Source organism: Diadema setosum, chromosome 6, assembly GCF_964275005.1.
Source record: "Diadema setosum chromosome 6, eeDiaSeto1, whole genome shotgun sequence".
NCBI classification, from domain to species: domain Eukaryota; kingdom Metazoa; phylum Echinodermata; class Echinoidea; order Diadematoida; family Diadematidae; genus Diadema; species Diadema setosum.
Window position 1 is genome coordinate 10,063,499 of NC_092690.1, and position 144,179 is coordinate 10,207,677.

The following is a 144,179-nucleotide window of genomic DNA, read 5'->3' on the forward strand; positions in this document are numbered from 1 at the left end:
GGCATATGGTGCAGCAGTCCAGGCAGCCATCTTGTCCGGGGACCAGAGTGCAGAAATCCAGGATATCTTGCTCGTCGACGTTACTCCACTCTCTCTTGGGACTCAGGTCGTTGGTGGTGAAATGTCAATCGTCATCAAGAGGAATACGACAATTCCAGTAAAGGCAACACAGAATTATACCACAGTTTTTGATAATCAAACAAGCATGACCATTAAAGTGTATGAGGGAGAGAGGACGCTCACTAAATACAACAACCTGCTTGGAAAGTTTAGGTTGAGTGGAATTCCTCCAGCTCCAAGAGGTGTGCCAGACATTATAGACACATTTGACATCGACGCCAATGGCATCTTAACTGTGACATCCAAAGAACAGAGCACAGGTCGCAGCAACAACATCACAATTACTAATGACAGCGGCCGTCTGTCCAAGGAGGAAATTGAACTCATGATCAACGATGCTGAGAAGTTCAAAGCTGAGGATGACCTCCAGAGGAAAAGAATTCGAGCTAGAAACAAATTGGAGGACTACGCTTACAGGATCAAATCCGCTGTAAACAAACCGTCAGCTGAGAGGAAGCTAACCGCTGACGACAAACAGACAATCATTAAGGCTGCAGACGATGTCTTTCAGTGGCTGGATTTTAACTCAAAGGCAACCACAGAGGAGCTCACACACCAATTGGAAAAGCTTCGAAAGACGTGCTCACCAATCAAGATTGAAATTGGGAGTGGACAGTAAAATGAATGACAGCCAAGAGGGCGTCAGTCAGGAGCCAGTGCAGGGGATTTTTAACCTGCTCTGGAAGAGACGGACTAAATCAGCCAATATCATTCAACAGGAATTTATAGCTCCAAGATGTATATCCGTTTTATTGTATATCCTGTTACATGTACCGGAGGATACTTTTGATTTACCAGTTCGTTCTAACGAAGTTAGAATTCGAGTTCGGAAACTATAAACATTGAAAGTCTGTGGTTTAAAAAAAAAAAAAAATCCGGTGGAAGGAAATTTCGAAATACAGTTGTAACAAATGAAAACAAGGTTACAAGGACTTCGTTAACATGGAAATTTCCTGCACCCTGTTCAAGTCCAGAAGCCTATGATTGTTGAAAGCGTCCTCGCCTTTTCAGTCATCACACACAAATATAGAGCGATTCTGTCATAACGAAGTCCTAGGACTGACACAAATATAGAGCAATTCTGTGAAATTGAAGTCCAAGGACTGACAGTTTTCTTTATATCGAAATATTGATATAACCGAACAAATGCAGTTCATGAAGAAAACACACAAATCCCCCGTATGCTGTATGTTGTTCATTGAATATTCATCATACTCTGAAAGAGAATGTTAGAGCCTGTTTACGCGGACTTTTGGGCCGGCCTAAAAGTCGGTGTAAACGCACGCTGGCCCAAATGCGGTACCAAATTTGGACCCGCATTTGGATGAGCTCCGGAGGTTGTCTCGGGCCGGCCCTGGGCCGACCTATTCTCGGTGTAAACGCACGCTGGCCCAAATGCGGTACCAAATGCGAGTCCCGCTTCCTCTCCGCAGCGATCGTGACGTAATTGCGTAATGTTATGAGTGCTTATATCGTGCATGCTGTCTTGTCTTGTCTTGTCTTGTCTTGAAGGAGCGGAGAATTCTGTCCGAATCGATACGATAGAGGTTCGAACACGTTCACAGAATTGCATACGTACACAATACACATTTCCCGCGGGCGCGTTCCAATGAAATCATTGTTCACATGCATAGCGCCGCTACCGTAAGAGTATTCAATATAATATTTTGGGCCGGCCCAAATTTCTCGGTGTAAACGCACACCGAGTACCGCAATTTGGGCCGGCCTAAAAGTGGCCAGGCGGTGTAAACGGGGTCTTAGATGCGATGTTTCTTATGCTGTATGCTGTATAATTTTGTAAGCGATTCACATTCCGTCACAACGGAGCACATTTCTTTTTTTTTTCTTTGTCAATGACGCATAGATATTCTTGCTATAACCGTGTTCGTTGTAAGCAAACTTTTCACCATGAGACTTCAATAATATTGATGTCGGGACGTGAATGTTTACGTCGTTGTAACGAAATTGCGTTATAACTTTGCTCGTTGTAATGGGAGTGAAGCACTGTAAGTTGATTATAGAGGGTCTGCTCTGTGTGCGCTTTACTAGCCCGATTTCCTGACGTATTGTGTTCAATTCGGTGTAGAGATGTATCATTAAAAAATAAAAAGCTGCTTACAAGTTTAAGCGATAGCACCCTTGCTTGTTCCGTCTTTTTCCACATTACAGATTTATTATCATTATTATCATTATTTTTTACGGTCTGCTTGTGTGCGCTCTGCTATCCAGACTTCTGGTAATTTGTCTGGACGGGAGCTTGTAATTATTGATGATGTTTCCCCCAATATTCTGCCTTTAACAATTCAAAGGTCTACCAGCACATTTTTTGATGGATTTTTGTTTTGTTCTGTTTTGTTTTCATTATCTTGTATAATGCGGTGGATAATTGTGAAACTTGGAAACCTTAACGCTTTTGGTGATGCTGCCCCCAGTTTTCCGGCATTTACCGGATCGAAGGTTTTATTTTCGTCGGTGTGGCCTATTGATTGGCTGCATTTCTTGACGGACATTTATAGAGTTCGGTAAAGTAGTGTATCTTAAAAAAGAGAATCTAGCCGCCTATAACTGTCAGCAAAAGAGCCTTTGCGTGCTCAGTCTTTGTACACAGAAAGGTTGCTTTTTGAGGGTCTGTTTGTGTGCGCTCCATTGGCCTTATTCCTTGGAGAATTTTGTTCACATTTTACACAGATGTTTATCACGAGGAAATTAGATTGTACTGGTAGGTTATACTGTATTGAAGAGCTCTTGCGACAACTGTAACGATTCACAGTTTCTGTTGGGTGACAGCGGGCATATCAAGTATACCATTAGTATCACTTGAGAAGTATCTCACAATACGAGACGAGAGGTTCAGCTTGCTGAATTGTACCGATTTGGGGGTATTTTCATAGTGTCTTCTAAGAAAGTAATCGCGCGAAGAATTCGAATTCTTCGTTTATGTCAAGGAAAAATGAATTGTAACCTTACTGAGAATAATTACAAATATTACACTGCATATAAGAACTAATGAGCAATTTCGTTGCAAGGATGTGATTTCACGTGAGCAGGTTTATTCGTCAGTATATTTGGCTGAGATTTCACATGAAATTACGTGAAAGAAAGAGTCCAGAAAGCAGTTAAGGTGTGGTAAAAACGTCTTAAAATAATACGTAGCATGGTATTCATTAGTGATAATTGCAGAAGAGTTTGGCGATTGTACAAGACTTTGCTTCAGCTAACATAATTGTACGTGTCTTTTATAATCATACAGGTGCCACAATTTGTGACACTGTATATGAAGATTGGTGAACAAACTGAAAAATACATCATGTTAAATGATTGTCAAGCATTAAGAGATTAACCTATACAGTATGTTAAGTAAACATAGCCATGTGATGTTGATCATTCATAATTATGGTTAAGTGATATCCTTGATGACTATACTTAAAGGGGGTGTACAGTACTGGGTGGGGTAGGGATTCATGTTTTTTACATTCCTAAGTGAGATAATGAGAAACATCTCATGAAATATGACAGAGCATGTAATTTTAAGAAGGATTCAACATTTGTTTGATAAAAATTGGTTTTCAAATGGCTGAGATGTCCAAAAAATTGATAATAATAAAAGATGACAGGCCACAACTTTATCAGGAATTCTTTGTTTCACCTTGTTTTTGGATATCTCGGCCACTTCAAAACCGATTTTTATCAAATAAATTTTTGATACCCCTTAAAATTGCATGCTCTTTGACATCTCATAGAGTGGTTTCTGAATATCTCGCAAAATGTTAAAAGCTAAATCCTCACCTCGACCAGAACTGTACACACCCTTTAAACGCATTGCAATATCTGCGTAGGGTTTGTTATGAACATATTATACACACACACACACACACATATATATATATATATATATACATAGTGTGTGTGTGTGTGTGTGCGTTTGTGTGTGAGGGTATAATTTTGCATTCAAATGTAGGTGAAGACGTTCACGTAAACCCTCCACTGATACATTCGTTTGATTATGAAAGTAACATAGGATGTATTTTCAAAAATTCAAAACATAAGCATAATAGAGTCGGTACCACCAGTTTTTCCTATTTTCGATATTCGGCCATTGCTGTTACCTGTTTTTCAAAAGCACACACAAATTCACGCACACGCTTACAGATGTCATGTGCCGAATTGGGATATGCATATATAGCTTTGAATTTGGGGATATTAGAATTTTAGGTGTTTTAATGAACACATGTTCTTCCTTCAAACATACATGTAGCACTGTCAGAGAAATAAATGAAATCAAATTAGTCGGAGAACGAGGAAATTTCAGCCTCCTCTTTGCGTAAGATTTCACTATGCCAACGTGATTCGAGTGTGAATTTACTATTTTCTAGAAATGCAAATGCGGATGCACGTAAGATGAGAATTAAATGTGACATGAGGGATACACTATGACAGTGAGACAAACATAGGAAAGTATGGATATGTGTGCACTTCATTCTTAATTAGTGATCCATTTAAACCATTCACTCATTTCAATAAATGTTTTAATATGAAGAGTTCTTTTTCAAAAGATGCTTCTATGGGACATAAAGTCATTGCATGAAAACACTTCAAAGCTTTCGAAATAGTAATCAAGGCTTTTCTCCTTACTATTGAAGTGTATTTAGCATTTTGAAACGAATTCTTCATAATGTCTGTATATCTATACATGTATTATGTATATATGAAGAGTTTGTTCGCAAAAACCGATAAGTCCATATTTGCCAAATGGAGATATTTGCGATTAAAGGTCAAGAAAAATAAAGAGAATGATAAGAAATTGTTTGCTTCTTTTGACCATAACTTCAAAAACGTACCTTTATATGTAGTGACCAACATATCATTTAAAATGTATTATTTTGTACTTTATGACAGAGACCGTACTTCAAAATTTTCAAAATAATGGACTTGTCGGTTTTTGCAAACAAACTCTTCATATATTACATACATGTATACATATATATATATATATATATATATATATATATATATATATATTTAAGAGTTTGTTCTCAAAAACCGATAAGTCCATATTTGCCAAATGGAGATATTTGCGATTAAAGGTCAAGAAAAATAAAGAGAACAATAAGAAAAGTTTTGCTTCTTTTAACCATAACTTCAAAAATGTACCTTTATATGTAATGACCATTTATCATTTAAAAGGTATTATTTTGTACTTTATGACAGAGAACGTACTTCAAAATCTTCAGAAATTGACATATCGGTTTTTGCGAACAAACTCTTCAATATACATATATATGTATGTATATACATTGTATATATATATATATATATATATATATATATATATATATATATATTATATATATAATAAGGGGTGGGCCGATCGGGGCATGAGACGCCCATATATAACAACTAACTCTGGAAATATCACTAATAATCTCCGCCCCTCCCATTCTCTAAAGCAATAACTGATTATGAGGGATATCACACTGACCAGCGTACAAACATATTCCAATGATTTTCATGCTCTTTATGCTCTCCTCACACTCTTGCTTTTCTTTGATACTTCCAAAATTCACTGTGCACAATTTCCTAAACACGCCTAGCACTTTCATTCAAGGGAATTCTCCCATTAAAACAAAATCTTGAAAATCAAAGATTTGTATTCATGTCATTTTGGTCAATTTACACCGATATCCCAACAGTCTAAAAAAGAGCGTTTTCAAAAATAATCGTTTCGCATTTGTCCTATAAGATCATCCCATTCATTTCATCTTCCCCTCCTACGAGAAAAACAAGGATATCGTGATGTTTGCGTTTAGTGACTTGGAATGATTTCTAAACAGCATAGCAAGTAATTATATCATGTCACTTATGTACAATAATTATCATGATACAAAATATAGAGAGGACTTATCTTTTTTAATGAGCTGTAAACGTTCCCTGAAATTGTTACTATGGAAACACATGATAAATGTAGGCCACAACTATTTCCCCTGCTTTCTGGAGGTAAGTGAAGTACTACGTAGAAAGTGAAAATATGTTGAATTTTATGCAGATCAAATACTTGTACATAACGTCACCAAGTGTGGCAGTTTTCTCATCCCAGTCTGCCTGACTTTCCTTAAACTTTCTATAGTATTGCTGCAATCCGCCGCGTCACATTTATATTTTGATTTAATTTCCCTTTAATCTAAGCTAATGAAGAGGGCCTTTAGTCAAGACTAGCGATCATGCGACCCTCGGATAACCGAGTCATGGTTTATTTCCGCCTGTGCTGGCAATGCCATTGTCTATTGTCCTTCACAGTGAACTAGATTTCATCACTCTCCCTCCGCACAGTTGTCTAGAGTCTTTATTGCGCAAGATCCTTTTGGCGTGCAGCACTATCCATGAACAGGATGGTATACGCGAATTCACCGTACTTCTCTATGGCTGCGTATCAATCCAGACTATCTAAGAAGAAGAGAATTCTAACGTTACATTACGAAGAATTAAGAGCTACATTTTGCCGACCAGCTTAAAAACTTAAGTTTGTGTTTCGAGTGGTGAGCCAGCAAGTGAAGAGCAAGCAAAATTTGAGCAGGCAGGAAAAAAAGAACGAAAACATACTTTCAGAAAATATCACGATGGCTATGTTTATAGTTCTTTAAATGACAAAGCTTCAAATGAGGAAGATGGCATCAGGAAAAGTACCAGCCATTGGAATAGATTTGGGAACGACCTATTCTTGTGTCGGTGTCTTTCAGAATGGCAAAGTTGAAATCATTGCCAATGACGACGGAAACCGGACCACGCCGAACTATGTTGCCTTCACCGACACGGAGAGGCTCATCGGAGATGCTGCAAAAACACAAGCTGCTGTGTAAGCAAATCTACTACATGATATTGTCTAGCTATGACTGGAATTGCGTTCTCCTGTAACATCACAGTCTCCACTCACAAAAAAAAGGGGGGAACCCTTATTCCATATCCCTGAAGTCCTGAGCCGACAGAGGTGTTTCATTCTCTAATCAACATAACGTCAATCCAGGTCACAGAACTATGTTAAGGAAGGAGTGAGCAAAGGTCATTTCGTTTTTATTTCAATGAGGCCATTACAATTAACTGTGGCTCATCGCTCATTTAGGAGGGTGCGTGAATGGCACGCGCGCGCATAGACATAAGGCCAAGTAAAAAAAAAGAAACCAGTTTCTCGTCCTCGCTTTTTGATTTGGCCGCCGCATCGATTTTTTTACTATTTACTATTTTCAAAATGGCGCTGAAAATACCAAGAAATTCATAATTCTCGTCCCAGCCCGCTCCCCGCCCGCATCGATTTTCAGTTGCCGCATCGATTTTTTTGGATATTTACTATTTTTTCGGCCGCCGAAAAAAACAATCGACAATTCACCTACCAATCGTGATGTCTCATTTCTAATTACGCCTTGCGTCCTCTACTTAGCTATTCAAACTAATAAATGCGTTTGTTTCTTTTTCTGATTTAGGCTAACATGCGTCATTCAACTTTTTTTTACGCTATGAGATCGCGATGATTTCAGAGTAACATACGTGCGTTGTTTACCGCTGACTTGCGAGATATTTTACGCTGTAATTTTACACAATGTATGATCGTTGCGCTCGAAGGGATTAAAATACGTTCTTTATTTTCTTCCGAAAATCTCTTCGCGTTTTGTACATCCGTTCTTGAAATGTTGAATGCGTTTGTTTCTATTTCCGAGTACCGATTAAGTAGGTTAACATGCGTTATTCAACAATTTTTACGCTACTGTCACCCGGCGAGATCGCGATGATTTCATTAATTATTTCGGCTTTAATCATACACACTCATATTTAAATTATCATTCGTTAAATGATAATGAACAAATCCAGATCTATTCAAACTAATACATGCGTTTGTTTCTTTTTCCGAGCACCGATTAAGTAGCTTAACATGCGTTATTCAACTATTTTTACTCTACTGTCACCCGGCAGGATCGCGATGATTTCACTAATTATTTCTGCTTTGATCATACACACTAATATTTAAATTATCATTTGTTAAATGATAATGAACAAATCCAGATCTATTCAAACTAATAAATGCGTTTGCTTCTTTTTCTGAACACCGATTAAGTATAGGTTAACATGCGTTACTCAACTATTTTAACGCGACTGTCACCCGGCGGATGATTTTATTATTTCGGCTTTAATCATCCAAACTCATATTTGCTCAAAACCAGCAAAAGAACTGGAAGTCGGAACTAAAATTGGAAAGGATATAATGATGAGTTGCACACGCATTCCAATTGTCCATTTTTGGTCACAATTTTATTGTCGCTATATTATGAAAAGTTTTTGAATGCGTTATCTATTTCTTTTTTTTTTTGCTCGTTGCGCTGTGGTCTGACCTCATATCACGCACGCGTTTCTCGCGAAAAAGAAAATCGTATGATTATGTTTAATAATTTAGTAGGAACATCGGAAGGTGTTCCTGTGTCTTATCGCGTGATTAAGAAGAAAACATGGAAGGAACGGTTCTCTGCAAAACGGGAAAAGACGTAGAGAGCGAGATTTCGGTTTCCAATGTTTCATTTGTCGCGTGTTTGAAAGCGGCAATTTGGTCAAAAAATGAAACCTCGTTATATCCGATCAAATTGCTTATGTTTTTCTTTATCATGATTTACCGAAATGGTCCTCGTTATAACCGGAATCTCGTTATAACCGAACTCGTTATAACCGATTCGTTCTGCCATAGGTTTACACGCAAAGGAAAACGGGACCGACGCGATCACCTCGTTATAAGCGGTTCCTCCTTATAACCGAACTCGTTATTACGGGGTTTCACTGTAGTAGAGGAGACCAGCCAGCCAGCATAGCATGCCTTCTGGAGCTGGGAAAAAAAATCGTGGAGTGATGGAGAGAACCTATCTCAAGCGCACGTGTGCACAGCGAACGGCTTTAAATACCGGTAGTGAATATAGTATTCAACTGGTTCGTATTCTGTCTTTCAGTGAAAAGGAAATCAGGTGGTTGTTTCACAGGGTTGTCAATTGGCAGTACTGTCTGCGGCATTTTAAATCGTTGAGCGAATAAGTTTTCATATAAGAGAAGATCTAACTCAGTAAGTTTGTGTTGTGTTGAAAGGCAAAAATAATGCTATGCATTTCCAGAGATAATGGTTGGATTCATAGGTTCAACAAGTGATGCATAAATGTCACTATTTTATGTTAAAAAAAAACGTGTTTTTTTTCCATACCCTTGATATGACTGAATGAATACAGTCACAATGTATTTAAATTGGTATACTTGTCATGCATAAACAGCATACGCAGATTTGGTATAAAATTGTGCATCACTCAAATGATAAGTTGTTTATATCACTGCTGCTTCTTGGTAGCACTGTAATGATGGCCATGGAAGAAATGAAGGGAGAATGTGACTTACCTTCACAGGTACATGTTTTACTACATATGTAGTTTTGGTATACAATCATTCATCATCCAAATGATGAATGATTATCAAATGTCTTTTTAGAACATGAAGAAACATCTTTAAATGTTTAATGCTATAATGCCACATCAGTATCATTTTGACATCCATCTGCAATTTTACAAGCCAGTTTCCAGTTGAATGTGCTACAATTGTACTGTGAAGAAATGCAGATACATACCAGCTGTGTGGACACAAAAAGTCACAAACACAAATGATAAATAAAGCAGTGTTTTGAATATCATGGAATTTATTTCAGTCGTACATTTGTTGAAAGACATGTTTTATACATGTTTAGCACAATGCATCAGAATTGCAAGTACACTGGTATCAGAAATGCCACTACAACACTAAATACCAGTATTAAGATGGCCTTCGACATCTGTAGTGGAAAGAAAAAGCAAATGTATTTCTGCATGCATGAAGTTTCATTTCAAGTATGATACATATATTTATTTGTTTGAAAATGCACAGCGCCCATGGGCGTAAATCCCGGGGGGGATAGGGGGGATATATCCCCCCCTGAAATGGAGGAGGGGGGGATGGCCTGTACAATCATCCCCCCCTGAATTTTGAAAAAAAAAAAAAATGGAGGAAGCAGAAATGTGATTGTATCAATTTTGGCATATTGCATGACGTTTGTACGCCGGCCTTCAGACAGGTAACAGAGCTGAACAGTATTCTATCTTGTAGGAAAATGTATACATAATTTTCTCAAGCGCTCGCTCGCTTCGCTCGCTCGCGAAGAAAGTAACATCGACATACACTGTAAGGTATGGCTCAAACGTTGACAACGTCAAATAGTATAGGCCTATACCTGTAAACATGCTATGACGCGAGTAACTGGGGACCATCTGCAAGATATGTACGAAAACAAACAAACAAACAAAACAAACAATAACAAAAACTATATTGCCATACCACAACCCCCTCCATTTCCTGAATCATTCCTGAGAAACGACAGTGACTGGTGACTCAGTCAGGATACATCTATGAGCATACCCAGGGAAGATCAGGGGCGTCGAATCTATGTCGGGGGGGGGGGGGGGGGGCAAAGGAGCATTTGCCCCGCCCCTACGGAAGTGTTTATGCAGACAAATCATTTATCCCCCAAGCAATTCCCGAGATGAGGACAAATTTCGAACTTTCGTAATGGAAAATTGTCCAAATATCAGATCGTTGTATTGCAATCATAAACATGCAAAAGCTCCGCTATACAGGATCCCTTTCGATAGACTTTGTACACTTTTGAGATTGACGTATATTTCCCTAATTTATCAAAGAGTGTGCGATGCAGCAGATCTTTCACTTAACAAAAGCACCCTCATATGCAGAGGCGTCGATGGAGGGGGGGGGGATGGTTCCCCCATAAAAGTGGGACAAACAAAAGCGAAAAATATAGCTACAAACGGCAGTGTTTGGAGTGTAAAATATCAAAATTTTAAAGCTCGCTCGCTCCGCTCGCTCGCAATTAATCGCTATGCCATTCTCCTGATGCTGCTGGCAGTGAATGGCAGCAGTTGCGCCCGGTGCGCCCCGGCCCCTTAATTTCCAAAGCGAAAAATATAGCTACAAACGGCAGTTTTTGGACTGTAAAATGTCAAAATTTTGAAGCTCGCTCGCTTCGCTCGCTCGCATTTAATCATTATGCCATTCTCCTGATGTTGCAGCTAGTAATTGCCAGCAGTTTTCGCCCGATCCGCCCCCCTTAATTTCCAAAGCGAAAAATATAGCTACAAACGGCGGTTTGGGGAGTGTAAAATGTCAAAATTTTGAAGCTCGCTCGCTTCGCTCGCTGGCATTTAATCGTTATGCCATTCTCCTGATGTTGCTGCTAGTAATTGCCAGTAGTTTTCGCCCGGTGCGCCTCCTTAGTTTCCAAAGCGAAAAAATACAGCCACAAACGACAGTTTGGGGGACTGTAAAATGTCAAAATTTTCAAGCTCACTCGCTTCGCTCGCTCGCATCTAATCATTATGCCATTCTCCTGATGTTGCTGCCAGTAACTGCCGGCAATTTTCGCCCGGTGCGCCCCCCTTAATTTCCAAAGCGAAAAAATACAGCCACAAAGGACAGTTTTTGGGACTGTAAAATATCACAATTTTCAAGCTCACTCGCTTCGCTCGCTCGCATTTAATCGTTATGCCATTCTCCTGATGTTACTGCCAGTAATTGCCGACAGTTGCGCCCGGTGTGTCCCCCCCCCCCCTCATGATTTCCAAAGCGAAAAAATACAGCCACAAACGACAGTATGGGGACTGTAAAATGTCAAAATTTTCAAACTCGCTCGCTTTTATTTAATCGTTATGCCATTCTCCTGATGTTGCATGCTGCCAGTAATTGCCAGCAGTTGTGCCCGGTGCGCCCCCCTTAATTTCCAAAGCGAAAAATATAGCTACAAACGACAGTTTTGGGACTGTAAAAAGTCACAATTTTCAAGCTCACTCGCTTCGCTCGCTCGTATTCAATCGTTATGCCATTCCCCTGATGTTGCTGCCAGTAACTGCCAGTAGTTGCGCCCGGTGCGCCCCCCTTAATTTTCAAAGCGAAGAAATACAGCCAAAAGCGGCAGTTTTGGGACTGTAAAATGTCAAAATTTTCATTCTCCTGATGTCGCTGCCAGTAATTGCCAGCAGTTAAAGGGTGCAAGGGTGGTATCGTCCAGATTCGCATTCAGCACAGTGACCGAAATAGGGTAGAATCATCAATAAAATTGTTCTCAATTGCGAAACATTAAAATTGAAATACGTGGAAATTTCCGGTTTTGGCGGCCATTTTGAAATCGGAATAGGATAGAACCATCAATTGTTCTCAATTTTGAACCATTGAGAATGAAATACGTGAGAATTTCCGGTTTTGGCGGCCATTTTGGCGGCCATCTTGAATATCTCAAAATCCTCAAGGATGCAGGAGATGCATCATCCAGATTCGGATTCAGCACCCTCCAGACAGGGTAAAACCATTAATTGTTTTTCAATTTCTTACCATTTAGAAGGAAATTCCATAGTATTTTAAAGCTCGCTCGCTCCGCTCGCTCGCATTTAATCGCTATGCCATTCTCCTGATGCTGCTGCCAGTGAATGGCAGCAGTTGCGCCCGGTGCGCCCCGGCCCCTTAATTTCCAAAGCGAAAAATATAGCTACAAACGGCAGTTTTTGGACTGTAAAATGTCAAAATTTTGAAGCTCGCTCGCTTCGCTCGCTCGCATTTAATCATTATGCCATTCTCCTGATGTTGCAGCTAGTAATTGCCAGCAGTTTTCGCCCGATGCGCCCCCCCTTAATTTCCAAAGCGAAAAATATAGCTACAAACGGCAGTTTGGGGAGTGTAAAATGTCAAAATTTTGAAGCTCGCTCGCTTCGCTCGCTCGCATTTAATCGTTATGCCATTCTCCTGATGTTGCTGCTAGTAATTGCCAGTAGTTTTCGCCCGGTGCGCCTCCTTAAAGTTTCCAAAGCGAAAAAATACAGCCACAAACGACAGTTTGGGGGACTGTACTTAATGTCAAAATTTTCAAGCTCACTCGCTTCGCTCGCTCGCATTTAATCATTATGCCATTCTCCTGATGTTGCTGCCAGTAACTGCCGGCAATTTTCGCCCGGTGCGCCCCCCCCCCCTTAATTTCCAAAGCGAAAAAATACAGCCACAAAGGACAGTTTTTGGGACTGTAAAATATCACAATTTTCAAGCTCACTCGCTTCGCTCGCTCGCATTTAATCGTTATGCCATTCTCCTGATGTTACTGCCAGTAATTGCCGACAGTTGCGCCCGGTGTGTCCCCCCCCCCCTCATGATTTCCAAAGCGAAAAAATACAGCCACAAACGACAGTATGGGGACTGTAAAATGTCAAAATTTTCAAACTCGCTCGCTTTCATTTTTAATCGTTATGCCATTCTCCTGATGTTGCATGCTGCCAATAATTGCCAGTAGTTGTGCCCGGTGCGCCCCCCTTAATTTCCAAAGCGAAAAATATAGCTACAAACGACAGTTTTGGGACTGTAAAAAGTCACAATTTTCAAGCTCACTCGCTTCGCTCGCTCGTATTCAATCGTTATGCCATTCCCCTGATGTTGCTGCCAGTAACTGCCAGTAGTTGCGCCCGGTGCGCCCCCCTTAATTTCCAAAGCGAAGAAATACAGCCAAAAGCGGCAGTTTTTGGACTGAAAAATGTCAACATTTTCAAGCTCACTCGCTTCGCTCGCTCGCATTTAATCGCTATACCATTCTCCTGATGTTGCTGCCAGCTAGTGATTGACAACAGTTGCGCCCGGTGCGGCCCCCCTTGATTTCCAATTAAGCGAAGAAGCGAAGCGAAGCGAAGCGAAGCGAAGAAGCGAAGCGAAGTTTGTGGCAGTTTTTAGCATGTAAAAGCATTAGGGCCTATGTCAAACTTTTCAAGCTAGCTCGCTCCGCTCGCTCACATTTAATCGCTATGCCATTCTCCTGATGTTGCTGCCAGTGATTGACAGCAGTTGCGCACGGTGTGCCTCCCCCCTTAATTTCCAAAGCGAAGAATATAGCTACAAACGGCAGTTTTTGGACTGTAAAATGTCAAAATTTTCAATGTAAAAAGATTTCACCGTGGGAGGGAGAAACCCCCCTACCATACCCTCCCCCCCCCCCCCCCCACTCGCTTGCTTCGCTCCCTCACGATCTCATAACCGCTCCCCCAATCCTGTCTACGCCGGTGATAGGCCCCACTATTTAGTAGGCCTTCGCAGTGATGTCGCACAGGCGGAGCAAGAGCTGAAATACCACGATTTAGTCATTCAATAATATATTGTGAATATTTCATTTTCTATTGGTTTTTTAAAGAAAAAACATTTCACCAAAAAAAAAAAAAAATTTCACCAAAAGTGTGCACCAGATCGCTGAATTTCAGGTCTGAAAATGCAAAATCTTCCTCGTGTGGGAGGGGGGGTGCATATTTCAAAAACAAAAAATGTCTTCATACTTTTAAGGTCTGATTTTCCTCCGCAAGTCATCTGACAAGCAAAAAAAAAAAGCAACAACAAGAACAAAAGTCTTCATATTTTTGCTGCCACTTTCCTCTCACTTTATATTTCATGCAAAAGAGTGGGACATCCGATCCCTGTTCTAGTGTGCGTGTGGGGGGGGGGGGGGCACCAATCTTCCCCCCCCCCCCCCCCAGGCTGCGCCGGTCCGGTTATGGGCTTGTAATCGTGGTGATGGTGACCATCCCCCCCACTCCTCAGTACGGATTTACGCCGTTGACAGCGCCAGTATTAAGAAGGAAAAGCCGGACGACCTCAGATACGATGTGTAGAGACTTTATTCACCGAGCCCGAGAGGACTCTACCTTGTTAACAACAGAGGGCGTTAATCATGTGTACATACAAATGTACATCGTACATGTATTCAACATAACCATAACATATGGCGTGACTGCCTTTTTCTTCTATTTTCAACACAACTGAAACTATCATAAATCATCTAAACAAATCTATGAAATATGTGTCCTGTGGGTTAGTAATTAAGTAAGACCTGACCACAAATATATCTGTGCTTAGTCCACAAACAACACTACTTTAAACACAGTTGGCATACCTATATATGACTGTTATTTCATACTCATGAACTCTATGTCACTTGTTACTTATACTACATTCATAAGCATATGGTTGCTGCCTAATTACCAATTTGATATCAACTTCCTAATAAAGTTTCCAGTGATATGATATTGGAACTTCAAAGAATCTGTACCATCCCATATGCATATTATGTATAATTACTGTGGCTCCTTAAGATAAATCTCCGACATCTCATGTGGCCAGAAAAGAATAATGAACACAACTTACAAACAGTCAAAATACATATGCAGAATATGTATACAACATATCAACACCAATTAACTTTGCTGACATAGCATTATTAGATACAAAACTAATTATCATATAACAGTTGACAAATTGTTCCTAATTACAAATCTTCCGTCATTCATTGTGACATATGACTAAAAACAAAAAAACTCAACACTGCAACATGTAGTATTGTACATCATTCAACCCGTCTGTTCCCTTTCTATAAAGATGGCTACTTCACCACTCTCTGTGAACAAAATAATGTCCCTTCCAAAACTTTAAACATCGAAATAATGGCATACACACAAGTAGTGCTGACTTAAATGTAATGCGCATTTTATGAAAGATAAAATGTCCCTGTAACAAGAAATCAGAGTAGACTATCACAAAGTACAAACTTGCATCCCAACAGGGATGAGGACCACTGCCGTGACTATCTCAGTTAGACTCATTGAGTTCCATTGTATACACTTACCAAATATAATTAGGCAAAACTCATTAATGATTTCCTCAAACAAACAAAATTTACATTGTACAGTGAACAACTGTACAACATTCCCTAACCCTCTACCATCATGCATGCAGACTACCATCCTCTACTGCAGAGACCATGTCATAAAAATGACGAACTTACACCAACTTGAAACAAAATGAATACTTAGAACTACACCTTACAGAAAACAATAAATCAAACAATCACACATGATTTTAACATGTTCCCAGTACAATGTACCATAATACATGAATTGAAACATTACAATACAATAAATCGGCTTATGAGCAAACAGCAAATAGGGGTACACGAAAAGCTGTGAGTACTCAATAATTAAACTGATGAAGTGGTAGGCAACTGTCACATACAAAAACATGACAGAATCAACACCGTCACTGTTAAACTTAAACTAACCAATAATATTAAGGTACAGCACACAAATTTATGCAACAGTCCAATCACGCTCACTTGTGTAATGATTGGCAAAAATCACAAAATACAGGTACATGTAGTTGGTATCGGCCTCACGCACTGAAAAATCAAGGGTACATGATAAAAACCATCTGCATTGATGCACTGGGTACATACATGTATACACATCTGACAAACTAATTTCACTGGCTGTTATATCCCCATTACAAACAACCATAAAAACATTCATGTTACCAATTTGATGATTGAATATTTTGTTTTCTCAAGAATAAATATTGATATGGTCTAATGCTGAATGAGCAAAACAGTTATCAAAAAAAAAAATATTGGAACAAATGTTAAACAATGTGACATGAGGAAAAACGGTACTCTACCACATATGCCCATGGGGGGGGGGTACACTTTATCCTGGGGAAAGGACATGGGGCAACTTAGGGAAAATTGTACCTGTACATGGGGAAACACTGTCTGGGGGGACAAGCCCGATCCCTCTCGGCAGGGTTAAATATGGCACAATGGGGTGCAATCCGAGTCCATAGGCTAGGGGTGGGGGACTAGGTCGGTGAACTATGGCCACATGCCGGACTGAGGGTGGGGGATGAGGTGGATGGATGTTCGTCCCATGGTCAGTTGAAGGGTGGAGACTGAGTTCGACGCAACAAGATCCAAGATGAACGTCACGAGGAGCCGAGGGGTCTTCGCTTAGAAACGAGTGGAGACCATAGACTGGAGGCTCATCATCATAGGCCTGCAGAAGCATGTCGCATACAGGGCTGCGGTCAGGAGGAAGCGGATCGCTCACACTGACTAGGATGACCTGCTTCAGAGGAGGACCGTCATCGCCGACCATGGAAAAGTCGACACTAGCCACAGGGATGGCATCAATCTCCCGGTAGATATCATCGCGAGCTGGGGGGCTCCCATCATCGTGCTGGAGGACGTCGTTGACATCGGGAATGGTGTCATCAGCAGGGAGTAAACCATCAACATCTAGATGGTGTCTGTTGACATCAGGGTTGCCGATGACGTCGTGGTGGAAATTATCAGCAGGGTGTGGTTGGCTGTTACTGATTAAACCACCATCTAGTGACTGATCATTGTGAACGGGTGACCTAATCATAGCCGTCGTTATCTGAGGTGACAGAAAATTGTCCTCAGTACAACTGGAGGGCAGCAGGTCAGATTTGTTCCCTTGTCCGGCTGGATATGGTGAACTTCCACCACCTTCGTTTTGACGATACATGTGTTGCGCAAAAGCCGGCGCATGCAAGTCTGCATAAGACATACTGTTGTGCGAAATAGCACCTCGCTCTGCACAGTCACGCAAATCACATAAATGACTGGAAGTGTCATTCACCTGTACATCAACATAGGAATCCATGAAATCAGGAGAGTCAAAATGGTCAGAGTGCTGGTCATCAACCAGAAGCTGGGAGAACTTCATCTGTACCTTAGAGCTGTGCTGGGTATACACATTCTTTTCAGAGCTAGGCTCAGTGCAAACCTCAGGCCCATCAGATCTAAGCTCAATGCAAGTCTTATCAGATCTAGGCTCAGTAAACATCTCACCTGTAGAGCTAGGCTCAGTACACTTCTCACCTGCAGAGCTAGGCTCAGTACACTTCTCACCTGTAGAGCTATGCTCAGTACACACCTCACCTGCAGAGCTAGGCTCAGTACACACCTCACCTGCAGAGCTAGGCTCAGTACACATCTCACCTGCAGAGCTGGGCTCAGGACACATCTCACCTGCAGAGCTAGGCTCAGTACACCTCTCACCTGCAGAGCTAGGCTCAGTACACTTCTCACCTGTAGAGCTATGCTCAGTACACCTCTCGCCTGTAGAGCTATGCTTAATACATGTCTCACCTGCAGAGCTAGGCTCAGTACACACCTCACCTGCAGAGCTAGGCTCAGTACACATCTCACCTGTAGAGTTAGGCTCAGTACACATCTCACCTGCAGAGCCAGGCTCAGTACACTTCTCACCTGCAGAGCTAGGCTCAGTACAGTTCTCACCTGTAGAGCTATGCTCAGTACACACCTCACCTGCAGAGATAGGCTCAGTACACACCTCAGCTGCAGAGCTAGGCTCAGGACACATCTCACCTGCAGAGCTAGGCTCAGTACACTTCTCACCTGTAGAGCTATGCTCAGTACACATCTCACCTGCAGAGCTAGGCTCAGTACACCTCTCGCCTGTAGAGCTATGCTCAGTACACATCTCACCTACAGAGCTATGCTTAATACATGTCTCACCTGCAGAGCTAGGCTCAGTACACACCTCACCTGCAGAGCTAGGCTCAGTACAAATCTCACCTGTAGAGCTAGGCTCAGTACACATCTCACCTGCAGAGCTAGGCTCATCTGTACAGAATAGTTCATGCTTGTGAAGCCTGTCTTCATGAGCAGACCTTGAACCATAATGGAATGTCGATCCATCTTCAAACAAGATCTGTTGTTTAGCTGGTCGAACAACAAGATCATACATTTCCAAAAACGGAAGTCCAGCCACGACATCAACATCCAAATCTCTGACCACTGCACCATCAATGCAAAACTGCTTGTCATTGAATGTGATGCACACGTCTATGAAGCCTATTGCACCAGGCACTCTCATGCTGTGACCATACTCATCAGCTGTAATGTCACACTCAGATAGCATATCAGCAACAGACTCACTGATTAAATTAACTTCCAAACCACTACACACACTCACATGTACATCTCGGTTTCCTTGTTGGGCAAGAAAAAAGGGTGATTGTATGTATGATCGAGGCTTACTTCTACGGAATTCTGGCTTGCGCTCGCGCTTGGGCGCTACTGGCTCATGCCACGTCGTCGGCATGTAACTGCGGCTACCGCTGGCCGAAATGCCCCCGGGCTCGGTGAAGCACCACTGCGTCGGTGCACGTAGACCCCGCATAACTTTGTATACGTGGGACTGGTCTAAACACGAAGAGCGTAACTGACGTTATCACAACACTTATCTGCTGAGCGCCCGACCTCTACTTTGAGAGCTGATTCCTCCTAGTTTGGGTAACTATGTTAAGTTCTCAGGATGGACGTCGAATCGAATCCCGACGCTGCCACCACGCCAGTATTAAGAAGGAAAAGCCGGACGACCTCAGATACGATGTGGAGAGACTTTATTCACCGAGCCCGAGAGGACTCTACCTTGTTAACAACAGAGGGCGTTAATCATGTGTACATACAAATGTACATCGTACATGTATTCAACATAACCATAACATATGGCGCAGAGTGCAGGCAAGACATACACTTGGGACCTGGTCTCTCATAACACAGCTACCAGAGTGATATTTCATTTCATAAATTGGATATAGAAAATAGTAAAGCCCTCTCTCGTTACCTTTCTCAGAATTACCGGACGAGAAACACATATTACTTTCATTTTGACAATCCTCGAAAAAATAGTAAGATATCAAATAGTAAGGACCTCCCTCATCGCCTTGCTCAAAAAAACCCGGACGAGAAACTACTTTCTTTTTTTACTTGGCCTATTAGGCCCTTATTATGGGAGTTCTACCGCAAAATGAGAGAAGTGCCTTTTAAAAGTGAGCTCATCATCAGATGGAGCCAAATAAAACATTTTCAGTGATACCTCACTTGTAACATCGTAAGGGATATTTTGAAATAATTATTAAACATATTCTATACTTTTGATTTTATTTCTTCTTTTTTTTTGTAGCAGATTTAATCGCAAATAACTCAACCTAATAGAAATGGACTTAGCTCTTTATGCGATAAAGCTCGCCATATATAACAAAAGGATCGAAGGGTGGGTACCAGGTCTGGCGAATAAAGAAATTTAGTTTAGATAAAGCAATCGAGGTTCAGATCTACAAGGTGTCTCTTTGAGAAATGGCATATGCAAAATAATAGTTGCCTTATTTCTTGTCTTTTATTGTCCAATTTTCCTTTTCCTAGGCTGGAAGTCATCATAACTACAGGCTGCTGGGATTTTTCTCAATATAGCTACGTATAAAGTGATCGAGTATCTTAACATTGGGTACTTTTTTCTAAATCTTCTGATTTAATGTTCAATTTCTCTTGCACTACAGGAACCCTAAGAACACAATCTTTGATGTCAATCGGCTGATTGGTCGGCGATTCACAGACGAGAGTGCGCAAGCTGATATGAAATACTGGCCATTCGAGGTGATCGACAAAGGAGGTAGACCCACGATAAAGGTTGAATACAAGGGAAAAGAAAAGATCCTAACCCCGGAGGATGTCAGTGCCATGGTTCTCAGCAATATAAAGGAGACAGCTAAGGCATATCTGGGTCGAAAGGTCACTAATGCTGTCATAACTGTTCCCACCTACTTCAATGATGCTCAGCGACAGGCCACCAAAGATGCTGGTGTCATTGCGGGGCTGAATGTCCTTGGTGTTATCAACGAACCAACAGCAGCAGCCTTGGCATATGGACTTCATAAAAAGTTGCAAGGTGCACAACATGTACTGATATTTGACCTCGGTGGAGGCACATTTGATGTGTCCATTCTGCTTGTTGATGATGGCTTCTTCGAAGTCAAGTCAACTGCTGGAGACACCCATCTCGGTGGTGAGGATTTTGACAACAGGCTGGTCAACCATCTTGCAGAGGAATTCAAGCGCAAACACAAGAAGGACCTCAGAAACAACCCACGAGCACTTCAGCGTCTCCGTATAGCAGCTGAGAGAGCTAAACAGACTCTGTCTAGCAGCTCCCAAGCTAGCATTGATGTCGAATCTCTCTTTGAGGGAGATAATTTCTGCACAAAAGTCACCAGAACTCGCTTCGAAGAACTGTGCTATGATCTCTTCGGGAAATGCCTTGCCCCAGTTGAGAGCGCTCTTGCTGATGCAAAGATCGACAAGGAAGACATCAGTACTGTTGTGCTGGTTGGAGGTTCAACTCGTATTCCAAAGATCCAGGAGTTGCTACAGGAGTTTCTAGATGGCAAGGATCTTACAAGGTCCATCAATCCAGATGAAGCGGTGGCTTGCGGTGCAGCAATCCAGGCAGCCCTCTTGTCTGGCGATCAGAGCGCAGAAATCCAGGATGTCGTCCTTGTTGACATAACCCCGCTCTCACTGGTGAATTGAAACCCCCGGTTGCCAAATGTGGACCGTGATCAAGAGAAATACAACAATACCCACTGTGGCAACTGCCACCAACACCACAAAATCCGATAACCAAAGACGCCTGAGGGTTAAAAACTATGAGGGAGAGAGGGCGCTCACGAAATACAATAATCCACTTGGAGAGTTTGTGCTCCGTGGCATTCCTCCATCTCCCAACGGTGTGTCAACGATCGAAGTGATTTTTGTTATTGATGCCAATGGCATCATGAATGTGACAGCCAAGGACCAGAGCACAGGTCGCAGCAACAATATCACAATCACCAATGACAGTGACTGTTTATCCAAGGAGGAAATCGAACTCATGATCAACGATGCTGAGAAGTTCAAAGCTGAGAATGACCTCCAGAGGAAACGAGTTCGAGCTAGAAACAAACTGGGGGACTATGCCTACACTCCAGGGTCATATCGTCCTGTAAACGAACCTTCAGCTGAGAAGAAGCTAACTGCTGATGACAAACAGGCGATCATCAAGGCTGCAGATGATGTCTTTCAGTGGTTGGATTTTAACTCCAAGGCGACCAAAGAAGAGTTTACACAGCAACTTGAATTGCTTCAGAAAACATGCTCACCAATTATGTTAATGAAAATGAATGTTTGGATTCGACAACAAAATAACTATATATAGTTATCTTATTGTCTTGATGGTATGTCATCGAGTAGGTGGGGCCTACCTTTGCAGTAGGTGGTCAGTGGTAGGACTGAGATGGAACGAATTAGCCAGAATCATTAGAGAATGGAACAACTATTCAGGCAAATATCAATTTTGAATTATTGAAACTGCACCGGCCCGACACTCGAGACACAGTGAACAGTTCCAGTACGTCTATTTTCATATTTTACTTTACATCTACGTTATATGTATACCAAGCAACAACAACAAAAAAGACAAACGAGCATGATACAAAAAAGCGGATCATATGTAGAAAGTGTGTCAGCATATGAATGTGCATAGAAGACAATTCTCAATACCATGTCAAATATGAAGATACCGCAGAAGCAAAGCTTGTAAACGAGGGTTCCAGGAAAGAAATACGTTTTGCAAGGAAATAGGACACAAAGCACTAATAACAAAACTATATCATGAAAGCTAAATTAGAAAAGTACAACGTTCAAAAAAGTAAAAGAAAAGAAAAAGAAAAAGTAGGAAAAAAATAAGAACTGGATGAAAAACCAGCATATAAATGTGATCCGCTACAACAAAAGGATCCTAAAGTCGCTGACGGCTGAGCCGAGAAAATTGAGTTTGAAGTAAATCGGATTTCTGTTTTGGCAAAGTTTTGTAGTCTAATGTATTGTCTATCATCTGAAGAAATTTGGAAGCTTAATGATCAAAGGAAAGGCAAGAAATCAGCGTTTTTCTAAGCCATGATTTTTTGACTTTCAGCGGAACAGAAACATGTCCGAAGATTTGGATTAAGCGCCGCAGATAGACTCCGCCCCTAGAAACAAGCGTTTGATCCTTTTAGTTAGTGCGTGGCACCCTGGTTACTGATTGGTCATGCGTAGACCGCTGGCGGTATTTAAAGCTTGACTGAACATTGCGGAGGTTGCTATGAGCAGACCTTCTATTAACAAGAGGTGAAAACTGCCTTACCTCCCCTTGAGCACGATTGCGTCTAAACGAAAACTTTGAAGGCGGTTTTCTCGAAACGCTGAATTCCTATTTTAGACCACTCGACATGGTCTCATAAAATCACCAATATCTCCGCAACCGAGTATATTTATGAGTCGTGTTATATACGAAATTAAAGCGGAAAAGTGGGGGAATACTATCATGTCATTTTCAGAAAATCGTCCTCCCCCGACTTTTGGATCCTTTTGTTGTAGCGGGTCACAAATACTTATGTGCCATCAAGTTCATAACGAATTCAAAGTATGAGTAATAGTGTAATGATTATGGGAACATGAAGGCTGAAGCAAGAGGTAAAGCAAGCTTTCACTGTTCCTTTCAAATTGATCAGTCAATTATTAAAAAGGATAATGTAAAGCAACAGGTTAAATAGTTCTAATCATGGAGGTGAGTCCTCTCACCTCCCTGTTCTACTCAGGCAAGTTATAATTATTATGTACCATTAATTTGAGTTTTTTGTTTGAAAATCAACAGAGAAGAACATTTGATTAAATCTGCGGGAAGATCATTCCTGAATTTGGGTCCGGGGAAATTGACTCAGCATTACATTTACTACGTGGGTTTCGTCGCATTTGGATCGCTGCTTGCTAATGAGCATCCATTGTGTCCGTAGAGGCCACGTGAAACTATTCATCATGCAGTCGTCATTATTCATCACGATATTTAGCTGAGTATAACACTTGAGATTTCACAACAAATTGCATGAAGAGAAAATAATTGTAGATGCGTTATGAAAGACAGGACTGAATGAAGATATTGTGAAATGGGTCGCCTTTTGACTATATGACTATATTGGTCACTTGCACATCACCTCGATTTAGTTTACATGTTGTCTGACTCTCTTTCAAAACAGTACAGGTTCCATATGTTGTAACATGCATCTGATATAGTGTGACCTGGAAAGTTTTTAGTAATTGGATACTATACTTTGCTCCATTAACTTATATATGAAGGGTTTGTTTGCAAAAACCGATAAGTCCATTTTTGAAGATTTTGAAGTACGATCTTTGTCAAAAGTACAAAATAATACCTTTTAAATGATATATTGGTCACAACATATAAAGGTACATTTTTGAAGTTATGGTCAAAAGAAGCAAAAAATTTCTTATTATTCTCTCTATTTTTCTTGACCTTTAATCGCAAATATCTCCATTTGGCAAATATGGACTTCTCGGTTTTTGCAAACAAACTCTTCATATATTGTGGTAGTCGTATCGACATACGTTGCGTTTTTGCTGTGAATGTCATAAATACATGCTATGTTTATACCGTTACACAAGATATCCGCAGGCACGCACGCTAATACAAACAAACGAATGCTCTTGCATAATCATGCTAGCATTATACCCAGAGTTGATAAAATTATGTACATACTACCATGACTACACTGACATTATACTAACATCCATAGGCCTACTTTGTACCATTCCTGTTATGCTATTTAAAACCTTTATGCAGAAATATAGTCTGTGTGAGAAAAGAAAAAAAAAGACATCCGCAAATCACCTCAATTGAAAATGCAATGGAATGAAGTATTGCATCATGCGTGCATTTTTTGGAAGCCCGGCACACTACGTACGAAAAACGGTTGCGTTTGCAGTGTGCATGCGATGAAGCATATTGACGGACAGTGCGCTATAGCATATAGCGCTTAATTAGCACTCTCTCAATCTCAGATCTAGCACCTTCTCTCTTGTTTCTTAATTCATCAAATATTAAATAACAAAGATCTATTTTTAGGTATTATACAAAACAAATAATACATGATTTTCGTTCATGCAATTGGTAATATATTTCATTTGGTGAAAAATAAAATTATTGATTGATTCAACTCGGCTGAGCTTTGTTGAATGGATCATTTCATCTTTCACCTCATGAAATATTATGTCTATTGCACTCATAAATATTCACTATTTGTGCACTGTCACATCCCTTCAGATAGAATTTTTCAGAGTTACATATAGACCGATATCATTCCATTGCTGGAGATAGCAGTCTACTTTGGTATGTTGTTCACATGGTAGCCATGACTGCACGTGATGAGCTGTTTGTTTTATATTTGTTTGTGTTTGTGTGTGTGTGTGTGTGTGTGTTTGTGTGTAGGTGGATGGGTGTGTGTGTGAATCTATTTTAGGCTCCTGCATATAACTTGATGAAAATGGATTTAGCACCTTTGGGAAAGAACCTTTTAAGTAGGTCCTACAGAAAATGAAGACTGTACTCGTTTTTATGGCATCGACTCTTCTCACGGTTGATGGAGGAGACTGCAAAATACAAGCTTAGCTTTTTAGCATGTCTCCTCCATTTCCTGCAACTTTAGTTTCAATTCAATTTTCATTGTTTATTTTGCTTTTGTGATGCGTAGTATTGTCAACTTCACGTAATTTTCTTTGTTACTACATTGCATTGATGTTGTGTTATTTTGTGTATGAAAATGTTGTTGGAAATGAAATAAATGAAATGAAAAAATGAATGAATGATGCATTTGAATCTAATTATATTCAATTAAACTCAGTTTATCTTACGTTTATGAAAAAAAGATACTGAAATTACAATGATTTTATTAGGCCCTATACCATAATCTTGCAAATACACGTGCCTATCGACAATCAGTTACCTGCATGAACAGCCACAAGTCAATCTTCTTGCAGATTGTGATGTGAAAAAAACATGAGAAGATTTCAATGAACGTTTTTTTTTTTTTTTTTTTTTGGGGGGGGGGGGAATTGCAATGCCAATAAAAATGTTATTCACTCACTCCTACCAGCAGGGAGCCGTGAACACTAGTCTGGGCTCCGTCCCTTTATTCCTCAGTGCGATATTTTACCAATTTGTGACAAACCCAGAGAGGGTGCAAATTTTCTGATTGCGATAAGACTGCGCGCCCAACGCAGTTCTCGGCGTATCGCAATCCTCGGATGTCACGCCCTCTTACGGCTTGTCGCGCACACTGAATAACCGTTACTGTCGAGCACAGAACTTGAAGACGAGTTGGCAATCTGTGCAGCTGTCGAGTAAAAAGATTCCAGACGCTAGACTATACGTGAACACTTGAGGGCTCACATGGGTAAATAATTCCCCATAGAGACGTGTATTAAAATTCAAATTTCCAAAAATTCTGTAAAATAGCTGGGAGAAATGAGATGTTTCATCTTCACTAACCTGAATAAGTGAGATATACCCTTTCATCCATCAGATTTCCAGGGTGGGTTGTTCTGCTCTAATTCTGTCCAAGGGTCCGCAAAGCCAGACAACGAGTTCTTGTCACTCAAAAAATCACCTATTTTGCGTACACGTACCCAATAAAATATAGTCCCCTCAAATTCCATCAGAGAAGCTTTCATCGTCCAACGAAAATGCAGTTTGTAGAGGAATTCATACTCGATGTCTGCAGCTATTCAGTTTTTTGCCAAACTACATCATTGACTTTTAACTATTTTTTTCTTCATTTATTTTGGTATCTTTGGTACGAATTTGTGAAGGGGTCTGGGACAGTCCATTTTATTTACAGGTGTGAGCCCTATAGTGGAGGTCTTATTTCTTATTTGACTTTTTAACATCATAAATGTGTTTTTGGTGATATTTGCCCCTACATCATATGAGAAATTACACATTCAAAGCTTATAAAGCTTCTCAAAGGGGATACTTTTGAAAATCATGGCCTTTGGGGGGTTTTTTTGAATAAATTCTTGTAGTGTTGATCGGTTCTTCATAAGATGAATACATAGATGCAGGCAGTTATCCTTGATTATGGGGGTGTCATCATCACCTTATTGCCTACAAAGTACTTGAAGAGACTTTGTTTTGTCAAACAGACTAACTTTATGTATTTTGAGCTGTTTTAGTGGTAGCCAAAACAAAGAAATACATTAAAATAACACAGTCATTCCAAGTTGTGTGATACTGCTGACTGCTATGTACTAAGATCTAGTACCTGGTACCACAAGAACATAATAAGAAAACAAATTGTAGCAAGGCAGAGTGGGGGGGGGGGTAGAGGAGAGAGGTTGGGGGTGGGGGTATGGAGGAGAAGGGGGAGGGAGGGAGGGAGGAAGAGATCTGACTCAACACTAGCCTTTTGTCGAGGCCCTCTCGCTGTAATGGGCGAGCGAAGCGACCCCACTCAGCTGGGCTCTCTTCACCATACAGCGAGAGGGCCTTGACAAAAGGCTAACTCAACACAAGACCAACATACACCAGCAGAGCTTTTATGGGATGTATACTTCCCATAGACTTGTATGTATTGCGTGCATTCTCTATAGGGCTCACACGGGTAAATAATTTCCCATAGAGACGTGTGTTATTAAAAATTCAAATTTCAAAAAATTCTGTAAAATAGCTGGGAGAAATGAGATGTTTCATCTTCAATAACCTGAATAAGTGAGATATATCCTTTCATCCATCAGATTTCCAGGGTGGGTTGTTCTGCTCTAATTCTGTCCAAGGGTCCGCAAAGCCAGACTACCAGTTCTTGTCACTCAAAAAATCACCTATTTTGCGTACACGTACCCAATGAAATATAGTCCCCTCAATTTCCATCAAAGAAGCTTTCATCTTTATATTCAATCATTCAATTCATACTCAATATCTACAGCTATTCATTTTTTTACCAAACTACATCATTGATTTTTTACTTTTTTTTTCTTCATTTATTTTGGTATCTTTGGTACGAATTTGTGAAGGGGTCTGGGACAGTCCATTTTATTTACAGGTGTGAGCCCTTGAGGGAGCCTTTGAAATTTGTTTGTTTACTGCCCCCAACGTTTACCAGAAGTTACTTGCCTAGTTTGTTTGATATATGAAGAGTTTGTTTGCAAAAACCGATAAGTCCATATTTGCCAAATGGAGATATTTGCGATTAAAGGTCAAGAAAAATAAAGAGAATAATAAGAAAATTTTTGCTTCTTTTGACCATAACTTCAAAAATATACCTTTATATGTATTGACCAATATGTCATTTAAAAGGTATTATTTTGTACTTTATGACAGAGATCGTACTTCAAAATCTTCAAAAATGGACTTATCGGTTTTTGCAAACAAACCCTTCATATATAAATATATATACATATGTAAGTATATATATATTTTTTTTTCATTTTTTTTTTAAATCAGTGTGGCAGTGTTTAGACCTGTTCGGTTTTGTTGCTTTTTCTATTCATTTAAAATAGAATTTGTTTTATTGTTTGTTTTATTGTTCCATATTCCACATTTCAACAAATACATAAAACATAAACATCACAATACAAAAGCCTGGATGAATTGTCAAGTACAGCTTATAAGACAATAAAACATGTGAAATATGAGGAATCTACATAGAAGCATTGCTTTATTGTTTATTGCAGCCATATACTGTCCTTTCAACCGGAGCTCTGAGTCCGCGTATTCCCTAAATCTCCGATTATTGTTGTTTTAAGGTGTATTTGACTATCTATCCAGATATTTCTTTGAATGAGGAGGTGTTTTTCTTTCGTTCTATTTGTGACCCTGCACCTGAAAACAGTTAAAAAGTCGCCAGACATGAATTTTTAGTTAAGACCATATTCTGAAAGAGCAGACTTTAAGCTTTCAAATGATGTATAATCCACATCAAATGGACTCTCCTAACCTATCTAAATAATATTGGAAAGAAAGCAAAAACTCAGGAAAAGTGTGAACAGAGAAAAGAGGCTCTGAAGTACAGTGTCTATTCAAGCGCTTAATTAGAGTTCATGTGGTTGCACTTCAGTGTTTTAGGGTTCCCACAAAACCATGTTGATTTACTCAGTGGATGATTAGTCCAGGTGCTGGCTAATTCAAATCATTCACTTTCCTCATGCACACATAGATATAAACAATGGTCATGTTCTCCACACTCGACGCCCGAAACCGCTGCTGTTAGCGCACACTCCACCAATCGGTACCCCCAAAACAGGATCGACAATTCTGTGAAATAAAGACGCCATCAACGTCCGTGGTAGGCACACTGCTCTGCCTCTCAATAGTGGTGTATTGAATACAGCGAAGTGGACTTTAAATAATTGACTCGTAGCAGTTGGGAGATTCGGAAATGGATATCTCAGGCGTATTGGCGATTTGTTAAAAGAAATTAGGAAATGTTTGTTAAGCTCGCCCATTTTATTTTTCCTCACAAACGCTAACATTCATAGCGCAACAATAAAACTTGGAAGTTTTTTATCCTGATTTGAAAATAGAGTAATTTGTCCCCGCAATGGGTCTACATTATTGATAGCTTCATCCTCAATAGGAATAATCTATTTTTAGAAATTTTAGTACACTATGGAAAACTGCTAGGTAGGTACGTCGACGATGTAGGCCTAATGTGCGTTTTGTCCTTGGTGATGATTGGATAGATTACGCTTTACCACGCTTATATTCTCATGAAATATGAGAAGGCATACAGTATACAAATATAATGATACACAGTGTACATGTATTAATTGGAGTGGGGTCGTAGGTACTGTATCCAGAATAAACGCAGGATCAGTGCGTTGAACTAATGGGATGCGGTTTTGCTGGTGAGAAGTACAGAGATAGAATAATTGCGAGCTGCAGGCGGCTCATCGTACAGATGACCACAAGGATGGGAGAACAATTATGACTATGAAAACTTTACAACTTTACCGTATAGACGGGTAGTGAGGTAAGCAGATTGAGGGCGAGGATATGGGGGACATATAATGCTCGTTTGGCGGTATGGATATGCCGCTCAAACACGAAGTCATATAACCTTGGAATCGATTGTCAATTTCTAACTTTAAAGGAATGGTACAGTATTGGTTGATGGAGGATTCTGTCTTTAACTTTTGCGAGATACTTTGAAACCACTTTATGAAATGCTATAAGAGTATACAACTCTAAGAGGAATTTAAAGTACCTGATGACAATCGGTTTTGAAATGACACATATCCCAAAACAAAGTAAAACAAAGCAATCCTAATAAAAGGTGGGTTCCACCTTTTATTAGGATTGATATAATGTTTTAGATGTCTCAGCCACTTCAAACTAATCTTCATCAAGTAAACTTTGAATTTCTTTTAGAGTTATTATGCTTCTCCATATTTCGGAAGAGGTATCTCATTTTCTCAACAACAAAAAAAAAAAATCATCAAAAATGATGGAAAACTGAAGCCTATCTCAACCGATACTGTACCATCTTTTTGTTTTAATTTCTTTGTTCACCCGATCACAGATACTGGGAGCTCGGAAAAAATTATAGGAGCCCTTAGGGTCAGCCTTCTTTCAATTTCCCAAGCGGAGAGGCTGGGATGTCCGATGCAACTGCATTAAATAAAATTTTCAAGCTCAAGCTAAGGTTTGTACGAATGTCGCTGTTCGTACGAATAATCATAATAATATTGATAATAATAATACTAATACTGATAACAATAATAGTAATAGATAATGATATTGATAAAAATTATGATAATAATAATGCTAATAAAATGATAATGACTAAAATGATAATAATGATGATAATAACAATCGTGATAATAATAATAATAGTAATAATCAAAAAGTTAAGAGGGCTGGTTCTGAAGGACACATTTCTATGCCTACTACGGAGAAAAACAAGTTCTGTTCTGTGAATAGATACACATGCTAAAGGCATGTTTGGCTCCCATGTAAGCGTAAATATTTGTCGCACTGTTTTACACAGGTGTCAACATCGTATTGGATGTATATGGGCAGAGGGTGGAGGGGGGGGGGGGGTCTTGATGGAGAAGGTTATTGCTGGGCATCAATTTCATGAAATTTCTGCTTTAATGATAACTTGGGATGTTTTGTATGCCCCGGGATTGTGATCGCCATAGCGTGATCGACTTCATCAGGCAAATGGTCACAACGATATCAATATTTTTTTTTTCATATCCTTCTGTCAACCTTCTCTATAACAAAAATGCACACCTCTCAGTGCGAAAAACTATAGCAGAGCGGGATTCTCATGGAGGGACGCAAGATAACAATGTTTTATTCCTTTTCATCAGCCTGAGTGGCTCGTTTACAATGAATGAAGGTTGCAATAGGCCTAATGGGCATTTCTTTTTGAGAATAAAAGAGAACGAACCAAATTTAACTTGTCATCTCGTGTGAAATGAGGCTTGCAGTGTAATATAGATTTTCTTTCTTCCAAGAGAAAAAAAAAAGAAGAAAAATGACATATATGGTGGATTCGTAACCTTGATGGGGATTGTATCATTATCATGTACATTTTCTTTCTTCCAAGAGAAAAAAAAGAAGAAAAATTACATATATGGTGGATTCGTAACCTTGATGGGGATTGTATCACTATCATGTACATTTTCTTTCTTCCAAGAGAGAAAAAAAAAGAAAAATGACATATATGGTGGATTCGTAACCTTGATGGGGATTGTATCATTATCATGTACATTTTCTTTCTTCCAAGAGAAAAAAAAAAAGAAGAAAAATGACATATATGGTGGATTCGTAACCTTGATGGGGATTGTATCATTATCATGTACATTTTCTTTCTTCCAAGAGAAAAAAAAAGAAAAATGACATATATGGTGGATTCGTAACCTTGATGGGGATTGTATCATTATCATGTACATTTTCTTTCTTCCAAGACAAAAAAAAAAAAGAAAAATGACATATATGGTGGATCGTAACCTTGATGGGGATTGTATCATTACTATCTTTGCCAATGCCATGACTTTAATCATATTAGCAGCACCTCATATATTTTCCTGCGGTATCCCAATACTTGATGCGCGGTAGTTGATAAAATTTAATGAACATAAATTCAGACCCTTGTATGTTGTTTAAGATCCGTTTGATGTGCTGATATATAATTTCTTCCCATCCCTTGCCCTCTCCCACGAGTTGAGGACGAGTCCCGAGTATACTCAGGCAGGTGTCTATGGGAAATGCGGGTTGTAGCAAAATCAGTCCGTCCTCAACGGGTTAAGTCAGATCGCAGAAGGTAAAATTCCTCAAAATATGAAAACTGTGACACAGAAAGACACTCTGAACGGGTTATTCGATATCCATCATGACTATGATTCATCGACTATGACATTTCAGACCTTAAGGGACTCAGGGTCCCTTTATTTCTATCAAAATTTATTTTCTTCATGTATACATAGCCAAAAAACATAAGCAATTAATGTAGTAAAACAATGTATTTACACATACTCACCATATTTATATAAAAGCATCAACAGTGCATTAACAGATAATTGTAGATACAATAATAATTATGTACGTTTTTATGTTCAGATACTAGATATTCACGTAGCTTCTTGTGTAATTGCAAATACGGTAATTACATTCCCATCTGTGAAATATACTTAGTGACTTGGTTATTCATCAATAATTACCCTTGCTGGAAAGAACACAGGGATGTCCGAGAGTGTGTTCACAATGTGTTTACTTAATCGACTATGTAAAATCGTTCGAATTAGTGATAAGACAGTCATGGGGATTTCAAAGAGAGTACACATAGTAATGTTGTGTTTCCCACTGTAAGATTGATGATTCACAATGTGTTCACAATGTTTAAACACTCAAGTTTAACAGTGTTAACACTGTTCACACTGTATTACGCACTTCAGACTGTGCGTGTTTTCTCCGCCTGAGTGGTAGTTCTATTTCCTGTTTTTGTTTTTGTTTTCCTTTTGGTGCTTTTTTAATCATTTTTCCACGTCGATGTGACATACATAAAAGATAAAACAAATCAATGAGTCCAATACATCAGAAAACAGCAATGAAATACATGCCTACGTGAAGCCATCGAGTACAACACAATAATAAAGTAATTCACTGCGGATCAGTATGTAAAGCACGGTTGTGGGTGAAACACCTTATACAGTGTATGCATATATACAGCAGCACGGTGCGGCGGCGCTGCATCGCTAACGACTGATGCCTTTCATATACGATCGGCTCTTGCTAGTAATTTGCTGGTGTTTTAAGTAGGCGTTCATCATTGATATGATATCCCGAAATAGCTTTTGACAAATGACGGCCTTTTAAGTTCTACTTTTACATATTATGAGCATGATACTCCCTCCCCATCAAACTATCTAGGGATGCACGTTAAAATGTGAGGGAGAGTGAGAGTGAATATATATATACTCTCTACCAGATCCAGCTTTGTTTGTTTGTTTGTTTTATTTCCGTACTAAAAATCATCACATTTCATACATAAAGGTCAGTAAAGAAAAAAATACATACGGAGGGTAGCCCATTTTCAGTAGTGACAATGACAGTCACTTCTGGTCTTCCATGGGGCCCTGTACACAAAGATTTCATACAATCAGGGACTGATGATGATAGAATAAAATATACACAAACACAAATAGAACGGTACATACATTACTACATTGTAACTACATATATACCATATTATCGCACATTGTTCAAAGGTTTGAAGCACAAAAAAGATCAAATAGAAAGGATTTCGGTTTTAACTAAATTGAACTTAAAAACGGGTAAAGAGGAAATTTGACGCAAATCATTGGGTAAGTTGTTATACGCTGATGCACCTCTGTATGAAAAAGATCTCTTACAATAATTAGTTTTTGGCCGAGGTAACTGTAAATCGTTTTGATTACGGAGAGAGTATGGTGATGTCTTGTACTTAAAGATATCTCTCATATATTCGGGGGCCATGTTATTCATAATCTTATACATAAATGAAAGCAGATGAATTTTTTGTCTATTGATTACTGTATTCCATCCTAAGCTATAATGAACATCACTGGTAGTAATATGGGAATAAGGGTTAACTTTTAAAATCAATCTCCCGGCTCTATTTTGCATCTTCTGAAGTTGGGAAAGAGAGTTACCGTTGGCGGATTGCCACACTACATCACCATAATCAAAATGAGGTAACACAATAGAATTATATATCCAGCTAGATCTAGATTTCTAGATGACCAAAACATAGCTTGATATAATATATATATATATGTATATTTCTTCTTCTTGTGAAATTTGATGCATACAAATCTGTGGATACAAATTGCTTAAAGAGTTCGAGAAAACCTGAGGAGAATGTGTACAAATGACAACTCATCCCTTGAAAATATAAAAAATGGCCAAAGTAACAAAAGGATATCACTTGTTGTACTTCACAGTGATTAAGTATTGCTCCAAAAGATGCTACAGAATAAGATTCTTTAGAAATCAACGTAGATTTATGTGAGGCACATTTTCTCTTTCCTGTTTTGAGGGTAGTATCATGGGACATAATATTATAGTCATTGAATGAAAACATTCATTGACGTCCACTCCCGTTGCCATGGTAGCGCTTTATGTTTGTTTTAAGTGAGTCGAAATTGCAAGAAAGGTAACATATTCTTTAAAGATATCTTTTTACAACATAACAGAACTATCTTAGAATGTCTATTCCAAGCTATGACTTCATCTTTTGCCATCAAAATCTTGGTTATTAAAGTCGCATTGTTCATCAAAGTCACGTTGTTCCTCAAAACATGGTGATTTTTTGGATTACAGTTCGTTATTCCGAAGGTTCGTTATTCGGAAAGTTCTTTATTCCGAAGGTTCGTTTATCCGAAAATGAAACAAAGCTTGGTATTCCGAAGGTTCGTTACGGACCCTATTGCATGTCGGATCAACGAACCTTCGGAACAACGAACCCTATTTCATTTTCGGATTAACGAACCTTCGGAATAGCGAATCCTATTTCATTTTCGGATTATGAACCTTCGAAATAACAAACCTGCTGAATAACGAACCTTCGGAATACCGAATAACACTTGCAAAGGAAGCACATCAGGGAAAAGCGAAAACATACTCAGTCATCATCATGCAGATATCAGAATTCTGAAAGACTCAACATCTTCTAATCAGTCTACACGCAGGGAGTACACTGTAGCTCCATGCTACACGCGTCCGGAATCTGGTGTTTGTGGACAAATTTTAACACAAATAATATTGTTTAACTATGCCGCTGGACAAATTCATAAGACATGTATTTCTTGGTGAAGCTTTCTTACTGTTCAAGACATCACAACGTGGACAGATATTTGCTGAATTTAAAATAGCGCACTGTCTTCAATATTGTCGTTGGTTCTTAATTGGTTAACAAGGTTGACTGTTATCAAGCCGCATTCACAGAGGCAACCCAATCAAACAAATTTCTTTTCCCCCGTCTCGTCTCTATTACATGGTAGTATGCTGATTTTACATTTTGTTTGCAATGAGCTGGATTCCATGTGTGTATGACAGCTTAATGAGTCTCCAAGGAAATTAATGAAACATGTAAAACAATGCCAATAAAACATACTCAGGCAGCAGTGAGGCTGCCATATGCACTTTGGTACATCGCTCAACAATAGCCCGCGAGCTGTAATACCGTAATACAAAAGCTGTGATATACACCAGTGAACATTGTCAGGCCCAGACGCCACTAAAAGAGCATCAAAAGCAGGCAATCAATTGAATGGGATTCTATTGTCCCTATCACTGGATTCTTTCCACCCTCGTGTTTTTAAATGATGGTGCTTCAAAGTGAATTGTTTAAGGCTATATCCAGCTCCAACCATATCGAAGTTTTTTGAAAGACCTTAAAGACGCAGATTTGAACTGGACAGATATCTTCGGTATTGTTTTAGTCGAGTTTTGTGCTTGGGTTTCATTTGGAGTGACAATTCGCAGCTGCACGGAAAAAGGGAAACTGCTCTTTGCTATCAGCAATCAGGATCAACATAATGACGGGAAGAAGAAAACCGAAAGTAAAAAACGTGAGTACTGAAGGACTAATAATCTTTCTTTATCTACAAAAATACTTGAAGCAGTTAAATATATCTGTGTATGTGTTGTTGTGAAGACAAGAGGCCCGGAAAACATAACACATGTGAGGACTTTTGATGTAATTTAGGGTTACAATACTCCGATACTTTACAGTTTATGTTAATCACTTTTATAGGTTCATACCTTTAAATGCACGCCTGTATTTTAAACATTGTATTGAACGTCATTCTGAGCACCACAAAACCAACAAACAATTGCACACCCTGATTTTACACGAGGACTCAAAATATGTGATATAGGTTAACATAATCAATTTTAGCTTTGTCTATGTTAATTTATAAAAAAAAAAAAACCTTTTCATCTACATAATTCTCAGGTTAGGGATTCTAAAATGAATCAGACATTATCATTTTCGCAGCTTTTTGACTCTTTCGTATCAGAGGATGTTTTGGTAAGGTTTAGAGACCCCTTTCCGTTTCTTAAAAAAAAAAAAAAAAACTTTACATACTCTACATTTTGAACACCAACAACCATAGTCCTAATTGAACAAATGATCCTACTGCTTTTAAACTTAGTGTTAGTCATGGACAGAATGTGCTAATAGGGTGAGCAAATTTCAGTTTCACCTGACAATTCCTTCATTGTGGTCGCTACAGAGTTTTACATGCCTTTCTTTGTCCTATTCACTGCAGAGTGCTCAGCGTGGTGAGATTAAGCAATTCAATTAGACCTTAAACTTCCAAAGCTTTTTTCCCCCTCAGCATTATACCTTATTCTAGAATGTGAATTTTCTTTTAATTATGTAGATACGTTAGGAAAGTTCATTTGTCATGGCTATACATCATTTTTAAGCTTAGAGTCTCCTCTTTCAGAGTTTGCCCTAAAATGAAAGTCCAATTCTGGCGACTTTTTGTAGATTATGTGATGCGGAATCACAATGTGCCTTTCAAGTTCATTGCTGTTGGTCATTGATAATGCACTTTTTACAGAGAATGTAATCAATTCGTTTTGCCAAAGCCTCCTAACGTGTTGATTTCAGATATCAAATATTTTTCTGATGTTTGTTACTCTGCTCGATTCGATCTTATGACTCGTCAATAACGGATAACCACTTTATACAGTCAAGTAGGGTCCTACGTATTCGCAAACAGAACCATGTACTATAGTTCTCGGTAATACGTTTCCCCCTTTACCATGTTTACTGTATTCTGTTAGTTTTGTGTTATATATTATACTGTGCAACAGGCAGAATTGCTTTGTCTCATCCACAGTCTGTTGAAATGACTATTATTAAAAGCCTGTATACAAATTTCCAAGGTCTTCACTTTCCACAGACTTGCGAGCCTCGGCTTCATCAGTGCTGTCTCAGTACGTTGAAGACAGTCATCGCACTGTTGATATTGACAGGTAAGATGTTATACCGTCTATGCACAACGATTTGATTATTTCTATATACAAAGTGTACACACCTAAATTCATGTTGACTCCTTCTTTTCCGATTGATCATTTCATACATGATGACAATATGACAATATAGCGTCACTAACAGCGATATTTCATTCCAGATTTTGAATAGTAAAGACCCTATCCAAGCAGAAATTAGGACTTCTCTGCCAGACAACGCCTGCAAGAAGTATATATGTGATTGTAATAACAAATTGAAATAATCATAATTCTTGCACTAGGAGGATAAGCCATGTGAACCTAAAGAAATTGATGTCAAGCTTTTTACAGTATTACATTAATTCTATGGTGCGACGATCATGGGGAGGACATGTAACGGGCAGGGCCGGCCCAACATATTTATGGGGGGGGGGGGGAGGGGCAGTTAATATTTCTGGTGCCACTTCCTGGTTTTATACCTAACAAGCAACACACAAACAACAACAAAAAAGCCTTTCTGCACACAAGCAAAAAAGAAAAACAGAAAAAAAGGTCTTCAGCGCCACTTTCCAAAAAACAAACAAACAAAAACAAAAGCCCAACAATAAGCGCTCCCACTTCAAGGAAAAATCGCTCTTTTGCTGCACCCGATGTTGCATTCGAAAACCACTACAAGTGCAGGTCTGATTGCAAAACAAGAAAAAAAAATGCCAGTCAGCGAATGTCTGCAACGAAGGGGTTGAGGTAGAGCTACAAGTTTCAAACTTTTCTTGATGATTTTTTTTTTTTAGATGAGAACTTTCTCATGAAATATGAAAGAACACACAATTATAAGAGGAATTCAAAGTTTATTTGATGAAAATTAATTTCAGAATGGCTGAGATATATAAAAAAGCAATCCTCTGAGGCCGAGACCTATTATATACAGTATATATATGAGATTAAGACCTAAAATGGCATTAAAACGCTTCATCCTTGCGAGGAAAGCGCATGTTTTAGATACAAAACACCAAACAGGTTAGTCATCGCATTCTTCATCAGCGACCAGGATGCGATGTGGTGTTAGAATAAAATCCGTTTCTGAAGCAGAACATACACACAAGGGTATACGTAAAGATATATATATATATATATATATATATATATATATATATATATATATACTCCTGGAAGAAACCTTAGGGAGACGTTCGTGAAATACATACCTTACAGCGACAATATGGTAAACTCTGAAAAGAGGGATTTTTCATAGTTTCTATTTTTGCATATTACGTTAAAACATTGGAAATGAAGATCTCTTTTTAATCCGAAATATAAATTGGAACCAAGAAAATTCATTTCAGATATTTATTCTTAAAGTGATAATTTTGTCTCCGTTAGGTTTTCTAACCCAAGAGTCCACCTTAGGGAGACACTTTAAAAAATAAGTATCTTAGGGAGACCTTTTTCCATAATGTGCCAATATCAAATTTCATATATATGTATCACATATTAGGGAGACAGAGTTTAAGTACACACGTGTTCATATACATATTGACAGCAATACGTACATTATTTTTTTCTTCCTTCTTTTTCTTTTTATTTTAATAGCATTTCTGTTGCTATGCTGTTGCTATTGTTCACAAGGAAATATTCAATTCTTATGTTGTTTTAATGATTAAGTACTCGTAACTTAAAGTTTCATACCCTTTCCCGTAAGCTTAACCCTTTAAAGCCCATTAAGGGGAGGGGGGCATTGAGCCCGTACCAGATTTTCATTTGCCTTTCCTTTGCCCTCTATCCAATTTCAACCAGATTTAGTGACTTATCCTAACATCTTATTGCAAACATTTCGATATACATTTAGCTCTATTTGATATTGCTGGCTACCATGGCAACCATAAACTGATAACCATGTCAGTCAGATTCATTTTTTTTTTTCTGTTCCACTTTCAATTAACAAAATTACAATGAATGGAATGGGCGTTTCTGGGCTGAAATTTGCTGGAGAAGCAACGTGTGAAGTGATTATGGTCCTAGAAATGTTTTTCTTATCATGTCCATTGTTTGTATGTGACAAAAGCATCAAACGTTGATAGCGAAAATAAAAAACCCGCTTTTTACAACGATTGCCCTTCTATAATGTATCATTTTGATTCTTACACTCTAGTTATGCCTGTAATATCATTACATTATCATAACCAATTATTATCTATCTACAAACTCAAAATTTCAATATCATGCAAATGTGAAATGTGATAACTATACACGTACGCCTACCTATCCCAGGTCACAGGTCTCAAAATGTATTTTTTTATGTCATATGAATAGCGCTCCATGTGATGATCTTGAGAAATTTCCACCATAGCCAATAATGAGATTCTAGAATACTTATCATTTGTGGCAAATATGAGAATGATTGGTCTATAATAAGACATGTATACCGAGATGAAGATATTACACAGGAAAATCATGTTTTTAGCATATTTCTTATGTATTTCTTTATCGTTTCTCGTAAATAGCGCCCTCCATGGGTGACCATGAGAAAATTCAAATGTACGGTCATGCAGCATCAGAGTTGCTCTATCCATGTGCCAAATATGACGGTGATATATTAAATGATTAATATAAAAAGTTACCCCCCCCCCCGGGCTTGGGAAGGGTCAAAATAGCTTGGGCTTTTTTTCTTTTTTTTTTTTTTTTTTTTTTTTGGGGGGGGGGGCCTAAATCCTAATAAATCCTAAAATCTGTCAGATGTTGCCACAGACTATAGGTGACCCTGCATCACAAAACGCACAGAAAGTCGCCAGACATGAAATTTTAGTTAAGAGCATAATGTAAAATAGCAGACTTTAAGTTTTAAAATGATGTATAACTCAAATCAAATGGACTCTCCTAACATATTTTTATCTAAATATTGAAATGAAAACACACACTCAGGAAAAGTGTGAACTGAGAAAAGAGGCTCTGAAGTGCAGTGTCTATTCAAGCACTAACTAAATCTTTACCAAGCCGCGCTGGCTGTGCAATGAATGAGACAAAAAACAGGATGTAAACCACAAAAGTAACAATGATGAAGAGATTATCAGATTAAACTGAAATTGAGCGTGCCTTATCAACATATTTTGTTCATAAATGATGCTAACTTTCAAAGCAGTAGCATCATCCTTTAAAAAGTTATCAGAGTTGAAAGTGAAGAGTACGCACAAGGTTCTTAAGAAATGAAAAAGGGACTCTAAAAACACATCTGATAACACTATTCTACCAAAACATGTTCAAGATAAACTGCTAAAAACCACACTTTTCTACCCGTTTTATGATCCCAAATTTTAGCATAATGTAGAAGAAGACTTGCTCTTTCAGAAAATATGAAAAACTCAAGATAGGTTAAGTTAGCCCATTTCACTTATTTTCAGTCCTCACACAAAATCAGTGTGTACGACTTTTTGTTCGTTTTGTGGTGCACGGTCACATAGTGTCATGGGTGTCAATCGTAAGAAAAAAAAAGCTCGCACATTTGTATTTGTAGTATTTTTTTTTACTATTCTTCCATGATCAGTACGCAAGCTTATACAATTTGCAAAATCTCACGATTCAATGTTTCAGAATTTAAGTAGCATGACAATGACCCTACCACGAGTACAAGGCATGGGCGTAAATACTAGGGGATGGGGGTATGAATCCCCCCCCCCCCCCCCGAAATACAGGTAACAGAACTGAACAGTATTCTATCTTGTAGGATGGTTGTGTAAATACATATTTTTCTCAAGCGCTGAAGAAAGTAATAATCGACATACACTGTAAGGAATGGCCCAGACGTTAACAACGTCAATAGATATAGACCTACATGTAAACATGCTATGACGCGAGCAACTCGGGACCATCTGCAAAATATGTACGAAAAACAAACAAACAAACAATAACAAAAACTATACCGCCATAATTGAACCCTCTCCATTAATTCCTGAATCATTCCTGAGAAACGATGATGACTCTGCTGACTCAGTCAGGATACATCTATGGGTATACTAAGGGATGATCAGTTGCGTCGAATCTATCTGGGGGGAGGCAAAGGGGCATTTGCCCCGCCCCTATGGGAGTGTTTGGGCAGACAAATCATTTCTCCCCCACGAATTTTCAAGATGAGGACAAATCTCGAACTTTCTTCATGGAAGATTGACCAAATGCCGCCAGAGCTATGCCCCAGATCGTTGAATTGCACTCATAAACCTGCAAAAGCTCCGCTATGTACTGGATCCCTTACAATATACTTTGTACACTTTTGAGATTGACGTATATTTCCAAATAATTTTTCACAGAGTGTGCAGCAGATCTTTCACTTACAAAAGCTCCCTTGTATGCAGAGGGGTCGGTGGGGGGGGGGGGGGGGGGTCCCCAATAAAAGTATCGTGGACAAACATATCATTTTGCTCCTCCTCGTAACTCCCGAGATGTGGAAATGTTCTTACCTTTTTTTTAAATGGAAAACTGTTTAAATATTTCACCAAAAGATGGCGGAATTCTAATTCTGAAAATACAAAAACTCCTTCGAGTAAGAGGGGGATAGGCCTAGGCCTACCCCCTCCCATACCCTCCCCGTACACTTCAGATTGACAGATTTAAAAATGTTTCATCTAAAGTGTGCACCAGGTCTGTTACTTCAATTAAAAGAAAATGCAAAAGTTCAGTAGGTGGGAGGAGATATCTAGATGCTTTCAATTTTTGAAGGGTCCCCCCCCCCCCTCAAAAAAAAAGTATACACTTCTGGGATTGAAATTTTCCCAGATTACCTTATAAATGTGTTTGCGACATATTTTCATCTGAATTCTAAAAATGCAAGGGGGTACCAAATATATAATTTTGATCCCCAATGATTCCCGAAATGAGGAAACTTTTCTTGCGTTTTTGGATAGAAAACTGTCCAAACATCTTATCCAAAGTGTGCAACACATTGCAGAATTTCAATTCTGAAAATGCGAGAAAAAAAATATCTCCCCTTTCGGTCCTTTTCTTTTTTTTTTCTTTTTAGATTGCAAGATTCCCAAAAGTTTTATCTTAAGAGTGCACCAGGTCTCTCACTTCAGTTACAAGAGAGAACACGACAGATCCATCGCGGTGGGAGGGGATATCTTCTTTGAATCCACCTTTTCCCCGCTTTGTTTCCCATTAAAAACCTTATAGTACATTCTGGGGATTGACAGCTTTCCAAATTTTCCATCGAAATTTTTTTCATTTTTATCTGTATTCTAAGAACGCAAAAGCCCAGTTCGTATGCAGGGACGTAGATTGTGGACAACGGGGGTGGGGGCAAACATGTCATTTTGTCGCCAAATAATTCCCGAAATGAGAAAAATTTTCTTGCGTTTGTCTAAATATCTTTTCCAAAGTATGCACCAGAATGCATGCAATGTAAAATCTTTTGTGCTTACGAGGGGGATCGTACCCTTCCTAAACCCTCCCGCTCTGTGTCCCTTTCCTGAGCCTGTTGCATGTGACAAAAAAAAAAAAAAAAAAAAACTCATTCAAAATTGTTTCATCCAGTAAAACAAACTGGTGACAGAACATTGAGAGATATATTTTTGGAATGCATGTGCAGCTTATCATAATCCTTTCCATATTAGTTCAGACTTCCAGTTGTTTTGCTGGTTAGGAAACATTGATGTGTACACTATACGTAAAAGATTACAGCCGAAATAATTTATGAAATTATCGTGATGTCCATTATTATTTCACACTGTATCTTTACAAATGAATAATTTCATTCTTTCAGAATGGTCCGTTATATGAGGAAGAGATAGGCGTAAAAAGGATCACGAATTCAACCATGTCGTCTACCTTTCCAGAACGCATGTACAAAATGCGAAGGATTTTGGGGAGAAAAATACAAAACGCATTTTCAACCCCTGCTGATGCAGACATGGAATACAGCCTAAATATTTAATGCAATCATCGCGATCCCGCTGGGCGCACACAGCGTAAAATAATTGTGAATAATGCATGTTACTCTGCTTGCACCCATGTTCAGAAAAAAAGTAACAAACGTTTTTAATACAATATGATTTTGTTTGTTAAAATTTTATACTGTGTTTCACAAACGATATTTCTATTCTTTCAGAATGGTTCAAAACAAGAGGAAGAGATAGGTGTCAGTGTAGAAAGGATTACGAGTTCAACCCTGCCGTGCACTTTTCAAGAACGCATGCACAACACACGCGAAGAGATTTTTCGGAAGAAAAACAAAGAACGCGTTTTCAACCCCTTCTTTTTATGCTTTTGGTATCAACTCACGAATGATTCCTTCTTATTCTTTCTCAGTAATAATGATACATTTACTTGTGTAATGTAATAACGCAAAGTGCAGACATGGAATACAGCCTAAATAATTAATGTAATCATCGCGATCCCGCTGGGCGCACACAGCGTAAAATGATTTTGAATAATGCATGTTACTCTGCTTGCACCCATGTTCAGAAAAAAAGTAACAAACGTTTTTAATACAATATGACTTTGCTTATTAAAATTTTAGACTGTTTTTTACAAATGATATTTTTATTCTTTCAGAATGGTTCAAAAGACGAGGAAGAGATAGGTGTAGAAAGGATTAAGAGTTCAACCCTGCCGTGCACTTTTCAAGAACGCATGCACAACACACGCGAAGAGATTTTCCGGAAGAAAAACAAAGAACACGTTTTCAACCCCTTCTTTTTTATTCTTTTGGCTACGGTATCAACTCACAAATGATTCCTTTTTATTCTTTCTCAATAATAATGATACATTTACTTGTGTAATAACAACACAAAGACTGCTCATAAGTTTGATTCCTTGGTATGCGACTCCACGCTTTTGTTTTTCTTTGTTTTTAGCGCGTACGTTGATAACGAGGAACCAGTTATAATTCGGCGGTCCCACGGACCTCGTTATAACGGGGTTTCACTGTATAAATATATGTTTCTGGCGACTGGCCTGTCTTGCGAGTGTGACTGCGATATTGGTTTCTAAGCTTGAGGAGACAGGTCAAATGATATTTTGCTTCCATTGTAATGACATCTCCTACGACTATTCTGGCCATTAGTAAGGTGTCATTGAGCTCTGTGATCATGTCAATGATATTCTTATCAGCGTCGGATGTTGACACTTCATGGAGGACATCCTCCACCCTCTGCTCCTTTCTCAGAGAAGAAACATTTTTGAACATCTCTACGCTTGGTGAGCCTTTTTAGGTCTTTATTTGGGGTGTGAACGCTCTTTTCTTTGGCTTCTCCACTTTAGATTTATTGAATTGCAAATGGTAAGCTCTGTGCCATTGAGCAGAGTTTAGTTATAACAAAGCTTTCAACACTTTCTTCGTTCCAAAACAGAGTTAAACTGGAACAGTATTAATGACTCGGAAATGTTCGACATTCGACAGGAAAGACTTGTAGGGATCTGTCTTGTCACCACTTGCCCTTGAACTCTTCAAGGGACACTTCAAGGGTTCATCGGTGTCTTGCTGGCAAATCACGCAACGATCCCACTTAATTACCATGATGGATTACATTCTGAAAAGCAAAAGTATTGGAATTTAATCCAATTATCGTATAAACCTTTGAATTCCATTCAATCATTTCACTTAAGGTGGATTGGAGTAATATTGTCATGTATTTGGCAGTAAAGACATTTTCTGGTGAAAATTGATCTCTAGGTATGTACATTTATGATGCCTTGGGCTGTTACAGCAGAAAACACATGTACATGATAAAGGTAATCCTCTGGGGGAAAAAGGACAAAGCGACTATGCCAGTCAGCTAGTTTCTTTCGTCTCATGAAACATTCTGCAAAACAAACCTCCCTCATCCCACAAAACTTCAAACATCTGTAAACACAAATATAGATTATGGCCAACACAACTATGACAAGACATCGTGTATATTTTTCTGTCCTCATTTGGTATGATTATCTGATTCAGTGAAATTCCTGGTAAAAGATAAAGTTCACCCATAATCTCAGAAGGGAAGTTTTCGGTTGCTGAGACACGTTTCGGTGGCACATAAAGAATAATGCAGTAGCTGAATGTAGTCAAACATCCTCACCTGTGGTTTCTAAGATGTCTATCTTTGGCTGTTTCTAGATGAATAACTTATCTCAGCATGACCTTCCGTAGCACAACAGGAAGTTGTTCGTGGTTTAAGTAATTAGTTAATCGATGATCATTCAATTTCATGCAATTTAGAGCTTGCTAGATTTACGATGGGAGTCAAAATAATGTTTTCCAAAAGACTGCAGTACAATGCACCCCCATTATAACAAACGTCGTCGGGACCAGCAGTTTTCTTCCCGTAATATCGAAATTTCGTTACAACCGAACTGTAAAGTATTAATACATGTAGAAGGATATATGATAGCTTTGGAACCTGGTTTTTAACTTTAAACGAAAACGTTTATAATGACGAAAATTATTACCACGTTCGTTATTACAAGGGTGCACTGTACCTGAAAACAGTTCAAAATCTTACTGCACAATAATTTCAGTGTAAAACAAGTCTCAGATTATGAAATATTATGGGAGAAGCAGGGACAGATGCAGGAATTCCATGAGGGGGAGGGGCGCCTTTACAAAAATAAAAAAAGGGGGGGGGGTACGTGCTCCCCCGCTATGTTTTTTTTCTATTTATTTCTTTTATTTCAACAAAGAAGAGGGGCCGGTGCGCCCCCACCTCGATCCACTATTGAGTATAGGAAAACCGCTTATGTCAGAAACTGTTTTCTTTTTAAACTGTATACATATATTTGATTGGTATGTAATATATGTATATCATATTTGATCGGTAATTAATTCCACCAACTCCATGTTTCATATGGTTTGATGTTGATCATGGTTTCAAGTTTACGTTAGATATTTTCAATCCATGAAAACATAAATCAATTCACAACATATCTGAACCTATATGTCACCATATTCCCCTATATATTAGGCAAATACGGTATATATCTATCATAAATAGAGAAATATTGAAATTCAGCATTTTCACCCTAAAAAACAAAACAAAAAAAAATCCAGAGGGCTCCTGCTCTAATATCAATGAGTAGGTCCTAGGGGATCACCTCTCCAAATTTGGTGATTGTATCCGCCCTGTAACGGTAAGCCCAAATTTTGACATTAAGCGACCTGACTATGGGGGCCGGGGACAATATTCCCCCCCCCCCCCCAATATTTTCATTGCCAACTGCCCCCACCCTTCACGAGGAAAATCAGGCGATTTATTAGGAACACGTATATTTTACTATCTCTGAAACCTGCAGGGAATGATTGTGCATACCACCCCCCCCCCCCTGCTATCTACGCCCCTGCTTGGTGGAGAGGGGTGCTCTGGGAATGGGAACAATATGTTTGCGAAATATGATATTGCTGTAGAAGTAAAGGAACGACCATAATATACATAAATGACAGGTTTATGAACTGAGTAAGGAAGGTTGCTCAACGAATCACTCACACAGACTTACCTACGGTTACTGAACTGTATGAGAAGCAAGTTTGGTCCAAGCTTCAAAGAATCATGCATGATTTCTCACATCCCCTTAATCATCTATATAAGTGTAACCGGTCAGGCATTCGTTTGAGTGTTCCTAAAACAGTACGTTCTAGATTCAGACAGTCTTTTGTTCCGAATGCTATTCACATCTTCAATGGTTCTGTTAAACGGTAAAGGACATTATGTGTCTGTGCATGTACCCGGTACTTCCTAGTTCCTGCTAATTCTTCTCTCTATCAGTACTTCTTTTCCTAATTCCTCTTACTCTACTCTACAAATTCTGTTGTTCTCGGGTACTTGTGTGACTCTGGTTCCTTAGCTTTCCTTGTTATTCTGGTATTCCTTTTCTATGCTGGTGATATTGTTAATTGCATGGTCAAATGATTTTAACCTGTTCGGTTGATTGTTTGTGGAACCACTGATGAGGTGTACTGGTTCTCGTTCAATATTCTGTTTTGTTAATTCCAATAGCCAATTTGTTTTCATAGATTTGGATTTAACCTGGAAAGTTTGTTATAATACGGTATCTATATTGTACAAATGCCTTTTATGATAATTATGTTGCATGTGTGCCCGCGCGTGTAGTTCTACGGAAGCTCTCAACCCTTTTCTTCTATCTTCTGTTTTCCTCTCTCTCTCTCTCTCTCTCTCTCTCTCTTTCTCTCTTTCCTCTCTTGGTTCCTACCAGTGGGCGCACATGCAGTGTGATACATGTATGTGGCGATTGTGCCTTATTACTGTTTTTCACCGTTGAATTATAAGGTTGTTTCGTGGATGACATTAGAATGTTATTCATTCATGCATTTCAACTGCATGTACATTGTATGCTGCATTCTTTGTGAGTTTTGATAAACATCTCTCTTGAGAGGACTACTCCTTTCTTCCCTTTCCCCATTTCTCTTCTTTCCCTCGGATCCTGTGCTCTTTTCTTCATGGTTTATGCTTTTTCTGGGCACTTATTGAGTGCAACTAATGCAATATTATTATTATTATAGGATAACACTGTTGTATTGACAGGTTTTCAAGACAGCTCACCATGTATAAGTGTGCAATTCTATGTGTTTTTATAGAGATGTCTCATTACGCAAGTTATTTACAGCCCTTTGTGAATTGACTAATTGGAATCTTGATATATGTATTTATGTAAGGCATATCACATTGTATGTGTGCCCACATAGGCAGCTTTTCCTGGAAATCCCTCCCCCCTCCCGTCTATCTTCTGCTCCCTTCCATCTATCTTTCTATTTTGCTTCCTGGGCACACATGGACTGTGATTTACTTATGCATTATGCGGCATTCATTGTTGCACTCTGCTATGCTATTTCATTGGAATGACCACGGAATGTTTTCGCATACGTGTGCATGCATATTTGCGTAACAACACTGTATTACAATGTGTGCCCATAGAGGCAGCTGTTCTCTGGAACTCTTTCCATCCTTTCCACTTCTGTTCTTTTCTTCTTATTCCTACTCTTCTTGGGCACACATGTGACACGTGATCCCTGGGTTCTGTATAATGTACACTATGTACATCACACATGTTTCACTCCCAACAACATATTAGGGCCTGTGCAATTTAGTATTTATGACTTTGCATTTTTGATATATATATTTGTCATAGTCAGACGTCAGCATGTTGGAAAGATTCAATGCATCAATAGTATATTTTAATATCTTATTGTTATAGTCTCAAACTTGCCTTTTCATTTCACTAGTATTTCAGTCTAATTAGTTACGATGTACCGTTTGGTGATGTGTCGAATTGTTAATTGATTATCATGTGTTTATATGTGCCTGTGCATTTATGTGATCTGTTTGTTATTCTTGTCGTGTTATGCTCTGTTATCTTGCCAGTGGAGGAAGATTTTCTGTATTTTTCAAATCAGACAATAAATGATTGAATCTTGAATCTTGAATCTTGAATCTTCTCCCCCCCCCCCCCACCTTCGTAAATCGACCTATAAGCTTGACTCTTGTATCATTTTTTTTTCTAGTTCTTACAGCTTGTCAAAAAAGTTAGTGCTAGTGGCCGTAGATAAAATCTATGCCCTCTCCCCATTCCGCCCTTGGTAAATCAATGCTATGTGTTGATATCACATTTTGTTGAGAAATGCTTATGATAATTCGTGTGTCAATTGTCAACGCTTATTTAATGATTCTATTTTAAATTTCCAGAGTGAATGGCTCAATAGTCCATGTCTTTGATTTGGTTTTAATCCCAATTAATTGCATAATTTATTTTCAGTTCTTCCACAAAATTTCAAAATATCAAATGAAGAGGCTTATTTACTGTCGCAACTTATTCCTATAGTTTAATATAATTTCAGATAGTTTCAGATGTTTTAAAGAGCAAGTTGCTGCCTTCCGTCTGTCAAATACGTATTCCAGTACTATTCTTTCCATGATAACAATTTGTGGAATATGGCAAATAGCTTAAAAATCAGGAAGAATGTCAGTTTTCCCAGATATTGCTGTCGTGTGGAAGAGAAACTCAGTATGCAAATCCACGACGCAATGAGGTTGCAAATGTCGCAGAGAAATATGTATATTGACTTGCCGAGTTTCAACAACACGACTCCTTGTCCCCTTGTCCAAACAACTTGTCATCTTGTTTTCTTGTCCTAAACATGTCGACTTATAGAGTTCCAACAGCTCATCTTGTCTTCTTATCCCCCAAAAGTTAATTTCCGAGTTTCAACAACTCGTTATCTTTTTCAACTCGGCCTCTTATCCCAAACAACTTGTCATCTTGAAATCTTGTCCCAAACAAGTCAACTTGCCGAGTTCCAACAACTCGGCTGCTTGTCTTCTTGACCCAAACAAGTCGACTTGCCGAGTTCCAACAACCCGTCATCTTGTATTTTTGTCCAAAGCAAGTCGACTTGCCGAGTTTCGACAGCTCATCATCTTGTCTATTCGTCCCAAGCAAATCGACTCAACAACTCGGCTTCTTGTCTTCTTGATCCAAACAAGTCGACTTGCCGAGTTCCAATAACTCGGCTTCTCGGTATTTAACTTGTCTTCTCGTCTTCTTATCTCGTCATCTGGTTGGCGCTTATAAGCTTCCGTAGATCGCCAAACGAGCGTGAAGGTTCGGAAGTGTCGTTAATCGTTCGCGAATGTAGTTTTTACTTCAAACCGCAAACTGTTCGCGTACTTTCTGAGGCATTCTCACGCACGTTTAGCGCTTGTTTGGATGACCTACTTTTTCTACAAATCAGAATTGTAGCATATATCCGAACAACTATTAACAACTTTATAGTAAAAAAGAAATTAAAGACCACCAAAGAGAAAGAAATGTTTGATGTACAAAAAGTCGCAGAATCTAAAGTATGCCAAAACTACATCTGAAACAAGAGATTATGTGTTGGAGAAACTGCCCCCCCCCCCAAAAAAAAAAAAAAAAATCAAATGGTTTACTAGTGGAGATAGGTCCCATGAAAAAACTCTAGGCCAGCACACAATAGAGAAATGAGAGAAAAAGAAAGGAAAATTTCAGGAAAGAAAAAAAAAACTCAAGACAGCTCCCACCAACCCTTGGGTACATTAAATTTTTCCATGATTATTGAAAAATTTGGGTTGTTCGCATTTCCTTCGTGCGTTCTTCGTGCACGTAACATGCTGTACTTCATAGCAATGATACACACGACATTCGCACATAGTATGTCGTGAGAACTTCGCACAAAATAAAATTGCGCAAGAATGGTTTTCAGCTTCATTGTCGGAACACACTCGGAGAAAAAACCGAATATTGGATGTTTCCATTCTTGTCCTTCGCGAATCGTTCGCGTGCTTGGACTTTTTCAAGTCGATAAAACACGCAAATATGCATAAAATTGCACAACTTACAACATCAAAATGCAAAATGTTTTCACCGTGGGAGGAGGACACCCCTCTCCCTCCCACCCACCACCGCCCCGCCCCCTCGCTCCCTCCGCTCGCTCGTGTTCATGATATTCAGTGTAACGCCCTCCCCACCCCCCCCCCCCCCCACCCCACCCACCTTCGCTCGCTTCCGCTCGCTCGGGCTCGGTTGCGTATATGATATTCAGTTGAAGAATTAATACAAGAAGTTTATTTAAATGATGCTATTAAAGGTAAATTGTTCAATAACAAAGTCGATAAAACACGCAAAAACATGCATCAAATTGCACCATGTTCAAAATCAAAATGCAAAAAGTTCTCACCATGGGAGGGGAGTTAGCCCCTCCCACGGTGATGATTAATACAAATGTACAAGAAGTTTATTCAAATGATACAATTTTATAGTTAAAGTTGTTCAATGATAATCTACATCAAAATGTACTGCTACCCTAAACAAAAATGCCTCAAATTGCACCATGCACAACATCATAATGCAAAAAGTTTTCATCGTGGGAGGGGACCCCCCCCCCTCGCTCCCTTCGCTCGCTCGGGCTCGGTCGTGTTCATGATATTCAGTGTAATAATCAGTACAAGATGTTAATAAATCATAATATTTTATAGGCAAAAACTTTCAATAATAATCTAAATCACAATTAAGTGCTACCTTAATGATGTGGGACTGTTTCAAATCGATAAAACACGCAAAGATTGCATCAAATTGCACCATTTACAGATTGAAAATGCAAAAAGTTCTCACCGTTGGAAGCGGAAGGCCTCCCTACACCCTCCCCCCTCGCTCGCTTCGCTCCCTCGCATCCCCCGGCTACGCCGGTGATAGGCCTTCACAGTTATGTCGCACAGGCGGAGCAAGAGCTGAAATACCCCCGATTTACTTATTCAATTATATTCATTTTCTTTTCTTTTTTGTATTTTTTTTTGACAGAAAAATGCACAATTTCACCAAAAGTGTGCGCCATATCGCTGGAATTCGGGTCTGAAAATGCAAAGGTTCCTCTCGTGGGATACCCCCTCCCACACCCTCCTCCCGCTTGGTCGCTCCTCTTCCTCGCACAGATATTTCAAACACAGAAAAGGTCTTCATACTTTTAAGGTCTGATTTTCCGCCGAAAGTCATCTGACAAGCAAAAAAAAAAAAAAAAAAACCCCAACAGCAACAACAACAACAACAACAACAAAAGTATTCATATTTTTGCTGCCACTTTCCTCCCACTTTTTATTTCATACAAAAGAGTGGGACAGTCAATCCCTGTAAAGTGTGTGTGTGGGGGGGGGGGGGCACAAAGCTTCTCTCTCTCTCTCTCTTTCTCTCTCCCCTCTTCCCCCCCCCCCCCCCCCCCCCAACCAAGGCTGCGCCGGTCAGGTTACGGGCTTGCAATCGTGGTGATGGTGACTATCGCCGATCATCGTCAGTACAGATTTACGCCGTTGGTACAATGTACAGAATAACGTTAGTAACTGTCTATATTTTAGGTGTTTCCTTTCTTTCTTTCTTTTCTTCTTCACACGTTCTGGGTGCAAGTGTTTTGGTACTGCCGCGACATTATCATGCAACGGCGCGCGCGGGGGAGGCGTACGTAGCGCGCAAGCGGACGAAAAGCCGATCGAAAGCGAACAGTGCGTAAGGGTCAAAACGTGCAATTTCGGGGGCCGTTTTTCAATTAAGTGCATGTTTAATGAACAACTCGGAAGTATATTTGATGATACCAGTACCAGAATGTATAGAAAAGATATATTTGTTGCTGCCATCTTTGTAATAAAGATATACAGTTTCCTCTTCCCACAATAGGCCAAAAACTAAAAGTCTCCTTTATGTCGCTTTATAACCCCTACAGATATACACGATGAGAACAACTAACCTATCCCGTCTTCCACCTTTAAATCATAATACAAGACCGAGTGGTATTGCAGACTTAGGTTGGTTCCCTCTAAACGAAAAAGAGTGCAAAAGACGCCAACATCCTTTCAGCAAGATGGTACAAGGTGTAAAATCATTACGGAGACAGCAAATTGTCTCCTTTGAGAAACTGTCTCCTTAATATCCACATTATAACCCCCATTTGTCTCCCTATTGTGGGATTCAGGCAAATATATATGTATATATATATATGTATATATATATATATATTTATATTTATATATATATATATATATATATATATATATATGTAGGATCGCTTTGTTATAATTTGTGTCTGGATATATCAGCCATTTCAAGCCCAATTTTCATCAAATAAAACGTTGAATTCTTCTATTAAAAATTGTATATTCTTTAACATTTGATACAATAGATCATGACATTCTACTTTACAAGTTAAATCATTACGGAATTCGGGGAAGGGCGCTAGAATGGTTCACTGATTATTAACAAATACAAAACAATTTGTAAGTATCCACGGTCAGGACTCCCAACCAAAACTGATTTATTGTGGTGTTCCACAGGGTTCCTTGTTAGGCCCACTTCTCTTTATTTTATATATTAACGATATCCAGAACTCTAAGGTTGTTTCCTTCGTTTGTTTTGCAGATGATACAAATTTGTTCTCCTCCCATCAAAATCCTGATGCGCTTATAAACATAATAAATAAAGAACTTGTTTCTGTTCAATCTTGGATTTTTGCAAACAAATTATCCTTAAACATTGATAAAACTCAGTATATGTTATTCAGTAATTCGCCACTAGTGTGATACCTCTCTCTGTCAAGATAAACAACAATGATCTGACACAGGTCAACAGTACAAAATTTTTGGGTCTTACATCGATAGTGATTTATCTTGGAGAACGCATATTAATTATGTAAGCAGAATTATTGCTAGAAATACCGGGGTTCTTAACAAACTTTCCTATTATTTTCCATGTAATATTCTACAGAGCATACATTTAACTTTGGTATCTCCCTATCTCAACTACGGGATTCTGGCGTGGGGAAATGCTTCTGAAAACCTTATCAATTTGTTATTTCTTGTACAAAAACGGTGTAAGGAGTTGATTTAAATCTAATTTAAATACCCTCCAGTCTGGGAGGAAGTGAATTTGCATATGAATTTAGTCGGGTTGGAGGCATCCCACATGCAGGTGTTTGACAGCTATTGTTCCACAGCATAGCTAAGTTTGCAGCAGCCAGCGTATGTATAGGCAGGCTCACAAGAAGTGAAGCTGCCACACCCTGTCTTGTCACCAGACAGACCAGACGCTGCAGAGCCTTGTCTAGCAGTGATGCCACAACTGGGGTGTCTAAGGCCCAACTGTAAGTTTCCGTTTGTCTTATTTATAAATTTTGTAGTATGGATAATGGTTTGAGTTTGCTCAGATAGTAATTGGTACTGTATAGTTATATTTCTGGCGGTAAGCCGTATTCTATAATTATTGATACCCGGACAGTTTAGAAGCCCCTCCTTATTGTCTGCAGTTGTGATATGAATACAGTTTAATTTAATTCAAGAAAGTTGATATAGGGTTTTTTGTTTGTATTCAAGTTTGATATGAGGAGGACTGAAGATAATAAAATAAGGTAAAAGAGTAATTTTGATAACGGAAGTTTGAAGTATAGTGCGGAATTATGTCCCCGCGTAGTGAATTGTCATGATGATGATGTAGATTTAATTGTCGGCTGTATATTTTGAGATTAGGGTACATTTGAGAGGCCCTTGTGATATTTCCGTATTTGTTATATAAATGGCTAAAATAGGCTGTTTGAATGTATAATATATAATGCTTTTATTATGTTTTGAGTTGGTGATAGTAACAAGATGAACTTAAGGTGTTATAGAAGTTGATAGGGTAAGACAATTGTCCCGTGAGATGTTGTTTGTAATGTTTTCCAGACGGCTGTTAAGGGTATAGTGGAGCTCCGTCCAGATAAGCTCACACAATCACCGGGTCGAGACTCCATAGGTGTCTCCTCTTCAGCCGCTGCCTGACCCGTTGCCCGGATTTCCCTCGCCGAGTTCGAGACGCACCCCCTCCACAGCAACGCCGGTTACACGGGGCTGGATCCGTCGCCTTCGCTGAACCGCGGTCGACCGGTCGAAGGACGTCGTTGTCGCCCCGACACATTCTCCAAGCGCGTCGCGTTCGCCGTCTCCAAGGACGCAAGGCTGTCGTCGCATATGGAGAACGCCGATTCGCGAAGCAAAGTCAGTATGACAACATTTCCCAATAAATGATAGACCGGAACCACAAGTTTGTATTGAACTGAACTCTGAACGCTGACCGACATTATGGTCAGGGATATCTTTTGTTGTGGCAAGCCACATGCCCACGCCGTCTCATAATTATGTCAATATTGTGAGGAGTGTGATAGTACTGGGTTACTGAGTTAGTTTATAAGTCAAACGATACATATTGAGAGTTATTAGTTTTGGAGTTAGAAGGTTGTTAGTATGTGATATATGGGATAACAATCATTTAATCTGCGAGATATGTTTAAGTTGTGAGCTCAGAGGATTATTATATTGTACGACCGGATGTATGATTTGAAGACTTGATTACACTTTAATAAATGCACACATAATTTCAACGGTACTTTATCTCTTCTTATATTTCATTTCGGGTGATCAAACTGCCTCATCTAGACCAATAAGATAGGTCACGTGTAACACTGTGACAAACGCGCTGTTAGAATTGTTAACCACACTGGATATTTATCCCACACGAACGATTTTTTTTTTTGTTAGGAACAGAATTTTGAAAATTCCCGAGTTATTTCATTACAACGTTGGCCTGTTTATGTTTCAGTTTTCAACTGGCCAATTACCAGATGTATTTTCCCAAATGTTTACGAGAAATTATACAGTTCATGATTACCCAACCATGAACACTATTTTTGATCAGTCTGCCTGTTGCGTTCTTCATGCACCTATTGTTCCACTCAATTACCGAAATTCTCGCGCGTGACAGCTGTCGGTTACCATGGTCATAGGGCCTGCTTGGTTTTAGGACCCATGCTGGAATGTTACTCCTGAGCTTTATTGACCTATAGTACACGGTATTGTTTACATTCACGATAAATCTGATCATCATTCCACCTTCTACTTATGTATTTATGCCATACAGTTACGCAATTTTCTATACTATGCAACACACCCCTTGAATCTCTGCAATCCCAGTTGTTCTACCAATGTCCTTACTAAGTAGTAGGTTATATTGCTGCAACATGTGACCTTTCTGTATTTTATTTAGTGACATTTGTTTAATTGGATTTTTTGTTTTGTTGATTTTAATCGGTTTCCCTAGTTATTGTTGGTCTTTAAAAACATCCGCAGTTTAAACTTCCCTAATCTGATTTTTCACGGGACCTGCGGCTGTACAAGCTAATGCTTTTACGCAGGCCCCATCATATTTTTTCGCATCATGACCACAGTTCAATTCGCAGGTATACAGACCTTGTGTTTATACCAAATCAAACTTCTGTACATTCCGATGAAGTCTCATCTAAGTTATGTTTTGTATAATTTTCGTATTTATATACTTTATTGTGATATATGTGAGAAATATGAAAATAAATTGAAATGAAATGAAATGAAAATGAAAATGTCATTGAGTGGTTAAGTGTCTCCCAAAACGTTAAACGCTGAATCCTCATTTCAGCCAATACTACATCTCCCCTTTAAGCATTACATGTTGATATCAGTATTGTTAGACTTCCGTCAAGATTGTTCGGGTGCGCGATTTTGCTTTTTTTTTTTTAATCTGTCCACAATCAAATCAAATGACAATTACTACGAATTCGATATTTACATTTTACAATTTTGAACCTATCATACGAAGTTTCTCAAACACATCTAATAAGGATCTTGAAAGGACCCTCCAACGCTATCGTCTGCCAGCCCCTTATAGTTAACAGGAATCCGCACCTTTGTATTTAGAAAGTAAAGAGATTACAAATAGGGATGTTCCACTTTGCTTTTCGCGTCAACCCCAGCAACCATATCAATCATTCCGTAGTCCGGTACAGTTGTAGTAGATAACAACATCTATGTTACTGATTACTCCTGGTAAGTCTGTACTGCGGAATACTATAAATTTGTATTACGATAAAAAAAGAAGAAAATATCCTTACTTTCACCATGTTTCGCATATGTATTTCTTTGGAAAGAATGTTCACGACAAAAGTTGCAAAAGCGTTAAGTTAAAAACAATTGGTTTCCGAATGCATTCGATTCTGACCAACCTTTGCAATAAAAAATCTCCACACGCTCGAGTGTCTATTAAAATGTTGTCATTTTTACCTGCCGACGCCTGCTCAACTTGCATGACAATTGCAAGATAAAGAAATCTTTCTATAAGTAAACTGTGATCTGTTACAATGTAAAAAAAAAAAAATAGTGAACTATGCAGCGCACTGATTTGACTTTGTAATTTGATTAAAGAGCTGTTTATTATTATCGATTTTTTTTAACACTTGATTTGAGGGTTGCACTTCTTTAAATGATATTGATTTTGCTTGTTGGTTAAACTTTGTTTGCCTTGTCTTCCTTCTGTACAAAAACAACAACAACAAAAAAATATATATAGTGTGTCTTGTATCTTGTATCTACGTTTTTCTATATGATATATGTACGTAAGTGTTTTCATCTACGTGAACTCGAAATAAACTATTTGATTCAATTTTATAAATCCATTTTTTTTTTGTTTTCTCATTTTTTTTTTGTTGGGGGCTGAAAACGGAGGGTTTGTCCAAGTTCTTAGAACTTATCAAGAGATGGTTCAAATTAATGTCAGAGTAAAGATTGTAAGTACATTAGCAAGTGTGTGCGTGTATGCGCGTATGTTGCCAATAACAAATAAAACAGTCCATGAAGACCGAAATATTAATTGCAAATGTCTTTTCGTCTTTTTGTGTGTGTCTTTCCTCTGTTTCTCATTTACCCTTACTGCATTATTCCACTGTCTACCAAATTCCTTTGTTTCACTTTCTACCAAAAATCTTTGTGTCAAGCTTCAGGCATACTTTGGGAAAACTCATCAGCCAGGCATCACCAGGGGAGGCTAGTCCCGATATCAGACGTCCTAGATCTCGGGATCAAGAACCCTTGTAGGAATGTGACCGGAAAGAACGGAGAGGTCATAGAAACCTTTCCATACGAGATCCTTCCACCAGTCAAAATACCCGGCGTTCAGCGACATATCGCATGCTTTCCCGCAAGTTTCAATGGTATGCGAAAAATATTAAAGGGATTTAATTTTTCGTCCATTCAAAAGGAATTGCATTATGAAATGAACTTTAGAATCTCTGCAATCTGTTTGGTCATTTGTCATTCATTGATTCCTGCTAATCAACACTGAGCCATGCGTCCGGTAAAATCCGAACGCATGGCTCAAGCATTGTATAGTATTGTAGTTGTACCGGATGCATGATGGCGAAAGAGGTTGAAAATCATGAATTTACGGACCCGTTTTATAAAACGAATCATGTACAGGCCTATTTCGTGGAGGGGTGGGAATTGGATGCTTTCTTTTAACTTTGGAAACAGTCTGAAGCCCACGAGAGCAGCGAGTGGGTTTAAATACTTCCAAAGTTAAACTCACGTATCCACTTCTCAGCCATCCACGAAATAGACCTGTGCATCAATTTCTCACTAAATTAGTATATAGCATAATATAGCATTAGCCGAGGATGAAAGCGTCAGTTAAGGTGCCCAGACATTGCAATTATATTTTTGTATATATTTTTTTTTTCGCGAATGAAAAGACGGCTCCTTGTTATCTGCTTTTCTTTTGGCAAGACAAACGGACTCTCAGAGCAATGACATGAAGTAAAGCTCATCTCGGAGCTATAGGAAATCACATTGAATAGCACTTTTAACAATATTGCCAACTTTTCTTTTCTGTATTGTTCCGTAATATGTCTTAATAGCAATCGCTTAACAATTGTGACCGTGCACCACAAAATCAAAAAAGCATGACACACACAATAAGTTTACATAAAGGCCCAAAATAGGTACAATGGGTGGACGTTGTCAATCTTCATTTTTTTTCTTCATATTTTCTGATTTTCTGGAAGAGCGATTATTTTCCAACACAATTCTTAAGTTTGGTAGTTCAGTTTTTCTACAACATGTAGTTAGTTGTAGAGTAGTGTGATTGCGAATGTCTTAATTGCCACTTTAAATTTCCTAGAAAAAAACCTCTACACATACTTCCGTTTCAACTATCACAACTTTTGAAAAGATGACGCTACTTTTAAAAAAATAATTTCATCAGTAATTTCAACGTGCAAATGATGTATGCAAAATTTAAGCTTAATCTGGTAATCCCGTCATTTTGAATACTATCGAGATTTACTTCCTGTTCTGTTTATTTGTTTGTCTGTGTTTTTTTTTTTTCTGTTCATGACCCGGAGCAAATTCAAAGCCTTATTTCAGTACATGCTTTTCCGAAGTGTGTACAATTTAAATATGTGTACACTTTAAATTTCCTAGAAAAAAAAACCTCTACACATACTTCCGTTTCAACTATCACAACTTTTGAAAAGATGACGCTACTTTAAAAAAAAAATAATTTCATCAATAATTTCAACGTGCAAATGATGTATGCAAAATTTAAGCTTAATCTGGTAATCCCGTCATTTTGAATACTATCGAGATTTACTTCCTGTTCTGTTTATTTGTTTGTCTGTGTTTTTTTTTTTTTCTGTTCATGACCCGGAGCAAATTCAAAGCCTTATTTCAGTACATGCTTTTCCGACGTGTGTACAATTTCCCCGTTATTTGGATAGGTTGATCGATAGTTAAAGCTTAGTGACTACTCTTTCAGCATCTGCCCGTAATTCAAAGCCCGTATATGGCGACTTTTGGAGGGTTTGTGATGTAGGTCATATATATTACTTTCGAAGTTATTGATGTTCGAATTACTATCTTCGATTTTAAAGGCATAGTATAATATTGGTGGAGATGAGGATTGGGCTTTCAACTTTTTGTGAGATACCAAGAAACCACTCATGAAATATTCAAGGTTTATTTGAGAAAAAACGGTTTTGGAATGGCTAAGACATCCGAAAACAAAGTAAAACAAAATGATCATAATAAAAATGTGGGTTCAACTTTTTTACTTAGATCGCTCTGTTTCGAATATCTTAGCCATTTCGAAACCAATTCTAATGAAATGAAAGTTGAATCCCTCTTGGAATTGCATGTTCTTTCATATTTCATGAGAGCTTTCTCATTATCTCACCAAAGAATGTTAGAAACCTGAAGTTAGGTCTCAACCAAAACTATACAATCCCTTTAAGCTGGGAATATAATGTAACTGGTAGATGACATTAACCAATTTATACGCATATAGTCTGCATTCCTTTAAAGCTGTATACTTTTACACTTTAGTGCCTGCATTGCTTTACATTCTACATTCTGCAATTTATTCATTTCTAAATAGTTTTTGGGCTAATGACTGAATTAATCAAGTTGAAGCATAACAATGCATTTCTTACTTAACAGATATTAATGGGTGTAATAGCAACCCGTGTCAGAACGGAGGAACGTGCCAGGACGCAGTCAACATGTACTCATGCCTTTGTTCACCGGGCTATAACGGATCGAACTGCGAGACGGGTGAGTTGGAAATCGGAAATTAGAAAAATTATAAAATTGCAACGATTTTGATGAAGAAAGCTACCCTTCGTTTCTAGCTTTTGTATACAGATTCATGATATATACGTATACATAAATATTATGATATCATATATACGTATGTAAAGAGAGAGAGAAAGAAGGAATTTGAATAAAGATGGATTTAAGAGAATATCGAGGTTGACACTGTTATCTTTTTATTATACTGTTCCTTTACTTTCAAGATATCGATGAGTGTAACAGCATTCCGTGTCAGAACGGAGGATCGTGCCAGGACTCAGTCAACATGTACTTATGCCTTTGTTCACCGGGTTACGATGGGTCGAATTGTCAGAGAGGTTAGTTGGAATAACCATGTACAATGGTTTGGCCTGAGTGTTCAAGTGCTCAGTTTTGCCTAACTTGCCCGTACTTACAACAGGCAATAGTTTTTGCCTCGGCCGCCCACTAATGACCGGTACTAATGACAGCTGAGTTATACGCGTATAACAGTGGCTTGCCGCGATCACACTCCAGTTCATTGTGTACTTAAGGCCCTGTCACACCTTTCCGGGTAAGCTACGCGGGCTTGTTGCATGTAGGAATTTTCCAGCACGCAGGAAAATTTTCTGCGGGTGAACAAGAATGTTGGCGAGTTTTGTACTCGCGTCTTACCTGCTAGTCGCGTGCTACTTTACACCTGGAACTTGCGTGTATTCCGTGTGACCTGCATGAGAGCTTCGAAACCGATCAGTTTTCAGTTACGAGCGACATACGGGGGCTGCGAAGTACCTGCGTTACAGCTGCGAAGTGCCCTCGTATGAGTTGCGTGCGAGGTGCTGCCGCTACGGGCCTCCTACTGGCGTTCTACGTGTACCTCGCTCTGTGGGCAAACCCCCGCGACTTTACCCGGAAAGAGTTTTGAGCATGCTCAAGGCCTTGTCACACCGTGTCATGGAAAACCTTGCGGGTTGACTTGCGGCGAAAAATTTTTGCTACCCGGACCCTCCAGCAAATGGTCTAAGTTCTACCTGCGAATGTTTTTAATCAATGTTTTGAACTCAGGGTTAAATAACCATTAAGTCAATAAATGTTATGGGTGCTGTTCGTTATTCCGAAGGTTCGTCATTCCGAAGGTTCGTTATTCCGAAGCTTCGTTAATCCGAAAATGAAATAGGGTTCGCTATTCCGAAGGCTCGTTTATCCTAAAATGAAATAGGGTCCGTAACGAACCTTGGGAATAACGAGTTTTGTTTCATTTTCGGATTAACGAACCTTCAGAAAAACGAATCTTCGGAATAACGAACCTTCGGAATAACGAACCTTCGCACTAAAGAACCTTCGAATAACGAACCTTCGGAATAACGAACTGTAACCAATGTTTTGATAACTCAAGAATCTGAAAGTTTGGAAAGTGTATAGAATGTCCTTTTTTTAGTTTTCAAAGTTTTATTTTTTCTTCCATTTCAATAGTGATTTTTTTTTTATTTTTTATAGTAATCTCTTCGTTATATCATCTATTTACTAACAGATATTGATGAGTGTAACAGCAATCCTTGTCAGAATGGAGGAACGTGCCAGAACTCAGTCAACATGTACTCATGCCTTTGTTTGGCGGGTTATAACGGGTTGAACTGCGAGACGGGTGAGTTGGTTTCGAAAGGATTGTGATCAGTTAATAAACTTAAAAAAAAAAGAGAGAGACAAAAGTAACCTTCTTTCAATCGATTTCAAAAAAAAAAATCGTTTAAATCAATACCAGTTTATCCGGGTTACAATACCTATGTCACGTGTCTGCAATTCAAAGTTACACTGCCATGAGACTTTTGCGATCACTTGCATCTTGTTCTCTTTTCCTTAAAGTCACGAAAGCATGGAGAGGGGGATCACTTACTTATGCCTGTCCCCAAACTATGGATAGCTTTCCTGACGACATAAAACCCTTTGACTCCTTAAAAAAGAACTCGTCTGGTTTTGTCTTGATTCTGCTCTGTATTTATGCGCCTTGAGCACCCTGCATAATGCATTTGGCACAATATGCTACTATCATTATAATAAATCAATAAATCAAATCAAATCAAATCAAATAATCATTATCATGCGTAAAATATATACATAAGATATGCATATGGATCCTTGATGTACAGATGTATGAATACATTTATTGAAACCTTGTGCTTGCGAACCACATAATAATTGGTGTTAATGACCATGATAAATGAGGAGGTTGAAGAAGTTTTTACCCGGGTTTAGCCGAATCCGTGTGAACAGGGCCGGGCACCGACAAGTGGTCAGCGAGGTCCGTCTTCAGGCATCGTCTGACTTCCACGGGCTAACAATGAAAACAGGATTATTTCTTAGGGGAGCTCATTTCCTACATCATTTTTCTTTCTCTGATTAAGTGGTGTATGCATACAAAAATGTCACCATTACATTGATTATATTCATGTAATATGTTTTGCTTCGTGCAACCTGGTGTCAAACAAAATTATCATTCGAGAAAGAAAATTTTGGCGGAATGTAACCATGGAGCATGCAACTTTATGACTCCTTTGCCTTTGTTACTTGACTTAGAACGGTAACAGATGAAATACCGCAAGAATCTCAGATTTTACGGTGTAAAATTTCAACAATGGTTCCTTATCACAATATCGTCTGTTGCCGTGCTCCTTCACATAATATTTGTCATCAAATTTTTAGTTTTTGAATCAAGTTTATTTCGGGTCGGTATTATCTTCTTTTACAGATATCGATGAGTGTGACAGCATTCCGTGTCAGAACGGAGGAACGTGTGAAGATGCAGTCAACATGTACTCCTGCCTTTGTTCCCAAGGCTATAATGGGGTGACATGCGAGACGGGTGAGCTGAGATTGGGGAAGTAGCGAATTTCAAGCCGGAAACAAACTTGTTAAATAAAACACACACACACACACACACACACACACACCTAAACTACACTTTGTTGGATTGATCTTCTTACGTCATGCACACAGAGAAAATGCATGCATGTTCTTTGTTTGCGGATGCATGATGTATTATTACCTACATACGTATGAATACATATTTTAGCATACAAATACAAAATAAAGAGGAGTAAAAAGAGGAGTTTTTTTTATTACAGTTGCAGGTTGAAAATGCTTTTGTCGTTGGTTGGAATTTAGTATTGATATCAATAAACATTATGAGCAAAGAATCTGAAAGTTCAGAGTGTATGATATTCTTTTTTTTTCACGATTCTTTCTTCTTTCGTATTCCTTTGTATCGTGATTTTTACTTTATTTCACTGTATCTTCTTTTATCATTTTTTTACTTTGTAGATATCAATGAGTGTGACAGCATTCCGTGTCAGAACGGAGGAACGTGCCAGGACGCAGTTAACATGTACTCATGCCTTTGTTCACCGGGTTATAACGGGTCGAACTGCCAGACAGGTGAGTTAGAATTTGGAAGATGGTGAGTTGCAGTTTATCAACGAACTTTTTTTTTTTTTTTTTTTACAGAAAACGTTCGTTTTACTGGATTTTTCGGAATTTCATTTCATAACAGTTCTCTGTCTTATCGCCATGATTTTCCAACTTTGTCTTACCCCTGCTCTTTCTTTTTTGGTTCATCGGTTGTTGTTGTTGTTTTTTTTTTTCGTTTGTTGTTGTTGTTGTTGTTTACATCCACCGACTTCCGAACCATTTACTTAGTGTTCACGTTATAGTGTTGTGTTTTTCCCCAGTCTCCAGTATTGCAACATCAACTCCTGGCTCACCACTGGCCTTCAACTGTCAGTATCAATTTTCCTTATACACTTTCCTTTTGTTTGCTCCCTCCTCTACTCTCCTCTCTTTCGGTTCTTCTTTCGATAACAACATTCATTTGAATGTATCTTTTTTCCTTTTTGCACCATATTTCTTCTTTTTCCATTCTTTTCATATCAATAAACCTCACTTTGTCACTCCTTTCATTGACAGATATCGATGAGTGTGACAGCAATCCGTGTCAAAATGGAGGAACATGCCAGGACGCAGTCAACATGTACTCATGCCTCTGTTTACCGGGTTATAATGGGTTGAACTGCCAGACAGGTGAGTAAATCCGGAAAGTAGTGAATCGCAGTAAGAATTATGGTCATAAACTTGTTAATGAAAACAAACCTTCATCAATGTTCTTTCAGGGAGTTTTCAATCCTAATTCCTGCACAAAATATACTTTTTGTATAATACATAATTATGTTTATGGATATGAATAAAGAGAAAAATAAGTTGAAAGAAAGAAGGGCAGAAGAAGAGATAAAGAGAGCTTATTCTTGAAATTCAGTGATTAAATATATTTCGATGAATCAAATCTGTCACGTCAGAATTTCATATTCTTCGGAATACAAATCCTATACAGTTTGTTTTACAATTGCGTCTTTGTTCACTCGATTGGGTAATGGGTATCGGGTCAAACTTCCAGACGGGTGAGCTTGGAATCGGAATAGAAATTTTCAATCTGGTATTTAAAGTCATAGGTAAATGAAAGCAATCCCTCTTTAAAGTTATTGTCAATCTTGTATATCGCACAATGTAAGATATTTTAAGAATCTTGGTATACGGATAAATAGTAGAATACAAAAAGACACATATACACACAGATATATGAACAAATATTGCATACGATTTGAGAGTGAAAGAGAAAGAAAGAGAGAGAAAAAAGCTCGAGTAATAAGGAGAGATAAAGCAAAAGCAGAGAACATAAAAGTTCAAAGTCGAAAAAAGAGTAGAAACTTTCACAGATCTCACTGTTTTCATGATTCTTTTTACCCTCTTTGTTATGTCAGTTCTGTTACCATGTGAATTTAAATTATTCATTAATTTTTCTTCCTGTCCAGATATCGATGAGTGTGACAGCAGTCCGTGTCAAAACGGAGGAACGTGCCAGGACGCAGTCAACATGTACTCATGCCATTGTTCACCGGGTTATAACGGGTCGAACTGCCAGACGGGTGAGTTTGAAATCGGAGATTCGTAAATGGTAATCTATAGTGACGAACATGGAAAGAAAAGATATCAAACTTCTTCCGACTGATATTTTATCCTATATCTTGCCCAAAATAAACAAAAACAGTGTATGTTTATGGATAGACGATGTTATATATATATATATATATATATATATATAATATATATATATATATATATGAAGAGTTTGTTCGCAAAAACCGATAAGTCCATATTTGCCAAATGGAGATATTTCCGATTCAAGGTCAAGAGAAATAAAGAGAATAATAAGAACATTGTGACCGTGCACCTCAAAACGAACATAAAGTCGCACACACTGATTTTGCATGAGGACTGAAAGTAAGTAAAATGGGTCAACGTAGCCGATCTTGACTTTTCCATATTTTCTAAAAGAGCGGGTCTTCTTTTATATTATGCTTAAATTTGGTATCATAAAACGGGCAGGAAAGTGTGTTTTTTAGCAGTTTATCTCGAACATTTTTGGTAGAATAGTGTGATTAGGTGTGTCTTTAGAATCCCTTTTTCATTTCTGAAAAACCTTGTCCACACTCTTCACTTTCAACTCTAATAACTTTTGAAAAGATAGTGCTACTGCTTTGAAAGTTGGCATTAATTATGGACAGAATGTGTTAATGAGGCATGTTTAATTTCAGTTTAATATGATAATCTCTTCATTGTTGCTACTCTGGTGGTTTACTTCCTGTTTTTTGTCCCATTCATCGCACAGCCAGCACGGCTTGGTAAAGATTAAGCGCTTGAATAGACACTGTACTTAGAACCTCTTTTCTCAGTTCACACTTTCCCTGGGTGTGTGCTTTCATTTTAATATTTAGATAAAATATTAATATTAATATATTAAATATGAACCTCAGGGGATTTGTTTAGGCCACTGCTGAGAAATTTGGAAGTCAACAGTTATCTACAATTTGAATAATGCACAAAACTCAACTACTCATTAGTTCTTTGTGTCAGCCACACTTAAGCCTTTTTGTTGCAGTCTTCTGTATTTTTTTTTTAATCTATAAACACAAATCTAAAAGTATAAGAGCTTATGTAATAACATATAGAGTGTGTGGCAAGAATGTATATAGAAATGTTTGTAAGTTTTGATGAACTTTCTTCACAAAATAAACATGATGGACACACATGCAATGCATGGGTCTGCAAAGGTAGCCTAGTAATGTACTGGAATTTACGGTGAGCCCAGAAAAGAAATTCAATTCAAAATCTAACGGTCAATAAAAATGTACTAAATGTTACCTTCCACTTTCAATACTTTATGGGAGTTTCTAAAATGATACTCTCTTCAACATACCACTGTATTTATACAACTCTTCATTTAAGGCATGCAAATGGGATTCCCTACCTTTAAGAATCATAATATTGTTGTAATCGAGTAATGAAATCGTTACAAAGAAAAATTAACAATAGGTTAATTCATTTTCTAAATCTTGTATCGTGTACTGAATATATGAAGAGTTTGTTTGCAAAAACCGATAAGTCCATTTTTGGAGATTTTGAAGTATGGTCTCTGTCATAAAGTACAAAATGATACCTTTTAAATGATATATCGGTCAATAAAGGTACATTTTTGAAGTTATGGTCAAAAGAAGCAAAAATGTGACCCGCTACAACAAAAAGGTCCTAAAGTCGCGCACGGTCGAAGCCGTGAAAATCGAGTTTGAAGTCACAGAGCATTAAAATTGGTCAAAACCTACGATTTTCTGATTTTGATATATGGAGTCTAACATGTCTTCTATCATTTGTCGAAATTTTGAAGCAAAATGATGAAAGAAAAGATTAAAAAATAGCGTTTTTCTGAGCCATGTTTTTTGGCGTTTCAACGAAGCAGAAACTGGTTCGAAAATTTGGATTGAGCGCCACAGATAGGTTCCGCCCCTAACAACGACCAGAGTGATCTCATTGGTCAGTTTGCTGCTTGCTACTAACCGAAGCGTGAAGCTCGCACACTGCCCATTCGACTGGTGCGTGCGGGCAGGGTGCGCTATGCTCAGCCGCTTCTCACATCCTGGTCACTGATTGGTTGGTGAGGAGACCGCCGACGCTGATGTGCTTGAAAGAACTCTTCGGGGGTTGCTAGGGCTTACCTTCTATTGTCCAGAGGTGAAAACAGACTTGCCTGTCCCTTGATCGCGATTGCGTCGAAAGGAAGACTTTTAGGGCACTTTTCTCGAAACAGTGATTTTCCAGACGTCTCGACATGCTCTCTTTTAAACATCGATATCTCCGCAGTCGATTATTTTTATAAAATGTGTTATATATCAATTTAAAGCAGAAAGATTAGGGGATTATATCATGCCATTTTCAAATAATCGACCTCGCCCGACTTTAGGATCATGTTGTTGTAGCGGGTCACAAATTTTCTTATTATTCTCTTTATTTTTTTTTTGACCTTTAATCGCAAATATCTCCATTTGGCAAATATGGACTTATCGGTTTTTGCAAACAAACTCTTCATATATACCCCTACTGAGTACGTAGCATTTGGTGTGGGTACAGTAGCAATGGTTATTTCAATGAATACGTATTGATGCAAATGAGTGTGGCATGCTAAGTCCATGTGGGGTAAACAAATCTTCTCGAGTTTTTGCAAGACATGGAGAGAAATAAAATGTGTCAGTTGCTGCTTCTGGTGTTGATGCAACATTCTATCAAATTTGTCTGTTTGGTGTCACTGATGATGATGCGTGTGACGTCCCTGTCGATTACCACCACCGCCTTTTCATCATGCCCATAACATTATTTACATAAAGATAACAACATAATTTTATTTTCAAATTTGGTATTATATTCTTACCCTAAGGTTCTCAAACAAGTTGTCAAACTTACCATTTTGCGGAGCGAAAATTTTACATTTACTTCTAATCTTTATTTGATCTGAGGTCCCTTCCTTTACATATTGTTTTGCATTTCATTTCTAGTTTTTATTTCAATGCATAGCATGTCATCATTCCTTGACTTAACAGATATCAATGAGTGTGACAGCAATCCGTGTCAGAACGGAGGAACGTGTCAGGACGCAGTGAACATATATTCATGCCTTTGTTTGGCAGGTTTTAACGGGTTGAACTGTGAGACGGGTGAGTTGAAATCGGTTTTAAGGGAATTTTAATCTATTAATGAACTTGTAAAAGGAAAAAGATAAAGTAACGTTCTTTTGATTGATTACTAATCCCGCATCTTGCACAAAATGCAATTCTACATATGTAGCGTTTGTATAGTGATACACGAGCAATGTGTAGGAATTTGGTTTTATTTTTTAATTCAGTCTTCATATAACCTAGAATTAGATGTTTTTGTTTGTAGAATTATATACATTGTTTCAGTGCATTTCATTTAATTATACAACAACAGATATCGATGAGTGTGACAGCAATCCGTGTCAGAATGGAGGAACGTGCCAGGACGGAGTCAACATGTACTCATGCCATTGTTTACCGGGCTATGACGGGTCGACCTGCCAGACGAGTAAGCAGGTTTTGCAAAAGCAATGTGTAATGTAATGTTTAATATAAAACTACATGGCACAAAATAAAGTATGTACAAATATACTAGATGAAAAACTATTTACATATCCTGCATCTGGCACAAATCATACATTAGTAATATATTCCCTTTATATATCCCGTTTTTTCGTTACATTTCTAGTTTGTATTTAATCTATTTCATGTCATTATACCTTTACAGACGTCAATGAATGTGACAGCAATCCGTGTCAGAACGGAGGAACGTGCCAAGACGCAGTCAACATGTACTCATGCCATTGTTTACCGGGTTATAACGGGTCGAACTGCGAGGCGGGTGAGTTGAAATGACTAAGAAGGGTAGTCTATTAATTAACTAGCGAGTTAAAAAAAAGAAGTACCCATCGATTTATTTATTTTTACATCCCGCTTCTTACACAAAATATAGGCCTACATGTGTAGTGATTACGTTTGGATATACGAACAATTATGTAAGAATATATATTTCAAATTTAGTCTTTACATTTAAACCCTTTCTATTTTCAGATTTTACCGAGGGGATTTCTCCATTTACTTCTTATCTTAATTTGATTTGTTCAGTTCAGTTCAGTTTGACTTCATTTCTGCATGTTTTGACGGAAATTATACATGAAAAAGACAGCACGAGTACATGCAACTGAATATGATAGAAAACATACGTTCATAGTATAATAATCAAGACAATCCTTGAAGTTTCGCGCAACGCTATGAGATCAAAGGAATCGACGATTTACTTGTTTCCACGTATAGAGGAGGAAAAAAATGAAGGAACTCATCCTTCCATCTAAAGCTAGCGTTTGATAGTGATGGCAGTCTCAAAGACAAAATGAGAAACATATACATAATATTATACAAAAATGGGTAATTTGCAATTCATCTGGTTTGTGCTATCTTTTATGGCATCCACAGGGGGAAGCGAGTGGGAAAGGGAAGAAAAGAACCAAGATGAGCAGAATAGGGAATTAAGTGCACCAGGCGCAATAAAGTGTGTTTTTATGTGCTGTCGCTCCTTCTTACATCCTGTGTGTTATTTCATTTCTAGTGGGGTTTTTTTTCTAATTCATAGCATGTCATTATTCCTATACCTAAAAGACATCGACGAGTGTGACAGCAATCCGTGTCAGAACGGAGGAACGTGCCAGGACGCAGTCAACATGTACTCATGCCTTTGTTCACCGGGTTATAACGGGTTAGACTGCAAGACGGGTAAGTTGCAATCGGGAAAGTAATGGAATGTAATTTGATATTGAAGGTAATGTTGAATGCATTAATGTATTTATTTAGACACTCGATGAAAAATTATTTAAATATATCCCGCATCTGACAAAACCTAAACCTAACGATTCCCTTACATCCAGATCCTGTTTGTCAGAATTAATGTTTCTAGTTTGCATTCAATCTGTTTCAAGTCATTATACCTTTACAGACATAAGTTTGTATTCTAAATGAGTATATGACTGTAAAAATACTATTTATACCTGAACAATCTCACAATTTACGAGGTAAAATTCTACATGTGATACATTTCACGATTTCGTATTGCATGCGTTTCCTTGTATATTCTGTCCTATTCCACTCCTTTTCTTCCTTTAGTTGAATGCGTTTTACATTGCTATTCTCTTACTTTCAGACATCGACGAGTGTAACAGCAATCCGTGTCAGAACGGAGGAACCTGCCAGGACTCAGTCAACATGTACTCATGCCTTTGTTCACCGGGTTATAACGGGTCGAACTGCCAAACAGGTAAGTTGGTTCGGAAAGGGATTGTAATCTATTAATGGACTTGTAAAGAAAGAAGAAGTAACGCGCGTTTTATTTATCTTTTAAATCCTGCATCAAATTTTTAATCTTGCACAAAATATAAGCTTACATGTGTAGTGTTTGTATAAGGATACATAAAAAATAATATGTACGAAAGTACATTTTTTTAAATTCGGGTTTTGATACAAAATTTTACACTTGTATTCAATTCCTAAGATTTTTGATTTTACCCAGGGAAATTCTACATTATCTTTTTATCCTAATTTTGATATGTTCAGTTCACTTCACTTCAGTTTGATTTTATTTCCGCAGTTTTCTGCTGAAATCATACATGAAAATAACAACACCTGTATCTGAGAACATAATATATAAACAAATACACTCATGGTCTAATAATCACGATAATCTTTAAAGTTTCGACAATGCGTAACGCTCTGAGATCAAAGGAAGAACGATAGACCTGTTTCAAGGTAAAGAGGAGAAAATGCAGGAGCCTTCCACCTTAGTGCTTGATAGTGATGGCAATCTGAAAGACAAAGAAGAAACGCATACATATACAAAATTGGCAATTTGCCATTAAACTGCCAAGTGCTATTGTTTGTGGCGTCCACAGGAGGAAGTGAGTGGGGAAAGGAAGAAAAGAAGCAGCATGTATAGCGTAGTGAGTTAAGTGCATCAGGTGCAATAAAGAACGGATTTATCTGTTTTCCCAATTTTTTACATCCTGTTTCTCATTTATTAATTTGAAACATCTATTTCAGTTCATAGCATTTCATTATTCCTTGACATTACAGACATCGATGAGTGTAATAGCAATCCGTGTCAGAACGGAGGAACGTGCCAGGACTCAGTCAACATGTACTCATGCCTTTGTTCACCGGGTTATAACGGATCGAACTGCCAGACGGGTGAGTTGCGATTGGGGAGGTACAGTTCGAGTGAAATATAATGTGTTAAGAAATATATTGAGTTTTCTTCATTTGTTTGCCCTTTGTACAAAACTCATACCTGATATATCAACTCTCTCGGTTTGATAATCTCCTGCTTTACCACAAAACTGACTTCTGTTTAACGGTTTTTATCCAATATTTGTCAAAGAATATACATACACAATGCACAACGCAATATATATGAAAATGGATAAACGATTTATGGTTATTCGAATATTTTGTATTTTGCTCATATGCACAGTGCATATTCATTATCAAACGATGTAAAATTAACATGAAATTAGAATATTCAAATTCATGTGGAAAATTCTTCATTTGATATTCGTCATAATCTAGTCTGTTGCAGTGATCTTTGATATCCTTTTTTATTATTTGATTTCTAGTAGGGGGCCTTCTTATTTCAGTCCAGAATTTTCATGAATCCCTTCCTTTTCAGATATTGATGAGTGTTATAGCAGTCCGTGTCTGAATGGAGGAACTTGTCAGGACTCAGTCAACATGTACTCATGCCTTTGTTCCCCGGGTTATAACGGGTCGGACTGCCAGACAGGTAAGTTGCCATACTGAAAGTACAGTTTTAATGAAATATAAGTGTTCACTTTGCCCTTTGTACAAAACTCATGACTGACAGCTTTACTCTTTCTGCTTGATAATCTCCTAACCACAAAACTAACTTGTATTTACCGTTTTATCCAGTATTTGTCACGAAATATACGTACACAATGTACAACCTGATTTATATACATATGGATATACGATTTATAATTATTTGAATGTTTTGTATTTTGCTCATTGCATGTACATTAATGAACGATGTAAAATTAACGTTAAACTAAGATATTATTTCAAATTCATGCACAACAATATCAGACAAATAAAATGCTACATTTAACGGCGCAAAAACTCTTCATTTGCTATTCGTTATAATCTAGTCTGTTGTCGTGATCCTTAATATCCTGTTTGTTATTCGATTTCCAGTAGGGGCCTCCTTATTTCAATCCAGAATGTGTCATAATTCCATTCCTTTGCAGATATCGATGAGTGTGACAGCAATCCGTGTCAGAACGGAGGAACGTGTCAGGACGCAGTTAACATGTACTCATGCCTGTGTTTAACGGGTTATAACGGGTTGAACTGCGAAACAGGTAAGTTGGGATTAGGAAAATACAGCTGTAATTTATTCAGTGAAGTAAGAAATTGTAACATGATAAAAAAATTAGTTTTCTTCAGTGTGTGTGCCCTCTGTACAAAACTCATAACTCACCCCTCGGCTTGATAATATCCTGCTTCACCAAAAACCTAATTCCTTTATTGTGTTTATGACTGTCTTTTATCACTGTTTACCACAAGATATGTTTACACAATGTATGTATATGAATAAACGATGCAAACGTAACATAAAATTAAGATATTAGATTAAATTCTTATCAATAATAATTACATATAAATGATAAGATTTAAGGGAGAAAAGTTCTTCATTTGCTATTCGTTATAGTTTAGTCTGTTGTCGCCATCCTTGATACCTTTTTTTTTTTTTACATTTGATTTCAATAGGAGTCCTCCTTATTTCAATCCGAAATGTGTCATATTAACTTCCTTTACAGATATCGATGAGTGTAACAGCAATCCGTGTCAGAACGGAGGAACTTGCCAGGACTTGGTCAACATGTACTCATGCCATTGTTCACCGGGTTATAACGGGTCGAACTGCCAGACGGGTGAGTTAGGATCTGAAGAGATGTAAATTGTAATATGTATAGTGATGATCGTATACGTTCATCTATATCCATAAACGTATATGAATAACAAAGGTTTCTGCTCGGAGTCCAAAAAGATATTGGTTCACAACAGTAGTAATAAAGCAAACTTCATGAAGTCGTTGTTTTAACGATTTTACCCTTAGTTCTTTGTCAAATCAATGGCATATTTTATTCTGCCATTGGTTTGGCAAACCCCTTCGCGCGAAAATTCGTTAAAACAACGTCTTTCGCGGAGATTCGTGTATATATATATATATATATATACATATACTTACCTTTGTTCAATATATTTCTTAGCCTGTATCTAGCACAAAACATAAAAACGTTGTGTAACAGACGGATACATGATGTATATTTACATGCTAAGACATATTGAAAATTATTGTTAAAAAACCATAGAATAAATGAAATTCGTTCTGTAAAAACTTCAACTTTTACGGAATAAACATGCTACATTTTCTGCTTATCACTATTTATCACGTTCTCTTACATCGCTTTTGCTATTTCATTCCTAGTTTGTATTCAATGTATTTCATGTCCTTATACCTTTACAGATATCAATGAGTGTGACAGCAATCCGTGTAAGAACGGAGGAACGTGTCAAGACGGAGTCAACATGTACTCATGTCTTTGTTCACCGGGCTATACCGGGTCGAACTGCGAGACGGGTGAGCTGGGAATAGTCCAGTAGTCAAGACAAATAACAATCAACAATCTACATTCAATTGATATAATATATATATATATATATATATATATATATATATATATATATGTATATATATATATATATTTTTCCTCTGTAAATCCTGAATGTTGCCCCGATATTGTATATCGTGTGTACAGATGTTTGATAATATGATTATGTATAATTATAATTGTATATCCAAACATACATTAAAAATATAGAAATTGGAGAAAGAGTGAGCTACCTTACGACAACGTCATTAGTTCCAGATTGAGAATGTTCTTGGCATTGTTTGGAATTCACTGGTGATAAACCATCAAATCGATGAACGTTTCATCTGTAGATATCTGAAAGTTCATAAAGTTTATAGACTTTCCTTGTTAGATATCGCATTTCTCTCCATGTTTTCGTCCTTTTGTGACGTGATTCTTATTTCATTTCTTAATTAATTTACTTTATTTTATCATTTACTTTTCTATCCATACAGATATCGATGAATGTGACAGCACTCCGTGTCAAAACGGTGGAACGTGTCAGGACTCAGTCAACATGTACACATGCTTTTGTTCACCCGGTTATAACGGGTCAAACTGCCAGATAGGTAAAGTTGGAACTGCGAAAGCAGTGTCATGTAATGTGGTGATAGATATGATAAAAACACATAATTTCTGTCAATGTTTTTTTTTTTTTTTTTTAAAGCCTGCAGCCTTGCATAATATATTCATACAGGATGTATTTACATGGATTCACGATGTAATATTATCTACATGTGAATGAAAGTACGTGTATATTTTTCCAAAGTGTTAAAAACTTTAATTTAGTGAGCTTTCAACCGACAAAATATTAGGATTTACGGAGTAAAAATTCGACATTTCCACTTATAATTTTGCATGTTGTTGCTTTCCTTTACATCCTGTTTGTCATTTCATTATTATTTTTTTTTACTTCAAATTTTCGCAAGTCTACTTATGTCTCTATTTTCTTTACTCTACAGACATCGATGAGTGTGACAGCAGTCCGTGTCAGAACGGAGGAACGTGTCAGGACGCAGTCAACGTGTACTCCTGCCAGTGTTCATTGGGTTATAACGGGTTAAATTGCCAAACAGGTGAGTTAAATGCGAATTGTAATCTAGTAATGAACTTGTAAAGAATAGGAAAATAAATAACAGTCGTTCTAATATTGTTTTTTAATTCTGTATTTTGCACAAAATATTCATACATAGTGTTACCATATTAAGTATACCTACACTAGCAATCATATAGGCCTAATTATGTTGCTAATGTTAACTTCCATATCCGATGTTTATAAATCTTTCAAATTACATTCATTCGATGAGAATCTCAGATTTCACGGACTGAAAATTAGATTATCATTTGCTTCTCATCACAATTAGACCTGTTGCCGCATTTTTATTCATCCTGTTTGTCATTTCACTTTTAGTTTTAATTTCATTCCATAGTATGTCCTTATTCCATTACTTCACAGATATTGATGAGTGTAACAGCAGTCCGTGTCAGAACGGAGGAACGTGCCAGGATGCAGTCAACATGTACTCATGTCTTTGTTTGGCAGGTTTTAATGGGTTGAACTGCGAGACGGGTGAGTTGAAATTGGTTTTATAGAAGAGAATTGAAATCTATTAACTAGATTGTAAAACAAAAAAGAAGCTACTTTTTATTCATTTTTGATCCTGTATCTAACAATGTCTACCACAAAACTTTAGCTTGCATATAATGTAGTGTTTATGTTTAGATTCCCGAACACTGTGTAAGGGGAAGCGATGAAAGGTTTTAAGGTGCAACAATTAGTGCAGATTAGTGAATTAAGTGCATTAGGTGCACTGAGGTGTCCTTTTTTCCTGTTGTCGCGTTCCTTCCCACCCTGTATGTAATTTCATATTATCAACTGTAATTTACAGCATTTCATTCTTCCTTATTTTGAAGATATCGATGAGTGTAACAGCAATCCGTGTCAGAACGGAGGAACGTGCCAGGACGCAGTCAACATGTACTCATGCCTTTGTTCACCGGGTTATAACGGGTCAAAGTGCCAGACAGGTAAGAAACTACAGCCGTAGTGAATCTAATGAAGTAAGAGACATGAAAAAAAAAAAATGTTCTCTTCACTTTGTGTTCATTTTGTACAAAATTCATAACTGATATCCCAACCCATTAATGTTCAAAGTTTAAAGTTGAAAATCAATTTCATTTCCATCAAATAAACAGAGAAAAATAATATGCAATGGATAAGCAAAACACAGTTGTAATAATTCCAAAAACGTATAAATATTAACAAAATACATAAATAATGCATAATAAAGGACACAAAAGGGAATTTTTGTAATAATTATATGCATATGCAAAGTACAAATAAGATAAGGACGTGAATGGAAATAGAGAGTCCCCCTAAAATGCAAAAATGTTGGATATTGGACCCCAAGAAAATAAAGAAAGGACAAATAAGGAATTAATGAATCTAAAAACAAATATAATACAATATATTCACCCAGCGGCTCGATAATCTCCTGCTTTTAATACCACAAAACAATCTCTTTTTAAATGTTTTTTTTTTTTTTTATCCAGTATTTGTCACAAAATATATACACAATGTACAATTAATGTATGCATATGTATACACGATTTAGAGTTATTTGAATATCTTGTATTTGGCGCCAGATACGTATATATAATGTATACATACAAATAAACGATGTAAGATTAAAATGAAACTAGATATCAACTGCGCGTCAATAAATTTCATACAAATGAAATATCAGAACTAACAGAGTAAAAACTCTTCATTTCCTACTCATAATTTTAGTCTGTTGTCGCGATCCTTGATACCTTTTATTTATTTTTTTGACATTTGATTTCTAGTAAGGGCCTTCTTATTTCAGTCCAGGATCTGTCATAATTTCCTTCCTTTACAGATATCGATGAGTGTGACAGCAACCCGTGTCAGAACGGGGGAACGTGTCAGGACGCAGTCAACATGTACTCATGCCTTTGTTCACCGGGCTATAACGGATCGAACTGCCAGACGGGTAAGGCGGAATTGAAAAAAGTGACAAGTAATGTGGGAACAAACATGATTAAAACCTTACCTTTGTTGTTAAGTGCTTTGCCATCCTTCATCTGGCATAAATTATTACACATACATAATATGTATGTGGATACCCGATAAAGATTGTTTTAATCCTGCATCTGACACAAATTACACCTTAGTAATACGTTCCCTTACATCCTGTTCGTTATTTGTTGTCTATGTACTATAAGTTGCTGTTAGTATTCAATCTATTCCATGCTATCATACCTTTACAGATATTGATGAGTGTGCCAGCAATCCGTGTCAAAACGGAGGAACGTGCCATGAGGCAGTCAACTTATTCTCGTGTCTTTGCTCACCGGGTTATAATGGGTTAAACTGCCAGATGGGTGAGTTTGATTCGGAAGCAGGAAACAGCAATTTCTTAAAGAACTTGAACAACAAGTAACCATCTTTCAAATGAATTTGAATCTCGTGTCTTGCCCAATATGTGCATATAATATATATATATATATATATATATATATATATATATATATATAATCATAATAAACACACATATTATGTATAGTATACCCATGTCTGATTTATATTTTGTATATCATTACACACATATTACAAATGAATATCATATATAAACATGATATGAGAGAAAGGAAGGGAGAGGTAGTAGGAAAGCTCCATTTGAGAATAGTACGTTTATTACGTATATTGATTTGAATTTAGTGGTAATAACCCATTAAGCTAATGACATTAAGACCTTTGTAATCTGAAAGTTTAAAGAGTACGCAACATTTAATTAATCAGTCATATTTCTTTTAACTCTGCATGTTGATTGCGTTTGTTTGGATTGTGCTTTTTACTCCACTGTTTTCAATAAACTTCACCTGCATGATGTCATACTGTTTCATTGACAGATATCGACGAGTGTAACAGCAATCCATGTCAGAACGGAGGAACTTGTCAGGATGCAGTCAACATGTACTTATGCCTTTGTTTGGCAGGTTTTAATGGGTTGAACTGCGAGACGGGTGAGTTGAAATTGATTTAGAAGGGAGTTGTAATCTATTGATGTTAAAAGAAAACAAAAGTAACCTTCGTTTGATTAATTACTAATCCTGTATCTTGCACAAAATATAAGCCTACCAATGTAGTGTGTGTATAGAGATACACGAACAATGTGTACGAATATGTATTTTCAAATTCAGTCTTCATAAACCTTTAGCGTACAATTATACTTTATACTAATTTTTGGCAATGTATTTCATGTCGATACCCTTACAGATATCGACGAGTGTGCCAGCAATCCGTGTCAAAACGGAGGAACCTGTCAGGACGCTGTCAACATGTACTCATGCCTTTGTTCACCGGGTTATAACGGGTCGACCTGCCAGTCGGGTGTGTTGAACGTTTACATGAAATTGTACATTTTTTTAAAGTTTAATATGACATTGCTATTTTACCTGAAATGACGCGAAGGAGAGATGTATAATTATTGAAGTTGTAAACTTTTTTATTGTTGATGAAAATTCAAACCAATGGGATTTATATAGTTAAATTACGAAGTCTACAAAATAAACTCGTCTCTTTTCTACCTAACACAACCATGTGCGTTTTTGCGTCTCTTTTTGTCCTGCCATGTTTTCTGGTCTTTATTTCAATCTCTTTAATTTCTTTATTCATTTACTTTACAGATATCGATGAGTGTAACAGTAATCCATGTCAGAACGGAGGAACGTGTCAGGACTCGGTCAACATGTACTCATGTGCTTGTATCCCGGGTTTTAACGGGTCAAACTGCCAGACGGGTGAGTTGGGGTTCGAAATTTGTTATTGTTAGATTGCAATTTTATTGCACGGCACTATTGAATATTATCCTTGCCCTAAATCGAGAGGCTACGTCTTCGTAGAAGTGAAAATGAGAGACAAAGGTAACGGCATGAGTCATTACCTTAATCATTTATGTCTGTGACGTTATCTTTGCTCCTCTTTCATTTCTTTGTTCGCTTCTGTTTTTACAAATCGCGAGAGAGAAGGAGACGAAATAGAGTGTGAAGTTGCTGATGACATTCTGTTCAAATGACGAATTCAGAGAGCGTGACGCCAAGGTCCATGGTTGCAATCTGCTCAAGTGTGTTTGATAGGACAAAAACATCCCACAGTATTGTTCCAAAAGGCATTAGACACTTATTCATTGTCTGCAGGGTATGCCTTTAATAAGGACTTTTTAAATTTGCGTTTAAAGAAATACAGTGACGAGCAGCTGGTTATTTCGGGTGGGAGGTCGTTCTAGTATCTGTGGCCTGTAAGCATGTTTTTTGTTTTGTTTTGATTTTTAAACGAAAATTGTGCGAGTACGTGGAAGGTGAAACGCGTCAGAAAAAAAAAGAAACCACTGGATTTGATTGATTTTTGTTGACGCCCGGTCCTAGTTTAACATGTAAGTTTATTGCGTTTCGGATTTTGTCATTAAACTTTTTCGTAAAAGTGAAGGTCATGTTGCAAGGCAGGTGTGACATTATATCCACATTTCAAGAAAATGCAATTTTGAATAAGGAAAAAAGGAAACAACCTTTCTTTTTTGACATATTCCATTGTAATCACTGCAACATTTAACATTCATGTCAACAGTGAAACACACAGGAAGAAAATGTAAAAAAAAACGCTTTGTTCCTCGTCAGGTTTGATCGGCAGTCACTCTTGTTTGTAATCACAAATGTAACTAAAGATAATTATGTATTAATGTATTAATATTTTAATTCGTTGACAGAAATCCCCAAACAAATCGCCAATCGAAAACCTTAGTCTTCAAAAGGGCCAAAAGGAAAGAAAGAAAAGAACACAAAAACAAACCATACAAACAAAAACACGAACGAATGATAATGAGTTCATATCCTGTTTTACTTGCTTTCTGGTGTTCTGTCACTGTCTTATGTTTTCATAAATTCGCCGGGGTACGGAATCTCTGATTGCCATTAAGACGCAGCGTCGCTGGGGTGACAAGACCTCGTATCTCAAAAATGTCAAAAAAAAAAATTTTTAGCTTAATGGTCAAATAATGGGTCAAGTGATGTCTTGGCCAAATCCTAACTGTCTTACTCCAAAAATGAAGCCACCATGACATGTCAAAGAGAAGGCTTTCCCATTCACTATAGTGCTTTGGCCGCCATGTTTTTTCGCTCTCCTGAACATTTGACGATTTTGAGATACGAGGTTTTGTCACCCCAGCGACGCGCAGTCTACTTATATCCACTCGTTCATACTCAGTTGGTAAATAGATCCTTGCTTAAAAACAACACAAAACACGAAACAAACCAATGCAACGTAGAAATATGAGAGCGCACGATCATTGCATGTCGATTATAATTCTGAGAATTGTTCAAAATTGAACAAGGAGACGATAGGTCGCATTTAACTGCGTCACGCCATATCACTCAACTCAATGCCAGCGTCATCTTGCTTGATTATCCCAACAGTTCTTCCGAGAATGTTCATCACCGACAGAAGCAATGGCCGAATCCTGGAGGCCGCTCTTGAAAGTCTCGAGTTTACCGTGTTTATCACCCTGGATGAAAATCCGTATGACGTAGCGTATGACGCTGGGAATGGGAAGCTTTATTGGTCGAGCAGCGTCGGCGTTTGGCGCTGCGGTCTTCTCAACAAGGCTCCGGAGCAAGTTACCAATGTTAACAGTAAGCAGAGTCTACGACGCACTTGCAGCTGAAATGACTCAACGTACAAACACACACACACACACACACACACACACACACACACACAACAGAAAAAAACAAGACATGCACACTTATGCATACACACTAATAAAGGTTAAGTTTTCTCGTCAATAAGTGACATGTTTCAGATAATTCTTATAAAATCAAAATAGTCAAAAGATAATGAGCATGTATACGAGAAGTGATGAAGTACGTTAACTGAGAAATGACATGACCACTAAAATAAATAATTATATAACGTTTCTGCTTATAAAGAAATAGTGATTATACTGAGATTCTACATAACGTACATAATAATGCAGTGCCTTAGTGGTAGTATACAGGACTGCTCTTCCCACATTCATTTTAACTTTATGAATAGTTAGATACTGAGATGATTAGTAGACGGGGCTGTTTGGGCACCGGTTTTTTGTTGTTGTTTTTTTTTACGTCACGTTGCAATAGAGATAGGACATTACTCAATTTACCAATTATTGTGAGACGCTGTGAGTTATTACATTGTTTTTATATTCATTTTTGTCAAACAGACTACTCACCTGTAAACATTATTGAATAAACACATATACCTGATACCTTATACCTGATACCTTATATTTCAGTTATTGCAGTACAGATTTCTGATGCGTGTAAACTTTGAGACCTGCTATTTTCTACTCGGAGCCAATTCCAAACAAATACTGATTTTCGCAAAGCTCCTTTGTTCCACTTTCTGTTTTATGTTCTTTTATGATTTACCAACTCCATGACATATTATTTCGCCCCCATGCTTTTGTTTTGTCTGCTAGGGGTTACTTCCTTGAATGTAATCGTCGGGCACGATGACATTATTATACATTAACCTGTTTCTTATATCATCGCAGTCTTACTTTCAAGTGCGGGGGAAGGGGACAACAAAAAATCAAAATTAATGAAAACTGTTATGGAAGTCATAACAACGGTTACCAAGAATTCTTGAGAATGTGATCGAAGGGATTTATCCTTGTGTCTTGATCAATTTATTTATCTCATTATAGATCCTAAATCAATCGTTGTTACGCAGTCACCCGGAACTCTTTACGTACTGTACTGGGGCAAGCTCACTCAGATGTCAATAGATCCAGATGGACAGGAAACGACTGTATTGAATCTGCCCGACGGAAAAGGGTTTTCATTGGTACTTTACAACGGGTAACAATCAATTCCATCAACTTTGACGTTCAACATCTTTGTTTGTTATTTTATTTTAAGTAATTGTTTCGCTGACCACCTGTTGTCGGACCAGATATAGCAACGGTAATAGAAGACCATGGTCAAAAGCGCAGAAACGCTTTTCTGGCATCTAGATTTGCTCATTCTGGGTATAGTAATTTATAATCATGTAAGATATACACTGTAATTTATATACTCACTTGTACGGAGAGGAAGTCTCATCGCTCATAGTGAACTTTACGATATTAATACCGGTACATGTTTTATGCTTTTGCTTTCAAAATTAATCGTTTCTTGTTTTTGCTCCAACCAACTTCAACTAAGCTTTCTACTCCGCAATAGAGGCTGGTCGTAGAAACACAGAAAAATAAACAAACATTAGGGGCCTGTTGCATAAAAGTTACTATTGTGGTAAATTTGCCATCCAATGGTAACTACCATGGTAACAATACTCAACAGCCAATCATAATCATGAATTCCCTGGAAGTTACCATAAGATGGCAAAGTTACCATAATAGTTACTTTTATGAAACGGGCACCGGAACTTTATCTATGAAGCACTGATACGAAACCAAGCAGGAGTATTGTGCTCTATAAAACTATCTTATATTCCTATCATGATTATTTCCCTATTCAGCAGTGATATCATCCCATTCGGAGCTGTGTGCGTGATACCTCTTAAACAGTTAAATATTATGACAGAACTGTGTGCTGTTGTTTGTTGTCGCTTTTCTTTGCGTTCTAGTTTTGTATACTGGACCAGACAAAACGTCGAAGGTATAAAGTGCAATAACCTTCAAGACGGAACTGAATGTACTCCTCTGAGCACACCTGGTAACGGCCTCATCACCGGCTTGGCATTCGACACAAACAGTGAGTAAGATGTATATAGGATTTATGTTTCAGAATAACATGCCTCAGAGTAAGATAAATTAATATATACAAAAAACAAGAACACGTTTGTAAACAACAAAAACTTAAAAAAAAAAACAATGTACGTAAGGGCCCTATTGAAGCCAGTAGTGTTTTACTCCTTAATCCTGCAATGCATATTACATTTGAACTTTAATTATCACTTCCACGTAGGTATTTGCAAACGTTGTAGTTATGTTTTGTTTGGCTAAAGAGATAATCATGACAATGATAATAATAATAATCATCATCATCATCAACAACAAAATTATGACAGAAAGACATTTTGAATTGCGTAAAAAAACATTAAAAAGATAATCCGTGTGGAGATTTAAATATTGGTTCTTTGGCCTAAGATGTTTAACCTCCATGCACAAAAACAAAGTTGTTGTTGTCGTTGTTTAAGCATAGCTCATGTATATAAGTCTAATAGTAGTGTGGTCTCAGGGTGTCTTGTCGGACTAAGATAGCCACAGAAAAAAAAACAGGGTAAGCTAACAACGGAGATTTTTTAAGTATTAAAGCGACAATTGATCAAAACTTTGATTCCAGTCTAGAGTGAATTGTACAACATTTCTCAGCATGTCTCAGTGGCAATGACTATTGACTTCACGTAAGTTGTCGCATCGCCGACAAAGGACTGGTCCTTGCATACGTATATATAAGTTCACTGTAACTTGAACTTGGACTTGGACGTAGACTTACACAGAGTATATTAGTTAACATTTCGTAATGAGCATCACCTATGAACATGCATTGAATATTCAAGACTGGTTAGCGTATTCATTCCTTCAATATAATAATCTTGATCAAAATTCTCTACAAACGCCTGTGTGCCTTTTTTTCTCTCTCTCTTTGTCTATCTCCCTTTATGTCTGTCTGTCTGTCTGTCTGTCTCTCAAATCTATGTTCTGTTTCACAGCTGGTCGACTGCTCTACTGTGCCCAGAATGACGACGACTTAGTCTACTACACAGAAGTCCCCCCAGTGAACTCAGCCAGAGGTCAGATACCCATAGTTTATACACAAAATGGAACTGTAGGCGCACGCGCGAGGGACGTGACCATTGTCAACGATGTAGTGTACTTGTTGCGAAAGGACGGTGTGGTGGTTACCAGGGACTACGCTTCGAACAGTCCGACGTCCGTAGTGCATCCAGTCTTATACGATGAAACTGGTGATATTCCTCTTGATTTGCGGAGAATGGTCATTGTTTAAGACGACCTCACATGTAATCCCGCATTCCCATTATGTGAAAGTCGTTCAAATGTTTTGGTAAGTAACAGATAAATACTAATAATTAAGTTCAACACAATTCAGGTATACATTATACTGTATTTCAATCGGACAAAAAGGTTATACTTTATATAACATAAAGTACTCATTTGAAACATTTATATTCTAACAGTTTGGAATAGTAATCGTACGAATGAATCTTAAAGAGAGAAACAATTTATGGCTTTCATTGACCGAAAAAAAAAAGATACGGCGATGAGGAAAAGTGATCCACTGAAAAATGGAGTTTGTAAGACGTGATTCTCTCACTGAACTATAATGCAAATAACATATCTAAAATGTATTTGTTAATTTGTATACGATAATGGCAGTATATTGCAAACTGTACTTTGTTTAAAGTACAGAAGAAATGCAAAATGGAATATCAATATTACTCCACATACACTGTTCATTTGAACTACGTGTGCCACCTATAAGATGGTAACAAAACAATATATGCCTACATATTAATCAATCACAGTAACTTGATCATACACACACACACACACACACACACACACATACACAGTCATGAGCATATGTAATGGACGCGATATTGTGGCAAGAACGAAGAATTCATGAGGTGGCAACGCAACAAAGAAAAATGAGATCGAACAGAAGAGAACGAAAAAACAAATGCCTGACATCGCACCAAATACGTCGTCAAGGCATGTGGCGTACTTGTTATTAGATGTAACCATTAGATTGTCTAGTGTTATATGTAGAAAGCTATTTCAGTAACCTATGCCATTCTTTTTAAACATTTTTTTTTCTAATCGATCCCAAATTGTGGGTCCTGTATAAAAGAATGTAATTTAAGTATGAACAGTTCTTATTTGATAAGGGGAGATGAGATTCATTATGATTTTCGCGTTGGATAGTTGAAATCGTGATTGTTGTTGTTGTTGTTGTTGTTGTTGTTGTTGTTTTTTGACCAGTGATTGCAGTTATAGTCAAACATGAAGTAGCCAAGTTGAAATGATTGGGTTTTTTTTTTTTTCTGGCAGATTGCATGCTTAAAAATAATTCTGAGGCTATTATGTGTGAACATGTATGAAGTGTTTTTGTAACTCCTTTAACAAAGGTAAGTAGAATTTATCTAAATCCAAATTGGACTTTGAAAATGTATCGCTCATATTAGGAAAAAATACTTCACTGTTTGAATGTGAATGATTCTTTTCGAACATTTAGAAATTTGATGAAGACATTGGTCTGTAATAATTGATACCACTATTCTCCCCTTTTGAATGAGAACGACGTTTCTCTTTTTCATATTGTTCGGCGTAAGGTCAGCTGTAAGGAATGAGTTTATTATATGTTTACTATAGGATGTACCGTTTTGTGAATTACGTTTGTAGTACTTAATAGTCAATTCCATTAGATTTTAGCTTTCAAATAATCAAAACAAATTTTCATTGAATGTGGGTCTTCAAAAAAGGAATGACGCCGAGTATATCTAAGAAAAGTAGCTTAAGAGATTTCTTGATTGACGGATATATCATAGTGAGAATTTTCGTTTCGAATATAATCTTTAATCATTATAAATCACAACTTTTAACAAGGCTAACGGGTGCGTACTGGAGGTATTATCCCATCGTCATGCTAATGTTTTATTAAAATAGTTAGGCGTATTCAAAGTATATTTCCGATTGTTTTTAGTGCTGTGTTTCTTGTAATATTCTCAATAGATACGCAATAGTTTAATTAGCATCTTCTTACAGGACACGTTCCTTTGCCTTATTTTTTTTTTTGTGGGGTTCCATTCAAATATTAAGTGAATTATTTCGACCGTCTATCGATGGGGTTATCCACAGAAGTTTTAGAATTCATTCGTTTTATTTGCTGCGTGGTGGTATATGATCATCATTTTCCAGCATCAGATTTAACAAAATTTAGTCATACGACAATTAAACGTCGGTGGTGTTATAAAGATATAACCAATCGATTTCTTTTAAATTACTTCGCAAATTTTATGAAAACTTTGTATTGGTATCTTTTGTCAATTCAGATATTTATTTTGCTTTGTTATCAAGTTGATTGCAACATGTGCAAATAGATGATAATGATCAGAAATTTTACCAAAAGGAATATTCCAGACTCAGGAAGAGGAAAAATAATGAAAAACAGAAGTATATCAATAAAAGTAGAGGATTGTGGAACAAGACGAAAATGCTGGAATAAGCGGTAAAATAGAAGCAAGCTGTAGCCTTTGGCTTAGTTTTTTATGAATTCCTTGAAATAACATTAAATGAGATCAGTATTTAAATCACTCATTACATCTTTGTCTATGGGGTTCGGCGCTAAGCTTTGTACAGACGTTTGAAATGTAATTATTTTTCATGGTAGTAGTCTGTAATCAACGTCTTTCAATTCATTCCCCCCCCCTTGGATTTGTCGATGACAAATAGAAGAAGATAGATCATATTGCATCGGGCATGACGTTCATCTCTTCTTGGATAAGTATTCAAGCTTTTACGAGATAAACGCAATTGACAGCACCACCCACACTCTTCTTTCTCTTTCTGTAAACTGTTTCAAACACGGCTAAAGAAAATGAATTACTAATACATGTATTAAAATAACATACTGTTTCTGTTAGCCCTATGGCGAAGCAAAAAAGGAAGAAGAAAGAAGGCATTGTATCAGGATTTTCAATAGAAGTAAACGCCCCATGACATTATTTCTATTATGGTACGTGTGTATTATATAACATTATTTCTTCAACAGTGTACATAGTGATGTTTTTATTCTTCAACGGTCAAATGGACGCATTATGGGCTCTGCACACCAGATCTCTTTACGAATCAAGATTATATTTAAATTCTTGTTAGCACGTTTTACTCGATGTAATATATCATTCACGAAATTATTCTAAGCTATCACAATAAATAAAGTTGAGCATGTTGAGGAAATGTGCACATTTCACCCCCAAAAATGGAAATTTCTAATCTATCTTTGCATCTCTTATATTTCGTGCAACTAATGTGACATCACGTGTTGTAGAATTCTTAATCCGCATTTATAGGCATATTGAACTTAATTCCAACTTTTTAGGAAAATAAATACTGCTGAGTTGTTTTCAAACGTCTCTTATTTGTCTTTTATCATTATTGTTACATCTATTGATTCCACGTAATTATCTATTTTCGGTGTATTCCCTACAGCAATGAAGCTCTTACTCCTTGAGGGGATGGCATACACTGTAGTATTGGTGGAGATGAGGATTGCGCTTAAAGTTTTGCAAAATACGAAGAAACCACATATTGAGTAGCACAGAGCATGCCATTCTAAGAGGAATTCAAAGTTTATTTGATGAAGATCGGTCGTGGAATGGCTGAGACATGCAAAAACAAAGTTAAGCAAAGGCAGGTCCCACCTTTTATTAGAATCGCTCTGTTTTGGATATTTCAGCTATTTAAAATAATAAATATGTAATATACCTAGACTGCATATCCTCTACAGTGAGCTCATTTACAGCAACGTCAATGACATATTAGCTTATCATTAGCGCACAAAAGAAGAAGTTATGCTAAATATTCAATCTTACTGTTAAAGTGCTTTCTAAATTCTAGGGCATTGATTGAGGGGAGCCCAAATTAGGATAGCGAAAATGTATTCTTCGCTGATCCGTCATTCTAGATAGCCGTTCACCGACATCATTTACTGCATAGGAAACATCTGACAAAACATAAATTCATTATTGTTCTCTTTACGTTGTTTACCTTACTGTCAATATGTTATCTACAACAGATAAATGAGAAACGTGAACAAACAAGTGGCTATTTCATTCATAATATAAGTCAAGTACGCATTTTAAGACCATTCAATTCCAGTCTATCACATCTTCCTTCTGTCTATTAAAATCATCTGACATCCGAGCACAAAAAGTAGGCATGTTCATTGGTAGTAATTAACAGCAAACTCGAGTAGACATCAATTATCACTGATATTATTACAGTGTGCAGCCAGCACAGCAACCTTTAGACAAGTATATGCAAAACCGTCAATTTTTTTCTACATGCATTTGATTTCCCAAGCTGTGGTAGGGCTGTTACATGTCATAATAAACATGATGAGTGTCGTGTTGCATGTCATCAATAGACTCATAATGAGCCGAGCCACGCACTGAAGCATCTTCCCTCTGGTTAGACCTCATTCTTTCGGGATGGATAGATGGATTGCGTGATGTCTCCCCAAAGGGTAACGTCGGCTTCACGTTCTCGTCTAACTGCACTGGTACAGATACACCCAGATGGGCTAGAGCTTTTAGCAGGTCCGCGGTGGATATTCCAGGCAGCGCCGATGTCATGGACATGTAACCAGTGGAATACTGTTGGGAACTGCTCGTGGGCTGGTTTAGGGTGGATGATGTCGAGAAGTCTTTGAAAGTGATCTGTAATTGAGAAAGGTAGTTTATGTAAGCCCTATGTTTGTATCTCAAATGTAAGTACTTTTTGGTGAGTTACGTCTTATCACAGTGTTATAAGCCACATTAACTAGTTTCGCAAGTGTCAACATTACCTTATATATACTGTCATTTAAATGACCCATGCATCATCAAATTGTTAGCATCGATTTTTCTAAAATATTTTCATGTTCATTTCCCCATCATTGACAGATTCCTGTTTTAATAGGCCGACTACTAGACCTATAAGCGAAAGCAAATTTCAATCCTTATATGTAACTTCTCATGTCTAGGCCTACTTTTTAGAAATGATTGCAGTATTAATAATCAGTTCGGGTAAAATACGGTGAATAAACAACTACTTCAATGTAATGTCTACCTCCCATTATACAGCTTTCTGTTCTTCTTGTTTCTGTCTGGATGTTATACCTTCATCTGACAATGGACTACAGGAAGAAATGTATGTTGATAAAGTTATCAGCCATCATTCTCATTGCTACATTTAAGGCAGTGCAATACAGATTTTGTATACCTCATCTGAAGCCGAATCAGCAAAATACGGGTCTTCCCTGTGTTTATCACATTTTATAGATGTCGTGGACTCTGACAGAGATGTCATCTCAAGACGAGTAGGAGACTGGACCTGGCTCGGATGAGTGTCATGTAATTCTTGTTCTTCAGATTGCGCATTTGACAAAATGTCTTCTGATTTTGAAGGATTGTGCGGGAAGTATCTCCGATCTGGTGACTGTCCCGTAGTGGTATCAGTCCTTTGATTGCAGCTTCGAGTTTGAACTGGGAAATGGAAACATTAATAAGTAACGGATTTATCGCAATTTCCAGATAGATTATTTCTTTAACGTATATCCAAGTGTAACTTTAGAATTTATTTTGGCTTAGAACGATTATGACATTTTACTCATGCTTTCTTTTGGAAAAGAAATATGCAGATAATAGTGTAGTAAAGAGTAAAAGGAAAATCTAACTAATAGATTGTTTTACATAAACCACACACACATCGGACCTATTGATAATGAGGCATCTAAGAAATCTCTTTCAAGTTACAGCTCTTACAACTAACACTGCCTGAATAAATGCAGTGAAATGGCTCTCGAGAATCTGAGCAGGTAATAGTAACTGTAGTTGGTAGAATAACCAGCATCAACCTTGCATAGTTTAATCCCATATACTGTTATTTAAAGGAAAATGGAATGTCACATACATGACATGAGACCAAAGTACTGAACGAAAAAACAATCCCGAGACATAACTCGCAGGGACTTTTAAAGCTGAGATTTTAAGCCTTAGTCTGAACCTCTTTAGTCTTAACTTGTTGAGACCTACATTGTAGCCTATAAAAATTGAAAGCTGGCTAACCTCTGAGCTTGAAGACAATAACCATCGCACAGCATAATATGATTACCATGAAGAAACCTGTCACAAGAGGGATGACTTTGTTGAGGTAGAATGAAGTATTTTCAGCGGGATGATGTGTGCACATAACTATTTCACGCCAAGAGGATAATGCCACATGATAAAAGGAAAAACAAAACAGAGAACAGAGAGGAAACATCAAGCAGCGCAACTGCAATATTAACATAGGTATGTAAGACCTCAATCATGTAAAGAATAAATGGTGATTTATACACAGGTAATGTGTGAATTCATTGAACACATTCTAACCTTGTAAATTCCTTTCCAAAATTTGTGAGATAAAATTTTCTCAAGTATTTGAATTCTTTGAAAGTGTGGACACAGTCAAGCAATACAAAACCTCAAAAATAGCAACAACACACATAATTGATCAATCAAAGAGATATCAGAGAGAAATCAAAAAGATTATTAACACATCCGGTCATAAAATGACTGTGCACCCACAAGTTACCAGCTTCGTCCACTCTTACATACATACTCTTATATGCCAAGTTTTATTTGGATACTTCAAATGGTTCGAAGTTACATCGTCGACAAAATCAGTTGCGGAAGGAAGTATGGACAGAAAGACAGACGGACGGACGGTCGACCAGGCAACCCCAAAACAGACTGCCAAATATACTAACAACACTCAACGTTTAATCACAGGAGTAAAATTGTTGCCTTACACTGTACGTTGGTCCAAGCTTTTTATAAAGGGCTAATACAGAACACGCGCGTATGAAAATATCACAAATTTCATTGACATAGGCCCAGGCACGTAATATTAAGCTTTAATATGCTCGTTGCTGTCATCTCTTTTTAATTCTCACACTATCTTCTTCGTCATCTCTCTTTTTTTTTCTTTTGGTCGTTGGTACGTCATACACTGGATAATATGATTGTGTGTGTGTGTGTGTGTGTGTGTGTGAGAGCTAAAGGCCGATTATCAAATCAGCAAACACAATTTTGTGTGTATTTCAAGCCTATCAGGGCGATTACCCTATAAATACTGGTTAGAGCATTTCAAAGCGAGAGTAAAGATCGGGTTCGCATTAATTTTAGGGTTCGGATTTTGGGTTGGGGTTACGATTATGAATAGGTTCAGGATTAGGATTAGGATTAGAATTAGGGTCAGGAGAAGGGTCAGGGGTAAGTGCCCAGGAGGTAATTGCCCTAGACCTATTGTAAGACATGCAAGGATCAAAACTTACCTTTCGTGGTCTCTGGATGTGACTGGGTCATTCTTGTATCATTCCCAAGGTCGTAACTGGCGATACATTCAGTTGTTCGGCTGCTGTTCCCTTTTAATTCGTGTGATGTGATAGTAAGCGTCGAAATAACAATAGCATCATTGAAGCCAGTCAATATAATGCGAGTTTTTACCATGCTCGGCGTAAAGTCGGAACCTTTACTGTCGCCATGTCGCCAATAAACAGAAGCTGGTGGGTTTGACTCCACGATACAAGAGACTATCAAAGTTCCCTCCTCTTCTGCATAGTCTTCTCCTAAGCTGAGTATAATAGGTGCCTCTGTGAAGAGAAGTTGAAGCGAGGAACAGACAGTTTAATTGTGAACCATTTTTATTATCATGTTAGAGGCTGTCAGTCAATTTTATGCTATACGTTTACACCACGTTCACGGTAGACAGCTTCAGGCTACCGGGGACAAAACAGGACGGGAGTGAGACAGCGCGGAAGGACTGGAAAGGCGAAAGTGGCAAGCCGTGGATGCTTTGTCAGATTTTTAAACCGTCCAAATATTGGCCACGGCAGTCCTGGTGCTGATAGGAAACCTCGTAGGTCGTATTAAACCAAACGGAAAGTTTCCATGTCCCCCCCCCCCCCCACACACACACCTATAATTCGTATTCTAGTCTTGTTCGTTCGTGGTTATCTTAGATTTCATTAAGACATGGTTATACATCATACGTAGTTAACATGAATATTGCACTGAACAATAGTTTTCATCATAGCCTGACACCTGCAACTTAGACACTAAACAAAAAGTAAGTTCCCCCTACAACAAACCCCTGTAATTTATGAATCAGGAACCTTTGAGGAAATCTGAATACAGGATCATGTAGCTGTATTTCTCGGCTACATTTCATGTGAAATTCGATGGATATCATTTGGTCACGCTGGAGTAAACATGACTTAAAGTCAAAATAGTCACTTTTTGAAGTTCACAATCCCAATTTTGCAAATTTGATTTGGTGATATCGGAACAAATTTCAAATTTCCAGGATAAAAAGACATGCGACGTATGATTTATGTGCTTCTAATCATATCATGTGACTTGAAGAGAAAATTTCACGGTTGAGTGACCACGGAGTGAAAATTGCCAAAAATGGCCGATTTGACATGTTTTATAAGGAGATGTCACTATTTTTATCATGAAACCGTAACTGTAGACGGTTTAGTATATAAACATTTTTATTTAAACTATTGTTCACATTTTGTATACTTAACAATACTTAACACTGATTATACTGGCTCAATTTTTTACATTGGTTGTTTCTATGCCTAACTCATATTTTAGGATTATTTTGAAGCAGTATTGCTGGGTTTTTGTTCCATCTGCAATCGGTAAATTATGCCTTTAAGACTTATAACGGATCGAATTTTACCTCCTCTTACAATGCTGACGGTAGATTCTTTAATCTTGTACCCTCCTTGTTCAATAAGACATTTAATCGTCTCGTTGTTGTCGCGTTTCGTGACGTTGAATGTAATTCTCAGGGAACTGACGATGTAGTAGTGACTGTTGCGGTAGAATCTATTGACAGTTTGTAGGCCAACGTGAAAAACTGCCAATGACGTTTGCCATTCCAACTTCACATCAAGTGTCATGGGGTTTTCGGTAGAGCAGACGATCGATTTGCGGGTTCCAGCAGGAAGAATAATCGTCTCCATTTCCTTGAAGATATGATTTATAGCCCCTTCGTCATCTATGCCGAGAGTAATTGATGACACTGTGTTGTTTGACAAAATGCCGAAAGCCAAGTTACAGTTTTTCAGCATTATTATTTCGAAATCTATCTAGAACGAAGAAAAGCAAAACCTCTGGAAAACTATTTACGCTATATCTCGCAACAACTATTTTTGTAAGTCAGTTATAAAAATTAGATTTTATATTGATGACAAGTCACAGGAAACAGTGCCCAAAATGTAATACTGACGTGTTCCCGTGACTGCCATTATGACACAAATAAGACGACGGATTGAAATTGATGATTCTTGCGTCGAGTTGTTGTTGATGTTGTTGTTTTTAATTGAAAATGATTGATTTTTGTTCTTTTTTAGGTGATATGGGGGGGGGGGGCAACGTGGAACAAGACCTGAGATTTCGCGATTTAGTCATTCACATATCTGTATATATTTGTTTTTATTACTTTTTGATAGAACAAAAAAAAAATCCAAAATTTTAACAGGTGTGCAACCAGACGGTTGAATTTCTAGTCTGAAAATGCAAAATCTCCCCACTCCGCTCCCTCACACACATTTTCCAGCTCTTTGTTTTGCCTCTCCCCCTCCCCTAATATTGTCAGTGATTGTGAACATGAATCGACGCCCCTCGGTTGATTCACCATTTCATCTTTTAGTTGAAAAATGACGGGAAAAAAACCCCAACATTATTGAGTATTATTCTAACATTAACAAACTGTTCGAGGCGTGACAATATTATGTAAATTGCTAGATTTATCATTTCATTTATGCGAATGTTGACGGGTGATTTCTCTCAATTTGTTGCTAATTACAGGGAGAAGATATCTTATCAAACTGTAAACCTACCTGTTACAGTAAGATTTACCACACATATGGTAGGCCAAAATGATTGCCTGGTAGCCTTGTAGTGATATATTCCTGAGTCGTGTAAAGATACATTTGTGATGGTCAAATTACATGACACCACAACATCGCCTGATCGCACTAAGTCGAAACGTGGCACGTTGATTAAATGTCCCTCGCCTGGGTTCATATCTAATCAAATCAGTGCTATTAATACCAAACGTCCAACGGACTTGGAAAACTGAAAGGTCGGAGCAGCAGGGTAATTCAGCATCATCTCCAACAGCAGACACGACGTGTGTCAGGTTTCCTACACCTGGAAGACAAGAAGTTAAGAAATTTATGGCAGGAGGAAAAAAATGGTGCATTGTTGGCGTTTTGAAACTCGCCGCATCAGTTTTACTTAAGAAATATTATCTCATCATGTGTCATATCCTAACTGATTACAACTAGAGATCGAGACACCAAAATTCCAAATTTTGACAATCGATTTAAAAGGATATTCAGTGGTGTATTTCTATTGTTCTTGAATGTTTTCCATTTGTAAAATTTTTATTTTTTTTTTCTAGCAATCATGTTTGAAATAGGTCCAGTAAAAAAAAAAAATGAAATTTGTATAAAATAAAAGAACCCACAGTTTGAAAACTCACAGGAAAGCTTCTTTATATCAACATATTGCCATGGTGTTTTTCGTTTCATATCAAATTCAAAAGAAACAAAAATAATGAATCTCTTCTGGTAATGTGGCGTTTTAATTTCGTTTGGGCTATATTATAGCCCAGTAGTGCTGTAATCCACTCTAAATGTTGTTCCTGACAACCTATACAGAACAGTAAAGAATACAATGAAACTATTGAAATAAATGGAAGAGATGGAAGAATAAAGGAAATGAAAAACATTAAAAAAAATCAGAAATCTGACAGTTGATTCCATGTGGGCCTAAGTGTATTCCTGGTACAGGATACATCGAACGCACAATATTTCAAGTTGAATGAATAACGTAGAAAAATATTGTGATACACGTCAACTACGGTCGAAATTCTGAAATGCATCTAGAACGCAGTATTGTCCAATTCCACCTCACAAAAATGATTAATCGTTTCACTTTTTACAATTTGACCACTCAACAACAAAATCTCTTGCCCGCCTAGTAACTCCTTGCATGCTCTGACATGGAATTACTTTCTGCCTGTGTTGTTTGATTAATTGTAATGACCATTCGAGATTCTGGTCACACTTTTGGTTCTTCGTCTTCAGTGCGAGCCCAGAAGCTACTTCTCGGTTCTGGGGCTTTTCTGGGTTTGGTATCACTCTTGGTGAGCCTTAGTACGAGTCTCTGGAGCTTGTTGGATGAGATTTCATCGAAACTCATCGCAACAGCGAGCTCTTTGCATTTTAGGGATCAGATATGAGCCCTCCATGGTCAGTGGAATTGCAAGGCTTTATAGGACAAGGTCACCATCATAGACATGTGGGTTGAGTGAATGCAGCAATATACGTCGAACAATTCAATGAGAGTTTGAGGAATATGGGACAATCCGTTAAAAAGTGATGAATTCTTGAAGTTTCTGCTCAGTCATGACTGGATGAGAAGACTACTATAGCTTGTGATGTCACATGTGTACAACGATATAAAGAAAGTATAGAAAATGCAACATATTTTCACTTTTCTCGCATAACAAAAGAACACACGACTTTTCCCTTCCATAGGAGGCGGGGGGGGGGTAATATTACCGTTAACATACGTCAGTGACGAGTCGAAACAAATGTTCACTTTATTCTAAAATTAAAGTTTTGTGAAATTCTCTTCTTATTGTCCTTATATCGTTCTGCGCATGTGGCATCATTCACTATAGTAGTCTTCTCATCCAGCAGTGGTTGCACAGATACTTTTAAAATTCATAACTTTTGAACGGATTTTAAGATTTCCCCCCAATTTTCACTGATGTGTTCTACTAGTATTGTTGCATTCACTCAATCCACATGTCAATGAAGGTGGACTTGTCCTGTAAGCTTCTGTTCCACTGACCGTCGAAGGCTCATTTGAGGCTCATCTGGTTTCCAAAATGACTGGGGGGGGGGGAGGAGGAGGAGCTTTATTACGCCCCATTCCACTGACCACTGATTTCACTGAGGGTCATCGAAGGAGGATGTCTGAAATGCCTTGTTAATAAAACCGCGTTTTTCGCATAATTTTTAGATATTGCAGACATACGCGTAGCTGAAGTTGTCTCACCTATAATATACAAGAAGAAGAGGGTGAAGAACAAGGCCTTGCAAATCATATTCTTTTGAACTTCACAATAATCATGCAGAATCCAAGAAATTCGCCATTATCATCACGGAGTTAAGCTTCAATCTAAAATAAAACAGGAAAAGAGAGGAGTAAGTCTCATGTGTAGGTGAAATCATTGTCATAAGAATGAGAAATCTACACCAATCGCAAACTTTGATTCATCGAATCATAATTTTCTACAGAAATACGTTCACGCACGCACGCGAGTGCACAAATTCGTTTAACCAAGACAAGATGCAATGTTCAGAAGAGCATGGCTGGAGAGTGATGTTTATCCGTCTCAAATATCTGTATATTTTAACATATTTATTACTAGCTGTTTTCATCAAATCCTGAAGTGAAGTGCAATATTAAAACAAGCGAGAAGGCTTAACACAGCTTATAGGCCTAATATGTAAGTTTCCAGCTCAGTTGCAGAAGCAGAAAAAAAGCTTACATAATTTTCGGCGAAATTTAAATAATATCCTCAAGCTCACGCATGTTATTCACAAAAAAAAGAAGAAGATAAAGGAAGAAATACAATCTCAAAATATGAAACTAAAAACCACAACACACACGCTACACTGTCTGTGGCAACATTATGCAAGGTAGGACACAATAGTCATAAGAATTGGACAAATATGTTCGCATTTAATAGAATAACAAGAAAACTAAAAAGAAGGGATACATCTAAGAGGATTTGTATAGGCTGCAGCTTTGGCTCTCAGTTTATTTTGTCAAGCGTGTAAAGTTTTATTAAAACTTCGATTAAGGGACAGTGTAATCTCAAATTGGATTTTCCTTTACGCATTAACCAAATGAGGCTGGGTATCACTATTGGGTTATTAAAATTCATAAAGAATACAAAAACACCTCCTCCCCTCAAAAACATTTCTTCCTTTACAATATAATTCATTTTATTATTTATTTATTCATTTATTATCTATATTATGTTTATTTTCTTTCGTCATGACTCAAGTATGGCATTACAATGCGAAATTGAAAGTCTCTTCGGCATGAAGTATCTCTCTTTGCAAATTAAATCAGCATTCAGTTTTCATGACGCTATAGTTCACGGTTATATTGCTTTCATTCTTCAAAAATGTATGGATATCGAGATATGTTTATAATTGATTGCAAGGGACAAAATGTCCTTCCAGTCGCATATCAAAAGTGTATTTGATAAAGATTTAAAACCTCTGCCTCACATTTTTCTGTTGCCAATAACGGCAAAGTTTTTAATGGTAGCTCTTACAGAGATAACAATGGTGATTGGTGTGAAAGCGGAACTAAGTAAGTTATGAAAATGAAAAGTTCCCAAGTGTTATGATCAAGGCACTATGGGACTCAGCAATACAGGTTATGTGTTCTTGAAGTATTTTTCAACTGGCATCTTTATACTCTGGCAGTGCCACAGCGCCGACTACCACTTGAGATCACAAGAGGTCTTTATTCTCATCGAGCAATTAGGAAAGACGAGGTTTAGAAAGCTTCTCTTAACAGTGTCCCACAATTAAAAGCTGTGTCGCTCTTTTCATATTGCACAGAAATTAAATGCCCTTCACCCAGACGAACTTTAGAAGACTTGATACGAAACCAGAGAAGCCTATGCATTCTGTGGATTTTGTTATTGCTGTAATTACATGCCCGCAGTATAACTACTGTCTATGTACATTTTGTGTCTATCAAAGAAAAAAAGAACAGGGCCTATTACCCTTAGATACTCCCTCTCAAGCAGTCAGAGCGTCCATCGTTAAACCAAAGAAGCACTGTATGGTGTTTGTTTGTTTGTTTCTTTGTTTGTTTTACATAATCATTCCAAATGAAAATAAGTAAATTCTGAATAGCCCGACAGGAATGTAGTTCCCTGATATGTTCACCACATAACTAAAAGAAAAATCGAATGTAATTAATGTTTACAAGCATATTGGCACCTTCACTATTCCGCATGATAAAAACAACAACAACAACAACAACACTTACACCTATTCATCAATATCATCAAAAATCGGATGCTTGTTATGAGGACGGTTAAAAACAACCCTTGTAAATTCACTAATCGTGAGGGTAATCAACATAGTTATGATTAAGGTTTTGAACTTGAACTTGAACTTTATTCTGTTTCATTTTGAAAAACATATAATTTGTACAATGACAAACTGAGGACAGGAAACGAGTATATACATGAACATGCATACGTAACATAATAACAACTATCAATGAAACATGGAAACTACCAAAGACCGGAGTCTTTTCAGGGTAGTTTAACAACTCACTAGAATACACAACAATTTGATAAATTAAGAAAAAACGTACAAATATTTCATTTATGACCATGCGCTACGCTATAGGTCTACGGCTAATGCATATCTTGTCTCAAATAATGACGCAAGTGTAATGCGGAAGTACCTCAGTTGCATGTAGAGTGGCGTATGTGCAAAGTGTCTTCGTCTGTGTCTAAATGCATAGCTTGATGATATCACTGGATTCTATTTTCCAAAGAGTTTGCAGTTTTGCTTTCATACAATATGTCTAACACCAAAGATCTCACCAACCATTCAGCAAAATAGCCTCAATGACCGCAAACTTCCTCTACCACTTTGCCTTTGTTGCATTGTTACAAAGACATTTGAATGCTTGAGCAGCTTTTTGCACCAACATCATTTGTCAACGAATTGTTCTATCTTGCAAATACCTTTGTCTGAATTCCCCAATAGCAAGGACTAATTATCAAAACTTTATTTAAAGGGCGACGATAATCAAACGGTCAAATGCATGTGTTTTATTAGTTGGATTTAGAAAAAACGGTAAATCAATGACAGCCTAGATAAGCAAAATTAACACTATCGTGAGGCATTAATGTGCACATCCATGCATTCCCACCCAGATATTCTCGAAAAATTTTCTGTTAAGATAATTAATACTATAAACATATCAGTCAACTTCATTTTGGAAAAACAGAGCACTAGTACAGGGGACCCATTGAGGTGCATGAACCCCTCGAACCCGTCCACCATCCCCCATTTTAAGACGTTTTAGGCCTCAACGTTCTATAATCATTATGGCAACTGTCGTGGATATATAAAATGAAATCCGACGAGAAATCGAGAAATGAGGCTGGTATATTACAAACGAAAAACCTGACATGACATCCTTTAGAAGCTGGAAAAAATGAGGGCGCTGTAAATGAAAACTTTTTGTTACCTAGATTACCCCCCCCCCCCAAAAAAAAAAAAAAAAAAAACTTCCCTGAAACCTACAAGAAATGTGGCTGATAGATAGAGCATACAAGAAATGTGTCATGGTATCCAAGTCTGTTCACAAACTGCTGGGTCCTACATGTAGCATAACCACTCATACACCGCCTCAGCAAATTTGAATAACAATTTAAAGAATTTAAAGAAATTAAAGACCTTAGGTGTAACATTCTTTCTGTGCCACCTATATATATATATATATATATATATATATATTATATAACATATGTATATATATATGTGTGTGTGTGTGTGTGTGTACGTATGTATAAAACGTACACTATGTATACACAATATACATTGTAAATATATGTACATATATAACATATTTATTATAATTTTTATGTGTTTATTTTATGTAGGCCTATAGTGAAAGACTGAGAGAGAGAGAGAGAGAGAGAGATGTGCAGGCCTACTAGTATATCAATGTGTACGTGTGTAAGTTTGTGTCGTTGCGATTTCCTCCATAATGAAAATCTGATATAAAATACACCTTAATTATGTGCTACAGTATATTGTCGTCATGAATATCCAAAATATTATACAAAACAAAAAATAGACATTTCTAAAACCGGACATGCCGTTAAAGCATGGTCAGTGATAACTCTAAAATGCTAACAGCAATCTTTCTGAAAGAGGGGATTACTGTTATTGTTTCCCTGACAATGTTATCTAATCTAGAATGATATTTGTTAAATATATATTATATTGATATATGGGTATAGATTTTATTAAATCACATTTCATTCTAATGCATTCATTCATTTCATTTCACTTTATTTCATTTCAGACGAAAGTATACAATATGACAATTGCATATAAAAAAGTAAAGTACATTGTAACTTTTACATATCCAAATGAGATTTAAATGCACGTCATTTGTTTACAATGAGACAATAAACATACTTTAAATGAAGAAATACATGGACAAAATTGGATTCAATAATAACGTAAATTCCGAGCTTTTCCTTTTACGAAATCATTTTTAATTGTTTCTTTTTCTACAGCATAATTGTACAAGGGAGAAGACTTGTAGAAGACATTCATTGCTTAAATGTGACACGCATTCTACATAGACACGTTTATACAAAATGGAAAGTTCGACTTCTTTTTTTTTTGTTTCTTTAATCTGGATGTATGGAGTGATAAGTTCTTACATTATGCATTGGATTCTAGTAAATAAACTTACCTAAGAACGTTAGTAACGATAACATAATGCTTCTGATGCTATGATACACACGATACACTTTTTGATGTCCTTTACCCTATATCAAGGTATGTGGGCCCTACAGCTAAACCTTTGTGTTGTCAATCCGGATACAAAAAAAGTGCGAAGAATGAAGATTGTACATAATTCAAATGAGGTTTATACTGTGCCAAGGGTGGACTACTACGGGGGTATCACTACATACTGTGCCATGAACACTTGTCTTAATATGAGTGGTGACTGAAATCACTCGCTGTTTATGTGTAATCTAATATGAAAATCGCATTTTGCACTCATTGCATTTTGCACTCAGTGATATATGTTAATGAAGAAGCGGACGGGGTGGGAGGAATTGCTTTGGCCTGTGATAATTTTGCTCCCCCACCCCTGCCCCGAACAAACTTCGGAGGATACTATGGATTTGGCCGCCGCCGCGCGCCGTATCCACCGCAGATACCTTCTTGTGAGCGCTCTACTGGCTTCAGTTCTCCTTGGATCCACCATCTTTCAAATTTAGCAGGAAGGTGTATCACGGTATTTAACGAAGGCATTTATTGTTTTTGATGGTGGCGCCCTCTCTTGTTCCGTCTTTATACACAGGAAGGTAAATTTCCAGGGTCTTGTGTGTGCGCGATACTGGCACTTTTTTTTTTTCAAATTTATTATGTAAATGTACCAAAGTCAAATCTAGACACCTATACCCACTGCCCACTAGTAGTGATGCCCCACTGCTCCACCCTTTCCAGGGTCAAAGGTCACCCTGATCAGGTCAACATATTTTTGCAACAATGCATAGACCTAATTACGATTAATTAATAATTTAATTTACCAAAACTATAGAACTTGGTGTCATTCTATTGGAAAAAATGGCCTTGTCAATAGATTGCTAGAAAATAAAATGACATATTTGCAACAATATTGCTGATATTAAAGATCTTAGATGTTCCCTTATTTCTGGGCCACACTGTATATCTAATGTATATATGAAGAGTTTGTTTGCAAAAACCGATAAGTCCATATTTGCAAAATGGAGATATTTGCGTTTAAAGGTCTAGAAAAATAAAGAGAATAATAAGAAAATTTGTGCTTCTTTTGACCATAACTTTAAAAAAATGTACCTTCATATGTAGTGACCGATATATCACTTAAAAGGTATTGTTTTGTACTTTATGACAGAGACCGTACTTCAACATCTTCAAAAATGGACTTATCGGTTTTTGCAAACAAACTCTTCATATATATATATATATATATATATATATATATATATATATATATACAATTTACATGATAGTAACAACCTGAAGGCTATGATCTCATTCTGTTACTCACAGTATTTGCGTTAGTCTGAGATGAAAAGTTGAGTAATGATGTTTACATTGTATTTCATGATATGTTTTTTCTTCTTGAAGGTTTTGGTTTCAGTGGCATATTTCATTTCATTTCATTTCATTTTATTGTTTCTGTATGGCACAATATAATCAACTCTGATCACTTTCAGAAATAAACATATGATTCATAATAATTCATGGCTGATTTTGCACATGACAGGTAATCAAATCTTAGTGACAAAGAACGAAGACATAATGAAAACAAACAGAAAGTCAAGGTACCATACAGGAGGATCCCCAGTAAGCCGAGCTTGATATTGGGGCCTCATACACAGATAAATGAATAAACAGTTTCAACCAACTGTCGGTTTACTTAACTACAACAAGACAAACTAGTTTTACACAACAAAAACAGTTACACAATAAAGCATACAAGGTCATGTACGCAGGTGATGCTAAGAAGGAAAAACAAAGAAGAAGGGGACAGCGATAATGAAAGATGGTGAGAAAGAACAGGAGAGAGAGAGAAATAGAAAGACCTTCCTTAGTGTCATGATCTCACAGGACGCGAATATTGTCAAACTATTCTTCCGCTATGATAGATATAAATCATCACAAGTTTAAAAATACCTCCTGCTTGAGACACTGAAAATTGTCCTATGAAAGTTTCAATATTGGCATCCTTTGCATTTCTGTACTTTACAACAGATCTTTGAGGAACGTTGCTGGTTAACTATTGTCCATCAGTGCCCTTATTCAAGAGGTTGTAATTTGTACCAAATATGGATATTTACCTGTAGAAAGAACATGAGCATTTTGAGGATTGATAGTCAAATATTGAAGCTGAGGCATGTTCTTACTTTCTCGGCTTTGCATTTAATAGAGACTTTCGCTTCAAATTTCTCTCCATTTTGAGAAACAAAGGTGCTGATCATACTAGTTAGTAATGTCACTATACCAGTCAGTCAGGTCGAGCAAAGTCGACGGAGAAACCAAAAAGGCGGCAAAAATTCTCCGTTATTCTAGGAATATAATGAACGGAAACCATTGGTCAGTTTTTCGTTGTTGTTCTTGATGTTCTTGTTGCTGTTAACATCTGGCAGGGACGAAGTGAATGCTTTACAAACACGAGTTTTTTCAAAAAGTAAAGCAATGAAGGCTTTGAAGGCCGAACATATTGTTTCTATCAATTCACTTGATATGATTTCAATAAATACACCTTAACGTGTGATTTTTAGTTTCGTCCCACTGGAAGACAAATAACCTTCAATACATTTCTTCCGAGATAGCGAGCTCATCTACAGCAACGGAAATGACGTTATAGTCAATTCACAAAAGAACGGCATACATTTTGTTTTCTAATAGCCTACTCTTCACCGTGTTTACTGCGGTATCAGTTGACAGGATCTCAAATCAAACAGAATGTATGCTCCGAAGAAGAATTAAAATATGTAGCCTTAACTAGAAGCAATTTCTTGAGTATCAAACTAAGCCAATTAGTCAACAGTTCACGATTCAGAAATATATGTTGCTAGTGAATTGCGAGCATGCACATGCTAATACCATTAGTTCCTACGGTATTTATTTGCAGAATCTTTATAAAGAAATAATTATCATGAACCAGAACAAATCATTTGTTTCTGCGAGTACATGTTTGTTTAGAAATGGGCATTGTCACGCCGTATACATTGTACTAGTAAAGCTAATGTTGTACATTTTGTCTTTGCAAAATTGTTATTCAAAGAACAGGCACCTACATTATTATTCTCAGTCCCCATAAAATACAGAGTAAAAGATAAAACACTCGGCCTCAAGGGTTTCCTCAGTAGGCCCCTGTACATTCTTAATTGTTAGTGTCTCTCTGAGGAAGCTACTTACAATTGAATCATGAATGAGAATAATCAGTCATTGATCAGTCATTGATATACTCACACAATTGCAATTTCGCTCTTGCGTTTTTATCATTTTTATCTGCACTTCTACCTGTCTACCTTGCTGAATGATAAACGAGAATTTCGTATATTTCACAAGGTCATACTAACAAACAGTGCAGCTAACGGTACTCCCCCTTTAACATTATTCCACGGCATTAGAAAGATTTGGCAAAATAATATGCAGTCATTGCTGATATTTCTTGTAATCAGTTTCCTGCAATAGATGAATAAAAATCATTTACATGCAAAAACTAATGCCTATTTCTTGAACACTGTAAGTCAGGTATGCAGTTTTAGCCAATTCAATTCCCGTCTATCACGTCTTCCTTTAATAGTACAATTTATGGAAATCATTTGACATCCAAGCACACAAGTAGGTGTGTACATTGATAGTAATTATTATATACCTCATAAGTGAGATTCGTATCACTGATTGGTCAAAAGTATATCACGTGACAAGGTGTAGTCCCGTCTATCTTGCCTTAGGGTTTTCATGTAAGTGATAGAAATGCAAAACCCTCGTGATAGAAAGGCAAACCCCTCGTGATAGAAAGGAAAAACCCTCGTGATAGAATTCGTAAACCCTCCGCGACTTTTGTGCACATAACAAGTACACTAGACTTCGCGCGCGGTGTCCGCAACCCCTCCACCCAAGGACGTTCACTACGCGCATCGTATAAATACATGCAAAATCATCGCACTAGCGCACAGCAGGCATGTTTCAACGTGGCATGGTGATCGAGCGCTCCTGATCCTCCGTGATTTGAAGTGAGCTGGATCAAAGATCGTACACTTTGCAATTAGAATTTCTTAGGATCCCGAAGCAGAGACAAATCTCAGCATGTTGGAAATATCGAAATAAAACACGAGCGACGGGAAACTGGATGTATACTGTAATCTTCTGCTAAGATTTTATGCAGGAGCTCGCCGAAGGCCGTGCGAGTGAGTACAATGTACCGTGCGTACTGGGTAGTGTACGAAATGCACGAAAACCATGCAAGCAAGCGCAGGCTGTGGCCTGATTTTAGGGCTAACGTTTAGGCCTAACACTGAGTAACAGTTAGAATTTACTTCGTATTTGCCTAGCCCTAGATCTTGGTTAAGTCTTAAACGATGAGGTATATAAAACAAATATTAACTGCTCTGTATTCGGATGGTGGTGGAAATTATCACTCCCTCGGTGCTTTTCATACCGACCCTTGTGGAGCCGGGAAATGTGCAAACGCCGGAAATTGTGCAAACGTCTCGCCGGGAAATGTGCAAACGCCGGGAAATGTGCAAACGTCTTGCCAGGATATGTGCAAACGCCGGGAAATGTGCAAACGTCTCGCCGGGAAATGTGCAAATTTCATCAACGGGAAATGTGCAAACATGACGCCGGGAAATGTGCAAAAGTTCAATTTTGCCGGGAAATGTGCAAAACGTCGCCGGTAAATGTGCAAATCATTTACTTTAGCGATATTGTGTATAAAGATAGTAGATAAACTCCATATCAAAACTGCCCATGAACTTCCACCATTTAGATTTTCTTAATGAAATCCTCGACAGATTTTCAACAAAATTGGCAGGTAGCACGATTATGGCAAAAGGGGAGGGGGCTCAATTAAGTCCCAGAACTACGGTATTATCAAAATTCTTCTTGTATTATATAACCAAATAAGAATGAGCTAGGATGGTTCTTTAACCCTAAAGGGGCCGGGCTTTTGTGGCTATGCTCAGCGCTCAGACCGGGGGGGGGGGGGGGGATGGATTCCGTCCCCCCCCCCCCCCATGAGATCTCGGCCATTGGTGGTGCGATCGCGATGAAATTTCGCATGCGTGAGACCCATGTCATAATCTACAAGATTGTGTCATAAGATTTTTTGAAACAATCAATTTCTAATTTTAATTAATTAATTATGCAAATTCACCTCAAGATGATATTTTAGCCTAATTAAAAGCATTGAGAGTCTAATTTTTGATCTGTAAATCTGTTTTTGCATATTCAACAATTGTACATCACAAAAACTTCCAAAACTCATTTCAATTCTTATGTATTTCATTGTTTTTAAACTTTTGTTTTTTCTTCGTTTTTTCATTGGAAATTGTCACTGACCACTCTTCTACCATAATTAGCACAAAATTAATAAATGAAAGTGATTAATTGTAAAAATAATCAGGTTTTTATGACTTTCATGACAGAACATTGTTTTCCTAAGGAAATGTACAGAAACTCACAAAATTGTGCCCGTTTTGGGGCGACATTCCGTTACCAAAATTGGCGTGGCTTCGCAAAAGTATGCGCGGACGTTGCAAATTTGGTCTCAAAAGTTGCGCGAGACTTGAACGAAGAAAGTCAAGCCTCGCGACGATGCCTTCACGCGTTACAGATTTACAGCGCGAAACGGGGGGGGGGGGGGGGGGCGGATTCCGCCCTCCCCCCCCCCCCGGCCCTTTTAGGGTTAAAGATATTGATGACAGGAGTTCACGTTTAATGGCAGATCCAGGGATGTAGGGCACGGGACCATAAGTGGGGAGGAGTCTTCAAATTGAAGCCTCAGAGTCCCTAAACTAGTGCTATGAAGACATTAATGATTGAAATTGCATGTTTCATTATGACGGATCCAGGGGTGTCCGGATCGCGGGGGAGGGGGTGAGGGGAGGAGAGGGATTTTCTACATTGTCAGTATCTTCTTGAAAAGTCTGGGACAGATTTTCACGAAACTTGTCAGATAGCCGCATTACGGTGATATGATCTTTATGAATTGAAATTAGCCCCCAATCCTCCCCCCCCCCCACCCCCGGCCGAAAAGGGGGGGGGGGAGGAGTTGAAGCCTCAGAGTCCCTAAACTCTGGATTTAAAAAAAATCTTTTTCTGTGGAACAAAAAAAAAAAAAAAAGATAGAGCTAAGTTTGTTTGATTATGGCAGATCCAGGGGTGCCCTGACTGGGGGTGGGGGGGGGGGGGAAGTGATGGAGAGGAGGGGGATTGTCCACATTTACTGCATCTTCTTGATAAATCCCAAGAAGGATTTTCACCAAACTTGGCAGACACCATCTTTACGGTGATATGGTCTTAAATGGTAAAATGAGTTCCACCCCCTCCCACCGCCAAGGGGGGGGGGGGGGGGGGGGGGAGGAGGAGTAGGTCCCTTAACTCTGGTCCCTTAATTCTTCTGTTGAACCGAAGAATATGGAACTATGTTATATGAAGACACTACAGTTACTAAAATTTCAGAATTGATTATGACGGGTCTAGGAGTGCGCTGATAAGGGGTGTGAGGGGGACTTTCCACATTTTCTGCATGGTCTTGTAAAATATATGACGGATTTTTACCAAACTTGGCAGATAGTATATTTATGGTGATTCGATCTTAATTTTTTAAATTGAATCCCCCTCCCCCCCCCCCCCCCGCCGACGAGGAGGGGGGGGGGGGGGGGTTGAACCCACAGAGTCCCTATTCTCTTGATTTTTTCAGTCTTTTACTTCTGTCGAACCGAAAAAGTTAGTGCTGTAAAGACATTAATGACCGAAATCTCATGTTTGATTATGGCGGGTCTAGGCGTGCTCTGATCGGGGGTAGGTGAGGGTGAGGGGGAGGGGGTGCTGTTCGTTATTCCGAAGGTTCGCTCTTCCGAAGGTACGTTATTCCAATAAAAGGGTCGTTAATCCGAAATACGCAAAGTCCCTATACCTAGAGGTTCGTTAATCCGAAAATGAAAAAGGGTTCGTTAATCCGAAAATTTGTGGCGTTATTCTGAAGGTTCGTTATTCCGAAGACTGGTTAATCCGTAAATGAAATTCCGAACAATGAACCTTCGGAATAACGAATCTTAGGAAAAAAGAGCCTTCGAAATAACGAACCTTCGGAATAACGAGCTGTAACCAGGGAGAGGAGGGGGATTTTCAAAATTTTCTCCATCTTCTTGAAAAATCTATGACGAATTTTCACCAAACTTGGCATCTTATAGCATCTTTATGGTGATAGTACTGTAAATACAGTTAATGCATGATGTAGGCTCAAGTTTACAATGACAGATGAAAGGATGCCCAAAAAGGTGAGTGGGTAGGTAGGAGGCTTAATTTTCAAATTTTTTGTCTTTTTCCTGAAAACTCAAGACGCATCTCTCGGATAATAAAATTATATATAAGCTTAAAAAAAAAAAAAAAAAAAAAAAAAAAAAAAAAAAAAAAAAAAAAAAAACCTTCTATACAAAAATGATGGAGCTAATAGAGTGCTGGTGCCTGTTATGGTAAGTTAATTCATGAATATTAATGTTAAGTGCGGCGGAGGCGGATTTGTCACATATTCAGCTTCTTCTTGAAACCCTTATATAATAGATATTTGCCAAGCTTGAAACGTAGCGTAGCGTATCTATCTGGCGATATGACCTCAATTTGTCTAAATGACCACTGCCCCGACCCCTAAAGTGGGTAGAGATGGAGCCCCCTTCCCCCCCCCCCCCTACCTCATCTCCGCCCCTTGAACTTGAAAGGGACCAACACGAGGGGGTGGGGTCGTTCGGGTGGAATTCTGAATTTTATTGAAAACCCTATACATATGAAAAAAAAAAACGAATACATACTTTTTAAAGAAATTTTCTATACAACCAAGAGTAATGAAACACAATCTTATCACATTTTTAGAAGGCAGATCTATACTTTGATGAAATTTCACTTCTGCTTACTAAATGACGTGGGGGCTACCCTGGTCTTATCCCTAGCTTTGGGGAAGGGGAACAACTTGGACTTATACCATGTGATGACAGTTTCACATAACTGGCAAAATGTTGAAATGACAGGTTTGTCAGAAATATCTTGAATGTTCACTTTCCTTGAACTGGGTTTGCTATAATTGTCTAAGAGTGCAGGTACACATATTTAGGGAAGTGAGAATTTTTACTTGACTTCTGACGGACCTTTTTATAAGTTTATGCATTGAGTAATCTCCAAGGTATGAAAAAAGAATGTAATTACAGTACAAAATAGTTTGTTTGTTTGTTTGTTTGTTGTTTTTTGTTCTTTTTTTTTTTGGGGGGGGGGGCATTGAAACCTGGCCCTTGACCCTTAAAGGACAAGTCCACCTTCATATACATAAGGATTGAGAGAATGCAGTATTATTAGTAGAACACATCAGTGAAAGTTTGAGGAAAATTGGACAATCCGTTCAAAAGTTACGAATATTTTAAGTATCTGCGCAGTCACTGCTGGAAGAGAAGACTGCTACAGTGTATGATGTTACATGCGTACAACTATAAAAGGAAAATAAAAAGAGAATTTCACAAAACTTTACTTTTGTGCACATTTCTTCCACTTGCTACTGACGTATGTTAAGAGTAATATTATTCCCCCTGCCTTGTGAAAGAGAGAAGTCGAGTGTTCTTTTGTTATGCGAGAAAAATGGAAATATGTTGAATTTTTCTTTATTCTTTCTTTATATCGTTGTACTCATGTGACATCACAAGCTATAATAGTCTTTTCATCCAGCCGTGACTGAGCAGAAACTTCAGAAATACATAACTTTTTAACGGATTGACCGATTTTGCTCAAACTCTCACTGATGTGTTCTACTAATATTGCTGCATTCACTCAACCCACATGTCTATGAAAGTGAACTTGTCCTTTAACATTTGACCTTTGATCTTCTGGCTGGAAATTTCCCGGAGAATCTAAATTAGGTAATGCACGTATATGTTAAGTTTTAAAACTAATAATGCAAGCATTGCATATACTAGTATATGAGGGAAATAGTAAAATTTTGAGGAGTTGACCTTGACCTTTGACCCTCCTGACTATTAACCCACGACCCCTAAATTCCCTAGATAATCCCGGCCAGTCAGTACATGCGTATGCACCAAGTTCCATGAAGATGCATTGAACCATTTGCGAGAGAAGTGATATTGCAACATTTTTCACCTATCTTTGACCTTTTGACCTTTGATCTTATGACATGAAACTCTCTTTGGAGAATCTTTACGCAGTAGTACATGTCTATACTAAGTTTCAAGAAAATACCTTTGGGCATTGCATAGATATTGGGGAAATAGCAACATTTTTAGCATTTGACCTTGACCTTTTGACCTTTGACCTCTTGCCAATGTCACTAAAATCTACTCAACTAATTGTCCCATCATACATCATCCTTGGACCAAGTTTGGTGAAAGCTACTTCATCCAGTTTTGAGTTATCACGAAAACAGATAAATTTTTAGGATTTGACCTTGATCTTTGACCTTTGACATCTGTCCGATTTCACTAGAAAACTTATCAAGTTATTGCCCCATCATATATCATCCTCCGACAAAGTTTGGTGAAATTTGCTCGATCCAGTCTTGACTTATCGCGTAAACGGATACAATTTCATGATTTGACCTTGACCTTTGACCTCTGACCTCAGGCCGATTTCACCTAAAATCTTATCAAATAATTGCCCTATCATACTTTATACTTGGACCAAGTTTGGTAAAATTCCAGTCAATATTACTCAAGTTATCCCGTAAACGAAAGCGGACGGACGGACGGACAACCCGAAAACATAATGCCTCCGGCACCACTTCGTGGCGGAGGCAGAAAAAGACAGATGGTCGCTAAGACAGGTGGTAAAGATGGTAATGGTTCGTGCGCAGCTTTGATTGAGAGTTTCTCTTCCATCTCTACACTAGTGTATAGGTGAAATGAATGGTTTGCACATTTCCCGGCAAAATTTAACATTTGCACATTTCCCGGCGTCACGTTTGCACATTTCCCGTTGATGAAATTTAGAGATTTGCACATTTCCCGGCAAGACGTTTGCACATTTCCCGGCGTCTGCACATTTTCCGGCGAGACGTTTGCACATTTCCAGGCGTTTGCACATTTCCAGGCGTTTGTACATTTCCCGGCTCCACAACCCTTCCATCACCCCTCGGCTAACGCCTCGGGGTGATAGAAGAGTCGGTATGAAAAGCACCTCGGGAATGATAATTTCCACCATCATCCTCATGAGCAGTCAATATTTGTATAATAGTGAATTAGAGACATCAATTATTAATGGGATTACAGAGTGCGGCAAGCATGCCAGCCGTTACACACGTATGTAAAGCCGTCTATTTTCCACTACATGATTTCCTATGACGTGGTAAGTTGTTACATGTAATGAATACGCTGAATGTCGTGCTGCATGTCATCAATGGACTCATAATGAACCGAGCCACAAACTGGGTCATAGTCGCTCACATCAGAGTTCATCCCATTGGAACGGATAGATGGATTGTCCGATGTGTGAGTAATTGGCGTCAGGTACTCATCAGATTGGTCTGCTTGAGATTCATCCACATGGGCCAAAGCTTTTAGCGCGTCCTTGCTGGATATTCCAGGCAGGGCCGATGCCATGGTCATGTTACTTTCTGAATCCTGCTTGGAACCGCTCCTGGGCTGGTGTACGGTGGCTGATGTCGAGAAGTCCTTGAACGTTGTCTGAAAATCAGAAGTGTTTCATGTGTTCGTTTAATTGCGTGTCATTTGATATGGTCACTATCGTTTCCCACACTGCAAAAAGTCCGGTGTTAAATAGTGAACACCGAGCTGGTGTTAAATTTTCGGTGCTCATTTATGGTGTTAAATTAACACCTCCGGGTGTCATTTCAAAATTTTAAACTGTTTTTTTTTTAAGAGTTTCTTAGTAACTGCACTTCTTGTTCATTTTTAATTTAAATAAGACGATCAAGAATTTTACATTAAAATACTAGATTTTTGAAAAAATGTGAAAATAAATTTACACCAAAGTAACACCAGCTGGTGTGGTCTCTTATTGAAGCTGGACGGGTGTTAAACTATTGATATTAACACCAACAAATATCAAATCAACACCATGTGGTGTCATTTTTTAATAACACCAGTATAGTGTCAAAATAACACCAGGTACAGTGTCAAATTAACACCACGAAGTGTCAGGTGAACGCTTTTCAACACCATCACAGTGCATTTTTAACACCTGTGGGTGTGGTCCTTTATTGAAGTTTGATCGTTGTTAGATTTAACACCCGTGGTGTTAAATCTAACACCGATGTTTTTACAGTGCAGCATTATCAGATTGCCCTTTGCAGGCCTACTATTGGGTCAAGAGAAGCAGAGTTTAAAAAGCAGAACACCTTTTTACAGGATTACTTACATGAATTAAGCCACCATGTGTAAAGAATACAACAAGATTGACAGTGCCACTATGCCTCCATTGTTTTTCATGAAATTCCCGACGTAAAGTAGAAGCAAGCAAAGTTTTAATCTTAAACGAGATCAAGACGGAATGAAAGCTAATATAGATTTTCACCTGAGACTTATATACCGTTTAAACATGTGTATAGTACTCCCAATCAAAGTGAAAATAGGTCAAGAACGATCAACCGTTTACCTTTCAGTGTAATGGGATAAAATGAAAAGGTGGCTGACGATATGAAAATATGGTATCTACCGGCTCATCCTCACGATCATCTCACAATGGACTAAATTGAGAAATGGGTCGACAAAGTGGTCAGAAATTATTGTTATATCATATTGAGGGTAGTGCATTATAACTTGTGTACCTCCTCCGAGGCCGAATCAGCGAAACACGGATCTTTTCCGTGCATATCAAGCTCCCTTGAAATCGTGGGGTTCGACAGAGGTGTCATCTCAAGACGAATAGGAGACTGGACCAGATTCCGATGTTCGTCGTGTCGTTCTTGAGATTGTGCATTTAACACAAAGTCTTTTGCATTTAACGGATTGTATGTAGATGATTTCCGCCCTAGTGACTGAGTCCTGGTGCCGTGAGTCCTCTGGTCACACCTTTTAATTTGATCTAGAAAAATGACAACTTACTCAGATATAACCCTCTCACAGTTTTCCTCATATTTGATTATTTTCAACATTGTTCAAGTTTATATCTGTATGATTTGTGTTTGCTTGAATGTTTGAAAAATGTGGTCATGTTTCCCTTTACTGAAAATAAAAGTTTCTGATAATAAGTATAATCCCATTCTCTATATACTGCATTTTCAGGGAAAACATGATGTCACTTACGACCGGAATGTTAAGCAGAAAAATTTTAATGTCATGCATATTTATTCTACATGATTATGTACTTGTTAAACCTTGAAAAAACTTTTATTTTTTTTTTTCATTTCCCTGTGAGGGAATTCTAATTTCTAATTACCCAAGTAGGCAAACATGTTCAACTTAGACATGTCAGACATAATTACATACTTGTGAACCTTGAATAAACTTTCATTATTAATTTCAATCCCTCTGAAGTATCCACATAGTGCAAGAACAGTATTTCGAGTGGGTAGGCCATTTTTTTCACACGATTTATAAATGTGTTTTTATAAATTATACCTCATCTTGTAATGACTATAGACATAAACACGTTATTCTTTAAAGGAGACCTCCGGATGATTTTCATAATTAATGATAATGGGGATGAAGAATAAGAATATTTGCAAAATTTAGAACAAATTGCAATGAACAAGGATGATGACATGGCAGGGTCACCATAAGAATGCATAGGTTAGAGCTTAAGGAAGCAGAACAAAAGAAGAAGGCATGCATAGATTATACACAGGTGAGCTCGCAAGCAAGCGGTATTGTAATGAAATTTCACTGCTACATTTCTGAAATATGTGAGCCTCCTATGTCATCATCCTTGTTCAATGCAATTTGTTTAAGGTTTTTCAAAGTATTGTTTCTATGCTCAAGAACCACAATAAATTCCACAGATCTATACATGGAATTGTTGATTTATGTACTACATGATGTGAAATTATGAAAATCATCTGGAATGCCCCTTTACCTGCTACTGTGCATCATTAAAAAAAAAATGCGTCTCAAGTTTACTATTTCTTTTTTACATTCTGTTGAAAACAAGTGAAAATTAAGTTTGAATTGAAATTAATTGAATTGAATTCAAACTTAAATTGTTTTGGTCTTAACTTGATGATACCTAATATTAACTTAAGAGTTGATAGTTGACTAACCTCTACAAAGCTTGAAGGCAATAACCATCACACAGCATACGATTATCATGAAGCAACCTGTCACAATAAGGACGACTTTGCAGATGTAGACTGAACTATTTGCAGCTGGAGGATCTGTGCACAAGGATAATGTACGCCGAGAGGAAATGCCCAATGACAAACAAAACCAAGAAACAAAGAAACAAACCAACCAACAAACAAACAGATAAATAGCCATCAGACCATCATCGAGAAGCTTAACTTTAAATACGAGAATATCAATAATAATTTAATGTAAGGAGTGCACATCCCATCACGTAAAGAACGAGGGGTGATTCTAAAGCTATGTTGTTAATAAGATAATGAAGAATTTTGAAGGTTTTAAATGCTTTGTAAAAGACAAAGTGTACGTTCGTTGAAAGTGTTGTAGCTCAAATGAATTACATTAATTCATTATCAAAATACATGTGACAAAAACAAAACAAAACAAAACAAAACAAAAATGCAATATCAGAGTTCTTCCCACCCACGGAAAATGAAACAGAATAAATCCCACAGAATTGATCAGTCAGATTAAAAAAAAAAGATATAGCGTTTATCATGCAATTAACTTTTGGCGCCTTCGATAATAGAGTGGCAATACCTGTGTCATATCCAAGGTTGTTGTTCGCGATACATTCAATATTGTGCCGCTGATAATTCATCTTTAATTCTTGTGAAATGAAGTGTCAAATTTACGATAGCACGTCCATTGTAGGTAGGCCAGAGAGGGCAAGTTGTTAAGAAAACATATCGCTCCATCCACAGTGCTATACTTGTAAACACTTTACGTTCTCCAAACATTCTGGGGGAAAAGGTAATCATAACTTATACAGATAATGTACACGTGAAAAGCAATGACCCTACAGACTTCGTTTATGATCCCCGATGATAGTAGATAACACTACTGCAATGTTTGTCGCCTTCTCTTTTTTTACCCTCACATCCCTTTCCTTTTCGCAGTTCTTGTAATTATTTGTTCAAGTTTGCCGTAAGTCCTGAAAGTGATTTATGACACTTTTTGTGAGATACTATAACTATATACAGTTATCAAATCTTGGAAACAGAATTATGTATTTTGTGACATGTAAGGTAAAAACTTGCTTTTCGTGGTCTCTGAATCTAACTGAAAAATTCTAATATCATTTCCGAGGCTGTTGTTCGCGATGCATGAAATTGTTCGGTTGATCTTACCCGTTAATTTGAGCGGTGTAATAGTGAGAGTCGACGTGCCGATGACACTATCAACATGATTAATGCCAGTAAATACAGTACTAGGTGTTATTTGTTATATCATTACCATTGTTATCATCACTTTAGAAGGTGTCAGTTAGTCTTAGGAACAATAGAAATAATTTACGACGTATGCATATTCATTTATTTAGGAAAGTGTATCAAGTAACTTAATACATTCTAATGATGAGACCTTCTTTCTCATGTATCGTCAATTTTTGCCGCAGGAATTACGCATAGCACACTATGTATTCCAAAATGATTTTTAAAAAATCAGGTGTGTTAACCTCACTTTTGGTTAAGGTTACCATGGTTACGCTGACTAGTATTATCAAGGTATCTCACTACATGTTTATACTGCCTTTCCATTGTCACTATTTGCCTTCCTTACGCTCTCCCTACGTCGTCCCCCCCCCCCAACTCTCCTCATTCTATAGGGTCTACTTCTACCAAACAACGGCCCCTACTAGGACTATATACACACGATATTACCGCGCACTTCCCTCCCTCAAGATAATATTAATTGTTGTTTAAACATGGTCGATGTTTGTTCAAGAGGGACCAATTTTTTTTTTTTTTCTGAATCATCAATGAGCTACATTCGACTTTATCATCTCATATAGCCAAGCGGGCAAGGTGATTGCAATATTTAAATTTACATGTTTCTGTTTATTTGTTTGTTTTTGTTACTCTTACTTAGCGAACAGGTAAATATGCAGAAACAGAACATAAAGCGAGCTATCATTACAGTAATATAATTTCAATTTATGCAATAATAGCTAGCATTTAGGAAAGCGTTATAGCCCGATATTGCGTATCAAGTTGAGCTTTAATACCGACGTAGGTACACTCTCTCTAAAAAAAAAAGGTCAAGTGAAAATATTCACTCTTGATGGGGTGAATACAAAAAAGAGTGAATTTAGAGTGAAATTTGAGTGAATTTTGTGTGAAAATGTTCATTTTTACTCTTTTTAGAGTGACCTGAGGAATCACTCCAAAATCTTCGAGTGATCCCTGAGGTCACTCAAAAACGAGTGAAAATGAACATTTTCACACAAAATTCATTCCAATTTCACTCTAAATTCACTCTTTTTTTTATTCACTCCTTCAAGAGTGAATATTTTCACTCGCTTTTTTAGAGAGTACGTCATAACAAAGTGGTAAAATATCGGTAGTCGCATGCTTGTTAGTACATGTATCACAAGCACCATTATAGGTGGTTATCTTTGATTTCGCACTACAGTATTTTTACCATCATCGACCTAAACAATGCAACTCTGCTTAGAACTTCCAGAAAGGTAACCACGTCAGAGATAGGATGTTGTAATGTGAATAAACCACATTATTATTCATTCATTCTAAAACTGCTAAAGGTTCGAGAAACAAAAGCTTACCTTCTCTTACAATATTGAGTGTAGACTCGGTGATCTTGTAATATCTCCCTTTCTTAATAAGACATTTTATTGACTCGTTGTTATCAAGTTTTGTGAGGTTGAATGTGATTCTCACAGAATTGACGGAAACGATATGACTGTCGTGGTAAAATCTGTTTTCACTTTGTAAGTCGACTTTAAAGTCGGCCAGCGTTGTCTGCCATTCAAACTTCATATCCGGTTTCAAGGGGTTTTCCGTGAAACAAACGATAGATTTATGTGCTCCAGCAGGCAGAATAATCGTTTCCATGTCTTTTAAGACGTAGTTAGTCTGTTCGTCATCCAGGGCGAGAGTAATCGATGGCACTGTGTAGTATGAAAAATTAAAACCAAGTTGCGGTGAGCAAAACTTATGCAACAAAACATATTTTGCACCCTATGTAAAGCACTAAGAAAAACACAAACATTTCATGATCATTTCAATGAAAACAATTAAAAATGTGTTACGCAAAAATCGTTATCATTATTTTTATGTCAAATACACAAATGCATTCATATAAATGACGAATCAGTGGGAATAATGCCATGGTGTAAGGATGAGGCATACTCCATTAAAGTCGTTGTGACATAAATACTACTCAGGAATACATAGGAATGAACAGGAATGAGGAATGAATAAATTTTGAATAAATGTTTATCAGGAAGATTATGGATGAAAATTAATCATTCCTGCGTTGAGATTTGTATTTTCTTCCTGAATCGCAAATAATCAAAAAGTGGTCTTTCAACGACGTAAATAAACCTAAGATCGTGGGTTTCAAGTATGTAGAAGTACGTTAAGTACGTTAATTTTTGTCATGGCTTTCACGGAAAACACTGAAAATTGGTGTTTATCTACGTCGATGGACATGATGGAATGCAATTTGTTGGCCAATTGCAATAAGATTCTCGCAGTTACTGCCAATTTGTGATATTTGGAGAAAGGGTACATATCAAAATGCGTAAGAAGATATGTTAAAGTTGCAATACTAGAATAAAATACATTGCGTTGGCTAACACGCTTGGCTTTCATCCTCACATCAGTATACGTGCATCTCTTTCAATACTCACTTCATACGACTTTAGCTGTGCAGTTTTACATTAAGATCTATTAATGAGGTTGGCAGCCTTACATAAAAAGAATTGTTTACTACGATACGAGGATTTATAATTTTGAATAAAGGATATCTTCAGAAACCTCCCAAGTCTTCTTGTCCTTTTTTTTTAATTTCATGGTCTGAATAATAACTGACATCACTGATTATTATTAAAGTAGTTTTAATCCATGTTTAATTTCATTTGAATTTTCACTTGAATTTTTTTTTTTTTGTATTGTACGTAATCCTGCTCCTCCTTTACCTTCCCTCTTCATTTTCTTAGAAGTCATAAAGAGAACTTCACTTTCCTCTTCTTCATGTTCTTGAAGTAAAGTGGAATATTGTTCGGCTAACACATCATACTGAACAGTGTACAAATTAATGTTTGTTATCAATATTAAAGAAGCTAAAGTGTTTTGAAGCATTTTCTATATTTTGCTTTAAATCGTTCTAGTGTTGTGATATTACAAGTAATTGTGAAATTTCTCTCTGGCGAAGACCAAGAGAGAGAGAGAATCACAGGATAGCCAAGGAGTATATATCCTTTGATTATCCATTTTTTTTTTGGGGGGGGAAAATAAAACTTTGTGTCTAACTTTCAGATTTCTGCATTCATCTCAATTCTAATAAAATGTTTGGGGAATCTTTCCAATGCTCTGTGACCATACCATTATGTACTGATTTACAACGGTATCGCAATGACTGATCAATAACCAAATCAGAACAGCTTGTTTGATGGGGTTTTCTTGCAATTTTCAGTAACTACATGGCAAATGGAATCCCATCAAAATATAAACTTACCTGAAACAGTTAAATTTACCATACACGTGATAGGCGAAGCTGGTGGCCTTGTCGCGACGTACCAATATACTCCTTCGTCATGTAAAGATACATTTGTGATGGTCAGGCTACACGACACCACGTCATCGCCTGATCGCACTAAGTCGAAACGAGGCAAATTGAACAGGTCCTTCAATCCTGGTCTATATCTAATCAAATGAGAGTCATTGATATCACGCCTCCAGATGACTAAGGAAACCGACAGGTCGGAGCAACAGGGTATTTCGACGTTGTCTCCAACCGAACAAAGGACGGGTGTACGGTTTCCTTCACCTGCAAGACGAGCAGTGATAAAAGATATAACTGCAGAGGTAAATTTTACTATGCTTAGTGACGTTGTGTTAGGAAATGCAGTATTTTTCACTCATCTGCATTACAAACATAAGTATTTGTTAGTATTATCCAGACTTGAATTAAAAAAACGCAACACCAATCTGAAACTGTACATTAAGTGCGCATATAATATGCCTATATATATGTATATAAGGCTCCACACTAGCGGTAGCCCGGGGACATATATATAATTATATATATATATATATATATATATATATATATATATATATATGTATGTATATATATATATATATATATATATATATATATTATTTTTTTTTAAAGAAATTTTGTGACTTGGCGACCCGATCGATTGGGCCACCAAAATGTGTGAGTACGTACATTGTTTTTATGTTTTGTTTTGTTTTGTTTTGTTTTGTTTTGTTTTGTTTTGTTTTTTGGTTAAAAAAGGGAATAACTTGCGAATCAGTAAATGCATGCACTTCAACTATACGGCAACAAGGATTGCCAGATCGCCGCCAGCCTTTATGGCCAACCTCCGTCTATTTCTAATAGCCAAATTCGGCCAAGCCACTTTTTTTTTTCTCATGGACAAATTTCATGACAAAATTAGTACAGGTACAACTTTATTAGATATAATCATATCAGGAATGTTTCGTGTCATGTAATTAATCATATCTATGCCTCAACTAGATAATTGATAAATTAAATTTGGTGAGCTTAGTTAGAGTATATACGTATTTGAAGTGATTTATCATACCTGCCAAATTGAACACATTATCATGGCTTCCACATATCTTGATTTTTTATCAAAGTTTTATCTTGTATTTTTTTATATTTTATGCCCAGCCAGAAAGTGTTTTATTTAAAGCCCTGTATCATATCTGAGAATGTTCTCATCACTTGCAAGTTTTATTCATAACTGTTTTAATATTCCATTCAATCATATTGTTTTCATTTGTTTGTTTTTTTTTGTTTTTGTTTTTTTTTTTTTTTTTTGGGGGGGGGCATCAAATTATATTGTCCGGCCACAAGAAAAACAAACTGCTCATGTTTGAGGTCAACCATGAAAAAAGAAAATCGTTTCAACCATTTATGTATATTTAGTGTGAAATAGGCCTGTACATCTCATAAAAAAAAAAAAAATCGCGGTATTGAAACAAATTACATGTTACCTAAATTCTGTCGGGGTGAAATGATTCAACTAAAAAGATCTTCACAATTACTTTAGACTCGAACTGGCTGAAATGAGCAGAAAGTGAGCTGATTGTCATTATATTGCTTTAACAGCATTACCGCTCGACAGAATGGACATATCTTTGTTAATGGACTTGATGGATATCTTTTTCTGCAGGCTATTTCATATCCGCATACGTTTGACTTTACTGTTGTGCTGAAAAACTTGATGTTGGGGTATGGAATATGCAAATCAAATATGACTGTAAGTGGAATAATTGAGAACCAAGGCAATTGTTAGTAGGATTTCCGGGTAAACTTGATTTTGTTTTCTTATCAATTCAACGTGTGACAAAAAGATTTGGCCAAACTGCAATAGCGTATTTACTACAAAAAAAAAAAGTCCTCCTGATCCACTAACGCCCCCCCAAAAAAAAAAAAACAACAACAACAACAACAACAACAACAAATAAACAGTATTCTGGTTATTTTAACACTGATGAAATTAGCAAAATTACGAATCACGCTGAGCAATTTGAAACGTGTCCAATGGTACTTTTTAATCGAATTTCAAAATTTTCCAACCGTTAATTTCAGTGTTTGCGGACAATTGCATTCTTTTATGAGCAATCATGTTGATATAGCTGCAATCATGTAAGACATTGGGTCCTTATCAATTGAAAAAAAAAAAGTTCAGAGGGGTTACAGGAACGCAAGATATAATCAATACCTGACCATGGTGTTTCTTTTTATGTCTTTATGTCGAATCCAGGTAATAAAAAATCCAAAAAAAACCCCGATCTCTTGTGGGTAAATGGCATTTTCATTTCTTAATAACATGTTGTCTACACCCGGTCTGTTATGTAACAAACTTAAATGTTCATATATAGATATCATGTGCGTGATAGACACCGGTTACACATAAGATATTTGTATATAGGCCTACTAGAAACAATATAATGGAAATAAGGAAAACAAACGTGAACAAGGGAAGGCAAAGGTAAGGAAGTAAGAATAAAGGAAATACGAAATACGAAAAAAAAAATAAAAATAACTCACACTGATGCCATGGACTGTTATGCACGCAAGGTACATTGAAAGCGAGTAAAAGATCAATTGTGATACTTAAAACATGTAACCTAGCCGTGACATTTCGAGTGTAAATTAAAGGGTAGATCCGAAAAGCAAATAACGTTCTTTATTTCGAAGGTTCGATAGCCCGAAAAACTCAGAATGAGGACTCCTCCGTCCGGTACCTCCTCCGACTGAGACAGGATGTCCAGCTGGCTAGGAGATACTGGGGGTAGAGAAATCTTATTGGGTTGTTATCCAAAGGGATAACAACCGAACCCAACCCTTCGTATTAAGAACCTTATTTCATCGTCAGATTAACGAACCAGCTTGTGAATGACCAATCTTCGAAATAACGCCACGACGTTCGTTATGATGAAGCTTATTCCAATTTCGAATTAACATCTAGGTATAACAGAAATTGTGTGTTTCGTAATATCGAACGCTTGGAACAACGAATTTATTTCATTGCGGATTAATGTATCATTTATGCAAGTTCTTCTCAGAAATGGTGCTTGACACACGGAGTAGCATCCACCCATGCAGAGACGCTCTGTAAAATGCTTGTTCCGCTTTGTATTTTCGTAAGCGCGATCCTCATTTCGTTATAACGGAGCCAATTTCTTTTCTTTTTCTTTGTCAATTGCGCTCTGAAAAGACTTCGTTTTAACGGAAATGTTGCTTTAACTGTGTTCGTTGTAAACGAATTTTGTACAATAGACTTTAATGACGATAACTTCGGGGCGTGGATTTGCACTTCGTCATAACCGTGTTCGTTGTAACAGGAGTGCACAGTATGTGCATGTACAACGATAGTACAAGATCAAATAAATCCAATCAAATCAAATCAAATCAAATCAAAATCAAATCATTACAATACTACTTGCTTATCAAGTTTACCTGTGCAAAATTTTTGCCTGTTTTCTTCTTTTGTTCTGCTTCCTTGAACAGTCAATCATGTATTCTTATGTTGAGTGTCATGCCACGCTTACCTGCCACAGCAAGCTCCACACTGGTATCGATGCTGATGCCAAAGGTGGTTGCCCGGCAACGGAGTACCTGTCCGTTGTAAGCACTCGTTGGCTGGATGATAATGGAGCTGGTGGCATCCGTCAAGCGGGAATGTTTCTCGTTTTCGGTGAAGTCCGGGCCGTTGACCCCCGAGAGGACCTGCTCACCCTGTAGATACCAGGTAATCTTTGAGCCAGGCCTAGTTCCGGCACTCTGGCAGGTGATGGAGAAGGGAACGTCCTGCCTCAGAATGAGTACTCCACTGTGCGGTACCACCTCCGATTCAAACAGGATGTCCACCTGGCTAGGAGGCACTGTAGACAACAAGAGATAGCAACCCAAGTGATCACTCTCCCGTGGCTTGATTGTGGAGAGTACGAGTGGACATAGCTTTCACAAAGACCATGGAAACGGAACCAAGCGGCCTGTAATACCCTTCGTCATTTATTCATTCTATACAGTATTCTTGCAAAGAATTCCTTACAACACGGGAATTTTAGGTCAGTGGGCATCTCCTTGTCTGTCCACCTCTACCAGAGCCTTGCACAAAAGAGGATCTGGCAGCTCTAACGCCCTGTGCCAGGCAGTGCATCCAACACTGGATTGGAAGAATCTAACGTTCCATTCTGCGTATAGTGACTCGAGAAGAAGAAGAAGAAGGGCAATTTGTTAAGGCCGTGTCACACCTTTCCGGGCAAGCTACGCGGGCTTGTGGCGAGGAGGTAGTTTCCAGCACGTAGAAGATTTTCCGCGGGCGAACAAGATTGTTTGCAATTTTCGCATTTGTTTCTTACCTACTAGACGCGGGCTACTAAGCTTCTACTTGCGTGCATTCAGTGTGACCTGCGTGAGAGCCAACTCCTGCGAGGTGCTGCCGGTAAGAGTCTCCACTGGTGTTCTGCGTGTACCTCTGCGAGCGAACCCCACGACTCACTCGGAACAAGTTTTGAGCATGTCAAGGCCTTGTTATACCGTATCTGGGGAAGTTTTGCGGCTTGACTTGCGGGGAAACAAATTTGCTCCCTGGAGCTCTCTGCAGTTGGTCCGCACCTGACAGTACCTAGCGCATATCTCGCCTGTACTTGCCCGGAGGTGCTCACGCAAGTCCGATTTAACCGCAGCCAAGTTTTGAGCATGACCAAAACTTTTTCCGGTTGAGTCGCGGGGATGCCCGGAGAGGTCCACGCAGAACGCCAGTAGGAGGCCCTTAGCGGCAGCACTTCGAAGGCAACTCCCAAGCAGTTACTTCGCAGTCCCCATATGCAGCCAAGATAATGACATTCCGTGGGACTTCAGTCATTCCTTCAGAGGAATTCCTTCACTGAGTTGTCAGCCCCCAAGCGACTGGTACAAAGGTCACACAGTATACCCGTAAGTAGAATTTAAGTAGAACGCGTGCACCAAGTAAGACACATGGACTGACTCGCCCAAATCCTTGTTCGCCCTCAGAAATTCCCGGTATGCTGGAAAATCCCTACACGCAACAGAATGCATAGCTTGCCCGGAAAGGTGTGACAGGTCCTAAACATGGTTGCTGGTAAAAAGATTTGCGTGCACACCTACGGGTGACTACGGGTGAGATACGTGCTAGGTACTGTCATGTGCGGCTCATTCTGGGGACCTCCGGGTAGTAAAAATTGTTCTTTGCAAGTCGCACGCAAGGCTTGCCCGGAAAGGTGTGACACGGCCTTTACGGAATTGTAGATAAGAGCATACAAACGTTGTCTGAGGAAAGCTACTAAAGTGGACATGCATATCAACTAATGGACTAAACTACACACTCATATATGAAAGTGAAATTAGGGTAATAGTAATAAAAAACACAGTGACAATATTTCTTTCAGCGTGATACATTCCAGCTCACCTTGGACATCAAGCAGGACAAACCCTGATAGGTCTGTATCCAGGGCGGAGTGCGTGGCATCACAGATGACCTTCGTTCCATGGTTAAGTAGGGTAGGGGTGAAGGTCACCTCGCGACTGGACAACTTCAGCTTGCTGACACTCGTGGGTTGGAGGTCCAGGCTTCCCTGCGTCAGCTCGAGGACGGAGTCTGCTGACCACTCTAGACTGGCCGGTGGGTTGGCCCCTCCCTGGGAGGTGCAGGTTATGGTGTAGGATTGGTTAGACACCACCGGTATGTAGGTAGCGCTCTCATGGCCGGAAGGAGTGGTGGCATCCGACAGGACCAGAGATGTTGGGGGAACTATAAGCGGAAAGATACAAACATCAGAGACAGGAATCAGGTGGAGGACCCCATTTCAGAAATAAGAATTTGGCCACCCTATATCTAAGGATATATTCACGGAGACTCCCATCCTATTATTTCCATCGAGAGATTCTCCCACCTCGACCCCCCCCCCCCCAGCCCTCGAAATCTATACAGGATGACTGCACCATAGCTCTAATGGTAGATTGGTAATATCATTATATTTTGGTGTCTAGATGAGACAGATTTACATCTTTATTGGTTGGACACCATCATCATCCAAGCCCCACAAATGCACTCCAATATGTTGATAATGGACTTCCGTCATACAGGATCTTTTTATACGAACATTGTCAATTGAGCTTTCAAACGGAGGCTTGCGATTCAACAAAGGAAGTATAGAGTATGGGTACTTCGAGGTCATACTTGAAACGTTGTAAACACCTTGTACGGAGAATTTGGACTACTAGTATAAAACAAGAGAGATGTATAGCAATTGTCACTTTAACACCATTACACTTGCTTAACAGGAGTACTAATTTTAAATGATAAAATATCGCACATTTTGTTGGTGTCTTGCATGGTACCCACACGAGCGTTTATGAATGCAACTGGAGGAAAATAGTATACACACGGGCTGAGAGAGAAACTTGATTAGATTACTCACCATTCACCACAAGTGTAACATTTGCCTTTGCTGTTCCAGAGAGCGTTGTAACTGCACATATGTAACTGTTGTAATCCTCAATCCCAACGTTGCGAACAGTTATGTTTCCGCTAAATCTTTCGTCAACGACCAGTTCGTATTTGTTAGTGTATATGTTTGTCCTTATGCAGGATAATGGACATGTGTAGGATGCGAGCACGGTTTCCTCCATCTGCCAAGAGAGGCCGCCAAACTCTAATTCGCCAGATGGCGGGGAGTAGGTACAAACAAGCGTTACGCTGTCTCCTATTGTAGATGATACTGAACCAGTTGTGGAGACCGTCAAACCTGCCCCCGAGCCTGGAAAGTTTTAATGAGGTCAGGGAAAACCAGTCAAAGATTATGGACCATTTTCAGTCAAAGTGGTTGAATTTCTTCTTAACGAAGCGTATGTTTAAGATAAGGACAGATCATGACATATTGCTTCAGCAACAACATTTCATGCATGCACATTAGATTTAAATAAGATATGTGATGATCTCTCCTTGCCATCAGGAATTTGCCGTAATTCTTTGTGTGCCATGGGTTCAACCTCCTGGGTGTCCACATTATTCTGAGACCGCAATGCATGAGCGCTTTCGGAAAACATTGGTTTGTTTTTTTTCAAAGTCATTATGCTAGAAATGCAATACAGCAAAGCTGAAGCCCTTTCTAGGGCGTTTTTAGCTGAAAATTGTACAAGCGAGTGCAAATCAATAGTATTGCAAAGCGACTGATATGAGAAGATCTGTGTCTTTACTCTGGGATGACCATGTTACACCTATCATTCCAACGATGGTAAGAAGCCCAACGGGAAGAGACAAATACCACTAGCCCATAGGCCTACAGATATGCTCCTCTGGAACTGGAACGTTAGCAACCACAAAGCCTCGATCTTGCGTCAGCCAGCCCTCATCAGGATCAGCGAAGCAGTACCAAGGCTGACCGCGACACGGCTAGTCCCGAATCGGGACTCTTTTCTTTTTCTTCTTCAATTTGCGCTTTCATAGGCCGGTAGCGGGAAACCTTTTAATCGCGACAGTCCCACAGAAATATTAGGTAGAATGCTCCAGCAGGGTTTCAAAGGGTAGCCAGCGTTCGTTCAAGTGTTAGTCTTGTTTTCAGACCTTTTGCCATCTGGGCTCGGCAGCGACATAAGTCGCTTCCCCGCGACGAAGTCGCCGCCTTTGTCTTCGACAAACGCAAGACAAATCCAGCTAAACATACTCCAGTTTCAGACGTTTGGGGCGTCAATATCCTGTAAAGCAGAATGATACGAGAAGGGTCTGGAAGCCAAACTAGCTCAAGTTAGTCCGAAGACTAACCAAAATGGCGGCGTGTACGCGCAACTGGCTATAAAGCTACGCGTGGGTTGTGAATGGGCTTGATCATTCTACCTATTTATTTCTATGGGCAGTCCACGCATCGCGAGTCCACTGTCACTGCTGCCTGCCTGGCATTCCTACAAAGCCATCAGCGACGAAATATTGGTATGCTCTCTCATTGACTGTACTGGGCTCACACCTGTAAATAAAATGGAATGTCCCAGACACCTTCACAAATTCGTACCAAAGATACCAAACTAAATGAAGGAAAAAAATGATTAAAATGATTAATGCAGTTTGGAATAAAACTGAATAGCTGCAGATATTGAGTATGAATTCCTCTACAAACTACATTTTGGTTTGAAGATGAAAGCTTTTCTCATGGAATTTGAAGGGACTATATTTCATTATGTACGTGTACGGAAAAAATGTGATTTTTTGAGTGACAAGAACTCGTAGTCTGGCTTTGCGGACCCTTGGACAGAGTTTGAGCAGAAGAACCTGCCTTGCAAATTTGATGGATGACAGGGTATAGCTCACTGATTCAGGTTAGTGAAGATGAAACACCTCATTTCTTCCAGCAATTTTACAGAATTTTTTGAAATTTGAATTTTAACACACGTCTTTATGGGGAATTATTTACCCGTGTGGAAAGCAGGACGAAGGACGAAGACTGTCCAGGCAGTGTGGACTACGGCACTGCTAGTACTGTAATAGAACAGGGCTCGGCAATGGAAAGAGTTCGTTGTGTAGAACGAGACGGATATTGTTGGTGCTTTGATTGTTGAAACTAAAATCAACAAGGGAAACATTCTCCATGGCCACAGATTTATCAATACATTCATCTGTGAAATGTTTCAAGCATACCAAACAATGTTTGGTAAGACTAAAATTAGACCCGCAGTTTCATACCGCACGAAACAAACTCGGCCATGCTCGTCGAGTTACAGTGTCATGTCATTGAAAAAAAAAAGGCAGCTAAAAACGTCTGATTTTTTTTCCTTTTTCCTAGTTTATGTGGCAACAACGCACTAAACTGGCACGGTGGTACCTTTCAAAAATTTAATTTCCTAAGTCTACTGCAGAAATCGGAACATATCACACTAAAACTGCGTTAATTAGCAAAAATTCATCCTCCCAGTAACATCCTTGATGTGTGATTTCTCATGGATAGCTGTACACATTTAGCTCGGTCGATGCATGCAGACCGTGCTGACTCCATGTTTTGACGTCTGCATATGAAGAGCTTGCTACCAAAAGGCGCTAAATCCATCATTTTCAATGGATTTAGCACCTTTTGGTTGAAAGCTCTTCATAACTTTATCAATTACATCGGAATAGTTTTTGGCGTTTTTTCAAAACTGCTATGGTGTGGTTGTCATATTATTTCATCCTAAGTAAATGTATATACAGTGGAAGACGAATGTTTTAGAGGGTAAGAGTCTTTAGAAAAAATTGAAACAGTATTTCATTGGTTGGCCTACTTCTAATCCTTCTTTATAGTGGAGCGGCATAGCTGAACAATTGTGCATTTTGTGATAAAAGCACCAAATTTCGTACACAGGTTGACAATCACGTTCAGATTAAATTTAGATATTGGGCCATCGTAAATAGCGCCATCAACGTCCATGGCAGCCATTTTTCAAAATGGCTGCCATAAATGTCATGTTCTCGTAAAATTTGCTAATTTTAGGAGAGAAAAGTAAACAAGATTTTGGTTACAAATGGGAAATTACATTCAAAATAAAGCTAGATATCGAGCCATCGGAAATAGCGCCCTCAACGCCCATGGCAGCCATTTTTCAAAATGGCCGCCATAAATGTCATTTTTTTCAAAACATCTGCAAACTTCAGAAGGGAAAGCCAGTAAGATTTTGCAAACAAGTGGGAAATTACATTCAAAATGAATTTAAATATTTTGCCATTGTTAACTGCGCCCTCAACGTCCATGACAGCCATTTTTTAAAATGGCTGTCTAATGTGAGACTTCTTCGATGATTTTGCAAATTTCAGAAGGGAAAAGTTAGTAAGATTTTGCCCATAAATGTTAATTACATTCAAAATAAATCCAGATATTGGGCCATCAGAAATTGCGCCCTCAACGGCCATGGTAGCCATTTTTTCAAAATGGCCGCCATAAATGCCATTTTTTGTTTAAAAATGCAAATTTCAGAAGGGAAAGCCAATTTTTTTTTCTCTTTTGTGCAAACAAGCGGGAAATTACATCCAAAATAAATCCAGATATTTGGCAATTGAAATTGCGCCCTCAATGGCTATGGCAGCCATTTTTTTTTTTATTGGTCACCATAAGTGCCACATTTTCATTTAAAAAAATGATAATTTCAAAAGGAAAGGTCAATGAAATTCTGGTTATAAATGGGAAATGACATTTAAAATAAATCTCGATATTGGGCCATCTGAAATTGCGCCCTCAACGGTCATGACAGCCATTTTTCAAAATGGCCGCCATAAATGCTATATTTTCGAAAAGATTTACTAAAATCAGAAAGGAAAGCCAACGAGATTTTGCAAACAGGTGGGAAATTACATTCAAAAGTAAACTTATTGGGCCATTGCAAATTGCCCCCTCAATGGCCATTCCAGCCATTTTTCAAAATGGCCACCATGAATGTCTTTTTTTCGTAAAGTGTTGCAGACGTCAATCAGAATTTCCACAAAAGTGGAAAATTACATTCAAACTGAATTTGATAATAGGCCATCCAAAAGTGCACCCTCAACAGCCATAGCAGCCAAGTTTCAAACAGCTGTCATGGATGCCCCCCCACCATTTTTTTCCAAAAATTTGCTGATGTCAGAAGGAAAAGTCAATAAGACTTTGCAAACTAGTTGAAAAGTCTGCTCAAAAATAAATTTAAGTATAAGGTCTTCTTAGAAGGCGCCCTCAAGGGCCATGCTGACTGCCATGGATGTCTGCTTCTTTCTTATTTTCTTTTTTTGGGGGGGAAAGATTTGCTAATTTCAGAGAGAAAATCAATGAAATTTGTACATATGTTGAAAATCATATTCAAAAGAAAATAATATATGAGGCCATTTGTTATGGATACAGGTACATTGTATTGTCATTTCTGGGCATTCGATTGTTCCGCGGAGGAATATGTAAATAAAGAGTTCGACAAGATGACCGAGATCGACCAAACACCTTGTTTGAGAGTCTGGGTATTTTTGGTGGTTATGATGGTTCGTTAGGCCAAGTTAACCTCCGTAACAAATTGGGGGCACGTCACAGGAGTTCGGCAGGTTTCTGCGGATTTAGGTGATTTGGTCGGGCTTGATATGATCCCAGGAGTGTTTTTTCGTTCTCGCTTGGCCGATGAATTTCGGTGAGTAGCGTGGTGTAGCACTCTATGCTATGTCGTGGACATGGGCGATCGCGATACAGTTTACGTCGCGTCGCGCAACTACGTACAGTACTGTATGTAGTTTGCATCGTGATTGTTACAGTTTACTGTATGTGCAGGTGTTACGATGTGAGAAAGCATGATGCGTTTATGGCGTAGTGTGTGTGTGGACGCGGAGTGATATGTTATACATCTTAATGTAAATCGGTCGTCTTTCTGTGTCTGCGTAAGGGAAGCACACGTTCGTATTTCTTTCGGGATCGAAAGGGTTAATTTGGCACGTGCGTAGTGTTGAGGATGGTTTAGTCCAGTTATACGCTGCGCGTGTGTAGTGTTTGCGTGGAAACGTTGGTCAAACGTTGGTCGTTGGTCCCGTACGTGGTGGTTCGTGTGTGGTTCAGCATACGGGTTATTCTACGGCGGTTCGTATGTGGTTAAGCATACGGGTTATTCCACGGCGGTTTGTACAGCTGTATGTGGTTTAGCATACAGGTGATTTCACGGTGGTTCGTGTGTGGTTTAGCACACGGGTTATTCCACGGTGGTTTGTATGTGGTTTAGCATACAGGTGATTTCACGGTTGTTCGTGTGTGGTATAGCACACGGGTTATTCCACGGTGGTTTGTGTGTGGTTTAGCACACAGGTTATGCCATTGTCGTTCGTGTGTGGTTGAGCACACGGGTTATTTCAAGTCGGTTTGTATGTGGTTTAGCATACGGGTTATTCCCAGTCGGGTCGTGTGTGGTATAGCATACGGGTTATTGTTTATAGTGTGACTGGTTTTCTTCAGTTGAAAAGAGTTTTTCAGCTGGCTGGCTGGTGATAGGTTTTCTTGTAGCACTACTAATTGTACATTACTGGTGCAGAATGGAGAAAGATCAAGAGTTTTCCATTGAGAAGTTTGTGGATTCACCCACAGTTGAGGAGTTGCTAACCTTGAAAAAGGTTGATTTGTTGCGTGTTGCAGAAAACTACAAGGTTCCTGCTGTGAAGAGTACAATGAAAAAGTCAGAGATTACGCAGCAGACAATTAAATTTCTTGTAGATGAAGAAGTATTTCCCCTCCAGGCATTGCGTAGCATATCAGGTAGTCCCCCTGGTGATGTGCAAGGGAGTGTAGAAGTACGTCTGAAAGAGCTTGAACTTGAGAAAGCGAGGATTGAGTTAGAGAGAGAGAGAGTTTCTCTAGAAAGGGCTCGTCAAGTCGGTGAGAGAGAGTATGGTGTAAGCGTCAGTGGTGGGCATTTTGATATCGCCAAAAATGTCAGAATGGTCCCTGAGTTCGATGAAGGAGATGTGGATAGATATTTCCTGCACTTCGAACAGGTGGCTGATAGCATGGAGTGGCCGAAAGAAAAATGGCCTCATCTTTTGCAGACGAAGTTAAAGGGAAAGGCATGTGATGCTTATGCTTCACTGTCACGCGAAGAAGCTCAGGATTATGCAACAGTAAAAAAGGCAATCATGAACGCGTACGCCTTGGTTCCTGAAGCGTACAGACAGAAATTCAGGAATAGTAGAAAACTAGAGTCACAGTCATTCAGAGAATTTGCAAAAGTGAAGGAAATTGCCTTCACTCGTTGGTTGCAATCTGTAGGCGTGGCTACTGTTGAAGATTTGCAGGAACTTGTGCTACTAGAGGAGTTTAAGAGTTCGCTACCTCAAGAGGTGCGTTCGCATATCGAGGAACAAAAAGCGAAAACTTTGTTGGTAGCTAGTACAATGGCTGACGAGTATACTCTGTCCCGTAGTCATGGAAACAGGTATGTAGGAAGCAAATATGCAGCTCCAAGTCGTCAAAGTGTTGGCAAGACAAATTCTAGCAGTAAGACAGATGTGAAGGTTGGTCTAGTGGTAGAAAATGAGACTGACAAGAAGGGTAGGAACACTGAGAAGCCTATTGTGTGTTTCCATTGTAGGCAACCAGGGCATGTGAAGTCTAATTGTCCCATTCTGAACAAGAAAAAACAGGAAAAAGACAAACAAAAGATGACCGAGATCGACCAAACACCTTGTTTGAGAGTCTGGGTATTTTGGTGGTTATGAGGGTTCGCTAGGCCAAGTTAACCTCCGTAACACATTACAAATGGCACCACCAACGACCATGGCAGCCATTTTCCAAATGGCCACTATAAATGCTATTTATTTCTTGAAAATATGATAATGCCAGAAGACAATACAATTTCTTGTAAAAATTGACAAAAGATATTCAAATAAATTCAAGTTTAAATTTGAATTTGAATTTGAAATGAAGATATTGAGCCACCATTTAAACATCGTCCCCAACGGCTATGGCAGCTCTTTGTCAAAATGGCTTCCACACACTCCTTTTTTTTTTATTTGCCTATTCCAGAAGGAGAAAGCAATAGAATACTGCTGAAGAGCAATTATATCTAATGCAATCTGGTGTTCAAAGAAATATAAATAAAAAAAAAAGGTTTCATTGATGGGATAGTTCTAAATTCATTTTTTCAGTTTAGTTCTAATTGCAGTATTTCGCGTGTGACGGCTAACAGTATGGATATCAAATGTATGTGTTTTTATGGAAGCATAGCATAAAGTAAATTAACTTTTTTCGTAAAATGAAAGGCCATTAAGAATGTCTTAAGAATGTTTAGGAAGTTACATTTTAGAATAGATACACGTCATATAGTCCCATATATTAAATGATATGGTGTTACTGTCAAAGTTGATACATGGCGCCATTATCCCTGGATATTCATATTACTCTATTTCAGAAATTTTTCATGTTTACCACCTAAAATATGCATTCATCATTGGTGAGATATAATCGCTAAGCATTTGCCCTGTTTATTTTTGTTGTTCCTCAAATGATTTCTTTAACACCATATTTCAGATCACACAATGTCTCTGTGAGTATTCTACTGTCTTCTCCTTTAAGCAAATTTTCAAAAAAAAAGAAAGAAAAAGAAGAGTGTATTGTAGCCATTTTGACAAATAGCTGAAATAGCCATTGAGAATACAGCCTATGATGGCTCAATATTTAAACTTCTTTGTATGTAATTGTCAACTTGCGCAAAAAAAATGTTTATTGTCTTCTTCCGGCATTAGGACATCTTCATAAAAGAAAAATGGCATCTATGACAGCCATTTTGGAGAATGGCTGCAATTACCGTTATTAGCATTTTTTTTTTCTTCTTGAAAATTTTCGAAGGTACAATTTCTAGAGTTAGCGCAACCTGGATATATTGTTTGATTTTAAACATGATTTTCAATTTATGTACACATTTGTTGACTTTTCTTTCTGAAATTACCATTTTTTAAAACAAAATAATTATGACAATTGCAGTCATTTTGGAATATGGCGGCAATGGCCGTTGACGGCAGTATTATAATAATCTAATACAAATATTTATTATAATAATCTAATACAAATATTTATTTCAAACATGATTTTCAAATTTTGTGCAAAATCTTATTGACTTTTCCTTTTGTGAAATCAGGAAATAAAAAATAATGGAATCCATGGTGTCCATTTTGAAAAATGACTGCAATGGCCATTGAGGGCGCTATTTACAATAATGTAAGATCTTATTGACTTTTCTTGTGGAATTAGAAAATTCAGAGAAAAAAATGCATTTATGGCGACCATTTTGAAAAAATGGCTGCCATGACAAGTGGGGGCACATATTTGCCATGGCCCAATATCTAAATTTATTTCAAATGTTATATTCCACTCGTTTGCAAAATCCATTGATTTTCCCTTCTGAAATTTGTAAAATCTTACCGAAACTGGCATTTATGGTGGCCATTTTGAAAAAAAAAATGGCTGCCATGGCCGTCGAGGGCACAATTTGCGATGGACCAATATCTAAATTTATTTTGAATGTTATTTCCCACTCGTTTGCAAAATCTTTTTGATTTTCCCTTCTGAAATTTTTAAAATTTTACGAAAACTGGCATTTATGGCGGCCATTTTAAAAATCCCTGTCATCGCCGTTGAGGGCGCAATTTGCGATGGCCCAATATCTGAATTTATTTTGAATGCTATTTCCGACACATTTGCAAAATCTTATTGATTTTCCCTTCTGAAATTTGTAAATTTTTATGAAAAATTGCATTTATGGCAGCCATTTTGAAAAAATGGCTGCTATGGCCGTTGAGGGCGCTATTTACGATGGCCCAATATCTGAACTTATTTTCAATGTTATTTCCCACTTGTTTGCAAAATCTTACTGGTTTTCCCTTCTGAAATTTTTTATTTTTTTTGCGAAAAATGGCATTTATGGTGGCCATTTTGAAAATGGCTGCCACTTTCGTTGAGGGCGCAATTTGCTGTGGCCCAATATTTAAAACTATTTTAAATGTTATTTCCCACTCGTTTGCAAATCCTTATTGATTTTTCCTTCTGAAATTTGTAAATTTTTACGAAAAATGGCATTTATGGCGGCCATTTTGAAAAATGGCTGCCATGGCCGCTGAGGGCGCTATTTACGATGGCCCAATATCTGAATTTATTTCAAATGTCATTGTCAACATGTGTGCGAAGTTTGGTGCTTTTATCATAAAATGCACAATTCCTCTAATTTTTCAAGCTATGCCGCTCAACTATTAAGGATTACTAAGCAGTGGTGGATCCAGAGGGGGCACAGCCTTCGCACGCCCCCCTTTATTTTTCGTTAAAAACAAAAGAAATAAAAAGAACAAAATGAAATGAAACCCGGAAGTGGCACCAGAAATATTAGTTGCACCCCCACCCCCCTTTAAAAAATTCCTGGATCCGCCCCTGACTAAGTATTGTACATACACCTCTTTGTCAGGCCGAATGTTTCTAACTCTTGTTCTATTCTTCTTGCTTGACCGTAGTTGAGACTTAATATTTTGTTATTGTTGCTGTCGTTGTTCTCTGTTTTTAATCCCTCTGCAAGCGATCACATACACACATTGCACATGCACATACACGTTTTAACTGTGCATTCAGATGTAATACAACAATTATTAGTGTGTGGGGGATGGGTACATATTGCTAAGGGTGACTGAGTATTGTGCATACACTTATTAAGTTAGGTCGAATATTTTTTACCGAATACTGTTTTTTGTTTTGTTTTGTTTTGTTTGTTGGTTTGTTTGTTCGGTTTTTGTTTTGTTTTTGTTGTTGTTGTTTGTTTGTTGTTGTTTGTTTGTTTGTTTTTGTTTGTTTGTTTGTTTGTTTGTTTGCTTGCTTGGGTTTTTCTTTTTTTTTGGGGGGGGGGGCCTCAGGAAGGTTTAGATTTACAGGTTACCCGCCCAATTTCATCAGATTGATTTGATTTAACGATGCATTCATTTAAGTCCAAGCATGCCAAGTGAATTTGAATGATCACCGAGATCGACATTCAAAAAGGTAACTGGTTCATTCAATTCAATTTCATTAGCAGTCGATTTCATGCGTTTCTCAAACAAACTTGATGAAAGGGTGTTCAAACAAAAATAAACTACACGTGCAACGCATTCGAATTCGCATCGGCACCATGCATCGTCAAGAACATTAAGGAATTCACATTCACGAGAAGGCAAACATTTACAACATGGAACAGTGTTCTTCGTTTTTGTTTATGTTCTTTGTAGTCACTCATCTTTTTTAATATGCAAATTTAATGTACCTTAAAGTGGGACTTTGCCGTATACTTGCTAATAACTCGTATAACTCCACTTTCATACACATTGACATACATTTTATACCCGTTTTTAGTGGCAGCAAGAGTAGAGTATACACGAATATCTCGAATACTGACAAAATTAGTGGCTGAAGCATTTGACCATCAGTAAGATAATATCATTGACGATACTCTTAGATGAAACAGATTTGCAGCTAAGCCTATTGTGTCAACATATGATATGGACACGGGGAAAATAGGAATGGAACAAAACATGTAAATAGGGATATAATTAAAAACATATAAGAAATTCTGAAAACTCCCAGGGGATGATCGAAGAAAGGTTAAGGGAAATTAAGTGATTACATAAAACGATGAAATGAAAATGAAAGTATCACAACTGTTGAAATAGACGCGTAGAAACGCGTAGAAACTTGTTTATGTTGCTTGAATTCGAACATTGAATTGCGAAGCTGTTTTCTTTAAAATGAAATTAAAATTGGTACTTGGGACGACGCAAAGACTCATTTTAAATGTGTAATGAAATGTAATGGGACCATCTCCCTGATTGAACAACCACGTATGCATGGGGACCTACATACAAATTTGGGCATAAATCTTTTTCTTGGAAAGTGACAAATGACTACCTCAGCGCTTTACAAAGATTTACTTACACCTTGCCTGACAATTTAAACAACTGTGTGCACATAATCACTTGAACACAAGGAACAGGAGCACACAGGGCAGGTGAAATAAGTTTGTCATCACTAACTTGTCAAGTCAGGGAGGATTTATACATTGTTATTTTGATTAGCGTAGTAAGCATGTTTAAAACAGCTTGGAATAATTATTAGGGAGATGTTAGAGAAGGAAAAGAAACAAGAATCTCTCCTTTGTACCAACGGCGTAAATCCGTACTGAGGAGTGGGGGGATGGTCACCATCACCACGATTACAAGCCCATAACCGGACCGGCGCAGCCTTGGGGGGGGGGGGGGGGGGGAGGGGGGAGGGGGGAGGGGGGAGGGGGGAGGGGGAGGGGGGGAGGGGGGAAGGGAAGCTTGGTGAATCCCCCCCCCCTCCACACACACACACACACACTTTACAGGGATCGGATGTCCCACTCTTTTGCATGGAATAAGTTATAGTGGGAGGAAAGTGGCAGCAAAAATATGAAGACGTTTTGTTCTTGTTGCTTTTTTTTTTTTTTTTGCTTGTCAGATGACTTTCGGCGGAAAATGAGACCTTAAAAGTATGAAAACATTTTTCTTTTTGTTTTTGAAATATCTGTGAGAGGGAGCGGAACGACCGAACGGGGGGAGGGTGTGTATCCCTCTCCCACACGAGGAAGATTTTGCATTTTCAGACCTGAAATTCAGCGATCTGGTGCACACTTTTGGTGAAATTTTGTTTTCTTTTCTTTAAAAAACAATAAGAAAATGAAATATTCACAATATATATGTATTATTGAATGACTAAATCGTGGTATTTCAGCTCTTGCTCCACCTGTACGACATCACTGTGAAGGCCTACTATAAATAATGGGGCCTATCACCGGCGTAGACAGGATTTGATCTTAGGAGGAGCGGTTATGTGCCACGGAGGGAGCGAAGCAAGTGAGGGGGGGGGGGGAGGGTATGGTAGGGAGGTTTCCCCCTCCCACGATGATATCTTTTTGCATTAATAATTTAGACATTTTACAGTCCCAAAACTGCCGTCTGTAGCTATATTTTTCGCTTTGGAAACTAAGGAGGGCCGCACCGGGCGCAACTGCTGTCAATCACTGGCAGCAACATCAGGAGAATGGCATAGCAATTAAATGCGAGCGAGCTTGAAATTTTTGACATTTTACAGTCTAAAAACTCCCGTTTGTAGGTATATTTTTCGCTTTGGAAATTAAGGGGGGCAGCACCGGGCGCAACTGCTGTCAATCACTGGCAGCAACATCAGGAGAATGACATAGTGGTTAAATGCGAGCGAGCTTGAAAATTTTTGACATTTTACAGTCCAAAGACTGCCGTTTGTGGCTGTATTTTTTCGCTTTGGAAATTAAGGGGGGGGGGGCACACCGGGCGCAACTCCTGGCAATTACTGGCAGCAACATCAGGAAAATGGCATGACGAGTAAATGCGAGCGAGCGAAGCGAGTAAGCTTGAAAATTTTGATATTTTACAGTCTAAAAAACTGTCCTTTGTGGCTGTATTTTTTTGCTTTGGAAATTAAGGGGGGCGCACCGGGCGTAAACTGCTGGCAATTACTGGCAGCAACATCATGAGAATGGCATAATGATTAAGTGCGAGGGAGCGAAGCGAGTAAGCTTGAAAATTTTGACATTTTACAGTCTAAAAAACTGTCGTTTGTGGGTGTATTTTTTCGCTTTGGAAATTAAGGGGGCGCACCGGGCGAAAACTACTGGCAATTACTGGCAGCAGCATCAGGAGGATGGCGTAATGGTTAAATGCGAGCGAGGGAAGCGATCGAGCTTCAAAATTTTGACATTTTGCAGTCCCAAAACAGCCGCTTGTAGTTATATTTTTCGCTTTGAAAATTAAGGGGGGGCGCACCGGGCGAAAACTGCTGGCAATTACTGGCAGCAACACAAGGAGAATGGAATAATGATTAGTAATGCGAGCGAGCGAAGCGAGAGAGCTTCAAAATTTTGACACTTTACAGTCCCAAAACTGCCGTTTGTAGCTATATTTTTCGCTTTGGCAATTAAGGGGGGCGCACCGGGTGCAAATCTGCTGTCAATCACTGGCAGCAACATCAGGAGAATGGCATAGCGGTTAATGAGAGCGAGCGGAGCGAGCAAGCTTTAAAATTTTGCCATTTTACACTCCAAAAACTGCCGTTTGTAGCTATATTTTTCGCTTTTGTTTGTCCCACTTTTATGGGGGAACCACCAACCCCCCCCCCCCATCGACGCCTCTTCATAATATGAAAGATCTGCTCCACACTCTTTGATAAATTAGGGAAATATACGTCAATATCAAAAGTGTACAAAGTTTATCGAAAGGGATCCTGTATAGCAGAGCATTTGCATGTTTATGATTGCAATACAACGATCTGGTGCATAATTCTGGCGATATTTGGACAATATTTTCCATTAAGAAAGTTCGAGATTTGTCCTCATCTCGGGAATTGCTTGGGGGATAAATGATTTGTCTGCCTAAACACATCCGTATAGGGGCGGGGCAAATGCCCCTTTGCCCCCCCCCCCCCCAATAGATTCGACGCCCCTGATCTTCCCTGGGTATGCCCATAGATGTATCCTGACTGAGTCATCAGTCACTGTCGTTTCTCAATAATGATTCAGGAAATGGAGGGGGTTCAATTATGGCGATATATTTTTTGTTATTGTTTGTTTGTTTGTTTTCGTACATATTTTGCAGATGGTCCCCAGTTACTCGCGTCATAGGATGTTAACATGTAGGCCTATACTATTTGACGTTGTCAACGTCTGAGCCATACCTCGCAGTGTATGTCGATGTTACTTTCTTCGCGAGCGAGCGAAGCGAGCGAGCGCCTGAGAAAATTGTGTATACATTTTCCTACAAGATAGCATATATTGTTCAGCTCTGTTACCTGTCTGAAGGCCGGCGTACAAACGTCATGCAATGTGCCAAAATTGATACATATCACATTTCTGCTTCCTCCATTTTTTTCCTATAAATTCAGGGGGGATGATTGTACAGGCCATCCCCCCCTCCTCCATTTCAAGGGGGGATATATCCCCCCATCCCCCCGGGATTTACGCCCATGCTTTGTACCAATGCTTGTACCAAAGAATCCACCCCGTGTCCTGCGATCCTCCCGCTCAATCCATCTACAACTTAGCCCTGGCCCATTACGATGTACGCGCTACATGGCAGTCATGCTTTCGCCGTCGCTGCGCCTCAACTATGGAACATGCTCCCCCTTCATATCAGATCTTCATCCTCGCTCGATACGTTTAAGACCCTCCTGAAGACACATTTAATGAAGTCAATATAATGTTGAAATTAGTATGATCTTAAGTTTTTGTATGTTCAAGGAGGTTTAAGAGATGGAGTTCCAACTGGCTGTAATTATTCAAACAGTTGTCACTTCTCTATTGATGTACAAAAGAATTCCACAGGTGCATCTGTGCCTTTGGTGGCGGGGTTTGATGCCGCTGTCTTGCTGAGCAATCTGAAGATTCATTTTGAACGTGAACTTAATGTCGGCTATATTTTGCTTGTTTATCTATTAAATGAAACGAAATCTCACTTAATGATAAAGCTCATTAAACAAAGGTCAATCCCTTCATGAAATATGTGCAAAAGTGTAAATCAGAGCTATATCATGTGAAAGTGTTTAAAACTGTACCCTCCCGGAAAGCCGGTTTTTATCACTTTTCCACTTAATTCCTCCAAATAAAACTGATATGGAATAATCTTCGAGTATAATTCTATACTAATAGATATATCAGATTAGTGGCCGGGTACGGCCAGTCGAGTAATTTTCATTTTCATTTCATCATTTTTTGCGCAATTTCTATTCGCGCATCCCTGTGTCTTTACCATTATATACCACCTATCTTTTATAAGTAGGGATGGCGAAAAGTGATTACCATCACAAAGACATATTTTCGTTAGAAAGTGGCTGATGATCATGCAATGAGACCTGAGTCAATTGTCTTCCTATCTGCGCGGCAGATCCAGTTTGCCACATGCTTCAAATACTTTCGAGTGGCGGCATCAAACGTGACTTCAAAGGAAATACGACAGTTGTGACTCCATTCTCTTGAACCTCCTTGGTATGTTACTTTTTTTTCCTCTTTATGTGTGTGTGTGTGTGTGTGTGTAACTAAGCATGCTAATTTTAGTGCTGAGAGGATTATTGCTCAAATATATTGAGTACTGTAAATTATTCCAGAGTTTTGCAACTGATTGACAAGTTGCCCTACATCAACGTAAAATAAGCACTGAATTGATCAGTGTTTTTAGTAGTAGCCATGATAAAAAATCATGGGCGTACTTACTCGAGCAGGATTCGAACCTACGACCTCCTGATCACCGGACAGGCGTCATCTCCACTAGACCACCGAGCTTTCGCCCGAAAGCAAGTGTTGGTTCTAATCCTTATAGCATGCAGCGGGTACTGCTTTGTTATTCAAATTCATGAATTTCTTCCGTCGAGATGTTTTCATTGCAACTGATTGACCAAAATCATCTCGACGGAAGAAATTCATGAATTTGAATTCCAGAGTTTGTAGTCATGTTAAATAATGTAAGATTATATAAAGTATGTTCCAGCATAATCATGATATATGTAAGGCGCTTAGAAACTTTGTATTAAGCGCTGTAAAAATACTAATTATTATTATTATTATTATCATTGTTGTTATTAGTATTATTCTTCTTATTATTATTATTATTATTATTATTATTATCATTATTATCATCATCATTATTATTGTCATTATAATTATTATCATTATTGTTATTATTATTGTTATTATTATCATTTTCGTTATTATAATGATTAATGCTTTCAAAGATTTCTCTCCTTCCCTAACGCCTCTGTGAAAGAATAATGACTACAACGAATTTTGTGACGGCACTTGTGTACACACGTGTCTGTTGCGGGCATCCAATTTCCTATTTCTTACATGTGTTTTGATTACAATCTATGCATTGAAAATCTAGTATAGCACTCCAATATTACCCTCACACTGAAACACACATAGGCAGAGAATAATGTTAAACTCACAGTGGCTCCAGTGTGATAAAGTTGGTATGAAGCTTAGGAGTAAACTTGGACAGATGATGAAAATTAGTGATTGTTGCAAAACAAAGATGCCATAAGGACAGGGGACAAATATGTGAAGTACCCTTATGATCATGTTGAAGTGTAAAAGTAAATTATCTTGTGCGCTGTTTCACAAAATTTGTGTAACTATATTAGTGGTATTTCAAATTAAACACACTTAGCAGTACACAGTTGTAACAGGAAACATGAACATGTTCAGAGGATTAAATTTGATTCAGCCCATCCACACAATGAATGGCTATTCTTCTTCTTTTTCTTCTTCTTCTTCTTCTTCTTCTTCTTCTGTCACGTTGTATACACATATGCTGGTGTGGTCCGCAAGAGAGTTCTCCACTGAGTGCGATCGGCTGCTATTCTAGTAGCGCCAACGATGTTCGTTCCCGTGCACTTCCTGATGTCGTCGAACCAACCTGCTGCTGGCCTACCCCTACTTCTCTTCCTACTCTTTATGTGCCACGTTCGCACGTCCGATCAGGCTGCGTTTATCAACTCCTTTTCTCGGCAGAAACGGGTTATCCAAACAGCTTTCAAGGAATTTTTACGAGTTGACAAACGCAAAGCTGTTTTGAAAGCCCTTCAGGAAAGCCTTTTACGAAAAGGTGCGTTTATCAACTCTCCTTTCTCGACAGAAACAGGTTATCCAAACAGCTTTCCAGGAATTTTCACGAGTTGATAAACGCAATGCAGTTTTGAAAGCCCTTTGGGAAAGCCTTTTCGAAAGCCCAAAATTTGTGAAGATCCAAACAGCAGGTTTCCTAAACAGGTTATCAGAAACCTGTTTGTACAAGCCTTTCGAAGTTGATAAACGCAAAGTTGTTTTGAAAGCCCTTTAGGTCGCCCTACTGCGGTTACGCACCATGCGTTTCCGGTTTCTAAAAAGACGCGCGCCACGTAAAGTGCACACGAGTACGTGTACACAGGTGTATACAGCTGTGTGTAATGCACGCATATGCTTGGAACAAGGAGGTGTTTCTTTCACCAACAAGGTTTGAGAAATAGAGTAACAACAGTCTCATTCCGTTTGATCCCATGTCTCATGCCGCCACTCAGAAATATTTAAAGTATGTGCTAAACTGGAGCTGCCTCACAGATAGGCCAGACAATTGATTCATGTGGCATTGTATCATGACTCGTCACTCTCAAAGGAAGATAATTCTGTCTTTATGATGGTAATTGCTTTTCGCCGTCCCTTCTTAGTAAACAAGCGGCACATTAATAGTACAGGCAGTCAGGGCTTTAGGGCTCTCGAAAGGGCTATGGAAAGGGCTTTCGAAAGGGCTATCGAAAGCCGTTTAAACAGGGGAAAGTTGATAAACGCAGCCGACGAAAACAAGCGGCACATTAATAGTACAGGGGAGTGGACAGGGCTTTCGAAAGGGCTATCGAAAGGGCTTTCGAAAGTCGTTTAAACAGGGGAAGTTGATAAACACAGCCTGAGTCGACGGCGTGCCAACTTCGCATATTCTGCTCAACAAAAAAAAAAGCCGAAACCGATCGATAAATCGCTAATCCCGCGGTACAATGAAAGCTTTTCTCGCGCTTTTGTTCCTCTCACTTACGGCTCGCAGTCTATGTGGTGTTTAACTATCAAGCGGTGTTCCTAACTAGATTTGCGTTTACATTCTAAGTTTCTGTCATGGTTCTTTGTGCAAAAGTCACGCCTTTACAGCAATGTAGCAACTGGTCATTTAAAAGAAATTTTGAAAATAGATTTGTCATATATTGTATATCGAAGCAAAGTTTGGCATTCCTCTAACACTTTGCTCACTATTATGTCCAGCTTAACAGAAATTTGAAGAAGTTATACAAATTGGAAACACAGAATTCTTTCTCAAAGCATGACTACCTTTGTGTCTCAGAATAACGTGCCACACAGGGGGTCTCCGCCATGGTACATAAAGAGTTAAAGGTTCGCCTACCGAAATTTCATTTGCCTTTTGACATATAAGAGCAAGAATCTGCAATAATTTCTAATCAATTTGACCCACTACCTACAGATATCTCACTGTTGTATACCCATCCGTCTGCACAATCTACTGAGATTTTATGATCGCATGATCGACAGAAAAAGAGGTTTAAGACCAACACTCACATGATTCTATGTGAAGGCAGAGAAGTCTCCATGCAACAGACAGAAGAGGGATAAGGAAGACCCGGTGATTTACGGAAAAATCCATCGCTGGTAGATCATGTAGATTGGTCTGCCCACTTGGTGCCGGTTAACACTGTATCACCCCTAAATGTAATATCAACGCTAAATGTAGTATCGACCCTAAATGTAATACACCTTAACCCTAAATGTAATAACAACCCTAAATGTAATACATTTTAACGTTAAATGTAATAATCGAGTCAAACCTAAATGTAATACATTTTAACGCTAAATGTAATAATTGAGTCAACCCTAAATGTAATACATTTTAAACCTAAATGTAATAACCGGAGACAACCCTAAATGTAATACATGAATGAAATGAAATGAATGAAAATGAAATGAAATGAAATGAAATGAAATGAAATGAGATTTATTTACCAAACAAACAAACAAACATCGTCAACAAAGTCACAACAATTAGTAGTTATAGTTTGGCAAAAAAGAACTGGCAATAGCGTGCAGGCTAGTCGAGGCCAGTCATTTCAATGATATAGATTATAATATAACGTATTTACAATATTTACAGAAGAAATTGTTATATGTACATAATTATTTACATGTTTTCATAGGGGATCATTGTTATATTGATAACAGATATTTTCGCAATGATATCCGAAAAGCATTACGGGTGTTTATCTTTTTGACATTATGAGGAAATCCTCTCCAAATTATACTGCCTGCATATGACAAGGCGTGTTTACCTGTTTCAGATCTGATTCTTATTGATTTATAATTCATAATTTCTAAACCTTGTATCATGCTTATGGTCAATTTCAAAACAATAATCAGAGATATCGTGCGGTAAAGTATGATGGATTAGGTCAAACATTACAGTTCCAATTACAAATTGGTATAGTCTGTAAACATCTAGCATTTGTAAAAGATGAAATAAAGGGCCAGTATGCTCCCTAGGTCCTTTGAAACAGATTGCACGCACTAATTTCTTTTGTAACAAAAATATAGATTGAAGATATGAGTGGTATGTACATCCCCAAACTTCTAGTCCATAAGACATACGCGGAAGGATAAGAGTGCTGTATAATAATTGTAAGATTTGTCTAGGCAAAAGTTGTCTAATTCTAAATATGATTCCAATTGTTTTCCTCATTGAGGAAGAGACACACTCAATGTGTTTTCGCCACGATAAGTTTTCGTCTATATTAACTCCCAGAAAGAAAGTCGAATGTACCTGCTCTATAATGTCTGTACGTACCATAATATTTCCATTTATCTCCACATGTCTACGTTTACTTTTAAAAACTATATACTTTGTTTTGGACGTGTTGACTGTTAATTTGTTAGCATTACACCATTTCATAACGTCTAAGAAATAATGTTCAAC

The 144,179-nt window shown here is 38.2% G+C and overlaps 2 protein-coding genes and 1 pseudogene across 2 annotated transcripts in view; all 3 read left to right on the forward strand.

Moving 5' to 3' along the window:
* LOC140229510 (heat shock 70 kDa protein IV-like) overlaps nucleotides 1-739 on the forward strand; it is a 12,141-nt gene extending 11,402 nt beyond the window's left edge. Inside the window, exon 2 of the mRNA XM_072309759.1 lies at nucleotides 1-739. This exon is cut by the window's left edge and continues 924 nt beyond it. Coding sequence (XP_072165860.1) covers nucleotides 1-739 — 739 coding nt within the window.
* Nucleotides 740-6,782: 6,043 nt separating this feature from the next.
* Nucleotides 6,783-54,766, forward strand: LOC140229511 (heat shock 70 kDa protein IV-like; annotated as a pseudogene).
* A 5,333-nt stretch (nucleotides 54,767-60,099) lies between these two features.
* LOC140229512 (uncharacterized) lies at nucleotides 60,100-89,039 on the forward strand. The gene is made up of 27 exons (XM_072309760.1): nucleotides 60,100-60,151; nucleotides 61,680-61,793; nucleotides 62,895-63,008; nucleotides 63,467-63,580; nucleotides 64,109-64,222; nucleotides 65,008-65,121; nucleotides 68,125-68,238; nucleotides 68,513-68,626; nucleotides 68,846-68,959; nucleotides 69,754-69,867; nucleotides 70,292-70,405; nucleotides 71,218-71,331; nucleotides 71,810-71,923; nucleotides 72,405-72,518; nucleotides 72,978-73,091; nucleotides 73,688-73,801; nucleotides 74,309-74,422; nucleotides 74,816-74,929; nucleotides 75,310-75,423; nucleotides 75,768-75,881; nucleotides 76,754-76,867; nucleotides 77,787-77,900; nucleotides 78,154-78,267; nucleotides 78,564-78,677; nucleotides 80,346-80,561; nucleotides 83,626-83,706; nucleotides 88,975-89,039. Exons 1-27 carry the CDS (start codon nucleotides 60,100-60,102, stop codon nucleotides 89,037-89,039), a joined length of 3,036 nt encoding a protein of 1,011 aa, XP_072165861.1.
* Nucleotides 89,040-144,179: the final 55,140 nt, after the last annotated feature.

Excerpts from the sequence above, each read along its gene's own strand:
- LOC140229512 (XM_072309760.1), top strand. The coding sequence starts at position 60,100 with ATGTACTCATGCCTTTGTTCACCGGGCTATAACGGATCGAACTGCGAG. Across the intron at positions 65,122-68,124 it reads CGGGTCGAACTGCCAGACGG|ATATCAATGAGTGTGACAGC; the intron begins GTGAGTTTGAAA and ends TTGACTTAACAG. Across the intron at positions 71,332-71,809 it reads CGGATCGAACTGCCAGACGG|ATATTGATGAGTGTTATAGC; the intron begins GTGAGTTGCGAT and ends CTTCCTTTTCAG.